Source organism: Colius striatus, chromosome 16 (assembly GCF_028858725.1).
Source record: "Colius striatus isolate bColStr4 chromosome 16, bColStr4.1.hap1, whole genome shotgun sequence".
NCBI lineage: Eukaryota > Metazoa > Chordata > Aves > Coliiformes > Coliidae > Colius > Colius striatus.
The window spans coordinates 1,459,802-1,561,806 of NC_084774.1; the positions used below are offsets into that span (position 1 = coordinate 1,459,802).

Sequence of the window (102,005 nt, forward strand, 5' to 3'; positions counted from 1 at the left end):
TGTGGGGAGCTCACCCAAAGCCTGGGACACTGGTGATGGAGGATGTTCCTGAGGGATCAGGACAGCAGAGACCATCCAGCAAACACTCCTGAGGCATTCAAAGTGGGGGTTTTGGGGAAGAGGCAAGCAGAAGAGAAAGGGTCTGGCTTTTCTTCTAACCACCAGGGCGTGGATGCCAAGGGGAAAAAAGTGGGTTGAATGTGTGTCCTGGTTTAGGCCCATCAGGGAACAAAAGACCATGAGTAGCCTCAAGTACCAAAGGGCAGGGAGAGCTGAATTGCTGCTTAAGGTCCAGGACAAAACAGAGCAGGGGACTGGGCATGGGGAAGGAAACAGAAAATAACTTAATGCAACATCAACTAAAACAGAACCTTAAAGCCCAAAGCATAACCAAAATAAACCAACACAGAGTGGTACAGCGATGAAGAGTCCGACCAGCCCTTTTATGTCACCTTCTCCCCACCCCTCCCCTCTGCCCAGGCTCAGAGCCCTGACCCCGGGGTTTTTACCTCCTTCCCCCCTGAACGGCCCAGGGTGGCCAGGAGTGGGGGTTTCAGTCAGTCTGTTCCCCATGGCTTCTGCCCTTTGTCCCTCCTCAGGGCAGGTGGCTCCACACCAGTCCTCCCTGCCGGGTGAGGGCCGTGGGGTCCCTCACACACACACAGCCCTGCCCAGGCTGCTACACGCATTGATCCCACAGGCTGCAGCTCCTCTCTGCCTCTCTGTGGGGCTGCTCTGGGCCCGCAGGCTCCAGCACGGCCTGTGCCATGGCCCCTCCTCACACAGTCTCTGCCCGGCCGGACGCCCTCACACGGAGCTGCTGGTGGCTCTCAGCCCTGCCACGGCCCTGCAGGGCTTGCAGGGGCACAGCTGCCTTCTCACCACGGCTTGCAGAGGGGTCTCTGGCCTGGTGCCCCTCCTTCCTTCCTCCTTCTCTGGCTGTGGGGTTTGTGTGGTCGCCTCCATCTTGTATCACTCTCACACCTCCTGCCAGCACTTCCAATTCCCGTCCCTAAATAGTGCTGGCAGAGGTGCCAGATTGGCCCAGCCAGGGGTGGGTCTGAACCCAGGAGCTGGGGGAGAGTCCACAAACTCTTTATGGGGTCTTCACTGCAGCCCACTGCCCCTGTTACCAAGCAGAAGCTGCTCCTTGCTAAACCATGACAATGTGGCTGAGACATGAAGCAGCATCTTGTCTTGCAGAGGGAAAGAGCCAGAGCTTGGAGCTGAGCAGAGGGACCTCTGGGGATGTCAGCTCCAACACCTGCCCTGAACTCAGCCGGTGTGACCTGGGAGCTCAGCACTTTGCTCAGGTACAATGTAGAGAGCCAAAAATTCTGTGAGTCCTGGGGCCAGGGTCTGACTACCCTCATGGGGAATGGCTGGTCCTCAAGCCCCTGGGTCTGGTCCTGCCCCTGTGCACCCCAAACACCCCCCGCTCCAGCCCCCTCTCTGGCCCAGACTCCTCAAACCCCATCTGATTTTCTCCTTTGCAGCAGAATGGGAAACACAGTGTGTTATCTTGATGTTTGTAAGGCTTTTGACATGGGCTCATAAAAGAAGCTGAGCAACACATTGCAGATCCTCTTCAGCCTGACCCTGCTGTAAAACGAGGGCTGGTCCCAGCCGCCACGGCTGGCTCCAGGCTGCAGCTGACAACGGGCGAGAGAAGGGGACACAGGACCTGCAGCCCAAACAGCAAAATAGCAAGAGTAGGAATTAAGTCAGAGCAGATCCCTAACCCCGAGCTCTGATGGGGGAACACCACCCCACTGACAGGGGAGCAGGACAGCGTGTAGCACAGCCCAGTCCCAGCACCAGCAGTCCATCATTTAGCCAAGGAATGGGAAGCAAGGAGCAAGTGAGTAATTCTGGGGGAAAGGACCTGATGTTCTAATGATTTTGCTGACAGCAACAAGGGACAAGTATGATGGGAGGGCTTCAGGGATGCTGGGGATGGCTCTGCCTGCCTCATAGGCACCGGGTCATGGCAGCTGTGTCTGGACATTGCCCTTTGGGCTGGTAGGAGAGGATCCAGGGAAGGATGTCGGAGACCTGGAAAACATGACCAGCAAGAAAAACCAGCAAGAAGTGGTAGGAGAGAGTGGAGGGCGCTGCAGCAGCAGTCTGCAGGAATGTAAATGATTCCTGCAACGAGGAAAGGATTAACCTGCCTGTGTGGGTAATGCAAGGAGAGGCAGGCAAATCATCACCAAGAAATTCAAGGTAAGCACAAGGAAAAAAAATCTTCCCAGTGATGAGAGGGAAAGGACTGGAGTCTCCATTGCTGAGGTACCTGGTAGAGGCAGGTCCCAGGCAGCATGGCATTAACTGGCACTGGCATCAGCTGGCCCCAAAGGTTTCCTTATTTCTAGGATCTGACCATTTTGGGGTATAAGCATTTGTAAAACCCCTAAAGCCAGTCTAGCTGGCTTTGTGGCCTGGGAAGAAGGAAGGGTAGAACAACTCCCAGGCAAGCCCTGAGAATAACCCCCAGAGTCCCAAAGGGACGGAAGGGCCACAGGGGCAACACTGGCATCATCCCACAGAGCCGCACAGGCAAGTGCCAGGGGCAGGTATCAAACCAGCTCTACCTGGGAGCTGACAGAGAAGCCAGGGCTGGAGGTCACAGGAACGGACTTTTGGGGTAAAGCAAAGCAGGTGAAGCTGGTATGGGCTCAAGACCCCACATCATACAGGATCCTGAGCAAAGAGTAGCCTTGGGGTGAAACCTGTCTGTAAGCAAACTCAAGAGTCAGTGAGATGAAATGGTGCTGAGAGAGAAGCATTGTTCAGAGAGCTGAGGGCTGTATCAGGTGAGTTTGTGACATTCTTTCTGTGGTATCTGTCCAGGAGGAGTCATGGCTGCTGCCTCTGCTTTAGCTGTATGCAGAGGATGAGCAGAGCTGCCACGGAGATGGGAAATGGACTGTCAGGGACCTGCTAACAATGAGCAGCATTAAGCACCTTCCAGTCATGGTAACTGGAGGAGGGACCAGAAGCACCTGTGATCTGAAGGTGCAGGAGGTGCTGGGGCACCTGAGAGCACCTGCAAATCATCCTTTCAGCTGAAGCTGTTTGCCTGGGGTGTCCCTGGGTTCAGAGTGAGCTGATGCAGGTGACAGCTCTGGCCCCTGCCTGGTGCAGCTGTGGTGGGTCTGATGAGGGCTGTGGGTGCTGCTGCAGAGGGACACAGCATGTCACAGCTGCCTGCTTGGACCTTTGCTCACCAGCCTGGGGCTGCAGCCCCAGGAGAACAGCGGTAAAACAAGATTAAGGGTAAGGTCTCCACAGAGATGAAGTCTTGTATGTAACTTGTGCCCTGTCTGGCATAAGGTGGGCTGTGACCCAATACCCTCACGTTGCCCCAGGGGAGGTTGAGGCTGGGGCTGAGGCACAACTGCTCCCTGAGAGGGGTGTCAGCCCTGTGCCAGGCTGCCCAGGGAGCTGGGGCAGTGCCCAGCCCTGGAGGGATCCCAAAGCCCTGGAGCTGAGGTGCTGAGGGCAGGGGTCAGTGCTGGGCTGGGCAGGGTGAGGGTAGGGCTGGGACTGCAGCAGCTTCAAGGGCTTTAACAACCAAAATGATTCCACGATCTAGACAAGAACAAGAGCACCCCATCTCCTCTGCCATCCATCCTCTGCAGCAGCAAAGCTTGGGAAACCACTTAATAATCCCAAATAACCCCGCAGGAAAATTTCCAACGGCAAGCAAGTCCTTTGTCTGACAGAAGCTCCTGAAGGGAGGGGAATTTCCTCAAATAATCAAACCTAAGGCCACCTTCACCCTTGACTGGGGAGTTTCCAGCTGAATCCCCAGGGTCCCCTGTGTGGGCTGCAGGGTGGCTGTTCCAGCACTGGGGAGCATGGGCAGGACAACCCTGTGGGAAACAAGTGAAGCCAGGGCTGAGAGGTATCTGGGCAGGGGTATCTCGTATCTCTGATCAGCTGCCCACAGGGAACTTACCACCTCCTCTCTGTGGCCCCAGCAAGACCAGGGTTGCATCTGGGGGCAGGGATCCTCCAGTGCCCATGAGCCTGAGCACCTCCCCTGGGTTCAGAGCCACTCTGTAGACCCTGTCTTGGAAAGTCAGCCTGCTTTAGCCACATCAGTCCTTAAGACACTGAATTCTGCCTTGCTGCTGTCCCTGGTTAGTTGCTCCTGCATGCTCATAGGCTATGCAGAGCTGTTAAAAGCCCCCTTGGCTGCCTGCAGGATGCATTTCACAGAAACACAGGAGTGCTTTGGGAAGGAAGGACAGATCTGTGCTGCTGCTCCTTCCCACTGCTCTGGGTCTGGGGCAGCTCCAGCTCCTTTTGTTTGCTGCCACACCAGAGGCATTTGGCTCTTGAGCTCTGCTTCTCACCTGCCTGGCAGCGTGGCAGGGGCTGGGCTGACACCCTTATCCCCAAGGGGACCCAGATGTGCCCTTGCCCAGGCTGCTTGGCTGTCACTGCCCATCACCAAAAGCCCCCAGGAAAAATCCCAGAAGACTGAAGCTTTCACCTCCTCTGCAGCCTCCATCCCTACTTCCCAGCTCCTGTCTCTGACATGGCTCCCGCTCCCCAGTTGCTGAAGAAGACTTGCTGTGGCTACAGCTTGTGCACAGGCAGGTCACCAGCACAGCAGCAAGTACACGTCTGCTCTGGGTGGTAATGGCACAGGGGCTGGCAAAGCTTCCTGCAGAGCCCTGTCCCCCTCTCGCTGGGTGCTGGCTCCCAGGTGGTTCTCCCTGATCCCATCCACGTCACCCCCTGTTTGGAGCACCCTCCTGTCCCTTGGAGCTTTCAGATGCTCAGCGTTGGAGAGCTTTCCCTTCTAGGGCAGGGCATGGGGGAGGCTGCTGGAGATGGGTTTAGCTGAAGGGTTTCCCAAAGCAATTGATCTTTGCTTCAGGCAGCACCAATCTGCAGAATCAAAATCACTTTTGTGCCATTCCTGAACCAGCTTCAGGGGTGTTTGTTCTAGAGGAGAGACAGGCACATTGAGTTCTGATCAAAAAAGATGTGATTGCATATGACTTATGGCAGTTGCTCCTCAACCCCCCCTCAAACCCCAGACCTGAGACCAAGTGGGTCTCCAGCCCCCCGAGACAGCTCTGCAGAGTCTCTGGGTCCCAGGCACGGGGCTGCTGCTGGAGCCCCTGTACAAACTCCATGGCTCACCTCAGGCCTTGTGCCAGCATCCAGACCACAGGAGGAAGAGCAGAGGCTGAGCAGCACAACGGCCCCGTGACACTCAAACTCCAGCCTGAAGTGACAGGCTGTCCCCCAGCGTGGTGTGTGTGGGGCAGGAGGCCTGAGGGTGCCTGAGCTGTCCTGACTGCCAGGAGCAGCGTGCCAGGGCTGTCCAGGACAGGGTCTGCTCACACTGCTGACTCCAGTGGCTTCACCCAGGTTTGTATCCCCACAAGCAATCTGTACTGAAATCTGCCTCCAGGGAAGGATGCAGTAAAGCCAGAACTGTCTGCTGGTGTGCACCTGACAGGTCTGAGGACCAGACATGGAAATGATCACATCCACTATAAAATCTGTGGGACAGCTTTTAGGCAAACGTGCCCCTCTGTCTTGCTTTACAAATAGATCATCAACAGGGGATGGGAGAACTGAGGCTCCTGGTGCCCAGCTCCTGCTGACCTCTGCCTGGAGAGCCCAGATGGAGCAACTCGGTGGTGGAGAGCCAAGCTTCCCCTCCAGCCAGGCCCCAGCTCTGTGTGGCCAGGCATGGGAGGATGCATGGTAGAAAGGAGCTGAGGGATCTTTCACTCAACTTGTGCTGGCACAAACATTCACAACAGCCCAGGAAGACTATTCTGTGCCTAAAAGCTCCAGGGCTCCAGCAAAGCCACTGGCTTGTGAGGTGACACCAGAGATGGATCAGCCAAGTGAGGGACCTCTCTGAGATGTGCAAACGCACAGATGGCCACAACAAGCCGAGAGGCTTCCACATCAGCACCTGAGATCAGCACTGAGGTGGAGGACACGCTGTGCCCCTGCGGAGCCCAACTCCCTGCAGACCTGAGGAGTCCTTAGGGCCTCTGCAAGCAGGAACACATCCTGGGGACCACCAAGCCCCTGGTGATGATGCTTCTCCCAATTCAGGGAGCCTGCTCAGGAGAAAGGCACAGGCACCCATGTCCCAGCAGCACAATGAGCTGCAGACCAGGCTCTGCCATTCCCACTGATGCTGAGTGGAAGCCAATGAAGAGGAGCATTTCACCCATGTTCTTGCCTTCCAAGCACCTCTCTGGCCGCTGCCTCGCTGAGACACGGTGAGGAACCACCTTCATTGGCATTTTGCTTTTCCTGCTGCCAGTTAGCATTGGTTCCATGGTAAGCACAAAGCAGGGTGAGGCACATCTGTGAGTCAGGCTGTGCTGGATGCACAGGAGCCTCCTCCAGCCTGCACAGAGCACATACCAGCAGCCCTCACATGCCCTGGGCCAGAGGTGGCCCTGCACCCAGGGCTCTGAGTCGTGGGGGTGTCCCAAGCCCAGAGGTGAGACTGGCACAATCCCTCTCTATAGAGGCCAGAAGGTTGTTGTTACTGTCATTATTATTACTGCTATCTGAAATGAGACTGGTGATCCCAAAGACTCTGCCTAAGGAAGGCTGCTGGCAGCAAGGTTGTGCTGCAGGTGGTGCTCAGCCCCAGCTCTGTCCAGCTGAGCATCCTGCACTCACAGAGCTTACATCCTGCACATAGAAGGATGTTGGAATAGCTGGTCTTGAGACCTAATCCCACTTCCAGAGAGGCTGAGGGTGTACCAGTGCTGGTGGCAGAGGGTGCTGGGGCCACCCGAGGCCAGAGCTCACGATGCCCTTGCGAGGGGCCTTGGTGGGGAATGGTCCCAGTTTGGGTGCACCACTCAGTCCTGTTGGGATGCCAGCAGCGGTGACATACCCACACTGGGACAGGTCTCTGCACCCAGAAGATGGCAATCCCCCTCCTCAAGTAATGAACAGCTGTGGTCTAGACTGAGCCTGGACTGGAGGGGCAGTTTCCATCATAAAGTCGTATGGTCTGTCCTTACTGTGCCCAGTCTGGGGACCCATGAAACTGAGAAGCCAGAGAGGCATCGGTGAGAGAGGATCAAGGTGGGCACAGGGCCCTTGAATATAGGTGGAGCTGGGCCAGTTTCCTCTGCTCTGAGGTACAGGGGTGCTGATCTAACAGCAGTCTGCTAGGGCAGTAACAGGGAAAACTCTTTCCTCAGAGGCACAGTGCAGCCTTGGCACAGGTCACCAGGGAGCTGGGACACTCTGGCTGTGGAGGGCATGGTTGGGCTCATCTTGTGACCGTCACCAACGTGGTGTTGGGAAGAGAGCTCCAGAGGCTTCTGCCACAACCTCCTGCAGTCCCTTCCCACCAACACTGCAGTTCTGTAACAAAGCTCTTAAAATGTCTTCCCAAATTAACAACTGGCCCACCCGTTTTGCATGTACAGCAACAAGTCCCTTACCCACCCTTAGGCATTCTTTTGAGGCCAGCTGATTAAAAAGTGGTTCATCTGAAAATAAGCTGCTTTGCTTTTCTGGCCATAAAGTACTGATTCATTCTACATTTCCAGGCACTGCTCACACAGAGGCTGAGGGGCTGCTCTGGAGACAGAGGGAGGATGGAGCAGAGGGTGCTGGTGGCTGGCCAAGGGTTGACCAGTGCAGGATGAAAACTGAAAGATGATGTACCGGCATGTCTGGTGGCTAGAGAAAGGAGAAGGCACTGGAGAGCAACACCTCATGTGTGTTAACCTCCTGTAAGCATGAGAAGAATCTGAACCTGTGGAGCAGGAGAGACACAACATACATGTGAGATCCATGTGCCATCCACAGGCAAGGAGCCAGGCTGAGGGGGGCAAGAAGGGTGGAGGGCGAAGACGGGGGTTGGAGCGAGTGAGGAAGGATAAAGGGGAATGCTGCAAAGCAGGAATTCCTGCCTTGCTGTGAAGAGCACAGTGCTGCTTCGGTCTGTGCAGGGGACCTGGAGGAGGAGCAGGGTAGGGGTTGCTCTGGCATGATTCCCTGCTCCTTGGCAGGAACCCACAGGAGAACAGTGCCAGGTACCTCCAGAGCACTCCAGCACTGCCCAGGAGCTCTCTGGGGCCAGTGGAAGAGCTGTATGGCCAGAGGACAGCACCCGAGGAACGCTGGTTGGCCTACGGGGGACGTGGCAGCGGGGCGGCACGGGATGCTGAGCCAGCCAGGGCTTCTGCGGGGGCAGCCAGCCCCGGGGCCCAGCCGCCCCACGGCTTCACTCCCCAGCCAGCCTGGGCTCAGCACCGCCGCTGAGTCGGAGCCGCGTCCTCGCGGTGCCAGAGCCCAACTGCCAGAGGCATCTCTGCCCCAGCCGGGAGGACGGATGGAGGGGCTCCCGGTGCCCAGCAGCAGCTCTGGCCGGGGCAGGGCCGGGGCGGGACAGGCCAGCCCCGCCGCGGCAAGGGGTCTGAGGCCCAGGGCAAGGACCGTGGCCGCTGCCCAAAGCCCCCCAAGCGCCGTGCGGCCGGCGACACGCACCCGGGACGGCCGGGTGCCAGGGGCTCTCCCGCGGCCGGGCCCGCCCCGCCGCGCCTCCCGCAGCACCCCCGGCCCCAGCACCCGCTGCCCGCGGCTGCCCCTACCCTCTGCCGGCCCCTGTAAGCGAGGCCGCCTCGGGGCGCCTTCACAGCGCTCGGTGTCCCGGGAGGCGCTGGGGGCCGGGGCGGCGGGAGCGGGTGCGGTGCGGGAGCGGTGCGGGAGGGGCAACGGGAGCGGCAGCAGGAACAGTGTGGTGCGGGAGCGGTGCGGTGCGGGAGCGGCTGTAGCAGCGGTGCGGGAGTGGCAGCAGTGCAGTGCGGGAGCGGTGCAGGAGCGGCTGTGGCGGCGGTGCGGGAGCGGCTGTGGGAGCGGTGCGGTGCGGGAGCGGCGCGGTGAGGGAGCGGTGCGGGAGCGGCTGTGGGAGCGGTGCGGTGCGGGAGCGGTGCGGGAGCGGCTGTGGGAGCGGTGCGGTGCGGGAGCGGCTGTGGCGGCGGTGCGGTGCGGGAGCGGCTGTGGGAGCGGTGCGGTGCAGTGCGGGAGCGGCTGTGGCAGCGGTGCGGTGCGGGAGCGGTGCGGGAGCGGCTGTGGCAGCGGTGCGGTGCAGTGCGGGAGCGGCTGTGGCAGCGGTGCGGTGCGGGAGCGGTGCGGGAGCGGCTGTGGGAGCGGTGCGGTGCGGGGCCGGCTGTGGGAGCGGTGCGGTGCGGGAGCGGTGCGGGAGCGGCTGTGGGAGCGGCTGTGGGAGCGGTGCGGTGCGGGAGCCGTGCGGGAGCGGTGTGGGAGCGGCTGTGGGAGCGGTGCGGTGCGGGAGCGGTGCGGGAGCGGTGCGGGAGCGGCTGTGGGAGCGGTGCGGTGCGGGAGCGGTGCGGGAGCGGCTGTGGGAGCGGCTGTGGGAGCGGTGCGGTGCGGGAGCGGTGCGGGAGCGGCTGTGGGAGCGGTGCGGTGCAGGAGCCGTGCGGGGCCGGGGCACATCCGGGGATCGGGCGCGGACGTGGAGGGCGCGGGCGGGGCGGGGGGCGGCGCGCGGGGGCGGCGGCGCGGCCAATCGGCGCCGCGCTCTCATCGGTGCAAACAGGAGCACAATGGAGCGAGCGGCGGGCGCGCTGCAGCCAAGCTTGGCGCGGGCGCCGCGCGGCTGACGGGCCGCGCCGCCAATGGGCGCGGGCGCGCGGCGGCGGGCAGCCAATGGGCGCGGGGCGGGGGCGTGCCCGGGCGAGGTTAGGGTGTCCTTGCAGGGTGCTGGGCTAAACTTCACCAAATAATAGCTGTTTGTATTTGGGCGGCCGAGGAGCCATTTTAGGTAAGTTCTGCCCCAAGTTTCGGGTTCGCGCGCGCGGCGCGGCGGGGGCGGCGGCGGGGCGGGGGGCAGCGGCGGGGCCGCGCTGGGGCGGCGCTTTGAATGAACTCGGCGGCGGCGGCGCGGGGCGGGCGGCGGGGGCCGCCGGCCCTGTCATGGCTCCGGCCGCAGCGCCGGGCCGCCCGCGGGGGGGGGGGAGGCGGCGGCGCCGCTCCCGACGGCGCTTCCCCGCAGCCCGCTCCCGCTACGGCCCCGGGGCCGGCGGCGGCGCGGGGGCGGCCCCGCGGCTCCTCTCGCCGGCTCTACGTGCCGCTCGTCCCCGGCCCGCCGGGCTGCGGGGGAGGCCGGGCCTAGCCGGAGCCGGCTAGCTGGGGGCCTGGCGGCCTCGGAGCGTGCCGGGGAGCCGGAGGCGGAGGCGGGGCCGTTACCCCCCACCCTCTTCTCCTCCCGGCGCTGCGCGGAGGCTCCTCCCGGCCGGGAGGAGGAGGGGGGGGCCCCGGGCCCGCACCGAGCTGCGCGGCCGCAGCGGCGGGCGGGCCGCGGGGAGCCAGGAGCCTGCCCGCGGGGAGCAGCTTTCCGCCGTCGCTCCGGCCGCAGCGCTCGAGAAAATCGATAATTAAGTCTTTAAACTTGTCGGGCAGGGGCACGGCGCGTCCCTCGGCCGGCTGGAGGCCCCGGGGCGCGGGCGTCCTGCTGCCCGGCCCCTGCCGAGCAAGGGCAGCCGGGGCGATGCGGAGCGCGGAGGGGATGCGGCTCGAGGGCCGTGCCCTCCGCTCCGGGCTCGTCCCTGTCGTCGTCGGATGCGTCCCGCTCCGCCGTGCCCGCGAAGCAGACCTGGATCTGTTGTGACATTGCAGCCATGTCACAACAGAGAAGCATCACGGTCACGTTGGAGCCGCGTCTCGTTCGCGCCGCAGTCATCGCGCCCCGCGCAGCCCCTCTGCCCGCTCTGTTTAGGTGGCTGCGTAGAGGGACTCTCCCTGTCCTCCCCAGTGGCTTTTACTGGCGACTGAGGTGGATTTTTCTCCCACATCAGTGAGGTCGGTAGGGTGAGAGCGCTGAGAGAGAAACGCATGCAAACTCAGTACGGGAGGATGAAGAGCGAGCGGCGGCTGGCACCGCTGCCCGCCCGCCCCGCGGCACCGAGCGTGGCGATTTGCCTCCCGACAACTGCTCGCAACTCGGGGCAAGTCGGCGCCGACGAGGCCCCGCAGCCCCCCTGGGCACACTAAGGGCTGGTTCTGCTCTGGCTGCAGAGAGCGTTTCAGTCGTTCCGCTGTGAAAAGCACTCGGGTTATTTCTTCAGCGGGTTTGGGATGCTTTTAGCCAAAAGCTGAGGCTTTGTCGTTGTTTACCTCCTCCTTTGGAAATGCAGTAAACGTTGCTGGGGTTGGAGAATGAGGGCAGAGGTGTGGAGGTGGTTTGCTATGGTTGTGCAAAGTGTCCTGGAGAAGACTCCGGCACCCCGCTGCAGTCCCTGGCAGAGAGCTCCTCTGGGCACACAGCCGTGGTTGTCGTTGTCAGATGTTTATTCCTGACTTCTTTGCTTGCAGAGCTGCAGATACTTAGCAGCTGATGCTGATGATGTCTTTTTAACTGGTGTGGGGTCAGTCTGATTAGGGTGTTGCCAGAGGAGAGGCCAGACTGAGCTCTGCAGGTATTTTCCCTGCCACCAAGTGTTGCTGTTGCTTTTGAGCCCTGTTCAGGTGATGGCACAGGAGTAGGTGCTGCCTTGCCTCTCCCTCCTCTTTGTTTACCTCATTCACAACAGAGCTGTGCTGTGCTGCTTGTACAGCAATTGTTGTTTTGGTCCAGCTGTTGAAGTATGAAGCAATAACAGTGTATTTTTGCTTTGGGAGTAAATTCCTCCTGGAGTAAATAGGTTGTTTCTCTCGAGGCTTCTGGCTTCCAACTGGGTTGGTTTTGCTCAGGGCTCCCACTGGGTTCCCTTCCCACTTGTTTAGCCGAAAATCAGTTCCTCTCCCCCTACAGAGCTCACCGTGGCTGGCTGTTTGCTCGTGGAAAGCTGATTCTGCCCATCTTCCCCGAGCTGGTGCAGCTGCCTAAACATGCAGGTCCTTCAGGAGTGTTGGGCGACCTGCTGAGCTCCCTTTGCTGCCAGGTGGGAAGCGCCCAGCAGTGGTGGGGTGAAGCCAGCTGAACGTTGCCCCTCGAGCTGTAGAGCACGATCACTGGTTGAGCTGCATCCTTTCCGAATACCTGTGTGTACCTCGAGCAGCAGAACCGAAAGCAGCTGCTATTATTCTCCAAATAAAAGCCAAGGTCCGTGAAAAGACTCGGAGAAAGACTGATGTGGGTTTGTTTTCACTCTTGCAAAGCTTGAAGCAACGTCCCACATCTGTGGCTGTTTATTTCTGCCCGTTGCCTCGTGCCTCCGAGCAGAAGCGCTGGTTGCCCTGTGGCTCGGCAGGCACTCGCTGCCCTTTGCTGTGGGCTGGTATGAACGTGTTAAAAACTGGCCTGTTGTGTGACTGTGGAACTGAGGCAGCTCTTGAGCCGTTTCCCAGAGCCTGCAGCGTGTAACATGCATCTGCTGGGGAAGGTGCTGCTAAGGGTCCCTCATCACCCTCTGGTTTGGTACCGTGTGCTTTTTTCGTGGCCTGAGTTTACCTCTCCCTCCCTTGTCCTGCGTGTTGGTGTGGGAGGAGAGTGGCTTTGCCTAAGCTGCTGGTCTTTGAGCAGCTGGCCATGGATATGCCAGTGTTAGCCCCAGTGGTCAGTGCTGTGCCTATTTTGGGATCTGATGGTTTCTAGTGGCTTGGTGGAGGAGGCTCTCAGAGGAATGTCTTGTTTTCCTGACTACTTTTTTACCACATGCCTTTCACGGGAAGCAAATCTCTGCCCAGATAAACACACCCCCAAGTGTAATCTCAATAATTAAGGCTTAGTCTACAGAAACTGTCTCACTTTAATGGTTTGTGTTATTTCAAGAGGGGTTTGCACAAGCAAGTGAGCTTGTTTTTGCAAGGTGACCAGGCTGAGAGCTTGGCCCCCAGAGCCAGAGCAGCCCTTTGTTTTCGCCCAGACCCGCAGTGTCCCGACCTGTCTCGGCTTTGCAGAGATAAAAGCTAGTGTCTGGCACATCAGGGTGCAGGAGAAGCTTGTCCTTGCAAAGCAGAGGAGAGGATTGCTCAGCCTTGTGCCTCATCTGAGTCCTTGGTGCAGGAATGTGGACTGGCTGTGTTGGGTCTGGAAAGCAGACGTGGGGAGGGAGGCTCCTCCAAAGTTGTCTTAAAGAGGCCCTGGCACACGTGGTGGTTGGGTGTCCAACTGGACTCTAGGGGAGCTGAGAGGGCTTATTTCCATCATTCTGGTAAGTAACAGTGGAAGCAGCTCCTCTCTTGTCCCCAGTTCCCTGCTTGGGACAGTGGAGTCAGCCGGTATTGGTGACGTTGCCCTGGTCTGTGAAGGTGGGGGCAGAGCTGTTGCTGGGGGGTAACAAGCTGTCTAAAGGGGAGAGAAGGTCAGGGCGAATGCTCTGTATGTAGCTGAGTAACAGTGTTTGCTGTGGGCAGAGGGACAGGGCGTGGGGTTTGCATGGTAGGTTCTTAGCACCTTAAACAATGATGAGAACAGTGTTACGTTTCCCCCTGGGACTGGGGGCGATGCCAGTGCCCACTGTCCCTGCGTGGTGGCAGTGGCACCAAAATCATCTTAAGAAGGTTCAGAGCCCCCAGGTAGCAGTGAGCTGTGGCTGCTGGGCTGGGCAGTGCCTGTCCCAGGCAGCCTCCAGCCATCCTTGGGCACCAGCCCCGGGTGGAAACAGAGCTGGGGAAAGCTGACCCAACCATCAGCAACCTGGAGAGACCTGGTGCTGTGGGTGTCAGCTCCTCACATGAGGAGACTCTGATTTTGCTTTCTAATATCTCAGGCTGGTGCAATATGTTTTCCGTGTGATAGGACAATGCCTTCAACTTTCCCTTATATGGGAAAATCTGGTATGCAGCCTAGCAATCTGCCAATATGTGGCTACTGGCTTTTAGCATTGTTACGTTGGATGTGTCCAGTCAGCCTAAGAATGGGAAATACCAGGTGGTGTTTCCCCAGGTGGGAAATACCTGGGATGCTGTGGCTGGGCTTTAATGGTCGAGGCAGGTCACTGACATGTCTGGGGAAAGGTTGTGGCTGTGTGAGCATGCTCCTCAGCTCAGCTAAAAGCTGGGAGTTTGGTGCTGGGGTGTAGGGCTCCTGCCCTGTGCTGCCCTTGGGCCCAGGGCTCAGGGGAGAGCTGGGGGCCCTGGTGGTGTCGGCATTGCAGGGTCAGAGGAGCACTTGACCTGCCCGAGGACCTTCCCTCCGGGAGGAAGCGCTGCCCCGAGGTTAAGGGGTGCGTGTTGTTTCTGTACTGCAGCCTGTTGCCTCTAGGGGATTCCCAGCCTGTAATGAGTATAAATCCTACTGTAACAGGAGCAAAACCACTCTTTTCAGCCTAGAAAAGAAAATGAGAAGTGTGGGAACCGAGACTCTGGAAACTCTTTGTCGTTTCATATGGAAAACTCGGGAACCGTGCCTACAGGGATGCCTTGGGTATGGATGAGGGAGATGGAGTACGGGTGTTCCTGTGACAATGAGACGTTGGCTTGGCCATGGGGTGCACATCACATTGCCCTGTGAGAGACGCTCTTTGGCAGCAGATGATGATACTAATGTGTGTCCTAGGAGGTACACCATTGTCATCTGCACTCGTGCCTTTGCCTTGATTTCATGCAGCCCTAAGGTTGCCCTAGGGGAGGTGGTATTGTCAGGCTGCTGGTTGTGGGGTGTCTTTGTGTGTGTGTGGTGTGTTTTGGGTTTTTTTTATTGTGTTGTAACTGATGAGATGAAGTTTCAAGCTCTGTTGGTGAGGCTTTGTGACACTCATCTGTCTCTTTCTGCCATTTGTTTCCATTGTTGTAGCGAGTCTGGGTAAGACACAGGTAACTCCTTGCTTTTGAGATGACTGTGCTGAAAGGAGGGGAAAGTTATGCTTGTCAATGTCAATTTGCAGAGTATTTGTGTTTCCTAAACGTTTCCACGTAAAAGTGGGCTCTGTGAAGGCCTGCTTTGCATTAGAGGAGGCACTATCTGGGGTCAGGCTGGTGTTAACCCAGCCCTGTGAACTCGCTGCCTGTCCCTGCTAACCTGCATGTTCCTGCAGGGGTAGGGCAAGGTTGTTTCATTCCTTATCTGATGTGGCCCTGAAGCACACATTTAAAGGGCAGCCTGGGAGCTTTTGCACAGGAGTGTGGGTGGGAAGGGCATGTGTGTGCTGTGAGGGACCTCAGGCCAAAAGCCTGGTGAGGAAACATTGCCAGGTGTCCCTGGGGCTGGCCCCTGGCAGCATCTTACAGCACAGCACTTGCTGCCCTTAGGGCTGCTAAGCTCACTGGGATGTAAGACCCCCACTCCTTCCTCCAGGGAGGTATCTCATCTGCATTTGTTTGAAGGCAGAAGTAGGACTTTAGCTAATTGAAGGGTTTCAGCTACCAGACAATCCATGTTAGCAGTGGCTGGGAGTTTTGGACTCTCTCTGTTGCACTAGCAGGAGATGCTTGTTATGTGGGTAGGCTTGAGTTTCCTTCCAAAAGCTTGCAGTCGTTAAACCTGCCATCTATCTGAAGTCACAAAGGTAATTGGATAACTCCGTTGTTTTAGGTGCTTTCTGGTTTTCATTTTGTGCTTGATTCGAGCTCACTGGCTACCTTTGAAGGTGAATTCCAGAGTGATGCAAAGGTATGGGGGGACCTTCCCTTTTATGACATATAGGTAGGTGAAGTATTGGTTCTTTAAGAAACATTAATGCCTTGTTATATTTGTGCATTGGAGCAGAATTGAAGTTAGTCCTAGATACAAGAATAAACATTAGTGCTTTGCTATAGACGTGCTGTGAAAGCTGTTATTTTTGTGTGAGCTGCTGCCTTGAGTTCTCTCTGTCTTGGGCACCTTTAACCCTAAAGGTTTCATCACTTTGGTTGAACTGAAAACATACTTACGATGAAGTGAAGCTTGAGTATCTGTGAGCTGAGGATGGGAGAAAGGAGAGCCATTCTCCCTTGATGACTTCAGTAGATGTGCATGGTGCATCCTTGCTGTAGCCTGTGCTGGCCTGGCCTGGGCAGGATGGGCTGTGGGAGCACACAGTGCGATGCCCTTATTTGTACGCTCCTCTGCTTGGTGCTTTAGGGCAAGCAAAGCCCTGTTTCTCAGCGATCTTTCCCAGCCCCCATAGGGTGCCCCTCACCAGGGTATCTGAGCTTTCCCCGGCATGCACTGCTGTGCACACAGCAGGGGCTGTGCTGTGTCTGATGCCTGTGGGGAGGCTGACTGGAGCGAGGCTCATGCCTGCTCTCAGGGTGCTGCGGTTTGTGGTTACCCTGACTTTTTCAGAGGAGTGGTTACAGGCTTGTGCTCCTGTCACAGTGACGGCTCTACCTCTTGCTCCAGGGGGTGACAGTCCTTGTCTGAGTAACATCACTATTTTGGCATTGGGCCAGACCAACATTGTGCTATGAGAGTGAGGACCAGTGTCCTGAATCCAGAAGGCAAAGGAAGGAGTGGGTCACTGTGAGCAAAGCTTCTTTGAGGGTTTAGTAGTTGTCATTTCCCCGAGAGTAGCCTCTCCTGGAGCCCTGTAGCAAGATGTGGCTGCAGGCTTGTGGGCCAGATGTGTTGGAATGGGTACAGTTGTGCCCTAATGTCACTGAGGAGTTCTGCACAGTGCTTCTAAATCCTTTCCTGGATCCTGCTCTACCTCCTGCTCTTTCTGTTCACAACAGTGGGAGAGGGAGATGTCTGATGCAGAGCAGAAGTGGATTTCTGCATCTTGTTGCATACTGGTTCCTCCAGAGATGTCTACTGAAGGAAAGGGTCAGAAAATGAGCAGCTCATCCAGGTACAGAGGGAGAGGAGATGTGGAGACCATGTTGGCAGGACTTTGGACAGGAACATGCAGTAAGAGTGGGGAAAGACATGGATCTCTGGGACCTGTGCACTGCTCAGAGTTTGCTTGCCTGGAGTTCCTGTAGCTACAGGTCAGAAGAGACTAACGTCTGTAGGCCTGTCAGGCAAGCAGGGACGAGAGTGTTTTGGTAGTTTGGTGCAGCTGATGCCACACGCTTTCCCACTGACTAGCTGACCCCATGAAGGTGGTGCTGGTTGGCCAGGAGGGTCCCAGACACAGTGGGTGTCTTCTGTGTGAGTTCCTGAATGAACACAGCATGGCTGTGGGAGAGAGCCATAGCTCTGCCTGCGTGCTGTTTGAAGCACTTGGAGTGCTCTGAGGACCCAGCTCTGCTCAGAAGAAGAGACTCTGCAAAGGTGGTGCTCTGCAGGCGGTGTGAATGGCTACAGCTTGGGCACGCTCTTGACAGGAGGGCTGTGCTCGCTCACTGCAGGTGTGGGGGGCCTTCAGCCCGGTGAGGCTGATGCTCTCTGCTGGTCTCTGACTGAAGGGCTTTATAAGCTGGGTAAGAAGGGGCTGCCTCTCCTCTCGGTAGTGCTTTACTTAGAGCACGCCTGAGCAGGAGTTGTGGTCCTTACTGTTTAAAAAAAGGCTGTCCAAGTGTATTAAAGAGTTGCTGAGGAGGGAACCCAACCTGGCATGGCTGGGCTCTGAGCACAGGAGGAATCAGTGAATCCCTTTTGGGTGCTCCTCTCCCCATCCCATGTGGAGTGTTTCTTAGGACGGGGTAAAAGACGCAATGCAAGGAAGCACTGAGATGACTGAGAGGAATGACAGCTTACAGATGGCATCTGAACTCTGGAGACTGTTCTTCAAAGTCATTTCAGCTGAGATTGCAGAGAGCTTGTATCCCTGAGAGTTACATTGAAACTAAAGAGGAGGTAAATGTCCGGGAGTCGCAGTGGCTGCGGGGCAGAGCAGCGGAGGTGGAGGCGCATGGGGCTGTGGGTCGCAGCTCCGCTTGCGAACGGGGCCCTTGCCCAGTGTTGCATCCCAAGAGTTGGATACATTTTGCTTTCTCTCTCAGTTCTTTACCTGCTTGGGAAATAGATCTGATGCTTTAGTATGTAAGTTCTCAGGCCCGGATAACAGCAGATTTCTCTCTGTTGCTGGTTTTGGGCCATGACCTGCTAGTTTCTCTTAGGAAGTACAGGCAGAACAGGTGCCACGAGCTGTGGGACATCAGTGAGCTCTCGGGCTGTGGTGGCTTGGGGTGTTGCTTTTCTGGGTTCTGAGGAACAGCTTGCCTCCCGCAATGCCCTGCTCTGCCACAAGCAGGGCTCCTGCCACACAATCTTTCTGCCCTCTCCTGGATTGGGGGTCTGGGTTTGCAGTGCTGGCAGGGCAGGTCCAGCCTTTGTGTGTGCAGGAGCTCCTCTCCAACAGGGTGGCTTCAGGCAGGTGAGCTCTGTAAGCAGGTGGTGATGCCCTGTACATGGGGAGTGAGTGATGTGGCAAAAGATTCTTTTGCTCCTGGTGGTCATAGAATCATAGAATGGTAGGGGTTGGAAGGGATCTTTAGAGATCACCCAGTCCAACCCCCTGCAGAAGCAGGGTCACCTAGATCAGGTCACACAGGAACGTGTCCAGGTGGGACCTGAAGCCCTCCAAGGAAGGAGCCTCCACACTCTCCCTGGGCAGCCTGGGCCAGGGCTCCCTCACTCAAACAGGGAAACAGTTTTTCCTTATGCTTAAGTGGAACTTCTTGTGTTCCAGCTTCATCCCATCACCCCTTGTCCTGTAGCTGGATACAACAGAAAAAAAGTGCTGCCCCAACCTCCTGACACCCACCAGTGAGATATTTGTAACTATTAATGAGATCCCTCCAGTCTGCTCCAGACTGAACAGCCCCAGGTCCCACAGCCTTTCCTCACAAGGAAGATGCTCCAGTCCCCTGATCATCTTGGTGGCCCTGCACTGGCCTCTCTCCAGCAGTTCCCTGTCCCTCTGGAGCTGGGGAGCCCAGAACTGGACACCGGGCTCCAGATGAGGCCTCAGCAGATATGGCAGAGTAGAGAGGGAGAAGAACCTCCCTTGACTTGCTGCCCACACTCTTCTGCATGCATCCATTCTTGATGCAAGGTCCCTTATCCTCCTCCTCCAGTCTTCACTGTGTGTGAGTGAGCACAGACGGAGCCGAGCTTCTTTTGTCACCTGAGTTTTGAGAGTCCTGGGACCAGGATGGCAGTGCTGCCAGGCCCAAAGGAGAGCTGTTCACTCCCCACACAGGTGTAGCTTTGGACCAGCTTCCAGTGCTGCTGCTCAAGAGCCATGGTGGGCAAAGCAAGACTGGCCCTGAGCTCGCTTTGTGCACTGTACACCCCTCCCTGCTCTGCTGCCCCTACACAGACAAGGCAATTGGGCAAACCCAGTGGTGTCCATCCAGCCTGTGAGGCCCTGGAAATGCTTAAAACACTGTGCCCTGGCAACCCAACTGCTGGTGGATTGACCATGTTTCATTTGGCTCCTGGCTTGGATGTGTTTCTTGGGGCACATTCCCATGGGTTATTCACTATCTGAAGCAGGGGCAGGTTGGCAGGAGGCCACAAACCTGGGTCACCCTTTTACTTTACTGTGGCTATAGCAAAAGGACTTTAGGGAATAACTTAATGCCATCAGGTAACAGCAGCCAACAGGGGTGTGGGGACACCGGCTGGGTGGCCGGCAGGGGTAAAGGCCATCCACCATGGAGGTCTGTGGTGGGGAGTTTCAACTGGAGAAGACTGCCAGAAATGCCAGGAGTGGTTTTCAGCAGGACTGGACTCTGCAGTGGGGGTTTTGTCACCGTTGGGAGCTGTGACTGGTGTTGGTGTGCTCTCCCAGCAGGAAACCTGCTCTGGGTGTCTGATGTGATCTTCATATGTGTCTGCAGCCAAGTCTTGAGGTGTGATGCGGGTCCTTATTCATCCTCTCAGGAGCTCTGCTGTGAAGACTGATTTCTATCCCCATTCTACGGTGGGAAAATCGAGGCACAGAGGGCTCTGATTGCCTTTGAGGAGCTGTCTGCAGCATGTGGCAGTTTCCTGACAACGTGAGTTTGCTGTGCAGGATATGAACATCAGCAAGAGGGGAAGATCTGTGCTTTCAGGAATGCCATCTCATTTTTTTGGCTGTCTGCCTTGGGATAGCCTGAGTTTGGTGCTTTTTGGTGCATAGCTCCCAAGGAGTAGCCTTATAAAAGGTTCTTTGAATGGGCCAGCTGTCAAAATCTACTGCTTGTGCCAGCTTTCGTACACCTTCCGTGCTAATAAAGGTGCTGTGGACCAAATTATGTGCCTGGTGGCATCTTTACAGGGCCAGTAACCTTGAGGCCTTAGGCAGCTAAGTGAAGTTTCTACTGCTTGTGCGTGAGAAATGAAAGGCAGGAGGAAAATGTGCAGAGTGTGCAGGGCACTGGTTTCTGCTGAAACCTCTAGATCCCTCCTGATAGCTGGAGAGCAGCTGGGTGCTTTGCCCTGTTGCAAGAAGCCTCTGAAGCAGCTGACCATAACCCTTGTTCTCCTACAGGACCAGGAAGTGTCTCCCTGTGACCACTGGTTCAGGTAGCCAGTAGGAGCTGAGCCCACCATCCCATCTCTGCTCAGGGGTAGCAGCCAGGCACTTCAGAGAAGATCCTGCTTTTAGCACTGAGAGTGTGTCCTTAGATCTACTTTGCATGTTTCCATCTGAAATGTAGCTAGGATTGTGTTGTGACTCTGCCCTGAGGCTTTGCACAGTCTCCTTGGCAGTCTCAGCATGCACTGCCCTTGGTATGTGAAGCTCCCTGCCTCGTGAAGGAGCAGAGTGGGTATAGAGCCCCAGAATAACGAAGAGAAGTTGCCCAGGCAGCTTATTTATTGCCAGTAAACTGGTCCTGCAGTTGTGTTGAGCTGCTATTATGTGGAATATGCTTCTGACTCCCAGCAGACAAGGAGAGAGGCTGAGAGCTGCCTGCCTCTGGCCAGGGGTGGTAGGATGTGCAGGATGCTGTGGAGGTGGCACAGTCTGCCACAGGCTTTATTGACTGGTGCAGCTCGGGACTCTCCTGCAACACATGGCTGCAGATGCTGCATTTTCCCTTATTTTCGAGTAGAAAATGGAATTGCTGAGAGTGTGATGGGTGTAGTGGGAAGGCTTTATGGCCTCTGGCACCCCCCGTTTCCTGGACAACTCATTTATGTCCTTCCTTGTTAGCTTGCTGGTCAACATGCTGGGGCTGGTGAGTGTGTGGAAGGAAGACTTGACACCAGTGCTGGAGAAATGGCTCGTTAAGATTTGTCAGACAGGGCAGTTAATTTGGTGGCCTGGGTCAAATGGCACACCAGAGCATGTTTGTGTTCAATGGGGAGCAGAGGCCTGGGGAATGGGCTTTGCTGATGGGGCAGGAGCTTGAGCTGGTGCTGCCATTGCCAGGGCTGCACCAGCCACTCTCAGCCAGGGGATGCAGGAGCGTGGGCTCGGGTCTGCCGCCCACAGCAGCCAGCCTGACTGCCCACTCCAAGGCCAGGCAGACCTGGCCTACCTCCCCTCTCTCTTTCTTGTCTGCATAGGTACTGAGCTGGAGAGGTTTATCTTTCACCTTGGTGCTGTTGAGAATTAACATCCACTGCCTAGGGCTAATGAGAGACCAGAGCAAGAGTCTGGGCCTGCTGATCAGAAGACAGTAGATGTAGGCTTGAGAAAGGTGTCTTGCTCCTGGCGGCCCCTGCACCGGTGGGCAGCAGGGTGATGGTGTGTGAAGCTATTGCTGGGTGCATCCCCACGGAGGGGAAGGGCTAATGGTAGGTGCATCCCTGCGCTGCAGGCCAACACCTCTCACCCTCCTGCGCTGCTTGGGAGCGACGCGTCTCCTCCTTTTGAGCTGCTCGTGAAGGCAAGGAAAGAAATGCATTTTAGGGTGAGCTCAGACCTGGCTTCCCTCTCTTTAGCAGCAAGCTGTAGCGCTGTGTCTTCCTGCACATACTGGCTGGCCAGGCGTGGCTTTGTGTTTCATGATGTGCCTTTGCTGAACAAAACAGAAGGTGTTTCCTTCCCTTCTGCGGCTTTTGCTGCCCATATGCTGTTGGTCCCTTGCTTGCTGCTGTGCTCACTGGAGTCTAAGCCAGCCCTTGGTTCTTAGCCCTGTGGCACTGTGCAGCATAACTGCTGAAGGTCATTGTGGTTACAGTCTTGGGTTAGGAGCTGCATTTGAAAACTCTTCCCAAAGGAGCTATTGCTGTTTTTGCCACGTGAGCTTGTCATGAGTCACGAAGCACGACTGACTGAAGCTGCCTTCCCGGGGGCTGCATCCAGCCTGCCTGTGCTGTCTGTCCTGTTGGGTGCCAACAGAGCATCCTCTGTGCAGCGGCAGCAGCACCGTCCCAAGTGTCTGCCCAGGGTCTCTGACGTGGCTTTAGGGCTGAAAGCTTGCCTGGGAGGGCTGGGGAGCAGAAATCTTGTTGCTGAAAAGGCTTTTTGGAGGGGAAATGCTGTGCAGCATCACCATGTTCCTTGTCCCAGAGAGCAAATGGTGAGGGGACTGTAGCTATTTCTTGTCTGCCTGGCAGAGTCTCGTTGCCTGTTCCCTCATGGGGTGGTGGAGCTAGCTGTGCTGGGAAGGCACTGCCTGGCTGGGCTGGCAGGATTGCTGCATGTGCTGGGTGTAGCAGGTCTCTTGGCTTCCCTGGCCCCACACAATTAATTCTCACCTCCTTTCTGTTTTTTTTTTTAAAGATTAAAATCTTTTAAGAACAGAAGAACCCCGGAGCAGGGCTGTGATCACCAGGGGCTGTGAGGTGCTGAGATGCTCTGCCTGGCCTGCCTGAGGGGCATTTGCTCTCTGACTCTGGATTATTCCAACCACTTCGTTACGTTCCTTTCTTCTCTCGCTTCCTTGCTGCTGTGCTCAGGGGAGTGGGGCTTGTGCCCCATTCCCACCGGGGCCAGGGAGGGAGTGTTAGGGCAGCTCTGAAATGAAGAGCACTGGGCAGCTCAGCGAAGCTTCTGTCCTTGGGAGGCTGAAGGGGCCTTGCTTTCCTTAGCTGTGTGTGCAGAGCAGGCAGGCTGCCTCTCCACAGCCCCTGCTTGGCAAGGAAAAAATGTATGCCGTGGCTGCCTGGCAGCAAGCTCCCAGGCTCCCCAGCCCCCTGCCTCGCTGCTGCTTCTCTCTTACTAAACTATCGGGTTATTTTTAACTTGGAAGAATTACAACCCAAGATTTGCATTCTGTACCCCGGCGGAGGGCTGGAGGCAGGACGAGGGGGAGGCACTGCGGAGGGCTGGGATGCGGCTCCCGGCTCCCGCAGGCCCGTCTCCGGGCGCTCGTGGCTCTGCCGCCGGGCTCCGCACGCTGCCCGGGCTGCGGGGCTGCGCCCGGGGGCTCGGCTCGGCTTTGCAGCCTGGATTCCCGTGGTGAGTGCGAGGAGCAGCTGCAGACACGTAAACAAATGCTGCTGCGGCAGGCTGTGGGGAGAGAGCCGCGCTGTCAGGCTGCTTGCGTGACAGCCTGCGGACGGGTGGCTTCTGCCGGGGGCTGGGTACCTCCTTCAAAGAGTATCCCGCAGAGGAGCTCTGGGGTGATGGAGCGTGTTGGGGAGGAGCAGCCGGCTGGTTGCTGTTTTGCCCAGCGGAGGAGGCTTTGCTGGGCCAAGCAGCCCTCCCTAACTCAGCTCGCTGAGAGCTGGCTGGGAGGAGCCAGGGTTTAGAAGTGTCACTCTGGCGCTGTGTTTCTCTTCCCCCTCCCCTAGCTCTGCCCCTTCAGTGCGTCGCGGGCGGCTGTCGGTGCTGTCCCCCGTGCCTGCGTGTCCCCGAATGAGGGGGAGCACCTCTCTAAATCCGGTGGCAGGGTGTCTCTGCAGAGCCCCTTCTCTGTGCAGCCCACAGGAATGTGGTTGCCTGGGTCCCTCTGGATTGCACCACAGACACTCAGCCTTCAAGCTCCGGTAGCTCTGCCGGCTGAGACGTGTCTGTGCAGCCCTGCCTGGAAACAGGAATTGATAAGGCAGCAAGAAGCAAACAGCACCAGGGGACTGCAGATGTCTGTGTCTGCTGTTTGGTGCCCTGGAGAAGGGTGTTGGTGCAGCCAAGTGGATGAAGGACAGGACAGGCTCTGAGTTCTGCTCTCACTCTGGCCCAGCCAGGACCGTGTGTCCTTTCCTGCCGTTCGCCTGTGGTGTGGATGCATCGGGTGGGGAGAGTGGCTGATGCCTGGGCTCTGCTTGGTCATCCTGGGGCTTGCTGCCTGTGTTGCCAACAATTGAGGATGGAGAGTGCTCTGGAGACTCCTCTGATGGGCAGGTGCTGCCAGGCCCTGGGGACCTCTGCTTCAGCATTCCTGGGAGACCTGGCCTCTTGTCTGCTGCTCCATAGTACTCCTAGTGATTAGGGCAGGAGTACCAGGGCAATGCTGCAAACCTCTTGGCAAGCAATGACCAGCACTTATTTCCCCTGCTGTCGTCAGGCAGAGACACCCTTGCTGGGAGTTCCTGCTGGAGCAGCTTTATTAATGCCTCAGCTCTGCAAAGGTCTAAAAGGTTTCACATAGTGCCTGACCCCAATACAAAAATGGCATGGCTCATTGTCATGTCTGTGTGGCAGGGAATGGCTCTGCCTTCTCTTTCCCCAAGGCTCTAAGGTTTATTGTCAGGCATGATGACAACAGGCAGTGGGGAGCAGAGTAGCTCTTGGGCTGCCAGGGCTGGGGCAGCACCTCTTCTCCACAAAGAGCTGCTTCTGCAGCTAATATGAGGCACTGGGGATTTTCCTGCTGCCCCAAAATGGTGTGTACACAGTAGGACAGCTGCTGACACTGACAGCAGAGTTGGTGGCGTGGGAGAAGACCAGGACCTTCTACTTGTGAGACAGTCTTCCAAAAGTTCTTGGTCACTCCATGGCCTGGTGCCCTTTGCTGCTGCCTTGTGTCTGGAAGGGCTGAGCAGGGCCCTTGTGCTGTGGGAGCTGGCTCCCACTCTACAGAGATCTGAATCTTCTCATTGGTCTGTGTTTTGATCTTTGCCAGCCTTTCTCAGGGCAAGTTAGCATGTCTTGGTACCAGAGCAGCAAAGCTGAGCCTCACTGGCTCCATCTGGGCTAGCTATGGTCCAGGAGCCTGACTTACTGCTGACCTGCAGGCCTGGACAGCAGTTTTGGACCTGGCACCCCTGACTAATCTCCTTCAAGCTATGTCCAAACACTGAGTAGATGAAGCACTTCTGAGGTGCTTCAGCAGAGCAGACCTGCTTGTCTGAAAATCTATAGTTTTGTGGTATGGCTGTGCAATTCTCTTCTCTTCTTTGTCTTCCTACTTGTCCGCCAGGGCTGCATGCAATGTGTTATGACAGTTTGGGATCTGTATTTCCAAGGGACTATTTCTGTAATAAAACTGTAGGAGAGAGGAAAAGGAAAGGCCACGTGATGCTGAGGAGCTGACTGAGGTGCACTCCCATCTGCAAGGGTAACCAGAAGTCTGGTGACAGGGGAAGGTTGGACACTTCCTGATGCCTCAGTCTCAAAGGAGCTGCTGGCAGTGAGACCTTGTCCTTGGCACCTCCCCAGAGCCCAAGCCTGCTGTGCTGTGCCTGCTGCTGGGATGGGGAACCTCGGGCTGCAGGGAGCATGGCTGGCAGACGGGCTCAGCCTGGAGACGGTGCATCTTCAGTGGGACCAGTGCCAGAGTTTGGGCCATGAGGCAGAATTTGTGGAGCTCACTATACCATTCTAGAGTACTTCCCTGGTTTGCAATAAGCAGAGAGGCCTCCAGCCTGAAGTGTGGGGCTCCTGTTCCCCACAAATGTCTTTGACAAATCGCCAAATGAATTAATCTTCTGGTCTGCTATGTAGGAAAAGTGGCCAGGGAAACTGCTGATGTCTAAAAGATCTGTCTTAGCTCCTGCTGAGGATGGGCAGTTGAGATACAGACCCCAACTCATCTTGTCAGAGTGATTTAGGGTAGCATTGTAAGCCTGCAAGTGTCCCTGCGAGCTCCCATTTGGCAGTGTGGCACCACCTTGGACTGAATGGAGTTGCTGGAGGGGCCCCTCACCTCAGCCGTGGTGTGAGGCAGGCTGTCAGGAGCTCTCCCTCAGACCTGGGACCCTGCTGAGATGAAAGTGCAGCCTTGTCTGTATTTTCATTGCTCTGTTGAGATGTGGTGTGCAGGGGGCTGAGTGCCTTGGTTGTGTCAGAGAATGTTTGTCACTGCTGTGGTCTGTAAATCAGAATTGAAACGTACTGTGTGGTGGCACGTGTCCACTTACAACTGACTGCTCCTGCTGCCTGTGACCCAAGGCTGCTGCCTGTTACTGCTCTTTGCTGCCACAGCTTTGGAGGGGCTTCAGGGCAGAATTCTCTTGGGAAGTGAAAAGAAAGCCTGCAGATTTTCTGAGTGTATTCTCACTGGTGTTTCTGGCACAGAGTGGACGTGCCCACTGTGGGTGCCTCATGTCCTTCAAGAGGTGGCTTGTGAAGCTGCTCACTCTTGGAGTCCCAGCTCTGGTTGTGCTTCATTTTTCCCCTGGAGAAAGCCACATGCCCCTTTGTTCGTCCTTCCAAAGCGGATCTCCGAGGACCTGGCGCCTGGATGTTGATTTCTGCTTTAACTGCACACATTGTTTCCTGGCTGCAGCTTATTTCTACAGAGAAAATATGTTCTTTTTCCCCTTTGAAGAAGGAAGCCACCTGCGTCTCAGAGGCAGCTGAACGTGGCTCTGTGCTGCAGGGTTGTGCTCTAATAAAGTAGGAAAAAACCTCCTCATCTGTGCTGTGTGCTGAATAAGGAGCTTTCTTGGGCACATGCCATCAGATTCTGCAGATGCTGAGGCCTCTGCTTTGTCTGAGTTTGTAGCCCTTTTGCCTGTTGGTGACAAGCAGCAGGGCTGTTCTGGGGCTGCCGGTGTCTGCCAGCCTCCAGGGAGGTTCTGAGCTGCAGGTACAGCTGTGTGGGGGGCTGGGGGGCCGGGGGCACGGGCCAGGCAGCAGGGAGAGGGAGGGAAGGGCTGGCAGATAGTAGCCAGGGGAACGGAGCTGGGGAGTGAAGGCAAAGCAAAAGCAGGACTGTTCAGAGCTGCTGCCTCCCACCTTCCTCACCACGCTGCAGATGTGATTTTGCTGCAGGAAATGGAAGTTGCTCTTTGGATAAGGGCTGTGAATAAAACTCCCTTTCTGGAGTGCCTCGCTGTGTCTCTGGCCCGGGGGCTGCTGCAGCCTGTGGGGACGCACAGCGCTTGAAAGCCTGCAGTGGGGAACGCCAGCCTGCACTCTGAGACTGTGCTTGGAATGTTTAAAGCAGTCTGTGGGGCCTCTCCTGGGTGGTAGTTGTGTGGATATCTTGGGAGGGGAGAGGGAAAGGCTGGGGCAAGGCTGAATGTGTCCCCAAGGGAAAGACAGGGGCAGCCTCTGACTGTGTCACGTGCCTGACTGGTTTTGGGGGCTGTTCCCAGTTTTTATGAACTGTAGAATCATTTAGGTTGGAAAAGGCATCTAAGGTCATTGAGTACAACTATTAACCTCACACTGCCAAGCCCACCACTAAACTATGTCTCTTAGTGTTGGATCTGTGTGTCTTTCCGAATCTCTGCAGGGATGAGGATTCCACCCCTTCCCTGGGCAGCCCATGCCAGGGCTTCACAACCCTTTCAGTGAAGAAAGTTTTCCTCAGCCCCAGCCTCAACCTCCCCTGGGGCAACGTGAGGCTGTTTCCTCTTGTCCTGTCACTGTCACTGGGGAGCAGAGCCCGACCCCCAGCTCCCTGCAGCCTCCTGTCAGGGAGTGTCAGAGAGGGCTCCTGTCTGCCCTCAGCCTCCTCTTCTCCAGGCTCAACACCCCCATTCCCTCAGCCCCTCCCCAGCCCCTTGTGCTCCAGCCCCTTCCCCAGCTCAGTGCCCGGCTCTGGCCACGCTGCAGCCCCTCAGTGTCCCTGTGGCAGTGAGTGAGGGGCCCAGCACTGAACCTAAGCTTCATCACGTTGCACCATTCCATCAAAGTGTTTGTCCTGTTGGAACCCTCAGAACTGTCCCTGTTTGGCTGATCCTCACTGGTTGTGTATGTTTATATTATATGGAGGATACCTTTTTGTTGAGTGTCTTGGTGCTCTTATATGAGCTCAGCCTTTTTTGGGGGATGCCCTGCCAAATCAATGGGAGTTTCGGAGCCCACCAGAAGACTCTGGTGAAAGGCAAGTGAGATACCAGCTGAGGGCAGCCTGGATGGGGCACGCTCCCATTGTCTGCTCTTGGCACATAAACCCTGTGGGCATGGTCCCCTTCAGCTTGTTAGCACATGCTATGTTTTCAGCTGGTTGGCTGTGGAGCCCGTCAGACTTGTGGGCCAGTCTAATTACAGCTCCTTCTGTGAGAGAGGGTTTAATGTAATTCAATCCTGGGTGGTGGTGCTGAGCCTCCTGAGCGCAGTTGGAATAATCCTTGTCTAGCTCTCACTGTTCTGCAGTGCAAATCCTTGCAGTGCCTCAGGCTGGCTTTTTTTTTCTGTAAGGTTTCAACAAGATCAGATGTTGTTTTTGAGGAAGAGGTTCCAGAAAAAGGCAGAATTTGATCTTTTACCTGTCCCTGTAAAAATTCAGCCAGCCTCGGAAAAAACGTTTGATTTTAACAACTGCTGTTTGTCACTGTGCTCTGTTCCCTTTGCACCTGAATGAAGAAGGGCAGGAGCCTGTTACCATGACTGGCTTTGTGTTGCCTTAAATGGGCAAATTGTCCCTCTCTCAAACTTGGTCGTTGTTCTCCTGCTGAGCCTTAGACAAGGACACCCAGGCATTGCTCTGGTAAACATTTCTCCTATCCCAAGTGTCTTGGCAGTTGCCTTCCAGCCCCACTCCAGCAGTCACTCTCATGCTTCAGCCCTATCCCTTAGCCTTCATTTTCTTGAGAATGGCTGGGCATGACCCTGAAGCCACGGCGCAGACCAGAGACTTCTCCTAGCGCAGGTCTGTTGAAGGTTCCCTGTCGGCAGCCCCTTTCCAGCCCTGCTCTACCTGCAGCTCCAGGCTTTCTCTTGATCCTAACTCTCCCTTTTTGGGGGCAGCTGTAGAGAAGGCTGCTGAGCCATTTTCTAGACCAAAGGTTTGTCTGAGACCTCCACTTTGCATTGACAGCTCGTTTCTATCCCTGCTTCAACGGCACCTCAACACTTCCTCTTCCCATCAGTGTTACCCTAAGCCCCATTTTACAGCTGAACCTTTTGACAAAGCCTGCTGTACAAAAGATGCTTCCCAGACAAGATCTCTTGGCAACCTTCAGTGGTCTTTGGCAGCTCATTTCTGACTCTGTTCCAACTGAAACCCTAGGCTTTCATTGTCAGCCTAACCCTAGTTCTCACTTTCCATCTGAGCCTTAGACGTGGAAACCCAGATGAAAGCCTTCTCCTAGCCCAGGTCTCTTGGCAGCCCTCGCTTACCTTTGACAGCACCCTTCCAGCTTGGCCCCAGCAGTAACACCAGCCTCTCTGCTCCTTGTTTGCCTGCTGGGCCCTCAGGAAGGGCCTCCCAGCCATTTTCTGGGGAAGGGACCTCAGGTCTCTGGGCAGCCCCTTTCCAGCTGTGAGTGTCACCCTTTCAGTCCAGACCCCGACCTGAGGAGCTCTTTTCCAGCTGAGCATTAGGGAATGCCTCTGAGCCATTTCCCAGTCCAGACCTCTTGGCAGCCCTCTCATTTTGGCAGTCCCTTTCCAGCCCCGTGTGAGCTCTAGACTTTTCTCTGAGCTCTAACCCTATTTTCCCAGCTGAGCCTTAGCCAGGCCCCCCAGCCGTTTCCCTGGTGAAGGCTTTCTCCCAGGTGAGGCCTTGCTCAGCCCTGCTGTGCTCAGGCTGGTGCCCCCTTGCCCTGCTGCTGCTGCACCGCTGGCTTTTCTTGTTCTTTGCCATAACTCTGGTTTTCCTGAGATGCCATAGAGAAGTCTCTTACCAATTACCTGGACCAGTGATTTGTCCTAGGCAGGTATTTTGCAGCCCTTTTCCAGCCCCACTCCAGCTGCACCTCTGGACTTTGTCTCAGCATTATCCCAACCCTAATCTATGGCTGAACGCTGGCCAAGGTTGCCCTTGTGGGAGGTTTCTACAAGCCCAGGTCTTTCAGCAGCCTCCACTGTCTTCTAGTGAGCCCTTTCTAGCTCCTCCTGAACTGCAGCTTTTGTCTTTCTCTCAACCCTAACCTTAATTTTACATCTGAACCCCAGACAAGGGCTGCCAGATGAGTCTTCTCCCAGGCCAGGGGTTTTGGCAGCTTCCCCTTTGCTTTGGCAGTGCTCTTACAGCCCCACTTGCCTCAGCTGCCCCGTGTATCTGCAGGTCTCCTTCCCCAAGCTTGCCAGTGATGCAGAGCAGAGTTAAGGTTTGCTGGGCTTCCTTTCATGGTACCTTAACATTTTTTTCATGCAGATTTCTGTTTTGGTTTTTTTTAAGTCAGAAAACTGTCAGAAAACTGTCAAAGTGGAGCTGTCGGACAGGGATTGTGCAACATGAACTCCCCTTTTCCCCTTTCCTTCTCCTTCACAGGGGGAGCATGGCACAACAGCCAGGCCTTCTGTCTGCAGGGCTGGCAAGGGATGTGGATGCCAGCACAGACGGGCTGCTCTTCCCCAGTTTGGGATCCAGGCTTTGGGTTTGCGTTCTGGTGTTGCAGCTTTTCCTATGGAACAGCTGCCTACAGTGGTTCAATCAATAGTGCTCGTGCAAAACCTTTGTTGTAGTGTTTTCAGGCTTTGGAGTGCCTCAATCGGTGTCCTTGGAATATCTGCTTGAGATACAGTGTGGTTGAAGTTCAGCCAAGGCCTGTGAGCACCACAGCTCCTGGCTTGTGAGGGAGAGGTGCTGGTCAGAGGAGATTGAGGGGTGATCTTATTAATGTTACAAATCCATCAAGGGTGGGTGTCAGGGGGCTGGAGCCAGGCTGTGCTCAGGGATGGCCAGTGACAGGGCAAGGGGCAGTGGGCACAAGCTGGGACAGAAGAGGTTCCAAGGAGACACAGGGACAAACTTGTTCCCTGTTGAGGTGAGGGAGCCCTGGCAGGGGCTGCCCAGATGGGCTGTGGAGTCTCCTTCTCTGGAGACATTCAGCCCCAGCTGGATGAGTTCCTGTGTGCCCTGCTCTAGGTGCTCCTGCTCTGGCAGGGGGGCTGCACTGTGATTCTGTGAGGTGCTGATCTGTGGAATGGGGAGCAGATGCTCCTGCTGCTGCCCATGGAATCAGTGCTGCTCCAAAGCTGGCATCGTGCACTGCTGTAAAGAACATCTTCATGGGCACAACTGATTTTACAGCCTATAAAGTAGGTTTAGGGCTCTCGTGGCTTTTATAGTTGACCTCCAAAGGTTTCGTGGCAAATAAGCCAAGAGCAGGTTGTTGGGTGGATGTGATGAGGGCTCTGAGTGCTGAGGCCAGCTCTGGCGCAGGCTGTGGCCAGCAGCGCTGCGCTGCTCTGGGAAGGTGAGTGGGAGACGTTTGGATTGTGCCTGTGGTGGGTATCTGCTCGGTTTATGTCTTCCTGGCAGGAAACTTCAGCTTCTGAGTCTGGAAAATTGTTTCAAAAAAGCGAGTCTGAGGTTCAAACCCTCTTTGGAACCCTTTCCTTGTCTTGAGCAAAGCAAGACCCTGAAGGAGCGTCAGAAGCTGCAGGCCTCCAGCACTCAGCCTCCGCCGCCACAGCCGCCTCTAGCCCAGCAGTGCTCCCAGAAAGCTGAAAATAGTTGGTGCTTCCCATCCCCAGGGCAATTAGTTGATCCTCTGCAGCTGATCTGAGCTATTCTGAAGTTAGCAGCTGGCTGTGGCAGGGTGCCTTCTGGGGGCTGTGCACCCCTAGAAGCCGGCTGGCCTCTGGAAGGGGCACACCCTGTGAGTGGTCGCCAGGCAAGCTGCTGGCTCCAGTAGTGCCCTGCCAGCAGCCCTTGCTGCCAGGCCTCTCCTGATGGGGCCTGGGCTCTTCTGTGCTGCCTGAAGACCTGCAGCTCTCAAAAGGAGCTGGAGGTACAAGCAAGCTTCACGCGGTGCTCCCCATGGCCAGCACACCAGGTGATGATGTGTATGAGAAGTTATTCATTCTTCTGTGCTAACATTCAACACTGTCAGTTTTAGAAGCAAAGTTATGGGGGCTGACACGTGGTTAGTGTCTGTCTGGGAGTGTTGTGCCTCCCGAGCTGCTGCCTCAGGATTTCCCCCCTGGTTGCTCTGGGCAAGGAGATGTGTGTGGCAGGCAGCGTGTTCCCGGACAGTCTGACGCAGCAGAACAATGCTGCTTGCTGTGGTTACACACCACTGGCTGTGCAGTGTGGAAATTCACATTTGAGATCATTGTTTAAGATGTTGGTGTCTTTAAAATTTCAAAACTTGGCCAAAAAGATGCTTATCACATTAAATTGAGGCACTTCTTTGGGTCATGACTTTGAGACTGCTGTGGGATGTGTCTGAGGTTAGCGGAGGTCTCTTTGGCAGGTCAAGGGGCACCCCGAGGAGGTGCTTGTTTTCACACTGCTTACCAATTGCAGGCAAACCAGCCTCCTAACTGTTGTTGCAAACCACATAGTAGGAATTCTTTGGTGTCCTGTGGCAGTTTGTCTTCTAAGATGTTGTACTTCCAGCATGGTGACCTGCAACACTTCTTAGGGCCCTGCTGCGGGGTTTCTCTCCAGTGGCTGGGCACACGCTCGCTCCAAGGGCTCTGCCACAGGTGCCCATCACTCAGCTCTGCTACTGGCCCCAGAACTTCTCAGGTTGGATGGTAACAGGGATATTTTAGGTCACGTTCTGCTCTTTGGGTGGATGTGGGCCTGAGAACAAAGTCTATCGGGTCAGGCTGACCTTGCTGTAACTCCTTGGGTAGGTGAGACTCACAGAGGGGCTCTGAAAAGCTCTCCTGGGCTTGCCCCTGCTCTGGGCAGGCAGCATGGCCAGGGGTACGCTTAGTGAAGGAGCTGGGGATGGTTTCTCGCAGGGGGATGGTTTCACACAGGGGGATGGCTCAGCACGGTTGGAGTGAGAAAGCTGGAAGCTGTTGGTGGAGGTGGCTGGCTGGGCACCTTCTCTGGGCTGAAATGTGGGCACTGGCATGCTGGGCAGGGTCTCACATCCCCTGTACTGGTGGGGGTCTCTTCCTGCTGACTGAGTGGCACAGACTTCCCTGAGCCTTCCTCAGCCTCCTGACGTTGCCCCGTTTGCTCTTGCTGTGCCGGCTCCTGCAGGCACTGGATGTGCCGTGAGATTGCTGATCACCCCAAGCAAAGTTTTGTCTTGTGTTTTCCTGGGGGTTAAGTGCAGAAAGGGCAAGTGCTGTGTTATTTTCAGCTTCAGTCCTCCCTGACTTCGATCTGGCCCTCCTGGAAGCACAGCCTCAGGCATGCAGAGCAGTGGCAGAGAGCCGGGGTCCAGCTGTGTGCGCGTTGCTCCTGGGTTTGCAGTGTGGGGCTGTCTGCCTGCTCTTTTTAGCCCCCTATACAAGATATAAAATAATAGGGAGAGGCACAATAGGTGCAGAAAGCCAAGCTTGTCCTTCCAGCACTGCCCTCACAGGAGCCTGAGGGAGAGCTGCAAGAGGAGGCTTTTGGAAGCACAGAGGAGCGGGGACATGCCGTGTGACATATGGACAGCCCCGGCAGGAGCTCTGATGTTGAGCGGTGCTGTAGCTTGGCTGTTGGGAGATATCTGGGGAGGGGGAACACACAGCCAGGCTGGAGTGTCCACTAGGCAGAGAATTTCAAGGGAACATTGTGGTTTAAAACAAGGAAGGAAGGCGCAGGGATAACTGCAGCCCATGTGAACTTGCCGCTCTGAGGTGGTTTGATCATGTCAAGGTATTGTCTGAGCACCTACTGCTTCATTTCCATGCTTCAGAGCTTTTTGTGAGCCAGAAAGGAGGTTGCCTGTGTAGCTGTAAAATCCTTGCCTGGTATGTGGGAGACTGTGCAGAAGGTGCCTTGAACACCCTCAGCTTGCCATGGTGTTTGCAGAAGTGCACTCTGTTGTGGAGTGCTGGGAGGGACCCTCGGGGCACCCACAACAGGAGCAGGAAGATCCTGCAGGCAGCTGGGCAGAGCGAGTCCTGGTGCCAGGATCCTGCCCATGGGGTTTGCATTAGTACCTTCTCTGCTCTACCCAGGGCTGAATCGAGCTACTCCTGGGGTGCTGTCGGCTTGGTACCTGCTCCCAGCAGACACAGAATGGTGTTCCTGCTGCCCCAGAACATCTGTCTCTGCTTCATCCGGGTGCTTCTCATTCTCCTGGGTGTCTGTGCGGGCTGGGTGCAGGAGTGTGTGCTTCCTGGTCTGGTGGTCGTGTGGCAGATGCACATATCCCTGGAGTCCTTGGTGCTCTGCCTGTGCTTGGGTATCAGTCACGGATTTCCCTTGAGGGGGAGTGCACAAGTGAGCATTTTATTTGCTCAGATCTAGATGTTCAGCACACGGTGTTAAGCAAGCGAGAAGCTGGGTGCTGTGGCACAGAGATGTGCTGTATAGTGCAAAGTCTGGAAAGGCACTTTGGCTTTTGTGCCAGGACCCTCCTCTCCTGACCTACAGCATGTTGCAGACAATGGCAGTTTGTCTTTCCATCAAGTACAAGTTTGAGAAGCGTCCTCAGCGATGGCCCATCTGTGATGGCTTTGTCCCAGGCATGTGGGGCTGCTTTGGGCTGTCCATGGTAGTGCTGAAAGGCAGCCCTAGCACACAGCCTCTCCCAGCTACTGTGGTCTAAAATTGGTGTTTTCCTTTGTCTCTGCTCACAGGAACGAGTTAACGTGCTCCGTGGGCGGCACAACATGGCCAGGGCTCTGCACTCCATAACCTCCAGCTCAGATGCCTTGCAAATGCTGCGGCTAATCTAGGCTGAGACAGGCTGGTCACAGGTGCCTTTGGCTGCATCCCTGTTAGCACTGCAGAGCTTTGTTCTTTTTCATGCATAGTTGACCTCCTACCCTAAACTTAGCTGGTGTGCTTCTGAGACGTGTGTTGGAAGTTCTCCTTTAGCTCTGGACAAAATCTGTCTCTTCACGTGTTGACTGGTCTCGGCTACTGTGGCTCCTCCTTACTTTTGCTCTCAGCTTGTTTTCAACACCCATTTTTCTTGTTCACCTGAAGATCATCTTGGGAAGATCTTCTCCAGTTTCTGAGGGAAAACAGAGGTGAACCACTCCATTTGTGTCATGTGCTGGTGGAGCTGTGTGTGCAGATGAGATAGATGATGGCTCCCTGCAGTGAGCTGTGCTTGCAGGACTGGTGTTGGGGCTGCGTGCCCACGGGATCCTGGCAGCATGTGGGGCACGTGTTGGTGAGCCTCAGCCTCTGAACCGCAAAATCAGTCACCCAGCTGCAGAGGAGAGCGTGGCCAGAAGGCTGGTGGAAGGGGAAGAACACATGGTCATTGCTTGGTCTTGGGTTGGTGTTGGCTCAGATGTGGCATTATTGATAGTGTTTTTGCCTTGTGCACAGATGCTGCAGCTCCTGGAGGAGCCAGGCAGGAGCAACGGGAAACCCTGGCATGGTGTGGGGATGGCTCACGCTTTCAGAACAGTACAAATAAATCCAAGGGAGAAGGATAGGAACCTGATGTGCCCCAAATTGTGTCACTGGAAATGTCACTGCTAGCAGCACATGCTCTGTAGAGGCCTTGACACGAGTTGGTCTGTTCATGGAGAGGGACAAAACGTGGCTTTCAGCACTGCTTTTCTTGTCTCTTGAAATGCAACAAGACAGCTCCCGAGTGCATGGTCAGCCTGCCAGCACCATGTGTGCTCAGTGGGCTCACAGGAGGAGGTACCATGGCCTCAGGAGGGAGGACTGGCCTTTGGCTGCAGCAGCCAAAAGCGCTGGTGGCTGTCTGGCCCCGGGCGTGTTGCAGGCTGGCAGTGTTGGTGTGGGATGTGCACCAATTACCTTGGGTTAAAAAGCCATAAAAACTTCAGCAGGGAGAATAAAACCTCCCCAGTTGTGGCAGTGGCAATAAAGCCAATCTAGCAGCCTGGAGTGCTTGCCGGTGTGCTGGTGAGAACATGTTGATCTCCATATGAAAACCATAAGCTCATTTAGAAAATTGGGCTGTCTCATTTGAGATTAGAGTTTCTCTTTAATCTGCAAATACTTAATTAGCATGGAAATGGCTGTTTAAATGGGGTTCTCAGTGCACGTACTGTGTGCCAGTGTGGTGGTGTTCCCCAGCACATGCGCGTTTCCCATCAGGATGCTGGACAAGCTCCTGGCTGCGAGGCCAGGCAAGATGCTCTGGATGCAGTGGGCAAAGGCAGACTACAGCATGGTGCAGACATGAACACATGCCCTTCCTCCTCACCAACTTGTCGCCTAAGAGGAGATGGCAGGATGTGCTTGTTCCACAGGATTATGAGTGATGTGACGTGTTAAATACCCCAGGTTCTCTCGTGTCTGGAGTCACAGCTGGCCACGGTGACTCTGGCCCCTGGCCAGCACAGTTTAGTGCAGCCTCCCACAAACCAGGGCGGCACGTCACCCCAGAGGTGCCCTGGGAAGGTAAACAGTGGGCTGCAGGCAGAAGGCTGTTTTGGCAGCAGGACCCCAACTCTCCTTTCTGTTGGGGAGCCTAGAAACACCCCTGCTCTGTAGAGCCATCCCCAGGAGCACCAGGCCTGCGGCATCACCAGCTGCCTGCTCTCTGTCCCAGTGAGGAGCCCGTGTCTGGCTTCCTGCTGCTGGAGATGAGGCTTGTGAAGCCAGGCACGGCTGGCCTAAAGCTCATTCCCTTGTGCAGCTTGCTCCTTGAGCTGGCTGCCTCTCTCTGCCTGCAGGCATCAAGGATCCAGTGCCTGTGAAGTAACAGGCAGGATGTTGGTGCCAGAACAGCAGCTGGTGTTAGCAGAGGCCAGGCTGTGGGACTGAACCCCAGTCTGAAGGCAGCCGGGCTCTGCAGCCCTTGCCTGGGCTCTGGAGAGGCAGCAGGGTTGGGCTGGCTGCTTGCTGTGCCACCAAGCTTCCTGGCATCCTTCAGCTCTCCTCCTAAGCTACTGGCAACTGCCTATGTCAGCACCATAGAGAAGGTGGTCAGCATGCTGGGCCCTAGGCCACTGGATATGTGTGATCCACAGTGTATGATGGTGGTTTGATTTTAACAAAAAGCAAACCCTGAGAAGCCATGGCTCAGGGAGAGGAGCAAGCTCCTGTAGGTCACACACTGAGAGGCTTCCAGCCTGGGCCAGTCCGGTGCTGAGGAACTCGCAGCAAGGTTTGTCTTGGCTTTTACCTGGCAGAAGTGGTGCTGAACTGCTTGCTGCCTTGCAGACGATGTCAGAGCCTTTCTCCTTCTCTGACATCTCTTGAGTCCCAGTGAAACCAGCCGTGTGTTCCACTGTGCAGCCCTGGATCTGCAGGCGTGGGGACAGAGGGCTACAGGTGGCCCTTGTCGTCTCTCTCTGGGCTGGCTTTGGCCCTGCCCTGGGCTCTGGAGGAGACCAAAGCTGCACTGGTGAGATGCAATGGCTCCTGGAGGAGTGTGGATGGAAGCTGTCAGTGTCCTCCTCTTCTGCCGTGGTACTGCTGGATCCCGTCCTGGTGCCGGTGGGAGATTGCTGGAGGTGCTGGGGCTCAGCCTGCAGGCTGGCAGCTCCTTGAGGTTGTGGGAGGTCTGCTCTGGAGCTGGCCTGCAGAAACCTGAATATGCCAAGTGACAAGCGAGGCATGCACTGAAGTGTCAGAGAGTCTTCGGGGCAAGGAGGTGACAGGGAGAGCTCCCTGAGCACAGAGGGGACTCTGTGGCTTGACAGGGCTCTGAGGAGGGGGCAGCTTGAGGGAGATCACAGCCTTTTGATTCGGGAAAGAAACAGAGAGCAAGAAGAGAGTGCTAGTGCTGGGCCCTCCAGAAGAAAATGTTGAGAGTGAAAGGCTGGGAAGCAGAGCCAGGACAAGAGCATCTCCTGCCCTGGGAGCTGAGAGGGACCAGATGTGCTGTGGCAGGACACGCGGGGTGCAGGGCAGTGTGCTCACATGCTGCTGGCCAGGAGCGGGAAGCTCAGCACGCAGGAGGCTGCTGCAGCCCCAGGGCCTCTGCGAAAGCTGAACCCAACCCACGTCTCCAACACTCCTGGCCCCAGCACACATCCCAGCTTGGGATGGGGCTGCTCTCCGCTGGAGCCTGGCAGGACCATTCTGAGCTGCAGCCGCTGCGCTGATGGAGATTCCTGCCTGGTCCTTCCTGCAGAGCAGCACGGCTGCACACAGCTTCCAGCCTGGCTGAGCCTCCTGCCCTCTGCACCCTTCTGGGGCGTTTGGAGGAATACAGAAGGGGCTGGCAGGCTTAGAATCCCTGAATGGTGGGGATGGGAAAGGCCCTGCAGAGCTGCTGCAGCCCAGCCCCTGCCAAAGCAGGTTCCCCTCGCTCAGGGGCACAGGAACGTGTCCAGGTGGGTTTGGAATGTTCAGGCAGTGGCCCTGGCTGTCTTGCCTTACTGCCACAAAGCTTGACTTTGTGGGACATGCTGGCCTGGCTCAGCTGGGAGCAGAGTTAGAAGCCTTCGTCTCCTCTCCTTTGTGGGGTGGGCATGAGCCATGGAGCAGTGTCAGCGTGCAGAACTGATCCCTTCGTGTGCTGGCCTGAGCTGCCCACCTGTAGGACTGCTCATAGAGCTCTCCTCTCTGGGAAGAGAAGTGCTGTGTCTGGGGGCAGTGGTTGTGGGTTTCACTGAGGTCTGGGCCTGGCAGGGTGACCTGTGGGGAGGGGAGACGCAGTGGGGTGCCAGGGGATGGCTGGGCCTCGCCTGCAGCCTGCTGCGGTGTGAGTCTGCCCGTGGCAGAGCGAGGGAGGCTCTGGCGTCGCTGGGGCTCATGGGGGGGGGTTGCATGGCACAGGAGGGGAAGGAGAGGCAGGTGTTTGTAGGATTTGTGTCTAAAACACTTGTCAAATACTTCTGTGCTCTTTGGCGTCTGTTGCTGTCACTGTGGGAGCAGACACTGCTGAGGGTTGGCTCCCCAAAAGCATCTGCTGCCCGGAGCAGGGCCAACCCTGAGAGCTCTGTCAAGGGAACTGTGGCTGGGGCTGCTGTGGGAGGGTCATGGGGCTGTAATGTCCCCGTGTCCCTTTGACTGTCTGGTGGCTCTGTGTCCCTGTGACGTGTCTGTCGGGGCAGCGCAGCCCCAGGCAGCCAGTGCCTCCCTCCCCCTCCCCACAGCTCCCCTGGGCTGGGGAGAGGCATCAGAAGAGAAAATCAGGGCTCGTGGGTTAAGAACAAGTGTAACAACTAAATTACAGTATGATAACAGCAATAAGAATGAAATGCAATGAACAAATCCCCAGAAGCAGACAAGTGCTGCCCAAGGCAGTTGCTCCCCACCCACCCACTGACTGATGCCCCGGCAGCGATGCCCCCTCCCCAACAACTCCCCGGTTTCTGTACTGGCCACCGTGGCCTGTGCTATGGAAGAGCCCTTTGGCTGCTTGGGATGAGCTCTCCTGGCCAGGCTCCCTCCCAGCTCCTTGTGCACACACCAGCTTCGCTCCCTGCCCCCCAGCCCACTGCCTGGCGGGACAGGGCGCAGCAGAGAAGCAGGAACGGCCTCGGTGCTGTGCAGCCCTGCTCAGCAATGCCCAAAACATCCCTCTGTTATCAGCCTTCCCTTGAGCAGAAACCCAAACCACAGCCCTGGAGCAGCTGCTGGGGACAAAATGAACTCTATCCCAGCTTCAGCAAGGACACTGTTACCGGTGGTGAGCGTGTTTGTGCTGGGGAGCTGCCACAAGGCCCCGGCCGCCTGGGACTGGGGCTGTGTGTGACGCTCTCCCGATGTGTGATGGGGCTGCTCCTCACCTTCCTGCCGACACAGCAAGGGCAGGAGGGAGCAGCCAGCCCAGCTTTCCCCTGTGCCAGTGTCCAACCTGCGCCCGGTCCCCAGAGCAGGGGGCCCAGGCTGTGTGTGTGCTGGCCAGGGTGCGTGGTGGCCTGGGCAGGGGGCGCTGGCTCTGTGTCCTTGTGTTTGGGCAGTGCCTGTAGGAGCTGAGGCCATCACAGACAGACCAGCTAAAAGGTGCTGCTGGCCATGCGAGATGGTGGGGATCAGGTGCAGGGTGCTGAGCATGGTGCAGGGAGCCCCGTGAAGAATCTTCACCCCAGAGAGCTGCCAGGGTGCTGCATTGCTGCAGATCCCTCGTTAGCCCTGTCTGCTGGTGGGGGACAGCGTGGGGCCCTGGTCACACAGGCGTTTCTGCCTCTGCAGCTGCAGCCTCTCCAGCTGGGCCTAGTGTGTGGGGGTTTGTTGGGAGCCACCTCTACCTGCAGCCCCCCCCTTCCTGGGGACTGGAAGGTGGGTGCCGTCAACACTGTGGGTCACAGATGGGGGAAGCAACCAGCCCACTGGCCCTGCCTCAGCTCACTGGGGAGGTGTCTGCCAGCATGGCACTGCCCCCTCCTTGCTTGTCCAGTCCTTGTCCCCCTGGCAGCTCTTCCTTGGCAGCAGGGCTCGTAGCCTGCCTCCAGCTCCTGCATCCTCTCCACGTCTCTTATTGCTGTCATCACTGCTTCACACAGACTGGTTTGTTTACTGCTCTCCTCTGCTGCTGCAGGATTGGCAGCATCCAACATATCTCTGAGGGGTGCCTGGGGTGGGTTTGGGGCTCTGCAGAGGTGTAATGTGTGTCTGCTAGCCCCAGGTGCACCCCTCCACGCTGGGAGCTCGCCTGCGAGGTGGGTCTTGGCAGGGCTCAGGGGAGTGGTGGGGTCGGGCTCGTGGCTGTGGCTCAGCAGAGCACGTGTCCCCAAGCCCGTCCCTGAGAGCGCTTCGCTCCCGCAGCGTTGCTGCTCGGAGTGACACCAGGATTGGCTCAGCCTCTCGGAGGGGTGCCCAGGGAGGATGGAGTACCTCAGGCTCAGCAGTCTCTTTACTGTGAAATCTTTTTGTGTTGTCTCTTGCAGAAATAACAGCCCAGATTTGATGATAATGAAAATACAGAAAAAAGAAAAGCAGGTTTGTGACCCTCTCTCCTTCTCCCAACGCAGTTGGCAAGGCTTGGGGACCGTGTCCTGTGTGTGAGCTGCTGCAGCTGATGTGTGGTGGGAAGGGGAGGGGTGGGGAGGTGGCATTTCCAGACAGGGATGCAGCTCAGCACTCAACATTTGACCCGAGCTGCAGCCTAGAGCAGATGTTCATGAAGTCTCCTGTGGGCAATTGAGAAGGTGGGGTTTATCTTCAGCAATGGAAGTGCTCTCGATTTGGTTGTGTTCCCTGTGGAGGAGCAGCCCTCCTTTTCCCTCAGAGTCCCTGGTACTGCTTCCTGCTTGCCTCTTGTCGCATCGCAAAACCACGTTTGCTGTGGTTACTAATAACAGGACACTCCAGGGCTGACAGCAGTGGGGAGGTTGGGGAAGATCAGGTCTGCAGGGCTGTGAGAGCATGGCCAGGGAATCTTCCCTTGCTCAGAAACAATCCCACCCCAGCAAGCTGCCATGTGTGAGCTGCCACATTGTATCGTAACTACCTGCTGCTGGGGAGGAGATTTATGAGCCAGTGGTCTTTGTATTAACCATGTGCAGAGGAAGAGGCTGACCATGGGCACTCTGCTGATGGCACAGGACCTGCTCCATGTGTGGAGACACGCTCTGCCTGCTGGGGTGAAATACAGCTGGAGGTATAAAACAAACTGGCCTGACCCGAGCTGATTTGTGTCTGTGCTGCTTTTAATGGGAACCCCTTCAACTGAGCACTGAGCTGAGGGATAAATCTGTTGGGCATCATGGGCTGGTGGCATTTCTCTCCAGCTCTGAAGCAGCACCTTGGTGGTGCTCAGGGCAGCTGCAGGTCACCCCGACGTGGCAGGTTGATGGGGAGGAGGCTTTGGGAGAGGCAGATGGGCTGTGAGGAGCCTGCAGCAAGCCAGGCACTGCAGATGGAGGAAGGGGTGTGTGCAGAGCACCCGTGCTGCAGAAGTACTGAGTGTATCCTAAAGATGCTGTGAAGAAGCAGAGCCAGCCTCAAGGTGAGGAGGAGGGGAGCATGGCAGGTCTTGTGTGCCAGCACTGCTGGGTCACTCCTGCCAGGGCAGGGGGAAGGAAAGCAGGGTGCTTTGGGGCATGGGTGAGTGATTTCTCTCCTCTGGTAGTGAAGCTCAGGTAAGGAATTCCCACCAGCAGGTTTGGCTGCTCTGGAAGTGTGATTGCTGTGATGATGTGGGTTTGGAACACAGCAAAACCATCCTCCCCCAGCTTTTGGAGATTTTAGAGGACTCAGCTGCTGGAGTGTTTTGTGTAGCTGCCCCTGCAGATAAAGCCTGTGAGGGAGATAAGGGCATACCAGTGTGAGCAAGGAGGAGCAGGGGTTGAGATGCTCATCTCCTGAGCTCTCTGAACAGCCAGCAGCAGTGTAGGATGATCCTTGCAGCATGTCACAAGTGGGCTGCAGCATTCCTGGGGTCACCAGCTTTGCAAGGACTGTGCCAAGGTGTACCCAGAAGGGTTTGGGCAGTCCAAAATGCTGCTGTGAATTCAGTGCTTGGAAGAAAGCCGGGCCAAGCAGGGCTTCTGGGGGTAGTCTGGGTTCCTGATTGATGTGGTGAGGGGAGTGAGTGCCTCCCTTCCCTGCCAGTCCACATCCCCTTGGATACCTGTGTCCAGGAGCTCCTAGACCTTGTAAACAGGCTCCTTGTGGAACAAAGAAAGGCTGTTGCCTCCAGAAGTCCATTGAACAGTCTCTGGAGAAGATGAGGTACTTGTGTGGTTCAAGGGCCATGTTTCCACGTGTGTCTCCCTGCCAGCCTCCCACCTGCAGCAGCTCCATCGTGGTCATCATGCACGTGTAGATTCAGGCCTGTGAGTACAAAGCTGGCAAAGTGCTGGTGCCCTTCATGTTGGCAAGAGATGAGAGGGGAGGCATCTGCATCCTTTGGGAATGGGTTATGGATGTGCTCTCTCCAAGAGTGTGGCTGCCCTGAGCAAGTGCCTTGTCCTGCCCATGTCTGCTGTCAGTGGATTACAAAGCCTGGGCTGGAGAGCTGGACTCTGGCTGTCCTGGGAGCCCTGCTGCCCGTGCCTCCTCAGTGTCCCTGCAGCACTGACACTGCATGGGCTGGGATGGCTGGGTGTGCAGGGCACTGCCATGTGGGGCACCAGATGAGGGGCTGCTGTTAGCACAGGCAGGGGCTGTGTTTGCATGACTCCTCCTTAGTAATGCTTGAAAATGTGGTGGGTTTGTCACCAAGCTGTGACTAACTCGTGAAACCCGTCACTTCCCTCATGACTTAGAAGGCTTCATGCCAGGGTGCCTTGTCTGCTGGTGGAGGGGGGGACAGGGTGGGACAGGGGTGCTCAGATACCCAGGGAGCAGTGGCAAGGGAGGGACTTTCTTGGAGGGCTTCAGCAGCACCATCATTCCCTGGGCTGCTTCTCCCATCTGTGTCTTGCTCCTCCCTGGGCACTGAAGAGTCTCCCACTCCTGCTTATTTCTGCCAAGCTCTGTCGGGTTGAATAACCTGAGCAAGATTGGAGTAAAATAAAGGCAGTTATCCCATAGTGCCTGGAAACCTCCATGTCCCACAGCCATGGAACTCCCACCCCACACAGGCTGGAAGAGCAGAGCAGCACTGTTGCCTCTTGGAGAGGGAGAAGGTGGGAAGCCCTGTGACCCCTGAGCTCCTGCCTTGTCCTGGAAGGTTCTTCCAACTGTTCATCCTGGGCTTGGAGGTGCTGGGAGTGACCTGACCCCCAGCAGGGTGCAGCTGGTGGCACAGGGAGGCAGTGGGAGCAGCCCAGAGCTGTGGGCACCGCGTGGCTGCTGAAGCCCTGGCCCAGGCTGCCCAGGGAGGGTGTGGAGGCTCCTTCTCGGGAGGTTTCCAAACCCACCTGGACACGTTCCTGTGCTCCCTGAGCAAGGGGAACCTGCTTTAGCAGGGGCTGGGGAGCTCTGCAGGGCCCTTCCAGCCCCCCCGTTCTGGGATTGTGTGCAGCCCTTGCTGCAGGGTCGCTCAGGGGGTGCAGGGCCCCAGGAGCATCCCTGGCAGCTCTGCTTGCCTTTGCCTCAAGCACTTGCTGTAGAAAATGTTTTTCCTGAATTGCATGGGTCTGTTTAAGTGGAACATGAGCTTTGGTTTTTTTTGCAAACACTGCTGAAGGCTGTTACTAGAACTCCCAGGGGCTGGGGCAGAGTCCTTACAGCTGTGGGAGCCAGTGCAGGGGAACAGGGGCTCCCCAGCCCGAGGGCACTTGGGGCTCAGTCCCAGGCCGTGTCCTTGGGCTCCAGGCACATCTTGGGGTTTTTTTTGTCATGATGAGACTGTCAGGTGCAGGTCTCTGGGTGCTGGGTGTGTGGAGAAGTTCTGTGTGTGGACACCTGTAAGGATGAAGGGCAGGGGAGAGGTGAGCTGGCCGTGTGCCCTTCCCCTCCACCCACACACAGCCAGGAGCCCTGGTCCTGTTCCTCTGAGAGCTCCTTGCCTTGCTGTAGCAGCACACTGCTGCACAGACCCTCTTCTTTCATTGCCTTCCCTGCCTTCCTTCCCACCCTGCCAGGGAGGACCAAGCGGGGAGGACTGCCCCTGCCAGCGCAGGGCAGAGCCTTGCCCCCGTCCCTGCCGTGCCCCGTGCCAGGGCTGGCTGGCAAGGGATGGAGCTCCCTGGCTGTGGCTCGAGGGCTGTGTCTCGGTGGAGAGTCTCAGGAGCAGAGCTAGGCCCCACCTCCGTCACACACGTCCCGTGGCGACCGCAGAGCCTGCTCAGAGACGTGACGGAGGATGGCACTTGGGTATTTTTAGCTTCTGCTGCATTGCATTAAGAGCTGGAAGCGAGGGCTGTGGACACCCAGCGACTAGAATGCAACAGCCCGTGCTGTGAGCAGCACTGGTGGGGGCTGCAGCTGCTGGGGAGGGGGTCAGAGCTGAAGGAAAGGCTGTGTGTGGAAGGAGCTGCCTCTCCTGCTCCTGTCACACGCCTCTGCAGCTGGCTGTGCAGGTTGACTGGGCCTGTGGAGCAGGCAGAGCCGTGGCACAGAGCCTGTGGAGCAGGCAGAGCCGTGGGGGAGCCCAGGGGCTGAGATGCTGGGCGGCCCTGTCTAGAGAGCGTGGAAACCTCTGATGACCCCTGCAGTCAGGGTCCCTGTGGACACTCAAGTAGGACAGATCTCTATGGGGTTTGAGCTGTCCCTAAACCCAAATGCAGGGCCTCTCTGGAGGAGTCCTGCTGCTCCTGGGGGGCTGCAGGAAGGCCTGGCCTGGCCTGCAGCAAATAGGGCTCGAATGGTGCTTGGGTTTGCGTGCAAGGTGGCCCGTGGCATGACCCCTGCTGCTGACTCTGCTCACACTGCCTGGCAAGAATGTGTTGTGTCGACATCATCCGAGCCCAAGATGCAGGGGAGCTGGCTTTGCTTTTGATGATGACCATAAGAAGGGCTCAGCCATGGCCTCACAGAGACGCTGTTCAGACCCTGAGGCTGTGGCAGAGCTCTCCCCTGCTAGGAATGCTGTGCTCTTGGGGGCAAAAGCCTTCAGGACAGGACCCTGAAGCACAGGATGGGCAGTGAGGTGGACATGAAGCTGTTGCTCCTTTTTCCTTCCTACCTGCAAACTCACGTGGTCCTGCAGGTTGTGGGTACAGCTGAGGAGTGGTGGCTGCTGAGGGTGATGGCTGGTGAGGAGTGGTGGCTGCTGAGGGTGATGGCTGGTGAGGAGGCTCTGACGCCCAGCAGCGCCGATGCAGCGCCTGCTTCCTTCCCAGCAGTGCAGGGGCTTCTCACACTCGGGTCCAGGGGAGCTCCTCTCTGCTCCCACCTTTCTGGGTATTGTGTGTCAAATGCATAAGCTGTGTTCCTGTGTTACCTTTGTGGGGCAGGAGGTGCTGCAGAGCAGGGCTGTCGGGCCGTGAGGCAGGAGCCCAGCAGTGCTGCGGGCAGGGAAGGGGACGTGGCCTCACAGGCTGTGGAGGGAGCCGGGCTCTGCTGTGTGACGGTTCCCTCCTGGCTGGGCACAAGGTGCAGGATCTTCTGCCCCATCCAGCCAAGCCTGACCCCTTCTGCTGTACCTCTCCCAGGTGCTTGGGCTCAGTTTTCTCTTGCCTTCTCCCAAAGCTTCCTGCTTGTAGCCATTCTCAGCTGCTCCTCAGGACTCTCATCCCATAACATCCCAGTGTCACTCTGGCCCGCTGTCCTTGCTGCTCTTTCCCCGTCCCCATTTCCCTCCCTTTCTACTCCCTGATTTCTCTTTGCAGTTGCTGTTCCCCCCCACTCTCTTCACTGTTCCCTGGCACAGGGTGAGTGTTTCAGACCCACCTCAGACCTCAGGCAGTCCCGCTGGCCCTGGGCAGCTGTGGGGAGAATGCTGTTGCACCTCACTGCTCCTCAGCTCCCCACACACAGGCCAAGTGAAGGTTTTAAACTGTTCTTTGGGTCCCTGTGAAGGCAGCTCTGCTCTTTGCTGCAGGCCCTCGGAGGCTGGAGCGGCTGGTGCAGTGTGGGAGAGGGGAGGGAGCTGATGGAAGCCCAGGGACAGGAGCCACTTTGTCTCCTGGTGGTGTTTTCCCTGAATCCTCACTAAAAACTGAGAAGTTGAGTCCAGTTGTGGCTATAAATGAAACAGAATCATTTTAAGTGAAGGAAACACACCATTAAGGCCCACCCTATAACCTTGGCTTTGCCCCCCAAGGGGGTCAGGCAGTTGTAAGTGCTCTCTGTGAGCTTTCCCGTCTCTCTCGGGAGGTTTGAAACGTGGGGTTTTTCCCTTGACCTTCTCTTTGACAGTAGTTAGGCACATGGGACAAGGCTTTGTGCTCCAGCTGCTGCTGAGGGACTTGCTTTCCTGTATGAAATGGAATTTACAGAAGATTCCTCTGGGGATAAAAACCCAAATGTACAAACGTTGTCTGAAAGTGTGAATCACGAGCATGGGCACCAGAATGGTGCCAGCTGAGAGACAGTGCAGAGTCCCAGCTCTAAGTGTGCTGGGCCTGTGGAGGTGCCAGAGTATGGCACCAGAGGTTCAGGGATGGGCATCACCTACTAAACTTGGAAGCTGTCATCTTTGCTTCCCATCCCCTTCCAAAATACCCCAGAAAGAGCAAAGCTGCGTGGTTGGACAGGCCTGGGAGAAGGACTGTTGGCAGTCTAGAGGAGATGCAGGAGGAGCAGAGGGGCTGCTTGCATTCTCACAACCCTCCTGGCAGCTCATGGCTGTTCCTGTGTTGGACTTTCTGCTGCAGCAGGGCTCGTGGCAGGCTCAGCAGCAGCCACCCAAACGCCCCTTCTCATCTACCTGCACGGCACAAGGTCTGGTGGGCGATAGGGCTGAGACAGAGGCTGGACTCCAGGAGCTTGAAGGGTCTTTTCCAGCTGAGGCAATTCTGTGGTTCTAAGGGGAGCAGGAGGCTGAGCCCACAGAGGCCCCACGCAGCAGGTCCCAGTTTGCAGCCCGCTCTGCTCACAGCCCCTGGCGTGGTGGTGCCGGCAGCGCCGCGGGCTCCTGGGCAGCCCCAGGCTGTGGTATCCACACCTGCCCTTCCTTGGGTGGTCGCTCTGGAAGCGGGCAGCCCCTTGAGACACTCAGGGCTACAAGCTGTGGCTGGGAAGGAGTAGTTCACCCTCCTGCTGTGCAAGGATGCTGAAGATTTGCTTTCTGACTGGTATCTTGGCTGCTGTTCAGCGCAGAAGCAAAAGGAGATCCAGGCTCTTGGGAGTCTGTGAGCTTTGTGGCTAATCCAGTAAATTGCTCCAGCTGATCCCCAGGTTCAAGATCTGAGGAAGGCAAAGGATGGGACTGATCCTGTTGCTCTGCCTGTGGGCTCAGAAGCAGCATCTGTAGTGCTGACTTTCTCCTGGCCCGGAATAGGTTCCCCTTCGTTGCTCGGGTGCAGGTTGGTGGCTTATCCGTGTGATGGACGGTGGCTCTGCCCCATCCCAGGTGTCTGGAGCAGAGGGGCAGCGGGGCCAGGGCAGGGTGCTGAGGTGGCTGCATGCAGGCAGAGGTGCTGGTGCAGCCTGCTCGGCCCATGCCAGCAGCCCCCTCATGGGAGGCTGCAGGGGCAGTGGAGGCTTCTCGCCTTTGCAGCCTGTTTTGTTTAATGCTTCCATCTAATCCAAATGAGCAACCTGAGAGTTCCTCCTGACAGGAGGCTGCAGGGAGCTGGGGTCAGGCTCTGCTCCCCAGTAACAGTGACAGGACAAAAGGAAACAGCCTCACATTGCCCCAGGGGAGGTTGAGGCTGGAGCTGAGGCACAACTGCTCCCTGAGAGGGGTGTCAGCCCCTGTGCCAGGCTGCCCAGGGAGCTGGGGCAGTGCCCAGCTCTGGAGGGATCCCAAAGCCGTGGAGCTGAGGTGCTGAGGCCGTGGGTCAGTGCTGGGCTGGGCAGGGTGAGGGCAGGGCTGGGGCTGCAGCAGCTTCAAGGGCTTTACCAACTGAAACAATTCAGTGACTCTGAGTGCCATGTGCCCAGACCACCCCGAAGGGTCCAGTTCTTGCCCATAGCATGTAAATAGGTACATTCTTCCCCCCAGCTCTGGGGTACCTGGAAGCAGATGGCACCGGGGGGGGCACAGACCCCTCCACACCAGGAAAGTGGCTTGTGAAGGAACCAGCCCCTGTGGCCCTGGGCAGCCGTGGACACAGGGTGCTGGGCTGAGCACAGGCACCGGGGAGGTGCTCAGGGTCTTGACAGGGGCTCAGTGCCACCCCCCTCCCCAACCACATCTCATCTGCCATGACAGCCAGCAAACACGTGTCTGCAGGGCCAGCATTCCAGCTCCCTATTGTCTGGTGCTGATCTGCCAGCCCCGTGGCAGTGAGCCAGGCTGGGGGTGGCCTCAGGTTCCCTCTGGTGCTGGCTGAGCCATGTGTACAGTAAAAGGAGGTAATGGGGTGGCTGTGGGTGAAAAGTTTGCCATCTTCCATGAAGGCCTGTGGGGTTTGCTGTCCTGCTGCAGGAGCAGGGAGCAGCTCGGGCTGCCCATGCTGCTGGGGTGCTGGGCAGGGACCGGCCTGGGTACCGCTGGGCTCTGCAGCACCTCGAGGGATGGTGCTGGCCGTGGCCATAGCTGCTCTCCAGGAGCCCCCTGATGACAGGCAGAGAGGAGGGGGTGCAGAGGGCTGGCTGAGCGCAGGCAGGGCCAGGCACTGCCTGTGCTGGGGCACTGGGGATAGGCAGGAACTGACAGAGCAGCTGAAGCAGAGCCTGACATGTTCCTTTCACCATCCTTGCTGCACACAGCTATGCTTCTGCCTGGCCCTTTTTTGCCTCCCTTGCTCTCTCCCCCTCTGGCAGCTGCTGCAGCGGATGTTTCTGGTCCCTGTTACGAATCATCATGTGCAGCTCCCCTGGGCTGTCCCCTGCCAGCCCCACTGGCCCCATCTGCTCTTGAGGAGCCAGGGCCACTGCTGACAAGCCTGGGCTCCTTATCTCAGACATTCCTGCCGCTGCTCAAGCAGGCTGGGCCTTTTCATGCTGTGTTCTGGTTGGCTCTGCCACGCTGGAGTGTGCCAGAGGCAGCTGAGTTCCTTTCAAGTGTTCAGTGCTGGAAGGTTCACAGGAAGGAGAGGAAGAGCTGCTGGGCTGGAGGGAGCCCTGGCACCAGCAGCTCCCAGCAAAGGCGCCCATCTAACCCCCCTCTGTTGCCCCAAGCGCTGCCTTAAACTTGGGCAGCACCTGGGGACTGCATTCTGGTTGCTGAAGGCAACCCACCACTCCCTCCCCACCCTGACAAACCAGTTGCTGTCTATCAAGGACAGAGTGGAGGTCTGGGTGCGTGGGCCGCTCACTCTGCAGAGTGAGATGTGGAGCCTGTGGTCAGGGGCAGGGCTGGGGCACACTGAGGAGCCTGCACCCACATGGGCTGGGTCATGCTGAGGGACCTGCACCCACATGGGTCACAGTGAGGGACCTGCAGCCATGTGTGCTGGGGCACACTGAGGGACCTGCACCCACATGGGTCACAGTGAGGGACCTGCAGCCATGTGTGCTGGGGCACACTGAGGGACCTGCACCCACATGGGTCACACTGAGGGACCTGCACCCACATGTGCTGGGGCACACTGAGGGACCTGCACCCACATGTGCTGGGGCACACTGAGGGACCTGCAGCCACATGGGCTGGGTCACACTGAGGGACCTGCACCCACATGGGTCACACTGAGGGACCTGCAGCCATGTGTGCTGGGGCACACTGAAGGACCTGCACCCACATGTGCTGGGGCACACTGAGGGACCTGCACCCACATGTGCTGGGTCACACTGAGGGACCTGCACCCACATGGGTCACACTGAGGGACCTGCACCCACATGTGCTGGGGCACACTGAGGGACCTGCACCCACATGGGTCACACTGAGGGACCTGCACCCACATGGGTCACACTGAGTGACCTGCAGCCACATGGGGCACACTGAGGGACCTGCACCTTCCTGTGCTGGGCACACTGAGCGACCTGCAGCCACATGGGGCACACTGAGGGACCTGCACCCACATGGGTCACACTGAGCGACCTGCACCTTCCTGTGCTGGGCACACTGAGCGACCTGCAGCCACATGGGTCACACTGAGGGACCTGCACCCACATGGGGCACACTGAGCGACCTGCACCCACATGGGTCACACTGAGGGACCTGCACCCACATGGGGCACGCTGAGGGACCTGCACCCACATGGGGCACACTGAGGGACCTGCACCCACGTGTGCTGGTGGGGGCTGATGGGGGGTAGGGAGCATCCCCGTGGCGCGGGGGCACGGAGGGGCACTGCCCGTGGCTGGGGGCTGTGGCTGGGGCCGTGCTTCCCGGCTGCAGCGGCCGTGTCCCTGCGTGGCCTCAGCGGCCCCCGTGTGTTCTCTCCGCAGGCGCCGGGCGCCAGGGCGCGGAGCCGCTCCCCGATGTCGGCCGCGTGGGAGCGCAGGGCGCAGGGCCCCTTCGCCGGCTGCCCGGAGCAGGACGAGGCCGTGCCCCCGCGGGCGCCATCACCCGCCGCAGCCACGGGCGAGCAGTGCCGCTGCCCCGAGGCCGAGCCCCACGGCGCGGGCCTGCGGCGGCCGGGCGCCCACAACGGCACGCAGGACAGCGGCGGCGGCGGCACCGGCGTCAAGAAGAAACGGAAGAAAAAAGAGCCGGGAGAGCAAGACGAGGGAGAGAAAGCGGCTGCGGAGGTGAAACCAAAGAGGAGGAGAGAGCCAAAAGAACCAAAAGAGCCCAAGAAGCCCAAGGAGCCCAAGAAGCCCAAGGAGCCCAAGCAGAGGGAGGTGGCCAAGAAGCCCCGGAAGCCTCGGGAACCCAAAGCTCCCAAAGAGCCTAAAGACAAGAAGAGCGGCTCTGAGCCCGCCCCCAGGGCCAGGCCCAGGAAGAGCAGGTGGGTGCTGCTGTGGCTGCGGCGGGTGTCACGGCGCCTCGCTCCCAGGCAGACCCCTGGCCCCCATGGAAGGGACTGTGGGCTGGCGGGAGCTGCGCCGGGAGCCCAGGGGAGCTCTGTCCGTGCAGACGGCACCGGCGGGGGTCTGGCTGGGAGCGAGGCCCCTGAGGCCCCGACCAGAGGAGGACCCAAGAGCCTTGGCTCTTCCTCAGCCTGGCCTGTGTGCTGACAGTGCCTGGGCACGGGGACCCTGAAGAGGGTTGTCACCAAGACAGCGAAGCGCTGCGGGGCACGGGGCCTGTCCCAAAGGCCCTGGGCAGAGGTGTGAGGAGCGCAAAGCTGACCCTGGGCAGCGTGTGGCAGCGAAGGCCCCTGCACAGGCCGGGGACCAGCAGCCTGCCCTCGCTCGGCTCGGGTCTGGGAGGATGACGGAGCACGCACAGTCTCCTGTCCCCGTCCTGGGCCTGTGCTGGCAGCAGCGGGGGCTGAGGGCTCCCTGGGACTGTGCGGCCCAACGCCGCCCCTACGCCCCTCCTCGGCCTTTTCATTAACAGGCTGATTGGCCAGAAGCTCTGATTTCTCAGCTCTGACCTGCTTTGAGTGGGGAGTGTGTGCAGACAGCAGCGCCGGCCGCACCGAGGGTGCTATGGACCGGTGAGAGGTGTTTTGGGGAGTGCTGTACCAAGCAGGCCCATCCCTCAGAGCTCCACTCAAAATGATCCGTAGCAGGAATGTGTTTGTGCTGGAAAGTAGTACAGGAGCCAGGTGGGAATTTTGCAGCAAACCTTTCCCTCATCAGAAAACGGCAGTTTGGAGCCTCTCAAGGGCACCTCCCTGGAAATGCTCACGGCGACACGGGCAGGGTGGGGGCTGAGCCCCAGGTCTCTCCCAGCCCTGCTCCTCAGCAGCTTTTGGCTGGTGGTGCCATGGGCACGAGCTGCTGAGATCAGGAGGTGTGGGGCAGCAAAGCTCCTGCGCCAGGCCGGTGGGCAACGAGGGCCAGGCGCCGTGTGCCCAGTGGGTCCTGGGGCTGGGCACTGCTGGCACTGCTGCACTGCTGACACTGCTGGCACTGCTGGCACTGTGGGTCTGCTGGCACTGCTGGCTCTGCTGGCACTGTGGGTCTGCTGGCACTGCTGGCATTGCTGGCTCTGCTGGCACTGCTGGCACTCCTGGCACTGCTGGCACTGTGGGTCTGCTGGCACTGCTGGCACTGTGGGTCTGCTGGCACTGCTGGCACTGCTGGCTCTGCTGGCACTCCTGGCACTGCTAGCACTGTGGGTCTGCTGGCACTGCTGTCTCTGCTGGCACTGCTGGCTCTGCTGGCACTCCTGGCACTGCTAGCACTCCTGGCACTGCTAGCACTGTGGGTCTGCTGGCACTGCTGGCACTGCTGGCACTCCTGGCACTGCTAGCACTGCTGGTCTGCTGGCACTACTGGCTCTGCTGGCACTCCTGGCACTGCTAGCACTCCTGGCACTGCTAGCACTGTGGGTCTGCTGGCACTGCTGGTCTGCCACCAGCCTGGAGCTCTGCACCCGAGGCCGCCAAACCTCAGCATCCCCGTGGGCCAGAGAGCCGGAGCAGAGGGGAATGGACAGGTCAAGGGGACGGGGCCAGGAGGGTGAGGGAAGGGCTCCTCAAGGCCTGGAGGAGGGCTGCAGTGCAGGGGCTGGAGGTGGAGAGGGAAGGAGAAGGGCTGCAAGCAAGGAGGGGAAGGATGAGGCCTGTGTAAGGGCAGCATTTTCCCCAAAACAGGGGAAACCTGGGGAAGAGCAGACCTTGGAGACCTGGGCTGCTGGGAGCACCCCTGGCTCTTGCCCAGGAGCTTGTTGCTGCCCTGGCAGGTGCCTTGGCTGCCAGCAGTGCCTTCGCAGGGCGCTAAAAGCAGCCCATGCCCGTGAGACCTGCCATGGGTGGGCAGAGCCCACTGTGAGACAGGGGGCTGTGGTGGGGTGACCCTGGGTGCAGAGCTGGAGGTCCTGTTCCCCCCTGCAGAGGCTGGAGGTGCCGGGGGGCTGGAGGGGATCCACTTGCTGTGCCAGTGCCTGGAGCCCTGGTGAGAGGGCACTTCGTGCAAATTAATGTGGTTAATGTCATGTAGCTCCATAACACACGATGCAGCCAGAAGCAACCGTGTGTGGGAGTCTGGGAGTGCCACAAAGCTCTGTGCTTTCCTGATGCCTTGTCTCACGGGAACCTGAGCCTATGGTGCTTCCCCCCCTCACCTGCACCTTCCAGCAGGACCTCGAGCCACACAAAAGTCCAGTTGTGGGTCCTTCTTGCAGCTTCCCTCACTGTGACCCCTCTTCAAGCCCCTTCTCAGTCTGTTGCCTTAAGCTCTGCATCAGCCACCAGCAAAAAAATGGCCTCAAGTTGCTCCAGGGGAGGTTGAGGCTGGAGCTGAGGCACAACTGTTTCCCTGAGAGGGGTGTCAGCCCCTGTGCCAGGCTGCCCAGGGAGCTGGGGCAGTGCCCAGCCCTGGAGGGATCCCAAAGCCGTGGGGCTGAGGTGCTGAGGGGTCAGTGCTGGGCTGGGCAGGGTGAGGGCAGGGCTGGGACTGCAGCAGCTTCAAGGGCTTTAACAACCCCAATGATTGTGTGAAAGCCAGTCACGGGAGGGATGGCCTGTGGAGGCACCCATGGGTGTGGAGGTGGCAGCTCTGCAGGGATCAGGGCCACGTGTCCCCCTGTGCCCACTGCTCACCCTGCCCGTGGGTCAGGGATTGCTCACAGTGCTCTAAGTGGCAGATAATGGGGGCACAATTTCTCCTAAATGACTTCTAATCATAGCCAATCCCTTCCATGACTGAAGCAGTTGTTAATTGGGACTTTCAGACCTGCCCTGGGAGTCGGTGCTGGGGTGGGAGCGATGCTGGCGGGGCCTCGGAGTGGGCGCAGGGCCAGGCTCTCTGTGGCCTCAGCAGCAGCCTCTGCTGCTTGGGTTTGGCCAGCCCCAGGCAAGCAGGGGCTTTTCTCACAACATGGGTGTTAAAGCTCAGGGTGACTTTGCCATGAAGCATTCCTCTGCTGCTGTGTGGGTCTGGGCTGTGGAGGGGCCGGGTGAGGGGCTGTGGCTGGGGATGGGGACGTCGCTTGGCTCAGGGACAGGCACCAGCTCTGGGAAGTCTTTTCCTTGCAGAGGGTGAGGATGGATGAGCATGTTGGGAGCAGTTGTTTCTGGTGCTTCCAGAGCACATCCCTCTGCACAGGCAGGCTGTGCTGGGTGCCACGGGAGGCCGGGTGGCCCTGACCCTGCAGCGTGGCACGGGGCTGGGCTGGATCCTCACAGGTTTGTGTTTGTAGAAGGGTGCTGGGATTCACTGGTAACAGGGCTCCAAGCCCCTCTGCAGCTGGAGCACAGAGGACGGTTGGAGGCAGCGCTGGCTGCCGTGGTGGGAGTCTGGGACCTGCATCCTCCTCGTGGCCACAGCAGTGACGGGGGCTGAGGGATCCCCAGCGCTGGGGGAGGCCTCGGGAGCCTCGAGCTGCCTCTGGGCGATCCCGGGAGAGCAGAGCCCTGCTGGCTCTCCTCAGCATCCCTAGGACAAGATCTAACTGTCAGTCTGTCTTGACAGCAAGGACACTCCTGTGGAGAAGAAGAAGAAAGGGAAGAGGAAAAATGAGATTGCAGCAGACGGTTTGGATTTGGATCAGGACGTGCTCAGCCCAGTGCAGAGCCCAGAGGAGTCTGCGGAGTCGGCCGACAGCCAGGTACGGGGAAGCCCTGTGCTGGCTGCCGGGGGAGTCCTGGCTGCCTCCGGTGGGGACAAGAGCTGGGCCCGGGGGTGCAGCGCTCAGAGAGCGCCTCCAGGGCTGTGGGGACGGGGCTGGGCTCTGGCAGCCGCGCTGCCTGCAGGCTGCTGGCTCTGAGCTGGGCTCGTGCCGCTGCGCTGGGCGCCGCGCATCCCTCAGCCGGGCTGTCCCCGTCCCGCACGGCCCCCGGCACCTGCCCGTTCCCAGCACGGCGTGGGGAGGCAGGTTGGCCCCACGGGCCCGGGCAGCCGCACGGGGCCCTGCAGAGCTGCTCTGCCCCTGGCCCTGGGGGCCGCCGGAGCTGTGGGTCAGGCCTCGGGGGAGGCCGCAGCGCCACGGGGTGGGTTCAGCTCTGGGGGCTGCCTGCTCCTCCCGCCACCACGTCCCAGCACGGGCAGGGCAGGGGCTGGAGCCGAGGCGGCCCTGGCTTGAGAGGAGCTGCTCCTTGGCCTGCCCGCTGCCCACGGCCGCCTGCTCCATCCCGCAGAAGCGCCGCTCGGGCCGGCAGGTGAAGAGGAGGAAGTACAACGAGGACCTGGATTTCAAGGTGGTGGACGACGACGGCGAGACCATCGCGGTGCTGGGCGCCGGGCGAACCTCCGCGCTCTCGGCCTCCACCCTGGCCTGGCAGGCAGAGGTAGGGCTGGGGGGCGGCTGGGTGTCCTGGGGGCCTCTGCCCGGCCCCAGGAGCTGAGGGACCCCAGCAGAAGGACGGGGCGGGAGTGCACCTGTTGCAGGGGTGCAGGCTGGCTCTGCAGGGACTGTGAGTGCACAACAGCGTGTGCAGGAGGCCTTCAGATCTGTCCCTCTCCTCCTTGGCTGCTAAGGCCTCTGGAACGTGTCATGTAGCTGCAAGTGTCCCACCCACTGCCCATGCCCACCTTTGGCTCCTGTGTCTGTAGCTCCTGTCCAAGAGGTTAGTCTCTTATTTTGGTTCTGCCAGCCAAGGGCTTTGGAGGTGGCAAGTCGTCGTTCTCTGCCCACGTTGCAGCTCTCCATCGGTGCCTCAGAGGGAGAGGCAGAAGGAGAGGTTTGCCTGGTGGTGTGGGAGGAGAGGAGCCAGGTGCCAGTGCTGTTGGGTGCTGGGAGGGTGTCAGAGGCCAAGCCAAGCCGTGAGCTGGGCCAACAGCTCTGCTCTCCTCCCCCCAGGAGCCTCCAGAGGATGATGCCAATATCATCGAGAAGATCCTTGCCTCCAGGATGGTGCAGAAGGAGGTGAGTGGTGGCTGGAGGTCCCTGGACTGAGGAGAGGTGGGACCTGGCTGCCTTGTGCAGCAGGGTCAGGGGACGTAGCGGCACTTGGTGCCGTTCCTTGCGCTCGCCCTTCACAGGGTGCTGCTGGGGTTTGCCTGGGCTGGCACCTTTCTGGGTTGGGGATCAACACGGTGCCTGTCCTGCCCTGGAGAGAAGTCAGGCCTGGGCATGTGCCCAGAAGGCGTCTGAGCCCCCCATGCTCACGGGTGGTGTCACACCGTGTTTCGCAGGGTCGCTGTGCCCTGTGGCAGGCATCCTGCTGAGCCATGCCAGGGGCTCAGCCTGGGCAGGGAGGGACCGTCTGTGCCCGGGCTGCAGAGGCTGCCCTGCTTTCTGCAGTGTCACTGACTCTCCTTGCTCTGCTTTCAGGCTCACCCCGGGGGCCTGGCGCTGGAGATGGAGGAGTTCTACGTCAAGTACCGGAACTTGTACGTGTGGCACTGCAGTGGCCTGAGCCTGGCCCCGTGCTCCCCCTCCGGCCCATCCCACCCCCAGCGTCCCCTCCTCGCCCTGCTGAGCCAGCCCCAGGGCGGGAGGCAGGAGAGCTGCTGCAGTGCTGGGACACAGTCCCCTCCAGTGTGGGGTTTCAGGTGGCGGGGCACAGGCTGGATGTTCTCTGAGGCCCTGGGGGGTCCCTGCTGGGCTGTGGGGGGGGTGGGATTGGGCCCAAAGGCCTCTTGGGACACGTTATGTTGATTCTTAGGGGTTTTTTTCTCTCCTCTGCAGCTCCTACCTCCACTGTAAGTGGGCAACTCTGGAGGAGCTGGAGAAGGACCCCAGGATCTCCCAGAAGATAAAGCGCTTCCGGAACAAGCAGGCTCAGATGAAGCATATTTTTACAGAGGTGAGAGCTGAGTGTGGTGGTCTGTGCCTGACCCTGGCACACCTGGGCCTGGTGCAGTGCTGGAGCAGCCCAAGAGCTGAGCCCTGGCACCTCCCTGCCCAGACAACACCAGCTCCAGGGCCAAAATTCGGGGCTGGGAGTGGGCAGGAAGGGCAGGCCTGTCCATGCGGTGAGCCTGCCCTGCCTGAGCTCTGCCACAGCTCACGGTGCAGCCTTGCGTGTGCCCACACAGCAGCGTGGCACCTCAAGCTCTCACCTGCTGTGAACCAAGGCACAGCACAAGAGGGTGAGTGGATGAGGATTCTGGAGCCAAGGGACCGTGGCAGCACCCTGAACTCCTGTGGTGTCACTGGCAGAGGGTGGGCAGGACGACAAATGTCACTTGCCTGGCGCTGCCAATGCTGGAAGAGTTGCTGAATGGGAGAGAGGGCAGTCTGTAGTGCTGGAGGTGCTTTCATGGTGAAGCGAAGATGCTGTGGGAGAGGGGGAGCTATAAATACTTGGGCTTAGGGCAGCTCTTGCCTGCTCTGCTCTATGAGCAGATCAGTCTTGTTTAATATGAAAGTTGTCCTATAATTTATCTTGCTACTCTGGAGACAGTTGCTGGATCTCCTCAAATTGCCCCTTACAGAGTGTAAATCAGGCCAGCAGGCTATGAAAATTCCTCCATGGGTGTGTGTCAGATCTCTCACTCCTGAGTCTGTTTGGGGTCTTTCCCAGGATGCAAAGAAAAGGCATGTGTTGGAACACACTGTCCCACTAACAACTCAGCAAGGAGCAAGTGTTCTTTCCTGAGACTGAGACTTGGGGAGCTGTGAACATAGAAGCCTGTTTTTCTCCTTCCTGACACTTAGAGAGTTGTGTCTCTGAGAGCCACTGCTTGTGTAAAGACCACTCCTCCCCAGGTGCTCCTGGCAGGAGGGTGACTCTACAACTCCCTGACAGGAGGCTGGAGTGAGCTGGGGACTGATGTCTTCTCCCAAGTGATGACAAGGGAAAACAGCCTCAAGGTAGTTGAGGCTGGAGCTGAGGCAGAACTGTTTCCCTGAGAGGGGTGTCAGCCCTGTGCCAGGCTGCCCAGGGAGCTGGGGCAGTGCCCAGCCCTGGAGGGATCCCAAAGGCATGGGGATGAGGTGCTGAGGGCCAGGGGTCAGTGCTGGGCTGGGCAGGGTGAGGGCAGGGCTGGGACTGCAGCAGCTTCAAGGGCTTTAACAACCAAATGATTGTGTGATTCTGTGAGCCCTTACCCCGTGAGCAGCTGCTGTTGACTCTGAGCTGAAGGTGGGGAGAGAGAGAGGCAGAGACAGGGAAGCAGTCACTCCTCCCTTGCAGAGGTTGCTGGGGTGGTGTGTGTGGCTCTGTGCCGTGGCAGTCGCAGCTAACTGCACTTCAGCGCATGCTGCACTTCAGCTGGAGAATACAGCTCAAGGCTTTGTACCTTGGGGCTAGATGGGCTGGAGAGGACATTCCTGCCTCCCAGCAAGGGCAGCACGAAGCCCGTGGCTGCTCTGAAGCAGGAGCTTTGCCTTCTGCAGGGCTCCTGCTGCTCCCTGCCCGCAGCCAGATGTCTCGTTCCTGCATGCAGGGCGCTCGCGGTGCTGTGCACAGCCAGCAGCATCCTGAGGACAGGTGTCCTGCAGCTGTTTATGTGTACCCACCATCTGTGTAACCCTGGAATCACCTTCAACTTACTCTTTTACAGCCTGATGAGGATTTGTTCAACCCAGACTACGTGGAGGTGGATCGGATTCTGGAGGTGGCTCACACGAAGGACCCCGACACCGGGGAGGTGAGCGGCCGCTTGTGCCACGGACAGGGGGAGGGAGGGAGGGAGGGGTACTGGGCAGGAGGCTCAGCCCCACAGCCTGCATCACCTCTCATCTCTGAGCACCCTGAGGGCTTCCCAGCCTTGTGCAGCCCGAGCCCTGTCCCTGGGGTGTGCGTGGGGGGCTGCAGGCTGTCCCTGTGACTCACTCCCCGTCCGCTCTGCGCTGCAGGAGGTGACTCACTACCTGGTGAAGTGGTGCTCCTTGCCCTATGAGGAGAGCACCTGGGAGCTGGAGGAGGATGTTGACCCAGGGAAGATTAAAGAGTTTGAAGCCCTCCAAATCCCTCCAGAAGTCAAGCACATGGTAACGTACCCAGAGGTAACGTACCCGGCCAGCAGCTCGTGCCCTGGGCAGGCAGGGACAGGCTGTGTCTGGCCAAGGCCCAGCAGTGCCGACCGTGTCCCGCTGCCGCAGCCTCAGCCCCGTCTCCTCCCCTCCAGCTGGGTTAGTTAGCAGACTCCCAGGGTGGGATCTGGAGGCCAAGACCTTGCTGCGAGTCAGCTGTCAGTGGCTGCTCTGAGGGGTCTGACACACAGCCCTGGCAGTGGGCTCCAGCCTTGCCGAGTGTCACCCTCTTCCTCGCCACAGACCTTGCTCCTGCTCTCTCCTCCCAGGAGCGCCCGGCCTCTGAGTCCTGGCAGAAGCTGGAGAAGTCCCGGGAGTATAAGAACAGCAACCAGCTGCGGGAGTATCAGCTGGAGGGGATGAACTGGCTGCTCTTCAACTGGTACAACAGGTGAGGAGAGGCTGAGTCCTGCCGGCAGCAGGGCCCCGTGTGCACAGAGCTGCTGAGCAGGGCTCTGACAGGGCAGCCCCTGAGACCTTCAGCACTGGAGCTTGCAGGCAGCTGCCAGAAAGACTCTGTGTGTTCCAGCCTTGCAAGTGAGTCTTTAGGAATGTTTCTCCCTGGTACATGCTGGTGAGTCGTGGAGACAGCAGGGCTCAGCTATGGGCTCAGATACACCCCATTTCTGGTAATGGCCAGGCTACTGGGGACCCATTCCTGTGGCAGCAGCGTTCATGTTCTCAGCTGTAGCAGGCCATCGGGTGCATCTTTCTCTGCACCCCAAGGACAGCGTCTTTCACACTAACTTTGAATCTATCGTCTTGCAACAAGTTGGATTACCCAGAGTGGTTTGGGGCACTGTACCAATAGCCCCCTCCCTCCACACTGCAGGGTCAGAGGTGTGGGTGGAGGTGCTGTGCCTGGCATCCCCTTGAGGGCTGGCAGGGTGGTTCCTGCTCCCAAGAGCCGTATTCACCTGACCCTGTCCATTGCTGCAGGAAGAACTGCATCCTGGCTGACGAGATGGGGCTGGGGAAGACAATCCAGTCAATCACCTTCCTCTCAGAGATATTCCTGATGGGCATCCACGGCCCCTTCCTCATCATTGCACCTCTCTCCACCATCACCAACTGGGAGAGGGAGTTCCGCACCTGGACGGAGATGAACGCCATCGTGTACCACGGCAGCCAGATCAGCAGGCAGATGATCCAGCAGTATGAGATGGTGTACAGGGACACACAGGTGACTGGCACACAGGGACTGACACACACAGCACGCCCAGGATGGGTTCAGTGCTAGGCCCCTCACTCACTGCCACAGGGACACTGAGGGGCTGCAGCGTGGCCAGAGCCGGGCACAGAGCTGGGGAAGGGGCTGGAGCACAAGGGGCTGGGGAGGGGCTGAGGGAATGGGGGTGCTGAGCCTGGAGAAGAGGAGGCTGAAGGGACACAGCAGCACTCTGACACTCCCTGACAGGAGGCTGCAGGGAGCTGGGGTCGGGCTCTGCTCCCCGGTACAGGCCCATCTCACGCAGAAAGGGGAAGAGGCAGCACAGCCCCAGCTGCAGTTGTTGTCCAGGCCTGTTTGTCTGCCTGAAGCTGTGTCTGGCTGGGAGAGATGCAGCCTGTGGGCAGTGAGGAGGCCTGCAGGAACCTGCCTGCTGCTGAGGGAGGGGATCTGGGGCAGTCCCAGCTGGGAGCCGGTTGCCAGCGCTGAGGCGTTGGCGGGAGGCGTGTGGTGTCCTGCCACCCTGCAGGAGTCAAGCGCTGCGTATGATTTGTGTCTCCCTAGGGTAACCCTCTCCCTGGGATCTTCAAGTTCCAGGTGGTTATCACCACCTTTGAGATGATCCTTGCTGACTGCCCCGAGCTGAAGAAGATCCAGTGGCGCTGCGTGGTCATTGATGAGGCACATCGCCTGAAGAACAGGAACTGCAAGCTCCTGGAGGGGCTGAAGCTCATGGCCCTGGTGAGCGGGTGGACAGGAGAGCAGGAGGGGCCAGAGGTGGCTGTGCCTGGTGGTCAGATGCAACTGCCAGCTGCTCAGGCCCAGGGCTGAGAGCTATCTGGAGGAGGGAGAACCGGGTCCCATCCAGTACTCATCAGGCTAAAGCAGTGCCGGTGATTGGGGGCCCTTTGATGGCTGGGGCACTGGTGCCCTGGAACCATCGCAAACTCCTTTTTGCTGAAGTGGAATAGTGACCCACGGCAGGCCAAGTGCCTCCCACACCTTCCCACCATGTGCCCTCGCTGCTCAGGCTGCTGCAGCACAGGAGGCAGACGGCTGAGCTGCGGGGCAGCATCCCCTGGCCCTGCTGTGCTGCACCCTGTGCTGAGCTGGGCTGGAGCGCTGAGGCTGGCTTTGCACTGCTCTGCAGATATGGGGCCACTCTGAGCCAGGGATGTGTGGTCAGGACTGTGTCTGGTGAAAATGAGGTCAGTGAGCTGCTCTCAGAAATGAACTTGGATGTCCATCTCCTTTCCAGCCCAGGGAAAGGCAGTGCTACTGTTTGCTGGAACAAAGGCCATCAGGCCTGTAGGGTCTCCCAGCCCTGCCCAGCTTCTATCTCGCTCACCTCTAGCTGGACCAGCCCTCCCAAAACTATTAGTCTTATGTCTCCAGCTCCCAAAGACCCTACTGTTTCCCAGACCTTGTGTCTGGTGCTTGTCCTTGCTGGGTTGTGAGCAGTCTGTGGCAAAGCAGGGTTGCTGCTGGCCACCCTTCACCTGCCAGTCCTGCAGGAGCCTCCTCCCTCACAACTGCCCTCCTTTCACAGCAGGTGACTCCTGGGGATGTTCCCTGTCTTAGGGAGGGCAGGAGGATTATCCTGAAGGGCTTGAAGGGTCCTGTGCTCCTCACACCCCCAGCTCTTGGCATCTTGTCTGGACCCCCATCTCCTTTTATTGCACATGTTACCTACATGGTGAACCTCTGACGAGCTCCTGCTTGTTGCCAGTGCACAGCTGACACAGCTGTATGTGCTGCTGCTGATCTGAGAGCATACTGCCCTCACTGGCCCTGGCAGCAGGGCCCTGATGCCTCTTGGTATCATGTGGCTCTGGGCCCTGTTCCTACCCATTTCATCCGAGTGCTGAGGAGGGATGTCCTAGAGCAGGTGCCTGGAGGCTTGGACTCTGCCAGTGTCCCCAGCCTCTGCCAGCACAGCCCTGCCTGAGGGCCCCGTGCCAGGGCAGAGATGGACCCAGGGGCCCTGTGGACTCTTTGTTTGTGGCTGATGCTGCTGCACAGATGAGGACTGGGACATGTCCAGGGGAGCATCCTGGGAGCCACAGTGCTGCGTGGCAGAGGCTGGGTCAGAGCTGGCACCATGGCCAGGAGCCTTTCAGGGAGTGTTTGTGTCCACAGGCTGCCCAGAGTGCTCCTGAGGCTGGAGGACAGGGAGCATTGTGCTCTGAAGACCCCTTGGACCCAGCCACTAGGTCTGAGCCCTAGACCTGTTTTCTGTGTGTACGCAGGAGCACAAGGTGCTGCTGACAGGGACACCCCTGCAGAACTCAGTGGAGGAGCTCTTCAGCCTGCTGAATTTCCTGGAGCCACAGCAGTTTCCCTCAGAGACAGCTTTCCTGGAGGAGTTTGGAGACCTGAAGACAGAGGAGCAGGTACCCAGAAGAGTGATGCTGGTGACTGGTGGCACGGGCCAGAGGGTCACAGGGTCACCAAGCCAGGCCCACACTCAGCCCTGTGCTTCACGGGAGCAAACAGGACTCCTCAGGCTGGGAGAAGTTGTGATGGAGCCCAGGAGAGGAGACCAGCCTGTGCCAGGGCAGTGGCTGGCTCCCTGCCCAGCTCCCTGCTGCCCTCTGCATGCCCAGGCAGCACAGCTCACCCACCGCCCCTCCTGCTCCGTCCCCGAGGCCAACAGCAGCCTAGAGCAGTGGGGACATGGGAGGTCCTTGTGTCAGTCACCCCCTGCAGAGCAGCCCTGAGCCTGAGGCAGGAGAGCAGCTCAGCCCCTGGGCTGCCTCCTGCTGTTTGAATGTCTGGCCTAAGTGGAGGTTGCACAAAGATCATTCTGAGGGAGCTGCCATCATCTCAGTTGCCCTCTCGGCTCTCCTGCAGCAGACACATTGACCCAAGGCTGCCAGAAGCATGTGAAGCTCATGGCCTGGGGCTGGTCCCTCGCACGCCAGCCCTAGGGCGGCCAGGCCCTGAAGCAGTCAGGGGAGCAGCTGCCTGGGGGCCGCTGGCAGTGGGTTTCCAGCCCAGGGAGGCTGTGCTGTGACAGGCCCCTCCGCTGCTGCCAGCGTGTGCTGCCAGGGCACTGAGTCTGCGCTTGCCCTGGCAGGTGAAGAAGCTGCAGTCTCTCCTGAAGCCCATGATGCTGCGGCGCCTGAAGGATGACGTGGAGAAGAACCTGGCCCCTAAGCAGGAGACCATCATTGAGGTGGAGCTGACCAACATCCAGAAGAAGTACTACCGGGCCATCCTGGAGAAGAACTTCTCCTTCCTCTCCAAGGGTGCCAACCAGCACAACATGCCCAACCTCATCAACACCATGATGGAGCTGCGCAAGTGCTGCAACCACCCCTATCTCATCAACGGTGAGGGTGTGACAGGGCTGTGGGGCACCGCTGCCAGGGCAGCTGCAGAGCTGCTGCAGCCCAGAGCCAGCCCAGGCCCCTGTGCCACCCCTGTGCCACCCACTGCCACCCCCTGCCACCCCCGTGCGGAGCTGCTGCAGCCCAGAGCCAGCCCAGGCCCCCATGCCACCCCCTGCCACCCCTGCCACCCCCTGCCACCCACTGCCAGCCCCGTGCCACCCCCTGCCACCCCCATGCAGAGCTGCTGCAGGCCAGAGCCAGCCCAGGCCCCCGTGCCACCCTCTGCCACCCCTTGCCACCCCCATGCCACACCCATGCCACCTCCTGCCACCCACTGCCACCCCCTGCCACCCCCGTGCCGCCCCCTGCCACCCCCTACCACCCCTGTGCCACCCTCTGCCACCCCCTGCCACCCCCTTCCACCCCCGTGCCACCTCCTGCCACCCACTGCCACCCCCGTGCCACCCTCTGCCACCCCATGCCGCCCCCATGCCACCCCCTGCCACCCCTGTGCCACCCTCTGCCACCCCCCTGAAGGAGCAGAGTCACGGGAGCAGAGGGGCTGAGGGAGGTCACAGCCTCCCCAGGCCTGGTTGTGGCCACAGGGGTTCTGTCCCGGTGTGGGGGCTGCGTGCTGCCCTGGGGGGAGGCTGGGGGCAAGGGGCACTGCCCGCCTCACCAGGGCTCACGGCCCCTCTCACCTGGCAGGGGCAGAGGAGAAGATCCTGGAGGACTTCCGTAAGACACACAGCCCCGAGGCAGCGGACTTCCAGCTGCAGGCCATGATCCAGGCGGCGGGGAAGCTGGTGCTCATCGACAAGCTGCTGCCCAAGCTCATCGCCGGCGGGCACAAGGTGCTCATCTTCTCCCAGATGGTGCGCTGCCTTGACATCCTGGAGGACTACCTCATCCAGAGACGGTGAGTGCAGCACAGCCCCATGGCACAGCCCCACAGCACAGCCCCATGGCACTGCCCCACGGCACAACCCCACAGCACAGCCCCACAGCACAGCATCCACAGCACAGCCCCACAGCACAGCATCCACAGCACAGCCCCACGGCACTGCCCCACGGCACAGCCCCACAGCACAGCCCCACAGCACAGCATCCACAGCACAGCCCCACAGCACAGGAGTGGCCCAGGCTGGGGACTTGGCCATTCTGTGCCCACATACCAAAGGATCTGAGTTACAAACTGAAGCTGCTGCTGCTGGGTGCAGAGACCCCAGTGCTGGGCAGCTCTGCCCTGCCCACTATGCTTTGCCCAGGACTAGTCCTAGGAACAACCACATGGAAACAGACCCCTTGGTTCTGATTCCCATGAGCCCCACAGCCATGCACCGTGTCGGGGTTGTGGTGATTTTGCCGTCATATAGGGAAGGGGCTGGAGCACAAGGGGCTGGGGAGGGGCTGAGGGATGGGAGTGTTGAGCCTGGAGAAGAGGAGCCTGAGGGGAGACAGCAGCACTCTCTGACACTCCCTGACAGGAGGCTGCAGGGAGCTGGGGGTCGGGCTCCGCTCCCCAGTAACAGTGACAGGACAAGAGGAAACAGCCTCAGGTTGCCGCAGGAAAACAGCCTCAAGGTGGTTGAGGCTGGAGCTGAGGCACAACTGTTCCCTGAGAGGGGTGTCAGCCCTGTGCCAGGCTGCCCAGGGAGCTGGGGCAGTGCCCAGCCCTGGAGGGATCCCAGAGCCGTGGAGCTGAGGTGCTGAGGGCTGTGGGTCAGTGCTGGGCTGGGCAGGGTGAGGGCAGGGCTGGGGCTGCAGCAGCTTCAGGGGCTTTAACAACCAAATGGTTGTGTGATCTCTGGCTTTGGGAACAACCACAGTGGCTGTGGGCTGCAGGGCCTGAGCCTCCCCCCATGCACAGCTCCTGGCAGTGCCAGCTGCCTGCATGCCCCATGCAGCCACGGGGCGAGGGCAGGAAGGGGTTTGTGAGGCAGAGTTGTGAGCTGCCCTTGCTGGTGCAGGTACACGTACGAGCGCATCGACGGGCGGGTGCGCGGGAACCTGCGGCAGGCAGCCATCGACCGCTTCTGCAAGCCCGACTCTGACCGCTTCGTGTTCCTGCTGTGCACACGGGCCGGGGGGCTGGGCATCAACCTCACTGCTGCCGACACCTGCATCATCTTCGACTCCGACTGGAACCCCCAGAACGACCTGCAGGTCAGGGGCTGGGCCGGGCTGCGGGGGCTGCGCCTGGGGGTGTGCCGGGACGGCTGCTGTGGGCACAGGGCACCGTGGGACTCTGAGAGCACCAGTGAGCCACAGCCAGGCAACACTTTGTCTCTGTCTGGAGGAGGAAGGAATGAAGTGTTGGATGCCTCCATCTGCATCCAGTTCTGGGCTCCCCAGCTCCAGAGGGACAGGGAACTGCTGAGAGGCCAGTGCAGGGCCACCAAGATGCTGAGGGGATGGAACACGTGTGTGAGGAGGAAAGGCTGCAGCCCTGGGGCTGTTCAGCCTGGGGAAGGGAAGGCTGAGGGCAGACCTCAGCAATGCTGATAAATCCCTAAAGGGTGAGTGTCAGGAGGATGGGGCCAGTCTTTGTTGTGTGGTGGCCAGTGACAGGACAAGGGGTAATGGGCACAAACTGGAACATAGGAAGTGCCCCTGGCACAAGGAGCAAGTCCTTTGGTGCTGAGGGGAGGGAGCCCTGGCCCAGGCTGCCCAGGGAGCGTGTGGAGGCTCCTTCTGGGAGGTTTCCAACCCACCTGGACACGTTCCTGTGCCCCTGAGCGAGGGGAAGCTGCTTTGGCAGGGGCTGGGGCTGGAGCAGCTCTGCAGGGCCCTGCCAGCCACACTGTGATCCTGTGATCTGCAAAGAGCCAAGGCTGCAGCCCATGCCCAGAGGTGCAGGGTCTCTGGTTCTTATTCCCCAGCCATACAGGCCTGGCACCAGCAGCACCCACGGGCAGAGCCCTGTGCAGTCAGGGTGCTGTGGGGAGTGTGAGCCGGGGGTGGCTCCCATGGGTGCGGCTGCCCTGAGCCCTGCAGTGCCCGTGGTGCAGGTGGCCCGAGCTGTGCAGTGCCATGCAGAGCCCTGCAGTGCCATGCAGAGCCGTGCAGAGCCCTGCAGTGCCGTGCAGAGTCATGCAATGCCATGCAGAGCCCTGCAGTGCCGTGCAGAGTCATGCAGTTCCATGCAGAGCCCTGCAGTGCCGTGCAGAGTCGTGCAGTGCCATGCAGAGTTATGCAGTGCCATGCAGAGCCCTGCAGTGCCGTGGAGAGTCATGCAGTTCCATGCAGAGCCCTGCAGTGCCTTGCCATGCAGTGCCACGCTGCCGTGCTCACCGTGCCCTCTGCGCCCCCAGGCCCAGGCTCGCTGCCACCGCATCGGGCAGAGCAAGGCGGTGAAGGTCTATCGACTCATCACCAGGAACTCCTACGAGCGGGAGATGTTTGACAAGGCCAGCCTGAAGCTGGGCCTGGACAAGGCCGTGCTGCAGGACATCAACCGCAAGGGCAGCACCAACGGGGTAGGTGGCTGCTGGAGCGGGGCTGCCCCTGCGGCGGGCCGGGGCACGGGGCTGAGCGGGCTGCTGGGGGGCAGAGCCCCGTGGCCTGGCGCTGTCCTGGGGGCACGCAGGGGGCTGCGTCTGGGGTCCCTGGAGGTCCCTCAGGCAGTGTTTGGAAGGGGTGGGCTGGCTTGGGGTGTCTGTGGGGCAGAGGGAGGAGCGTTCTCGTGCGCGGTGCCCCGGGCAGCTGGCGAGGCTGGCGCTGCCCCGTGTTTTGGGCAGGTGCAGCAGCTGTCCAAGGTGGAGGTGGAGGACCTGCTGCGGAAGGGCGCGTACGGCGCGCTCATGGACGAGGAGGACGAAGGCTCCAAGTTCTGTGAGGAGGACATTGACCAGATCCTGCAGCGCAGGACGCAGACCATCACCATCCAGTCTGAGGGGAAGGGCTCCACCTTTGCCAAGGTGTGCTGTGCGCCTCTGGGAGGGCAGGGCGCTCCCCGGGGCAGCGGGGGCTGCGCTGGCAGCACGGGGGCAGGAGCAGGGGCTCCCTTCTAACCTGTGTGCTGAGACTTGTCTGCGTGGGCTCCAAGCTGTCCTGCCTGTCCCCCTGCTCCCAGCAGTGAGACCTTGCTGAGGCACAACAGCAGCGTGTCTGCTGCCTCGATGCTGGTCAGCAGAGCACTGAGGAGGGGCCACCAGGCTGGGTGGGTGAGGGGAGGCTGCCGGCGGGTTCAGCGTTACCTTCGCCCTTGAAGCCGAGTTGGCAGAGCAGTGGCTGTGCTGAGGGTGCTGGGCAGGGCCAGGCTGTGCTCTGCCATCGGCCCAGCCGTGGTCACGGGTGCAGAGCTGCTCTCCTGTCCCAGTCAGCGCTCTTCAGGGTGAAGGCTTTGCCCCTCTGATGGGCTGAGGACTCTTGGTCGTAGCAACAAGTTGTCCCCAGAGCTGCACTCGCCCAGGGCTGCTGTGGGCAGGGCCAAGGCCTCTCCTTGGGAAGGATGGATGAGTTCAGAGCCTGGGTGAGATCCAGTCCTGAGCTAGGCTTGTTTTCTACTCATGGGCTGAGCTTATTTGGTCCGAAGTCTGTCCCCTCCCATGCCCTCATGGAGTGAGGGGTACCTTCAGCACAGCCCTGCAGCCGTGGGGCTGGGGAGAGCCTCGGAGTGGCAGCAGGGCCTGGGCTTGGTGCCCAAAGCTGGATGCTGCTCTGCCAGGGGAAACTGACAGCCCCAAGGAGAGAGCCCCAGGAGCCAGCTCCGTGCCACACTCACGGCTGCTGTGCACTGGGGCACTGAGGGCCATCTGTTCCTCCTGCTCTTGCAGGTGGCACAGCCCAGGCTCAGTTCCCAGCAGGTCAGGAAGGGCTGCAAAAGAGGGTCAGCTCCCTTAAACAAACTAAGAGCCCTCTGGCATGGGTGTAACACCCCATGGCAGTGAGACTGTGCTGCAGACACATGTACTGGGGATCTCTGTGTGAGGGAAGGCGTATCTGGATGGTGGGTTGCATCCTGTTAACTGCCCTTCTTTCACTCCCAGGCCAGCTTTGTAGCATCAGGAAACAGAACAGACATCTCCTTAGATGACCCCAACTTCTGGCAGAAGTGGGCCAAGATAGCAGAGCTTGATACAGACGCCAAGAACGAAAAGGTAAGATCCAGCCTCTGGCTCCTGTGCCCCACATCTGATCTGAAACCCCATGGCGTGGGTGTGGGCTTCTGCTGGGCTGGGCATGGGATTGTTCTGTAGTGCCCAGTGACAGGACAAGGGGTGCCATGGGAGAGGCTTCAACCTGGGCAGCTCCTCTGGTACTTCCCCTGCACTTGAGTACTCCCTCGTGCTGCCTGTTGGATGCTTTCCACATCCAACTGAGTACTAACCTCGTTCACCCAAGCCTTGGGGGCTGGTCAGAGACCATGTGGGTCAGGTTCAATATCCAGGTATTGCCCTAGACACAAATCTCTTTGAAAGCTGAATGTGACTAGGGGATGAAGGGAACTGCCCAGGGCTTCCCCTGACCTGATGGAGCAAGTAGGGACAGGTTTGGGTTGTGCTGCTCCTTCCTCCATCAGCATCTGCAGCCCTGCCATCGGGGATGGAAGCAAGAGGTAAAGCCAAGTGGCTCTGGCAGGCCTGTCACCATGTCTGGGCAAAGGGGGCTGCAGACCTGAAGGGGATTTTCCCACATTCTTGTCTCTTACCCTCTCTGGCAAATTGGCCCCTTCCCAGCAGTGGCCATGGGCAAGTATGTCAGCTGGAGCTCTGGCAGCAGCACTGCAGGACGTTCCCCACACCTCTGGGGAGCATTTCCTGGGGGCAGCACCCTTGTTTCTGGTCCCTGCCTGCCCTGCCCATGAAAGGAGCCCTCAGGAGCTCTCTAGCCCAGCGTGGGAGGGAGTCAGGGCCCACCTCTGCTGGCCTAGCTTGGCTACAACCTGGCCTCTCCCCCAGCTCCTCCATCAGTGAGCCCCAGGTGCTGCAGTTGGCTTCAGGGTGGCCCGAGGGTGCCCAAATTGCAGCTAAAGCAGCAAGAGATGGTGTTAGAGAGCAGCAGGAGCGAGGCTCTGCAGCTGTGCAGAGCTCACCACTCCAGCAGGGAGGGTGGCAGAGGGCAGGGCTGGGTGTCCCAAGCACTTCAGGGGTGGATTCGGACGATGTGGAGTCAACTGACAGGGTTGGAGGGAGGAGAGAAGATGAGTACCTGCCATTTGAGTTCGGATTGCTCCCTCCTGCCCTCCCCTGGGAGCTGCCTTTGCCCTCCCCAGCGCAGCAGCTGCGGCACCTCCAGCACAGCACCCGCCGCGGGCAGCGCTGGGCCGGGCCGGCGGCTCACGCCGGAGCCCAGAGGGCCTGGTGCTCAGCCTGGGCAGCTTCTCAGCCTGCCCTCCCCCAGGCTGGCCTTCGTGCTGCTCTGCTGTGTGCAGGCAGAGCCGCGCCCAGGCCCGTGGGGCAGGTTCTCCAGCGGGAAGGCGACGGCTCGGGGCTGGGAACCAGAGGCAGCCGCCACGTGGGGAAGAGAATGTTGGGTGTCCTGCCACTACTGCCCAGAGCTGAGGCTGTTCTCCCTGCCTCTCCCAGGAGAGCCTGGTCATCGACAGGCCCCGGGTGAGGAAGCAAACCAAGCACTACAACTCGTTTGAGGAGGACGAGCTGATGGAGTTCTCGGAGCTGGACAGTGACTCTGACGAGCGACCCACGCGCTCGCGGCGCTTCAACGAGAAGACGCGGCGGTACCTGCGGGCAGAGTGCTTCAGGGTGGAGAAGAACCTGCTCATCTTCGGGTGAGCATCACCCACCCCTGCCCCAGCCAGCCCCTGCCCACCCACTGGGGGTGTCAGCAGGATGAGGGACAGGACAAGGGCTGACGGGCACAGGCTGGAACACAAACAGTTCCACTTAAACACCAGGAGCAAGTCCTTTGGTGCTGAGGGGAGGGAGCCCTGGCCCAGGCTGCCCAGGGAGCGTGTGGAGGCTCCTCAGGAGGCTTCCAACCCTGCCTGGACACATTCCTGTGCCCCCTGAGCCAGGGGAAGCTGCTCCAGCAGGGGCTGGGCTGCAGCAGCTCTGCAGGGCCCTGCCCATCCCCACCATTTGGGGATTCTGTGGTTCTATAACTCTATGTCTGGCCTCCCTGCAGCCTCCCCTCCTTCCCACCATCACCTCTGTGGTGGGACCTGGGCTCCAAGTGAACATTGGGGATGGAAGAAGAGTTATGGGGGGAAAGCACAAGCTGTCAGTCAGTGTGTCCAGAGTCTGCTCCTGCCCCTGCCCCAGTCAGTCTCCTCCTGCTCCCGTAAGGTGGGGGCAAATGCCCCTGTCCAGGGATGCTGGCAGGGCTGTGCCCCCGAGCAAGCTCCTGGAGAGAGGTACCAGTGAGGTCTCTGCTTGCACAGGAGTGTTCATTGTGTCTCTGTTCCTGCTGTTCCAGCTGGGGACGCTGGAAAGATATCCTGACCCACGGGCGATTCAAGTGGCACCTGAACGAGAAGGACATGGAGATGATTTGCCGGGCCCTGCTGGTCTACTGTGTCAAACACTACAAGGGGGATGAGAAGATTAAGAGTTTTATCTGGGACCTCATCACACCCACAAAGGATGGCCAGAACCAGGCTCTGCAGAATCACTCAGGTATTGCGTGTTCTCTCTGCCATTGCACCTGTAGCCAGCCCCTGTGCCAGCCTGCAGGGCCCAGTGCCAGGCAGAGCTGACTGGGACAGCAGCAGTTGTGCTGCAGCACCACGACTCTCTGCACAGAGCAAGGGGCTGCTGTGGGACTAACCTCCACTGCAACCCTCAGAGCCAGTGGCAGGGGCTGGCTGGGTGGGGAAGGCAGCTTCCTGGCTCCTGGTGCCATGGCTGGCGCAGAGAGCTGTGTGATGGGAGCAGAGATGCCATCATCCTCCCAAGTGTGTGCTGCTAAGTCTTCTTTGGCCTGAGAATACCATCAGGGTTCCCTTGTGCAGGAAGGCACTGGGTAGTGAGCTCATGGGGTGAGAAAGGTGTGAGGGTGCTTACTGAGTGGAGGGCATTGACATGCCTGCCTGTTCCGTGGTGGGGCTGCTCGTGCAGGGCCCTGCCTGTGCCCACTGGCAGCCCCAGCCCTGAGGCCAGAGCTGGGACCAGCAGGCACAGAACTTGTGGCTGTGCTGGGCTGTGATGGTGTGGGCAGTGGTGATGGTATGAGCTGCAGTAGTGTGAGCTGCAGTGGTGTGGGCTGCAGTGGTGTGGGCTGCAGTGGTGTGGGCTGCAGTGGTGTGAGCTGCAGTGGTGTGGGCAGTGGTGATGGTGTGAGCTGCAGTAGTGTGAGCTGCAGTAGTGTGAGCTGCAGTGGTGTGGGCAGTGGTGATGATGTGAGCTGCAGTGGTGTGGGCTGTGATGGTGTGGGCTGCAGTGGTGTGGGCAGTGGTGATGGTGTGAGCTGCAGTGGTGTGAGCTGCAGTGGTGTGGGCTGCAGTGGTGTGGGCTGCAGTAGTGTGAGCTGCAGTGTGTGAGCTGCAGTGGTGTGGGCTGCAGTGGTGTGGGCTGCAGTGGTGTGGGCTGCAGTGGTGTGAGCTGCAGTGTGTGAGCTGCAGTGGTGTGGGCTGCAGTGGTGTGAGCTGCAGTGTGTGAGCTGCAGTGGTGTGGGCTGCAGTGGTGTGGGCTGCAGTAGTGTGAGCTGCAGTGTGTGAGCTGCAGTGGTGTGGGCTGCAGTGGTGTGGGCTGCAGTGGTGTGAGCTGCAGTAGTGTGGGCTGCAGTGGTGTGGGCTGCAGTAGTGTGAGCTGCAGTGGTGTGGGCTGCAGTAGTGTGAGCTGCAGTGTGTGAGCTGCAGTGGTGTGAGCTGCAGTGGTGTGGGCTGCAGTGGTGTGGGCTGCAGTAGTGTGAGCTGCAGTGGTGTGGGCTGCAGTAGTGTGAGCTGCAGTAGTGTGAGCTGCAGTGGTGAGAGCTGCTGTGGCTGCCAGCTCCTGTCTCCTCTCATCATGGTTTTTGTCTCAGTGGTCTGCAGTGCTCACCCTGATGTGTTCAGGGCTGGTTTATCCTGGGACCTCTACAATGCAGAATCCTCCCCAGCTGATGCTGCCCTCGCTCCCTTTGTGTAGCAGGACCCTTTAGCTCAGGTTGGGCTGTGTCCTCCCCTGTTTTCCCAGTGGGATCACACCACGTGCCCAGTTTGCAGCTGCATCTGGGTTCTCCTGGCTGGTGGTTTCCAGCGTATCCTCAGCTTCAGGCTGGGGCCACCCAGAGCCTTCCCTGGCCCTGCTCTGCCACCATCCCTGCCCCTGCCTGGGCACTGGGCACTGCTTGCTCTCAATGGGTGTCCCTGGGGCTGCAGCAGCAGACCAAAAGGAGCCCAGTGAGCCAACGGCATCCTGGGGGCTGCAGCCTGTACTGGCACAGTGCCAGCTCCTGGCATCAGCCCGAGTGCTGGGGCTGTGGTGTGGCAGGGCTGCAGCTGCCAGGGCTGGGCTGTGCTGGGCTGTGAGCAGCACTCTGCAGCTGCCAGGGCTGTGCTGGGCTGTGCTGGGCTGTGAGCAGCACTCTGCAGCTGCCAGGGCTGTGCTGGGCTGTGCTGGGCTGTGAGCAGCACTCTGCAGCTGCCAGGGCAGGGCTGGGCTGTGCTGGGCTGTGAGCAGCACTCTGCAGCTGCCAGGGCAGGGCTGTGCTGGGCTGTGCTGGGCTGTGAGCAGCACTCTGCAGCTGCCAGGGCAGGGCTGTGCTGGGCTGTGCTGGGCTGTGAGCAGCACTCTGCAGCTGCCAGGGCAGGGCTGTGCTGGGCTGTGAGCAGCACTCTGCAGCTGCCAGGGCAGGGCTATGCTGGGCTGTGCTGGGCTGTGAGCAGCACTCTGCAGCTGCCAGGGCAGGGCTGGGCTGTGCTGGGCTGTGAGCAGCACTCTGCAGCTGCCAGGGCAGGGCTATGCTGGGCTGTGCTGGGCTGTGAGCAGCACTCTGCAGCTGCCAGGGCAGGGCTGTGCTGGGCTGTGAGCAGCACTCTGCAGCTGCCAGGGCTGTGCTGGGCTGGGCTGTGAGCAGCACTCTGCAGCTGCCAGGGCAGGGCTATGCTGGGCTGTGCTGGGCTGTGAGCAGCACTCTGCAGCTGCCAGGGCAGGGCTGTGCTGGGCTGTGCTGGGCTGTGAGCAGCACTCTGCAGCTGCCAGGGCTGTGCTGGGCTGTGCTGGGCTGTGAGCAGCACTCTGCAGCTGCCAGGGCAGGGCTGTGCTGGGCTGTGCTGGGCTGTGAGCAGCACTCTGCAGCTGCCAGGGCAGGGCTGTGCTGGGCTGTGAGCAGCACTCTGCAGCTGCCAGGGCTGGGCTGTGCTGGGCTGTGAGCAGCACTCTGCAGCTGCCAGGGCTGTGCTGGGCTGGGCTGTGAGCAGCACTCTGCAGCTGCCAGGGCAGGGCTGTGCTGGGCTGTGCTGGGCTGTGAGCAGCACTCTGCAGCTGCCAGGGCTGTGCTGGGCTGTGCTGGGCTGTGAGCAGCACTCTGCAGCTGCCAGGGCTGTGCTGGGCTGTGCTGGGCTGTGAGCAGCACTCTGCAGCTGCCAGGGCAGGGCTGTGCTGGGCTGTGAGCAGCACTCTGCAGCTGCCAGGGCTGTGCTGGGCTGTGCTGGGCTGTGAGCAGCACTCTGCAGCTGCCAGGGCAGGGCTGGGCTGTGCTGGGCTGTGAGCAGCACTCTGCAGCTGCCAGGGCAGGGCTATGCTGGGCTGTGCTGGGCTGTGAGCAGCACTCTGCAGCTGCCAGGGCTGTGCTGGGCTGTGCTGGGCTGTGAGCAGCACTCTGCAGCTGCCAGGGCTGTGCTGGGCTGTGCTGGGCTGTGAGCAGCACTCTGCAGCTGCCAGGGCAGGGCTATGCTGGGCTGTGCTGGGCTGTGAGCAGCACTCTGCAGCTGCCAGGGCTGGGCTGTGCTGGGCTGTGAGCAGCACTCTGCAGCTGCCAGGGCTGGGCTGTGCTGGGCTGTGAGCAGCACTCTGCAGCTGCCAGGGCTGTGCTGGGCTGTGCTGGGCTGTGAGCAGCACTCTGCAGCTGCCAGGGCAGGGCTGGGCTGTGCTGGGCTGTGAGCAGCACTCTGCAGCTGCCAGGGCAGGGCTATGCTGGGCTGTGCTGGGCTGTGAGCAGCACTCTGCAGCTGCCAGGGCTGTGCTGGGCTGTGCTGGGCTGTGAGCAGCACTCTGCAGCTGCCAGGGCTGTGCTGGGCTGTGCTGGGCTGTGAGCAGCACTCTGCAGCTGCCAGGGCAGGGCTATGCTGGGCTGTGCTGGGCTGTGAGCAGCACTCTGCAGCTGCCAGGGCTGGGCTGTGCTGGGCTGTGCTGGGCTGTGAGCAGCACTCTGCAGCTGCCAGGGCTGTGCTGGGCTGTGCTGGGCTGTGAGCAGCACTCTGCAGCTGCCAGGGCAGGGCTGTGCTGGGCTGTGCTGGGCTGTGAGCAGCACTCTGCAGCTGCCAGGGCAGGGCTATGCTGGGCTGTGCTGGGCTGTGAGCAGCACTCTGCAGCTGCCAGGGCTGTGCTGGGCTGTGCTGGGCTGTGAGCAGCATTCTGCAGCTGCCAGGGCTGTGCTGGGCTGTGAGCAGCACTCTGCAGCTGCCAGGGCAGGGCTATGCTGGGCTGTGCTGGGCTGTGAGCAGCACTCTGCAGCTGCCAGGGCAGGGCTGTGCTGGGCTGTGAGCAGCACTCTGCAGCTGCCAGGGCTGTGCTGGGCTATGCTGGGCTGTGAGCAGCACTCTGCAGCTGCCAGGGCAGGGCTGTGCTGGGCTATGCTGGGCTGTGAGCAGCACTCTGCAGCTGCCAGGGCTGGGCTGTGCTGGGCTGTGAGCAGCACTCTGCAGCTGCCAGGGCAGGGCTGTGCTGGGCTGTGCTGGGCTGTGAGCAGCACTCTGCAGCTGCCAGGGCTGTGCTGGGCTGTGCTGGGCTGTGAGCAGCACTCTGCAGCTGCCAGGGCTGGGCTGTGCTGGGCTGTGAGCAGCACTCTGCAGCTGCCAGGGCAGGGCTGTGCTGGGCTGGGCTGTGAGCAGCACTCTGCAGCTGCCAGGGCAGGGCTGTGCTGGGCTGTGAGCAGCACTCTGCAGCTGCCAGGGCTGGGCTGTGCTGGGCTGTGAGCAGCACTCTGCAGCTGCCAGGGCTGTGCTGGGCTGTGCTGGGCTGTGAGCAGCACTCTGCAGCTGCCAGGGCAGGGCTGGGCTGTGCTGGGCTGTGAGCAGCACTCTGCAGCTGCCAGGGCTGTGCTGGGCTGTGCTGGGCTGTGAGCAGCACTCTGCAGCTGCCAGGGCAGGGCTATGCTGGGCTGTGCTGGGCTGTGAGCAGCACTCTGCAGCTGCCAGGGCTGTGCTGGGCTGTGCTGGGCTGTGAGCAGCACTCTGCAGCTGCCAGGGCTGGGCTGTGCTGGGCTGTGAGCAGCACTCTGCAGCTGCCAGGGCTGTGCTGGGCTGTGCTGGGCTGTGAGCAGCACTCTGCAGCTGCCAGGGCTGTGCTGGGCTGTGCTGGGCTGTGAGCAGCACTCTGCAGCTGCCAGGGCTGTGCTGGGCTGGGGATGCTGTGCTGGGGCAGGGCTGTGGGGCTCTGATGGGCTGTTGTTGAGCAGTGAGGTGTCTGGGACTCTCCAGCCTGCTTTTGGCACGAGGGAAACAGGCTGAAAGCTGTGGCTCCTCTTTCAAGGTGGCAGGGCATGGGGAAGGCTGTTGTTGAGCAGTGCTGTTGCTGATCCCTGACGGTGTGCTGCTGGTTACTGAGTGCTTGAAACCCAACATCACCATTTCCTTCTGTCCAGAATGTCCAGCTGGCTTTGCAGTGGGAGGCCTGAACACGTGGACTTCAGAGGCTCCCTGCAGTGACTCCTAGGCTGTGAGCCACGCTGGCAGTGCCCCTCCTGCCCTCCCACACAGCCCTGCCCAGCGGACACGGGGCTTCAGGGCCCTGGGGGAGCAGGGCAAGAGTTAGAAACAAATTGGCTGATAGGAGTGGGCTGGGGTTAGATAATGAACAGCCACAATTTCAGTGGAGGGCCAGGGATGCTTCAGTGCAAGAGCAGCACTAAAACTGGATATTTAGCAGAGGAAAGCAACCAGGAGCTTCTCTGTCAGCTCTTCAGAAGGGCTGTTCCCACCTGTGGAACCTCCACATGGCCTCTGCCAGAGGAACACCACAACCACCAACCCAGCCTCAGCAGGTGGAGAGCACAAAGCTTCCTGCAGGTGCCCAGGACACAGTGACTCTTCTTCCCTGGTGTTGGAAGAGCAGATGTCTGGGATGTGGCTGCTGAGGCACTTTGTTCCCCTTTGCACACAGAGGCAGGGCCCCTGCCCAGAGAGGCAGCTCAGCCCTTTCAGAGGCGACTCCAAACAACAGTCAATCCCCACCAGGAGCTTTTTCCATGTGCTACTCTAAATCACATCTTCTTTCGAGGTTGAAGACATGTTTAATTTCCATCTCCAGCCACTGAATCTCCTTTTATCTTGTCAGCCAGATGGGACTGCGCTCCTTTTCCCTCCGATACCTTTACCCAGTGTAAATGCCCCCTGCAGTGACCTGCTTCCCACACAGCCCTCCTGATGCATGGAATAGGAAACAACCCTTACAGGTCAGATCATCAGGGTCATCTTCTGGTCTTTGGTCATTTGGGAGCCTCTTGTTTGAACTCTTGTCCCACGTCACTGTGTCACAGGGTGAACTTCTGAGCTGACTGTAGTGTCTAGGTAGGGCTCCGAGAGCTGTGCCCAGCACCAAGGTCCTTTCCGTGCTTCTCTGGGATATTTTTGTACATCAAGTTATCTTTTGGGCTCAGCATGGTCCTGAGAGCCCACAGCAGTTCTGTTTCTGTGGTGATCCCCAGGCTTTTCTTGGAGATGGAGCCTGCTGCTGTCCCCCCACCCCGACTTGCTGGCCTGCAATGGGAGCTTTCCCCCCCAGCTCCCCAGCCCAGGTGCCCACGGTGCTCACTGGCTGCTGTCTGCTGTTACAGGCTTGTCAGCACCAGTGCCCAGAGGCAGGAAGGGAAAGAAGACAAAGAACCAGATGCTGCTCCCTGAGATAAAGAATGCGGACTGGCTGGCCACCTGCAACCCTGAGGTCGTGCTGCATGACGACAGCTACAAGAAGCACCTCAAACAGCACTGCAACAAGTGAGTGCAGGAGCCCTGGCAGCACGGGGAGCTGGGCTGTGAGGGGCTCAGCCACGCAGGGTCACTGCTCTGGCCCTGGGGCTGCTCTCAGCTGGGGCTCCAGGAGCCAACGGCCACGCACGGGGCGCCGGCGCATCCCAGGGCCTGGCAGCCCCTGGCCGGTGCCATCCTGCTGCCAGGCCTGTGGAGGGGCTTTCCCTGGCCCTGCCGACCCTCAGGGCGTTCCCCTGGCCGTTGGGTGGGCCCTGGGCTGCCATGGGAGGGTGCTGATGTCCCTCCTCTGCTGCCCGGCACAGGGTTCTGCTGCGGGTGCGAATGCTCTACTACCTGAAGGCTGAAGTGCTGGGGGAGGCTGCGGACAAGGCCTTCGAGGGCACCCCTGCCAGGTAGGGACCTGCTGAGCCCCTGCAACGCTGCTCAGGGAGGAGCCACAGACACCAACACCTCAGAGCTCCGTCCCCACCACACACCAGCACAGACACCTCAGAGCTCTCTCCCCACCACACACCAGCACAGGCACCTCAGAGCTCTCTCCCCACCACACACCAGCACAGACACCTCAGAGCTCTCTCCCCACCACACACCAGCACAGGCACCTCAGAGCTCTCTCCCCACCACACACCAGCACAGGCACCTCAGAGCTCTCTCTCCCCACCACACACACCAGCACAGACACCTCAGAGCTCTCTCTCCCCACCACACACACCAGCACAGACACCTCAGAGCTCTCTCCCCACCACACACACCAGCACAGACACCTCAGAGCTCTCTCCCCACCACACACCAGCACAGACACCTCAGAGCTCTGTCCCCACCACACACCAGCACAGACACCTCAGAGCTCTCTCCCCACCACACACCAGCACAGACACCTCAGAGCTCTGTCCCCACCACACACCAGCACAGACACCTCAGAGCTCTCTCCCCACCACACACACCAGCACAGGCACCTCAGAGCTCTCTCCCCACCACACACCAGCACAGACACCTCAGAGCTCTCTCCCCACCACACACCAGCACAGGCACCTCAGAGCTCTCTCTCCCCACCACACACACCAGCACAGACACCTCAGAGCTCTCTCCCCACCACACACACCGGCACAGACACCTCAGAGCTCTCTCCCCACCACACACACCAGCACAGACACCTCAGAGCTCTGTCCCCACCACACACCAGCACAGACACCTCAGAGCTCTCTCCCCACCACACACCTGCACAGAGACCTCAGAGCTCTCTCCCCACCACACACCAGCACAGACACCTCAGAGCTCTCTCCCCACCACACACCAGCACAGACACCTCAGAGCTCTCTCCCCACCACACACCTGCACAGACACCTCAGAGCTCTCTCCCCACCACACACCAGCACAGACACCTCAGAGCTCTCTCCCCACCACACACCAGCACAGACACCTCAGAGCTCTCTCCCCACCACACACCAGCACAGACACCTCAGAGCTCTCTCTCCCCACCACACACCAGCACAGACACCTCAGAGCTCTCTCCCCACCACACACACCAGCACAGACACCTCAGAGCTCTCTCCCCACCACACACCTGCACAGACACCTCAGAGCTCTCTCCCCACCACACACCAGCACAGACACCTCAGAGCTCTCTCCCCACCACACACCAGCACAGACACCTCAGAGCTCTCTCTCCCCACCACACACCAGCACAGACACCTCAGAGCTCTCTCCCCACCACACACACCAGCACAGACACCTCAGAGCTCTCTCCCCACCACACACCAGCACAGACACCTCAGAGCTCTCTCCCCACCACACACCAGCACAGACACCTCAGAGCTCTCTCCCCACCACACACCAGCACAGACACCTCAGAGCTCTCTCCCCACCACACACCAGCACAGACACCTCAGAGCTCTCTCCCCACCACACACCTGCACAGACACCTCAGAGCTCTCTCCCCACCACACACCAGCACAGACACCTCAGAGCTCTCTCCCCACCACACACCAGCACAGACACCTCAGAGCTCTCTCCCCACCACACACCTGCACAGACACCTCAGAGCTCCCTGCCAGCCAAGTCAGACACCAAGCTTGTCCTTCCAGGTCTTTCAGGGGCAGTTGTTCATCCTGACCAGCAGCTGTGCCTGAGCAGAGATGACAGCTGTGGCAGCCCTAGTGAGGCAGCTCAGAGGCTGCAGCCCTGGCCTGGGCAGTGCTGAGGACACTCAGGGATGTCCTGCAGCCTGCAGGAAAGCATCTCCACATGCTCCTGTCACCTTGGCCTTCCATCCCAAGTGGGAGGCTCTGGTTCCTGAGGCGAGGCCTCAGAGCAGAGTGTGCCCCTTTGCTGTGGCCTGCAGTCCCCTCCAGCACTGAGCACATGAGCTCAAAGGGCTCTGCTCATGCCTTTGAGCCTGCAGCCAGCTCCTGACCTTCCTGCAAAGACTTGGCTCTGGGTGCCTCAGAGAGGTGTGATATGCTGAGCTTGATCCCCTTGGGCAGGGGCTGCTGCCTTCCCCAGCACAGCTCCATCAGCATGAGTCTGTGCCCTGTGCTTTAGGGGCTGGCACATTTGAAGTGGTTTCCCTCAAGAGATGCTCTTCAGACGGGGTCTCCACTTCTCTAGTGTTGCTTGGCTGAGAGGGGAGAGGGGCTGTGCAGCCTTCACATCTCTGGAGAAGGAAGATGAGGAAGACAGTGTGTGGCAGGGCAGCCAAGGCTCCAGCTCCCTGCCCCGGGGAGGTGGCCGTGCCAGGCTGTGCCGGGGTCGAGGCCAGCCTTGTCCCATCAGCTGCCCCTGAGCCACGGCCCGAGCCTCCCCTGCCCCTGCCCAGTGCTGTGCCGTGTCTGGTGTTGCTGGGAGAGGAGCACTCATGGCTTGTGTGGCACAGGGAGCTGGACGTGCTGCTGCCGGACATCGACTACGTGGAGATCCCGGTGGACTGGTGGAATGCCGAGGCCGATAAGTCCCTTCTCATCGGCGTCTTCAAGCACGGTCTGTACCTGCCTCGTCTGTGCCAGTGCCAGGGGGACCCAAGTGGGGCAGCTGGCGGGGCTGCAGCGCCTGGGGAGGGCATCGTGTCGGTGCTGGGGTGCAGAGCTGCAGCCGTGCAGCGGAGCCACGCGGCGCCCCGGCGGCTCTCGCGGCTGCGGCACTGCCAGCTCCTGCCTGGCAGCCCTGCCCACGCTCAGCCTCCTCGGGTCTGCCAGGAGCAGCCGGGGCGAGGAGGAGGGCACAGAGCCTCTCCTGGCATCCCCAGCCTCCTCACAACGTGCCTCTGCAGTTCCAGGCTGTTTGCTCCCAGCTGCAGCTCGCCACGGGCGCCGCCACGGCCCCTGCCACGGCCCGGCCCGCAGAAGGGCTGCCCTGTGCCCTCTGCCCTGCAGAGCCACGAGCAGCTCAGGGGAAAGGGCTCTGAATCTCTGGGGCTGAGAGTGGCTGTGACAGCAGCATGGGGACAGTGGGGGCTGTGTGTGGGAGCAGGAGGCTCACCCCTGCTGGCGCTTGGCAGGTTACGAGCGGTACAACGCCATGAGGGCCGACCCCGCGCTCTGCTTCCTGGAGAAGGTGGGCATGCCCGATGAGAAGCTGCTCTCTGCCGAGCAGGGCATCCCTGACGGCGCCCAGGACGCTGCTGAGAGGTGGGCAGGGCGTGGGGCCGAGCTGCTGGGGCTGCCTGGGGCTGGGAGCGCCGGGCCGGTGCTGTGCGGGTGCTGTGCAGGGGGGGACAGGGAGGCAGAATGTGCACCCGAGCACAGAGGGGCTGGGGCTGGCTCCCAGTACAAGGCACAGAGTGGGCACGAGCACCAATTCTCCACTCCACTGCCAATGACTGGCACAGCCAAGGGGCTGCGCTGCTGCTGCCGGGGACCAACTCACTGTCTTACCCAGGGGCAGTGTGGAAAAGGAAGAGAATGGTGGAGAAAAGCTGGAGGGGCTGCCAAAGCAAGAGGTGAGTGGGATTTCCAGTGAGCAATGTGCATCTGCTGCTGCCAGGCCTGTCCTGCCACCCTGCATGCCCTCCTGTAGGCACCCACGTTGCAGGGGACCCTGCTCTGTGCCAGCTTTGCTGTGCCATGCATGGACTCTGCCTCAGAATCACAGAATCATTTGGTTGTTAAAGCCCTTGAAGCTGCTGCAGTCCCAGCCCTGCCCTCACCCTGCCCAGCCCAGCACTGACCCACAGCCCTCAGCACCTCAGCTCCACGGCTCTGGGATCCCTCCAGGGCTGGGCACTGCCCCAGCTCCCTGGGCAGCCTGGCACAGGGCTGACACCCCTCTCAGGGAAACAGTTGTGCCTCAGCTCCAGCCTCAACCTCCCCTGGGCAATGTGAGGCTGTTTCCTCTTGCCCTTTTGCAAGTGATTTGGGAAAAGAGACTGACCCTCACCTTGCCACCATCTCCTGTCAGGGAGTGTCAGAGAGTGCTCCTGTCTCCCCTCAGTCTCCTCCAGGCTCAACACCCCCATCCCTCAGCCCCTCCCCAGCCCCTTGTGCTCCAGCCCCTTCCCCAGCTCAGTGCCCGGCTCTGGCCACGCTGCAGCCCCTCAGTGTCCCTGTGGCAGTGAGTGAGGGGCCCAGCACTGAGCACAGGATCACTGTGAGGACACTATTGTCTGTACTTGCTGGAGCACAGCTGCTGCTTTTGCCTCTCTTGTGTTTGCTGCAAACCTGGGCAGCATGTGCCAGGGCTGGGTGGGCTGCAGGTGCAGGGGGCTGTGTGGGCTGGGAGAGCCTCTCTGATGGTTCCCTCCTGCAGGACGTTGTGGCTGCCGGGGCGGGCGAAGGCGGCGAGAAGCGGGAGGAGGCAGCGGCAGGTGAGGCTGTGTCTCCCACAGTGGGGCACGTGGCTCCCTGGGGCTGGGGCAGAGCTGCTGGGCAGGCTCCTGCCAGGCCAGAGTCACGCCTGACCCCGGGATGGGCTCTGTGGTGGGGCAGCCATCAGCCAGCTCTCGTCCGTGCGGTTGCCTGCGTGAGATGAGCGTGCGGGGTGTCTGCAGTGGGCTGAGCAGGGAGCTGCAGTCCTCTCCTTCACTGGGCCATCATTCCTACCCCAGTCTCTGCCTCCAGGCACTCTCCAAAGGAAGCTTGGACACAGGCTGAGCAGATTTTTGGGGTGTCAGTGCAGCCCCCCACTCATGACCGTCATCCCTTGTGTCCCCCGTGGGATGGGGAATGGGGGAGGGAGCTGCCAGAGCCAGCCAGAGGGACACAGGAACCCGTGGCTTTGAGTGTGCATTAAATACTAATGTCCTTGCTGATGTTTGAAGCCCAGGATGGCTCCGACTCAGACAGATCCTGCTGGCCTGTCTCATCTGCTCTCACAGCCAGACTGCGGAGGCTCGTCACCGTCTACCAGCGCTGCAACCGCAAAGAGCTGCCCCCCCGAGCAGAGATGCTGGTGCCCGGTAACCATGGATACTGGCTGCAGGACGAGATGTTCAGGAGAGCCTCTGAGATGGACTCAGTGAACAAAGAAATGCAGAAAAGGTAACACAGCAGAGGCTCCTCTCCAAAGCCAGTTCAGATCCTTGCTCCTGTACAGATACCTAGTAAATGTCCCCACACTGTACGGAACAGGGGCCCTCACTGGGCAGGGAGCTGTGTGTGGCACAAAGCTGTGTGTGGCACAAGGAGCTGTGTGTGGCACAAGGAGCTGTGTGTGGCACAAGGAGCTGTGTGGCACAAAGCTGTGTGTGGCACAAGGAGCTGTGTGGCACAAGGAGCTGTGTGGCACAAGGAGCTGTGTGTGGCACAAGGAGCTGTGTGGCACAAGGAGCTGTGTGGCACAATGCTGTGTGTGGCACAAGGAGCTGTGTGGCACAAAGCTGTGTGTGGCACAAGGAGCTGTGTGGCACAAGGAGCTGTGTGGCACAAGGAGCTGTGTGTGGCACAAGGAGCTGTGTGGCACAAGGAGCTGTGTGGCACAAGGAGCTGTGTGTGGCACAAGGAGCTGTGTGTGGCACAAGGAGCTGTGTGGCACAAGGAGCTGTGTGTGGCACAATGCTGTGTGTGGCACAATGCTGTGTGTGGCACAAGGAGCTGTGTGTGGCACAAGGAGCTGTGTGGCACAATGCTGTGTGTGGCACAAGGAGCTGTGTGTGGCACAATGCTGTGTGTGGCACAATGCTGTGTGTGGCACAATGCTGTGTGTGGCACAAGGAGCTGTGTGTGGCACAAGGAGCTGTGTGTGGCACAATGCTGTGTGTGGCACAATGCTGTGTGTGGCACAAGGAGCTGTGTGTGGCACAATGCTGTGTGTGGCACAATGCTGTGTGTGGCACAAGGAGCTGTGTGTGGCACAAGGAGCTGTGTGGCACAAAGCTGTGTGTGGCACAAGGAGCTGTGTGTGGCACAAGGAGCTGTGTGGCACAGAGCTATATGTGGCACAATGCTGTGTGTGGCACAGAGCTGTGTGTGGCACAGAGCTGTGTGTGGCACAATGCTGTGTGTGGCACAAGGAGCTGTGTGGCACAGAGCTATATGTGGCACAATGCTGTGTGTGGCACAGAGCTGTGTGTGGCACAGAGCTGTGTGTGGCACAATGCTGTGTGTGGCACAAGGAGCTGTGTGGCAAAAAGAGCTCTGTGTGGCACAAGGAGCTGTGTGTGGCACAAGGTGCTGTGTGTGGCACAAGGAGCTGTGTGTGGCACAAGGTGCTGTGTGGCACACGGAGCCGTCCCAGCCAAGGAGCAGCCTCCACTGTAGGTTGTGGGTGGCAGCTGGTGACACAGCACAGCTCTGGGCATGGCCCTTTTGACTCTTGGGGCATTCCCAGCATCAGCCTCCTGCTGTGGTCCCAAAGCAGGTTCACACTGTGCACTGAGCCGCTGCACACGGCGCCACACAGTGCTGGTGCAGAGCTGGGTGCTGGGTGACCCCCAGCAGCTCGCCCCGCGGTGTATCCCCAGCTGTACTGACACACACCCCTACAGAGCACAGCTCTGTGTTCAGTGAGTCCCCTGCTGGGGTGGGCACTGGGGAAGCCCTCATGCCTCCTCTGGCAGCTGGCAGGGCAGCGCTTCATCCTCAGCAGTCTCAGCACTCGGTTCTTGCCAGCCCTACCCGTCGCTGCTGCTGCTGGTCAGAGCCCAGTCCTTACCAGCTCATGCATATCTGGACTGGGCCCATCCCATCAGCTGCTGCTGCTCTGTCCCCCTCAGGCAGAGGAACCTCTGTGTTCCAGGACATCCTTCGTGTCTGCCCTGCGCCCACGTGGGCTCGTTGTCATCGCTGCCAGCTGACTTAGCCCTGACCACAAAGCCCCTCTCGTCTGGGCCTCGTGCAGACTGTTTGAGTGTGTCTCCCGTGACCTGGCTCTGCTGCTCCTGGTCTCGGGAGCCCCGTGTATCTCCCAGCCACCTTTTCAAACAGATGACAGCATGTTTTTAGCAGTGAGCTGAGAGCCAGAGGGCCTGTGGCCTTCAGGCCGTGCTGTGCTCTGTAAGGCAGAGGATCCCAGGCTCTGGTGATCTCCTTGGTGGGCTCCTCTTGGCAGTCCCCCGGAGCCGGTGTGCAGCAGTGGTGCTCTGAGCCTCTGCCTTGCCCAGGCCGTGTCTCAGTGGTGTTCCTGTCTCCTCCCTGCCCCACAGGTGGACCAGGAGGGAGCAGGCAGATTTCTACCGCACTGTCTCCTCCTTTGGGGTTATCTATGACCAGGAGAAAAAGATCTTTGACTGGGCCCAGTTCCGAGCCATCTCTCGACTGGAGAAGAAGACAGATGAGAGCCTGGAGAAGTACTACTACAGCTTTGTGGCCATGTGCAAGAATGTCTGTGGTCTCCCACTGTGGAAAGAGGATGGTAAGTGGAAACTGAGTGGCCTGTGGAAGGGTGGCCACGGGTCAGAAATAGTCTCGCTGCTGTGATGGAGCAGGAGGGCAGGGGAGGTGCTTCTGTCCTGGTGCAGGGGGTTGTTCCTCTCCAGGTGCAGGACTCTGCACTTGCCTTTGTTGAACCTCATGAGGTTCCTCTGTGTCCAGCTCTCAGCCTGTGCAGATCTCCCTGGATGGCAGCACAGGTCTGGTGCATCAGCCAGTCCTCCCAGTTTGGTGCCATCAGGGAACTCGCTGAGGGTCGTTCCCTGAGAACCCTCCTGGGGCTTGTGGGCTCAGTGCCCAGGGAGCTGTGCTGAGGGAACAGAGCTCAGCAGGACCGAAACCCTCTGCAGCTGAGTGCTGCTCCCGGCCCGGTGCTGCAGCCAGGGGAGTGTAATCCTGTGGGTGCCTTTAGTGGAAAATGAATGGAAGGTGGTGAGACTGGGAAAAGTCACTCAGCAGCGGCTGCCAGCCGCCCCCCAGCTCACCTGCAGGGAGAGTGCACAGAGACACGGAATCACAGAGCGGTGGGCAGGGCCCTGCAGAGCTGCTGCAGCCCAGCCCCTGCCAAAGCAGCTTCCCCTCGCTCAGGGGCACAGGAACGTGTCCAGCTGGGTTGGAAACCTCCCAGAAGGAGCCTCCACATGCTCCCTGGGCAGCCTGGGCCAGGGCTCCCTCCCCTCAGCACCAAAGGACTTGCTCCTCCAGTTTAAGTGGAACTTGTTGTGTTGCAGCCTGTGCCCGTCACCCCTCGTCCTGGCACCGGACAGAGCCCACGGCTGCTGTCCCCAGGCCGTGTGACAGGCCTGTGCTTTGTCCCACAGGTGCCCCTGACCCCGACATCTTGGTGGAGCCCATCCCGGAGGAGCGGGCGGCCCGCACGCTGTACCGCATCGAGCTGCTGCGCAAGGTGCGCGAGCAGGTGCTGAGGTGCCCGCAGCTGCAGGAGCGGCTCCGGCTCTGCCGGCCCAGCCTCTACCTGCCCGTCTGGTGGGAGTGCGGCAAGCACGACCGGGACCTGCTCATCGGCACGGCCAAGCACGGCCTCAACCGCACCGACTACTACATCATGAACGACCCGCAGCTCTCGTTCCTGGACGCCTACAGGAACTACGCGCGGCACAAACGGGCGGCGCTGCCGGGCGCGGACTCCCTGTGCTGCCTCTACCAGACCAGCTCCAAGCTCTACGGCTCCCCTCTGTACGGGCGAGCGGAGCGGAGCTGCGAAGGCCTGGACGGCGAGGCCGAGAGCCAGCCCAAGCTGGAGGCCGCGGAGAGCAGCGTGGGCCAGGCTGGGGGCAGCCCGCCGCACTCTGACGCCTTCATGTGCAAAGTGCGGGACGTGATGTCCGGCAGCTACGACGAGAGCTCGCTGCCCGAGCCGCTGGTGTGCATGGTGTACGAGGAGAAGGGCTGCGGCAGCGAGCGGAGCTCCCTCGCCAGGGACAGCCCGGCCTGCCCAGACGTCGGGAGCAGCGCTGCCAGACTCCCCAAGGGCAAGCTGGAGGGGGACGAGGACCCGTCCAGCTGCGAGGCGGACGCGCTGAGAGAGCCGCCCTTCCTCGAGGCGTTGCGGGTGGGCTGCGAGCGGGTGGATGCTCAGAACGAGGAAGCCGAGCCGTCACCCTGCACCCCTGAGAGCGACCCGGCACACGGCGTCCCGGCGGAGCTCTGCCCGGCCTTGCAGCGGCAGGGGGAGCTCAGCAGCCCGGCCCCGGCGCTGCCCCAGCGGGGCGCCGTGGAAGGGATCATAGGCGTGGGGCTCTACGGCCCCACTCTTCATAACTATGACGTGAAGGTTCCTCCTGAGCAGAGGTTCATCAACCTGCTGCAGGAAAAAGGAGTGGAGGCCAAGTCGGGGCCAAGTCAGAGCCACAGCGAGGAGGATGAGGAAGAAGAGGAGGATGACGATAACTCCGAGATGGCAGCAGATGTTGTGGAAGGCTTGAGTGGTGCCAGGGGCAGGGGCAGCTGTGACCCTGAGACTCACGAGCTGGGAGGTGAGGAGCAGAGCTCTGGCCTCCCCACGCCCGAGGACAGTTGCCCAGAAGACGTGAATGGCGAGAGAGAGTCCCTGGGGCTGCGGACACCTGAAGGGCTGGGGGAGCCCGGGCCAGAGGGCAAGGAGGAGCATGGCCTGGATGAGGAGAGCAGCCTGCAGCACTCCCCCTGCCAGGCTGGCAGCCAGGCCTTCAGCCTGTCCACACCTCTCCTGGGGACCCCGGGGGCAGAGCCCAGCCATGCCCAGGGGGAGCCCTGGGGCCAGGGGGCCGAGGGGCCGACCGGCTGCCGAGATGCCCTGCGCCCTGAGTCTCTGGAGGTGAAGCAAGAAGAGAATGAGAACAGAGATGAGGGGGAGAAAGCCAACAGCAGCCAGAGTCAAGGTACAGTCCTGAGCTGCCTCTGGTGCCCGTCCTCTGCCTCGGTGGGAGCCAGGCAACCCCCCCTGCTCAGGAGCCGGGGTCCCTCTCACTGATGCAGTGGGGCAGTGGAGGGCTGGTGGCTGCATTTGCTGGCAGAGTTGGCCAGAAAACCCCTACCCTGAGCCCCAGCAACCTTTGTGCCATGAGCATGGGCACAGGATGCCCTTCCCGGCACAGGGCACTGACAGGCAAGCAGCTCCTTCTAGAGGGGCATGTGCCCTCCTCCTCTCCCACCTGGGGTATGAGGATGGTCCGGGATGGGGACCACTGCAATACCAGGTTCAGCCCAGGGGCGTGCTGGCCCGTCCTGAGCAGCGTGGACTGCCTGCCCTGGCCCAGGGCTCTGAGATTTCTTGGTGGCTGGTCAGGTACTGGGACCTTGGTGGAGGCAGCTGGGTGCTGGACTGGGAAGGCATGAGGAGGGTGAGAGTGAGGACAGTGATGGACTCTCTTCTCTGTCACTTTCTCAGATGGTCCAGACAAGTACTTAGAGGAGGAGAGCAAAGGTTCTGCCTCTGTCCTGCCCGGGGAGATGGATGACCTTCAGGATGCCCGGGCACCAACCATAGCCCAGCTGCTGCAGGAGAAGACGCTTTACTCCTTCTCTGAGTGGCCCAAGGTGAGCTGCGAACGAGCATCGTTTGTATCTGAAGCGCCACTGACCAGCAGCAGCTCCCCCAGCCCCAGCTCTGCCTCCTGCTCCCTGGGGGCTGTCCCAGGGCCCCGCTCCTGCCCCTCAGCAGCTCCCTGCCCAGCGCAGCTCAGCGGGGCCGGCTTTGCCTCTCAGCCCGAGGTCAGTCAGCCGGGTGCCGCTCTGTTTGCAGGACCGTGTCATCATCAACCGCATCGACAACATCTGCCACGCCATCCTGAAGGGCAAGTGGCCGTCCTCCAGCCAGCAGTTGGAGGCGCAGAGCCTGCTGGCAGCCCCGGCCATGGCCAGCAGCACCGGCAGCAGGAGCGGCTTCGCCGAGTCGGACGGGGCCGACCCCACCTTCAGCAACGGCGTGTTGATCTCGCAGGTGCGGAGGGTGAGGTGGTCCTGGGGCAGGGACAGCCTCGGCATTGAGGGGGGAAGCGTCACTCAGGAGTTGCCCAAGCAGAGCCTGGCTTTCTTCTGCCTCTGGGTGTCACTTGTATTGTAACAAGGCATAGCATAAGCCACCCAGTCCCCTGCACTGAGGGCTCCTGGTGAGCTCCCAAGGCTTTTGGCCCCCACCAGCCCTGCTCCCCTCCTGGGAAGTCTTTCTGTGGCAGCTCTGCTGCCTTTGTGGCCGTAGAGGCATCCAAGCCAGTGCTGGGGCAGCCAGCATGGTCAGGGGGAAGAGGAGCCACTGCCCTGGTATCCCGAAGGAAAGGGGGCAGGACAGGACACTGCCCCATCAGCACTCTCTGCTCCTCTTGCTGCTGGACACAGCACAGAGACAGGAGCTGCTGACAGGGCAGAGCACCCAGGGAGGTCCAAGTGTGTGTGTGAGGGCGCCCCTGCCCTGACCACACACAGGGAGAGGAGGGCAGTGTGCCCACGGACAGGGCATCTGTCATGGTAGAAGCCCAGCGGGCAGCGCAGCCCCAGGCAGCCAGTGCCTCCCTCCCCCTCCCCACAGCTCCCCTGGGCTGGGGAGAGGCATCAGAAGAGAAAATCAGGGCTCGTGGGTTAAGAACAAGTGTAACAACTAAATTACAGTATGATAACAGCAATAAGAGTGAAATGCAATGAACAAACCCCCAGAAGCAGACAAGTGCTGCCCAAGGCAGTTGCTCCCCACCCACCCACTGACTGATGCCCCGGCAGCGATGCCCCCTCCCCAACAACTCCCCGGTTTCTGTGCTGGCCACAATGGCCTGTGCTATGGAAGAGCCCTTTGGCTGCTTGGGATGAGCTCTCCTGGCCAGGCTCCCTCCCAGCTCCTTGAGCACACACCAGCTTCGCTCCCTGCCCCCCAGCCCACTGCCTGGCAGGAACGGCCTCGGTGCTGTGCAGCCCTGCTCAGCAATGCCCAAAACATCCCTCTGTTATCAGCCTTCCCTTGAGCAGAAACCCAAACCACAGCCCTGGAGCAGCTGCTGGGGACAAAAGGAACTCTGTCTCAGACAAAACCAGGACAGTATCCTTCAGGGCTCCTGCAGAGAGGCAGAAGAGCCACCGTTAGCTCGGCGTCGGTTTGGGCTGCTGCGATCCCTGGGCAGGGCAGCCGTAACCCTCTCATGGCTTGGTGCCCACAGGAAGGTTTCCTGCCCCCCACCTTTGTGAAGGAGGAGCGGAAGCGCAGGAGGCCCTACGAGTTCGAGATGGAGAGGGATGCCAAGCAGAGGAGCCTGGAGCAGCTGGCAGCTCCCCACGTGCACCCCCCGCTCGTGCTGAACGGCTGGCGCGACGCCGCCGTGGACTTGTCCAGAGCTTCCGAGGGCTCCCCGGGGAGCTCCTCTCCTTTTCCCCTCAACACAAACATCCCCAAACTGGGGACTGTGAACACCCTGCAGGGCTCCCTGGGCATGGACTTGTCTGGCATCCTCCAGGCAGGGCTGATCCACCCTGTCACAGGACAGATTGTCAACAGCAGCCTCCGGAGAGACGATGCTGCCATGAGGAGGAGACGGGGCAGGAGAAAAAATGTCGAAGGGATGGACCTCATCTTCCTGAAGGAGAGGCCTCTTCCAACCAGGCTGCAGGTGGGTTGATGTTATCCCCTTTCACACAACCCTGAGGGAGTCAGCACTGTGTGCCTCGTGGCCCAGCTGTCCCCTGCGAGCTCTGCTGCCCTCCTGCAGCACAGCGTGCTGTGTGCCGGCTCAGGCGGGAGCAGAGACCGCTCTGGGGAGGAAGGGAGGTTTCCCCTCTGGCCAGCAGCGCTCTGCCTAGAGTGTCTTAAGTCCTGCTGAGCCTTCTCAAAAGCAGCTGTCCCATCTCAGGGGGTGTCAAGAGTTAGAGGACATGAGGAAAGATTTTTGGCTCCATTTTTGGAGCCATGGCCAAGAGCCCGCTGCACCCTTTCTCCTTCTAGTCTGGTGTCCACTGAAAGAGGAGTGGGGCTCTGGGAGCAAGACCAGTCCCTCCAGGGGGGAGGGGAATTCCTTTCAGGAGTGATCTGGGGGGATGTTGGTCCTCCTGGCCATGAGGAGTTTTCCAGGTGAGCTCGTCTCCCGGCCCCCTCTGCCACCGGTGTAGGGACTGAGTGGAAGTGGGACGTGGTGGTGATGGAAGGAACAGGCACTGGGAACGTGGGGGTTCATCTGGGACGGGAGCAGCCGGGTGCTCACACATCCTCACACATCCCCACGTGCCGCTGACAGGCTCTCTCGCTCCTCTCCCCACGCCAGGACGTCCAGGAGGAGCAACCACAGCCCCCCCAGAGCAGTCCCCTCCCCGACGGGCCGGCGGCCGCTCCCTCAGCGCCGCAGCCGGCGCCAGCTGCAGGCAGCCAGGCTGAGAAGCCCGTCCCGAACAAGAGCCTCCTCGACTGGCTCCGGCAGCAGTCCGACTACACGCTGGACGTCCCTGGCTTTGGCACAGTAAGGGTGGCCTTTGGTGGCACGTGGCTCTGAGTCTGCTCTACGTGTTGCCCTTGCTGCTGGGTTTTCTGTTGTTGCTCTTGAGCCCAGGGATTCCACAGAAGTGTCTCAAAATGCAGCTTCCTTCCCGTGGCTGCCGGTTCCATTGGGAGCTGCATCACAGCGCTGGGGGTGGGCACGGGGCCCTGGCAGGGCAGGGGAAGGCACTTGCTCAGCTGCAGCTTCCTCTGGGGCTGTTCAGCCTGAGGAGAGAAGGCTGAGGGGAGACCTCCTCGGCACTTGCAAGTACCTAAAGGGTGTGTGCCAGCAGGGTGGGGGGACACTTTGTTCTGTGGTGGCCGGTGACAGGACGAGGGGTCACGGGCACAGGTTGGGACACAAAAAGCTCCATTTGAACACAAGGAAAAACTATTTTACTGTGAGGTGAGGGAGCCCTGGCCCAGGCTGCCCAGAGAGGGTGTGGAGGCTCCTTCTCAGGAGGTTTCCAAACCCACCTGGACACGTTCCTGTGCCCCCGAGTGAGGGGAACCTGCTTTAGCAGAGGGTTGGGCTGGAGCAGCTCTGCAGGGCCCTGCCCACCCCCACCATCCTGGGATTTGATGATTCTCCTGCCCCAAGGTGCATTCTGTGTCTCCAGCACATCCAATGCACAATGAGTCCAATGCCTTGTAGAAGCACCGGGGATGGTGAGAGGAGAGAGAAAGGGGATTTGGGATGCTCAAGGGCTGTCTGTGTCACTCCCATTCACTAGGATGGATGAAACAAGGTTCCCAGACAAGAGAAAAGCTCCTGTCTTTGAGAACTGGACTGAAGCATTGCAGGCTGCAAAGGCTGCAGCCAGGGACAGAGACTGTGGTGCAGAGTGTGTCTGATTCTTCTTGGCCGTCTCATAAGCAGCCAGCTCTTGGCTGGATGGGTTGCTTTGCTCCAGGTTTCAGCTCGTTTTGGCTGATCAGACCATGTGGTAGCAGAGCACAGGCTGTAATACAGAGCAGGAAGGTGTGTAGTGTTGATACATCGAGGACTGAGCATCTTGGTCGTGGAAGGCTGTGTGTCCCAGGCAGGGATTCCCTGGAGCATGCAGTACAGGCACGTTGGCAGCAGTTTGGAGCTCGTGACAGGTGAGGGATGAGGAGCCCAGCATTTGCTGGGCAGGATGGCCCTGGCTTTTCAAAGCCCAGAGATTGCAGCTCTGTGCCCAAGGGCAGACTCCCAGGAGCAGTGTGAGGAGCAGTCAGACGGTGGAGCAGGCATGGAGGTGCTCTCCCACTCCTTCCTAGCACCCTCATGTTCAGTGGGGGCTCACTGGAGCTTGCACAGTCTGGCCATACTGCTGGTGAGCCTCTTGCTCGCAGCAAACCCCAGTGCCCTGGGCCAGCCCAGCAGGACCTCCCCTGTCAGGGCTGGTGTCCCCTCTCCAGGCAGGATGGACTGAAAGCTGCTTTAGGGTTCTGTTGAAGAACAGGCCAAGTTCAGGGTCTGTGCTTCTATTCTCAGGAGTCAGAACCTGCAGTAGCTCGTTATAACGCTGCAGGCACACGGACAGCAGGACTTGGTGCACGCAGGGGGTGTGCAACAACTCACGTAGGCTGGGGTCCTGTAGGGCTCTGACCCCAGAGACACACAGTGTAGCAGCTCTGCAGTGGGAACAGCTGAAGTAGGAGTGGAACAAAGGCGAGATGAGCAGGCAGCTGCGTCTGGCTGGCACTGGGTGGCACACACAGACCTGTTCTCTGCTTCCTAGTTGTAGTTAGCACCTCATTCACAGTCCTACATGTAGGAATTGACGGCAAATCACAGCTCTAGGGTTGGAGGGGAATTAGAAAGGGCTGGAGCAGTGTAAGTGGGGTGCACTGAAAAGCCCTGTACCCCTCCATAAATCAGTTGTGCTCGTTTGAGAGCTGGCCCCGTGGCAGAGACCGCCCCAGTGCCCCACGGCTCTCTGGCGGGGCTGGGCCACACAGGCTCCTTAAGCCCTCTAGTCTCATTAACATTGTCTTGTTTGCACTCCAGAATTTTTCAGACAAGCCCAAGCAGAGGAGGCAACGCTGCAAGGACCCCAGCAAATTGGACATTAGCTCACTCACGGGAGAGGAGCGGGTGCCTGTGGTACATAAGGGTACCGGACGGCGGGTAAGCAAAGGCCTGCTCCGTGCTCTGCCCGTGGCGTGTGAGGTGCTTCGCAGGCCCCGAGCTCACCCCGGGGGAGATTTAATCCAGAGAACCCTGTGGAAGGGACAAAGGTCTGTCCTGTGAGGTGTGTGTGCCTAAGGCCACAGGCCTGCGAGAGGACAGGCTGTGTGTGTGCACAGGGCAGGCGGGCGCTGGCCCTCCCGGGCACCCAGAGCCTGCCGTGCCACAGGGATTCGGCCTTTGGCTTTGAAACCCCCGTCAGAGCAGCCCTGGCTGGTGCTTCCCCGTCTGGATTTGACGGCTCACCTTGAGTTCAGTGCAGTGTGCCACAGACTGTGATGCTGGCAAGCAGGTGTCTTTGTTTTGTTCCTCCTTATGAGGTGCTGGCAGAGCAAACCGAGGGCTCGCGGGCAGCAGAGGGGCTGAAGCTCTGAGCAGGGAGCCTGGAGCTGCCTGTCTGCAGTTTAATCCCCAGTGCACTGGTGTTCACCTCTCTGAATGAGAAGGGACAGCCAGGGATACTTTCCACCCAGATTCAGTTCTCAGGCACCCCCAGGACTACACTAGGTCAGGAGGTGACGTGACAGTCATCGTGTCTAAACTCAGAACCAAGGACTGAGGCAGAAAGAGGCTGTTCCAGCCACTTCTGTGCTTCCCTCTGTTACCCCCACAATGGCTGTTGGAGAGCTGGGTGAGTTGGTGGGTTTGTCTGGTCCTGAGCATGGCTTTTATAGAGGCTCTGTCCCATCGTGTGTCCGTCCCCGGGGAGGGCGATGGGCTGAGCCCCAGAGGCTGAGCTCGCCCTCTCTCCTGAGCTGCGTGTCTGGAGGCAGCAGGTGTGGGTCGAGGCCTGCAGAGATGCATAGCGAGGGGCAGCCCAAAGCCAGGCGCCAGGGGAGGTGTAATCGTGTTTCTTGTATGATTTGACATAACTCTTTCTGCAACAGAGGTCATCCTTCTGCTGTGTTTTATAGTTAGGGGGAGCCACGGCACCAGCATTGAAGGAATTGCCAAGGTGGCTTGATGCAAACTTGGAGTATGCTGTTGCAGCTGACTGGGCTGACATTGTTAAGCTTTCAGTAAGTTAGAGCTTTCAGAGCAATCTGTACCATGTCATCTTTTCTTTCCTCCCCATCCCCACAACCTTCCTCCAGCGAGGCTGCGGGAGCCGCGAGGCAGGGCCTCGGCTGTGGGCCGGGATGGCTGCAGGTCAGCGGCGCGCCCGGGGAGGAGAGCAGGGACTCAGCAGCCCAGGGGCACTGTCCAGAAAGCCTCAGGATGCTTGGAAATAGCAGGGGCAAGAGAAAGTCCCTTAGGAAGAGCGATTCACCTCGGGTGCGGGATGGCGGAGAGGGGACACAACACGTTCCAGAAGGTCAGATTGTTCATAAATGCCCTCAGCTGAGGCTTTCGTCAGCTCCTGGCGACGGCCTGTGCAGCCCTGGGCCTGCTGAGGGCCCTGCATGTCCCCAGGCCTGAGGCTCAGGCACGGGCAGGGACGGGAGCAGGACGGAGCCTCGCTGTGCCTGGCCTGGCCCGGCCCGGCTGTGCCGCCCGGTGCCTGGCAGAGCCTCTCCCCTGCCCTCCCAGGCTTCTCCCCATCGTCCCTCTCGCCTGCACCCTGGTTTGCTGGCTGCAGTGGTTTGAGTGATGCCCTCGCAGGGGGAGGGGCTGGAGGGGCAGTAATTGGCTTAGAGGTTTGTGCTGCTCTCAATTTGCTTTCATGGAGCGCCGAGGTTTGGCATGGTCTGTCCCACTCCCTGGGAAACAGCTCCCGGTCCAGGCTGGCAGCAGTGTCCCGTCTGGGCGGCCATGCCCGAGCTACCAGCTCCTCCCAGGGCTGGGCTGTGCCTGGCTGTGCTCCCCTGGCGCTGCTGCATGCCCATGGCGCTGCTGCATGCACTGCCAGGAGAATGCTGCTGGGGCTGGGGCTGGGGCTGGCTCCAGCCCCAGCCCCAGCCCCAGCAGCATTCTCCTGGCAGTGCATGCGGAGGCTCGGGCTGGCTGCCGCGGGGCCTGGGCCAGCGGCTCCCGGGGGGATGGTTGCCCCCTGGACCCCAGGTGTGGCTGTGGCCCCACACTGCTCTCCCACCTGGGCACAGAGCAGAGGGTCCTCCCTGCCTGCCTGCCTGCCTGCCTGCCTCTCCCCTCGGGCGGCAGCTGCACTGTGCAGGCTGCCTGGTCCTTCCACTCCTGTTTCTGCGCTGCAGGTCCCTGGGAAATACTTTTCCCACCCAATTGTGTCATTGGAAAGGGTTCAGAGAGCGGCGATACTGAAACTCGAGGGAGCCACGAAGGGAAATGTTTAAATGTCTGTGGTGAGGCTGCTGAAAAATGGAGTTTCTGGCCCCTTGCCCTGCACCGTGACCAGACAGTTCCCCCCGGCTCTGGCCACTGCGCTTTGCTCCCGTGTCTGAGTGCTCAGGAGAACCTTTCTGGCCAAAGCCAGCACAGGGAGCTCCTCAGCCAGCGAGTCCACTCTGTGTGTGTCATCCCGTGCAGCTTTGCTGTCCTGCAGAGCACTGAGAGTTTGTCCCTTTGCATCTGAAAGAGATGATTTCTCAGCTGTTGCTGAACAGGGAGTGAAGCTGGGAGGGGACCTGGCGTGGGATCAGTCTGCAGCACAGGCGGTGCTGAGGGCTCAGGGGAAAACGTGGGCTCAAACCGTGCTTGCTCCTTTCCTCCCTGTGCCCTTTGTCGCCGTGGTGTCATGCCAGGGCAGAGCCAGGCCGTTTGTTTTGCGTTTGGCAGCATCCCTTGGGGAAAAGTTGTGCCTACCTGTCAAACTCCATCTCACGCAGGCCAGTGTCTCTGTGCTGACGCCATCTGGGACGCAGATGCGAGCGCAGAAAGCCGAGTGTCCTTCGGTGCAGTGGTAACTGCCGGGTGCTTTCTGTTGTCTGTGTCCCGTTTGCAGGGCTACCTCCCAGAGAGCAAGTTCAACCGCGTCCTGAGCGAGCCCGTGCTGCGGGACGCCGGGCCGCGCCGCCGGGGCAGGAGGCCCCGCAGCGAGCTCATCAAAGGCCCCGGCGGCGTGGCGGATTCTTCCTCCGGAATGGGACCACTGTTCATGAACGGGCTGATCGCTGGGATGGATCTAGTAGGGCTTCAGAACATGAGAAACATGCAGGGGATCCCCCTGACCGGGCTGGTGGGGTTTCCCGCCGGCTTCGCGGCGGTGCCCGCCAGCGAGGACGTGAAGAGCACCCTGAGCATGCTGCCCATGATGCTGCCGGGCATGGCCACCGTCCCCCAGATGTTTGGCGTCGGAGGACTCCTCAACCCCCCCATGACGACAACTTGTACCGCGACCGCCCCGGCCTCGCTAACGAGCACAACGAAAAGCGGCGCGGCCGGCGCGGAGAAAGCGGCTGAGGACAAACAGGGCAGCCAGGACGGGACAAAAGAAACTCTCTCGGAAGAGAAGCCGGGCCCTAGTTCGTTTTCTAATCAGACAGAATCCGCAATAACTACCAGTAGTCCTGTAGCTTTTAACCCGTTTCTTATCCCAGGGATGTCTCCTGGACTGATCTATCCCTCGATGTTCCTGTCGCCCGGCATCGGCATGGCGCTGCCCGGCATGCAGCAGCCCAGGCACGCTGAGGCGGCCGCCCTCGAGAGCCAGAAGCGCAAGAGGAAGAAAGCGAAAGGGGAACCGGCAAACCCCGAGCCAGAGACTGTCCCGCTGCCGGAGAAAGAAGCTGCAGACAGCCCAAACTGTACAGAGCAGCCGGCAGAGAGCGAGCGGGCCGGAGCGGCCGAGGAGCCGCGCGCCGCCGCGCACCAAGCCCAGTAGGACTTGTGTTCCATTGGGGGAAAACACATAACAAACCCACGGGAAGATTGTGGCTTGTGAGTTTCTTATCCCATGAACTCTTTGTTACTTCCCCTCCTGGCCCCGCTCCACCTTCATCAACCTGTGTTTCCATGAGTAATATTCTCTCCCCAGTTCCCGGTCAGAAAGAACCCCACAAGCTCTGGTGACATACTCCATGTTCATAGTCGCAGGGTCTCGCCACTTTATTAGATAAACAGTGTTGTCTAGCTAGGATGGGAGGCACCGAAGGCTCGTTCTGTTGTTCCAGCCCTTCATCCCAAATCCAGTTCTGGGTCACCTGCCCCTCCCAGCCCTGGTTGCTCACTCCCTTGAGAAGAAAAAGCAGCAAAACAAACCCCACCCAAAACAAACACGAGCAAAAGCAAAGTCCTCGGCTCTTGGTCTCCACACAGACAGGGGCATTTCTGTCTGCAGCGACGCTGAAGGAAAAGGCCTGTATCTGGGGGTAGAAAGCACAGCTATAGGAGGTGCTTCTGTGTATTTTTGATTTCAAGTATTTCCCTATTTTATCATGGTTACTAGAGTAGTAGTGTAGGCAGAAGTATATAGCTAATGATTGAGAATATATTCATTTCTTTGAAAGGAAGAAGCATAAGTGGTAGTGCTACGGTTGGCTCCACCGCCCCCACCTCAGAGGTTTGGAGACCAACTGCAGCGAGTGAAAACACAGCATAGACACCCTTTGGGATGTCTGAGAACCCAGGTTTGGTTTTGTGTTGAGTAGAGTTTAGTTGCCCTTTCCTCAGTAGCTACAAGCACTTTTCAGCTCGAGCTGGAAGGGTTTTGCACACCTTGCATGGCGTTTTGGTTTTGGGATTACCGTACCTGTTGTACATACCAGTTTCTTCATCGTCCCGCTCGCCTTCAGTTGTCCCCCATGGCGTTAGTTCTCCTCTGCGGTGTCACAAGTGCTGTGAAGGTGTTTCTTTCCAGCCATGAGCAGACCACACTGATTTTTACGCTCCTGCACGTGAACACTGAGGCTTTTTGAGTTCATGTACTTTCCACTCCTTACCCCAGAAGCAAAACACCCTTTCAGCAACCCGGGACAAGGCTGTAGGCCAGCTCTCCTGTTCGGGGAGTCCCCCCAGAAGGACTGCTGAGACTTTCAGAGCCCAAGTTTCTTCTTCTCTAGCATTAGACTGTGAAGAGATGACCTTGGCTGCTTCTTTCCATTCCGTTTGCTGTTGAACAGTGTATCCGAGCCCCTGCCCACCCCCAGCCTCCCCCCTCGGGAAACGCTCTTGCGGTCTGCAGTCTCAGATGGACAGGTTTGTGCCCACCAGCCCCCTCAGCTCCGGGTGCTGAGACTCCTCCACAGGCAACTCTTCTCCTCTCTCCTTCCCCTCGCTCCTCGTTCCGTTTTTCCTTTCACTTGGGCTTGTTCTTGCTCGCAGCTCATGGTTTGAGACTCGCAGTGCCCCGCGGCGGGGCGAGCGGCGGGCTGGCAGGGAGCTGGGACAGTGCTGGGAGTCGGTTTCACACTCGGTTGTCACAATTTACTGTATTTTTTACTTATTTTCTGTTACAGTCGTGCTAATTTATCAGATGGTCCAAATGTTTTGACATAACTGTTTCAGTTTGCATTATTTATTTATGATGCTTTTGTTTGTTTTTGGTCATTGTCTTTTATACCGTTGGGACTATAAATTATGGACGTGTTCAAACCACCATCTCAAAGCAGTCTGTTACCCGTGGGCTGAAAAGCATTTGGTCTCCTCACGGAGTTTGTTCCCAGTTCACTGGGTTGGATGGGGTTTGGTTCTTTTTTTGTTTCCTCAAGTATGTAACCAGTGATAACACAACACCCCCCCCCAGAATTAAATGTGTTCTATTTAATAACCTCCTTGTAGCATAGATACTGTATCACTATCGACAGGTTTCTTAGAAATGCTGCTATCTCTATTTAACTAACCTTTTGTTCAGTTTTGCCTCCAGTGGAAGCAGAAAAAGGGTTTTTTCAGCTGTTAAATCCAAAATCAATATAATTTATTTATGTAAAAAAAAAAAAGCAAATCAGGATTGATATATTTTTGAACCTTTTAAGTACTAACTTTCTTTTTATTCAGTAGAAGAACATGTACTTGCCCTAAATCCTTAAAATACAAATGCTATAAAACTTCCTGTATCTGCCAAGCCTTACTGTGAATGGATGCAGAGATCTCTCCAGAGCCCCTCTCTCGGGACGGGACGGTCTCTCCAGGGTTCCACGCCTAAGGAACAGGGTTTACAGTGGAATTTCTTTAATTAGCCAGCATGCTCTATGCCTTGTTCTTCCTTCTCAGACATGTATGCCACGTCTCTGGGTGTTTAGGCTTCTCTTTGACCGCTACTTTGTGACCCTTTTGCAACCCGATATACGCTGTGGATTATTTAGGCTGTAAGGCGTTAAGTGGCTGCTTCTTATTTTCCATCTTATCCAAAACAAAAATGCCAAAACTTCACCGGTGTCCATGGCTGCTCACACCCAACATACATCCTTCACCAAGTGTGCTAACAAAATAAACTGTCTGTGCTCTTGAACATGGATAAAAAGAAAAAGATTTAAAGGTCAGATCTTTATTTTTTTAATTTAGTGACCAGATGATGCTTATCTTTCAGACTTGGCAGAGCCTTGCTACACATGTATATAATTTTTTTCAGCAAATATATGTGAATGTTTAATTCACCTGACTCAGTGATAAACGTTACTTGCCTTTCTCTCAGCACGAATCCGTTGAGGAGCTGTCGACCCCAATGGACTCTTCTCCCCTCGCTCTGCGCGCACCGGAGACGTGTGACGCTGTGTGTGCCCTGGGGGTTAACCTGCTGCCCCCCCTGCCTGAACCCACCCTGCTCTGTGGGGCTTAACCTGCTGCCCCCCCTGCCTGAACCCACCCTGCTCTGTGGGGCTTAACCTGCTGCCCCCCCTGCCTGAACCCACCCTGCTCTGTGGGGCTTAACCTGCTGCCCCCCCTGCCTGAACCCACCCTGCTCTGTGGGGCTTAACCTGCTGCCCCCCCTGCCTGAACCCACCCTGCTCTGTGGGGCTTAACCTGCTGCCCCCCCTGCCTGAACCCACCCTGCTCTGTGCTGTCCCATGGGGGTTAACTCACCATCCCCTGTGGGTTAACTCGCTGTCCCACGTGGGTTAACTTGCCATTGTCTGTCAGTTCACTCGCTGTCCTGTGTCAGCTGTGTGAGTTGACTCACCGTCCCGTGTGGGTTAACTCACCGTTGTCAACTCACTGTTCCGTGTCAGTTAACTCCCTATCCTACATGAGTTAGCTGGGCACCCTCTGTGGGTTAATTTGCCATCCCACATGGGTTCACTTGCCATTGTCTGTGGGTTCACTTGCCATTCTCTATGGGGTAATGTGCCATCCCACGTGGGTTGCCCCAGCCCCACAGTCAGCTGAAGCAGGGGGCACAGGGGCTCTCTGGTGCCTACTCCATGCAGAAGAGGGATGGAAGCCCAGAGACCCACCCTGAGGCCGGATACCAGTGGGGGTCCTGTGCATGGAGGCAGCGCTCCCAGCAGAGGAGGGGCTCAGATCCTCTTACTAAGATGCCAAACGCCTCCACCCAAGCTCTGTAAAATGCTACCACATGTCAACTAAATGCTTGTCATGTGTCTCAATGTAAGGATCTCGTGCTTTAGAAGACTAGGTATTAATTCAGTTCCTCAGGTGAATAAACACATACACAGGAAAAGCTACATAAGTTCTCTAAAGTCCAGGAGAAAAGGCAGAGCTGAAGCTTTTCCATAAACACCTTGTCTCAGCATTTTGTTGCTATGTTCATTTGGGGGGAGAAACAGGAGACCACCGGGCAGAAGAGGCATCAGGTGTCGCTGAGGAGGCAAAATGATGGTGTGAACTTGGGTTTCCCAGTCCCTGAATGCCCCTTTACACTGTGGCTCTGCACACTGCTGCCTCCCGCCCCGGCAGCAGTAGCGTGGCAGATCCGTGTGGAGGATCCGTGGCAGCCCTGTGGCACATGGAGAGGCGGCTGTGATGGCCCCGAGGCCGTGGAGCTGCCGTGGCCGCCCCGTGCTCCATCTCATCAGATGAGGCGTGTTAACTGCTGGTAAGTGTGGTGGCTGTGCTGCTGGGGGATGGGGCACGGCTGCTCATGGCTCTGCAGGTTTGTTTTGCAGGTTAAAGGTGCCCTTTCTGTGAGCTGCTGGAGAGAGTTCAGCACAGGGCCACTGCTGGAGGGGAGCATCTCCCTCGTGATGAAAGGCTGAGGGAGCTGCGGCTCTGCAGGTTGGAGAAGCCTGAGGGGTGACCTCATTTGTGTTCACAAATCCATCGAGGGTGGGTGTCAGGGGGCTGGAGCCAGGCTGTGCTCAGGGATGGCCAGTGACAGGACAACGGGCAACGGGCACAAGCTGCAACAGAAGAGGTTCCAAAGAGACACATGGAAGAATTCCTTCCCTGTTGAGCTGAGGGAGCACTGGCAGGGGCTGCCCAGATGGGCTGTGGAGGCTCCTTCTCTGGAGACATTCCAACCCAGCTGGATGAGTCCCTGTGTGCCCTGCTCTAGGTGCTGCTCTGGCAGGGGGGTTGCACTGGATGAGCTTTCGAGGTCCCCTCCAGTCCTTGAGACTCTGTGATGCTGTGAGTGTTTTCCTCCCTCCCTCTCAGCCGCTCGTCACGCTGCGGTTCCCATGTGACAGTACACAGAACAGAAGCGTGTCGCTGCACATTTCCTCCGGAGCCTCCGCCGTCCGCCTGGCCACGGGCGGGTTCGTCAGAGCCTCACAGAGCCGTTTCCTCGGGGAAAGCCT

At 59.2% G+C, this 102,005-nt stretch overlaps 1 protein-coding gene across 7 annotated transcripts; it reads left to right on the plus strand.

The window, feature by feature from the left end:
* The first annotated feature begins 9,729 nt into the window (after nucleotides 1-9,729).
* Nucleotides 9,730-99,859, plus strand: CHD6 (chromodomain helicase DNA binding protein 6). 7 transcript variants are annotated; one of them, XM_062008761.1, is made up of 38 exons: nucleotides 9,758-9,808; nucleotides 40,584-40,635; nucleotides 50,467-50,969; nucleotides 54,547-54,682; nucleotides 55,212-55,361; nucleotides 55,874-55,939; nucleotides 56,348-56,406; nucleotides 56,705-56,822; nucleotides 58,525-58,611; nucleotides 58,820-58,969; nucleotides 59,266-59,387; nucleotides 59,936-60,179; nucleotides 60,729-60,905; nucleotides 62,414-62,557; nucleotides 63,244-63,499; nucleotides 64,208-64,418; nucleotides 65,470-65,665; nucleotides 66,814-66,978; nucleotides 67,240-67,419; nucleotides 68,491-68,601; nucleotides 70,030-70,232; nucleotides 70,880-71,079; nucleotides 77,378-77,537; nucleotides 77,834-77,923; nucleotides 80,404-80,507; nucleotides 81,025-81,154; nucleotides 81,405-81,465; nucleotides 82,272-82,329; nucleotides 82,783-83,002; nucleotides 85,105-85,313; nucleotides 86,152-87,711; nucleotides 88,221-88,369; nucleotides 88,575-88,772; nucleotides 89,977-90,423; nucleotides 91,072-91,263; nucleotides 93,277-93,396; nucleotides 94,371-94,475; nucleotides 96,314-99,859. In XM_062008761.1, the coding sequence occupies exons 2-38, from the start codon at nucleotides 40,603-40,605 to the stop codon at nucleotides 97,190-97,192; spliced, it is 8,193 nt and encodes a 2,730-aa protein (XP_061864745.1). In that variant the 5' UTR covers nucleotides 9,758-9,808; nucleotides 40,584-40,602; the 3' UTR covers nucleotides 97,193-99,859. The 7 variants fall into 7 exon arrangements, with proteins under 7 accessions (XP_061864748.1, XP_061864745.1, XP_061864746.1 ...); XM_062008762.1 differs by having other exon boundaries at nucleotides 64,214-64,418; XM_062008763.1 differs by having other exon boundaries at nucleotides 58,820-58,954.
* The last annotated feature ends 2,146 nt before the right edge of the window (nucleotides 99,860-102,005 follow it).

Coding starts and splice junctions, on each gene's coding strand:
- CHD6 (XM_062008761.1), top strand. CDS start 40,603: ATGATAATGAAAATACAGAAAAAAGAAAAGCAG. Junction 54,683..55,211: donor CGGAGTCGGCCGACAGCCAG/GTACGGGGAAGC, acceptor TCCATCCCGCAG/AAGCGCCGCTCGGGCCGGCA. Junction 80,508..81,024: donor CATCGGCGTCTTCAAGCACG/GTCTGTACCTGC, acceptor GGCGCTTGGCAG/GTTACGAGCGGTACAACGCC.